The sequence below is a fragment of the Manacus vitellinus genome, unplaced genomic scaffold (assembly GCF_001715985.3).
Source record: "Manacus vitellinus isolate BGI_N305 unplaced genomic scaffold, ASM171598v3 scaffold_4_pilon, whole genome shotgun sequence".
Classification (NCBI taxonomy): Eukaryota; Metazoa; Chordata; class Aves; order Passeriformes; family Pipridae; genus Manacus; species Manacus vitellinus.
Genome location: NW_021940604.1, coordinates 1 through 141871, shown reverse-complemented (window position 1 = coordinate 141871; position 141871 = coordinate 1). Strand labels below are relative to the sequence as shown.

Sequence of the window (141871 nt, the reverse complement as noted above, 5' to 3'; positions counted from 1 at the left end):
TGGTTGCTTGAATGGTTTAATCTGTGAGTAGCAGCTGTATTAAGCCCCCTGGATCAGAGGGTGCATTGCACCCCACCCCATGACCACAGCTGTTACTTTTTAAAGCTGTTGGTATAGCAGCTCCCTAAACTAGCTCAACTGCATGGAATGCAGGATAGCTTAAGCCCTTCAAACAGGATAACTTCATCTGGCCGTGGTGAGGAGGTAATTACATCAGGCATCACCACTGGTGGAGGAGGGTGCTCAGCAAGCTGGAGGAAACCAGTCCATGTGACTCACATGGCCAGGATGGGCAATGTGATTGCCAACAGATTGTTTCCATTATGGGTTGCAGTGGAGAGGTCAGCTTGTATCTTATTGGAAAGTAGAGCAGATGCAACTTGAAACTATTCCCAGGTACTGATTTAATGCCAGGAGCCTTTTCTCGTGAGAGAAATAATTCTTGCTTTTACTGTGAAAGTTTATTTTGCATCTCTCTGAGAACAGCTGCTTATGCCACCTCCAGGCTGCTGTTACTCCCAATGCATAAATCCTACCTTGCTCCTTACACACATTTTTAGAAAAAAAAACCTCCCTATAACTTCCTTGAAAGTAATGCTACTCTGAAACTGCACTAGATTTTCATTTATATGTGCCCTTGAAGTTGTGTTTTGGAACATGATTAAACGTCAGATTTCTTATTTCCTTTGTGTGGAAATAACCTTCCCTGTCCAGGTGCCTGTGAAAGGGTGGAGGGAAGGACTGGCTTCAGAGACTGCTTTGCTTTTGTTCTCTAAACTGCTCGTCTTGTTTCTCTTTTGCTTCTGGCCTGTGGGTGAACTGACTCGAAGCTGTTGATTTCCTCTATTTCATAACATGGAACTGGGAAAGCAAACCCTTAGTCTCTGACTGATAATTCTGTTGTGTGAGGGACTTATCTGTTTTTGAATGAAACAAGAATTTTTTAACTTGCGAGTTCTCTATAAAAAAACAACACACTGAAGAAACACTCCAGCTTGATCAGAACCTTTGTGCTGTAGTATTATTTGTTATGTTTTTGTCATGTGCCAAAACCAGTCAACAAAGAGTACTGGAGCCCTTGAGAAATTTTCAGTGAAATGGTAACTTTCTGGGGCTTCATTGTGAAGAAGTTGGGTTTGGATTGGAACACATTTTGTCCTGGATGTAAAACCAGGTTTAGCCTTTCTGTTTTCAGAGCCCTTGAAGATAGTCAGGTTCTTCCAACTTTTTATGTTTGTATTGTCAAGCTTTTTCCCATTGCTGAACTTGGTTATTCTGTAGCTTAATTATCATCTTCATCCTGCGTCAATTTTGCCTTTATCCACTTCAGAAACACAAGAGACTAGCTCAGAGAACTAATCAGTACGATTGTAAAATGTCAGATATGCCTGCTTATGAGGAAAGAATAATGGCAAGTGTTTGTCTAGGATTGAGACACAGTCCTTGAATATATAGTTTTATTGGTGTCTTGGGTATGACTCAGTACCTGGCAAGTTGTTTTTGAACCTTAAAATATAAAGGCTTATTGTATATGAAGATTTTCATCTTAGTTTTTTGAGTTCACAGAGAGAACTCTCTTGCATTTGTCCCTAACTTGTTCCAGCCATTAGCATACTGAAATTATTACTGCTGCTGTAGTACAGGGAAGCCAGGGGACCTGTAGTCAGTAATTAAAATGGAAAACTATGTGATATCTTACTGCTGACTCTTTGATTAAATATGGGATGCACTGGGTTTGAGAGGAGGTCTCAGAGGTTTTAAAATCTAGAGTAAAGTAGCTGAACTGTTGCTTCCCCTTTCTTACCCAAGGACTGGACTTCAGAGTGGAACAAGAATGATTCCCCTTTTTAGGAGGATCTGGGGTATGATAGTGGCAAGTGGTGCAACACCTATGAGCCAGAGATTAAGACAAACGAACCTTACAGGTGAAGCTTCACATCAGTTTAGATTTCTAGATTAAGACATGTTTCTGTGGATCAGTTACTCACTCTATGTGAGTTGTAAATAATAGGAATGCCTAGTAAGTCACTGTGCTGTCCTCAGTTTTTTGATGTGATGAGTCTATATTAATCCTACTGAAGTTTACACTGGGGATAGAAGGGAAGCTGGAGAATCTGTTGTGTTGCAAAAATCCATAGTGTCCAGAGGATGCAGGCTGCTGCCAGTGCCAGAAGAGGAGTAGCTGAGCCAGGCTGATGGCAAACATTTATTGAGCTGTGCTTCTTTAACAGAGCTTGGCCAGAGCACTCTGCTAGTAAGCCAGGCTGTCTAAAGAGTTCCTGGCTCTAAACTAGCTGACCTGGGCCTGCCTCAAAACTGAGTGATGCTGCATCATGTGACTGACTACATCTCACTGCAGTCCTAGTGCCTGCTGTGAGGGGAAGGGACTCCTTGCTTTACCTCTGAACTATGCTTAATTTAAATTTTTTCCTGCTGTTACTGTGATTTATTACCTGCTGTATTTAACCAGAGCTTTGTGTTCCTTTCCCAGTTTCTAGACAGCTGACTTTCTGATACGGCTGTAGCTAGATAGTGTGATCTTTCACTGCATCTCTTGTGGATAGCTCTGCTTGGTTTCCAGCTTATGACATTACCCTTCAGAAACTGTCCTTCTGATACATACATAGATATGTATATATATAACATGTAAAATGCATAAAGGTGCAGCTAGGCCCTAATAAGCACTATTAGCAGCTTTTAGCCTGAATGCTGTGAGAATCTCGACCCCAATTTTGATCCTGAAGCTCGGTGGCTCCACTGCGGACAGGCAGGATGAAACTTAGACTTAGCACTTCTGCCACTGTTATTGGGTATTGCTAAAGTGCAGTAGTGTGGGGCCTGCCAAAGATGTCTGAGAAATTTATCAGGCTGTCAAGGAAAAAGGATGACTACAGTGATATACCTAGTCAGAGTGGTTTTCACAGAGATTTCACAGGGAAGAATGTGTGATTGGGTGTAAAAGAAAGGGAAAAACGGACCTGACGCATGCTCCACAAGTGCTTAAATATGTTCTTGGTCCCTCCACCATAGCAATTATTTCTGGTATTTACAAATATAGAGCACAAATATGAATCTCTTAAGTGGTGCTCTTAGCTTTAAACTTCGTTATTTCAGGGACTGGTATCTAGAGGGTGACAGTTAGGACAACATGAATACCAACTAACAGGCTTTTTTTTCTTTTCAGTTACACTTGGAAAGCAATTGATACAGACAAAGAGGTAGTTTACAAAATAAACTTCTGTTATGGTGTTGAGGAGTGTGGAAGCACAAGTGCAGTCTGTGCCTATGACATCGAAAAGAAGACCTATCTGTCTGTAGGTAAGTAAACAAGTGTCATTCCTTCTAAGTAGTTCACAGTCATGTTAGTGGATGGTCTTAGAACTATTGCAAACTGTGTTAGCAAAGATTTTTTTCTTTGCTTCTCAGAACAGTGTAGAACTTTGTTCTGCTGAGGATTTACTGGGATTTGGGAAAACATGATCTGGTTGTAGATCACCACTGTATGGGACAGTGAAACATATCTTATGGTCTAGTTAACTGTAATCTAGTGTGAAACTATGCAAGGCTATCTCAAGTAGAAATAAGTGCATCTATCTGTGGCAGCATATGCACTATGCACAGCTTTGTTTGAAGCTCAATACTGAGCACAGTAGTGGACGGAGCTTGATTTATAGCTCTAAACTATGCCACAGCCTAAACTGCCAAAATGCTTCAGCATTTTGTTCAGTCAGGTTGCTCTCTGTAATGCAGACTTGGAGTACTGCTATGCTTCTGAGGTGTCATCCTTAAGTTGTTACACACAGAAAGGAAGTCAATTACAAGCAGCCCTGTGGTTTCGGTTACACTTGTGAAAGCTGGTGACTGCTTCAGTAGATCACAGATGTCCTTGGTATTCTGAGGAGTGGTGAGCTTGTGCATGCTGATCTAAATACGAAGCTGGCATATTCCTGTCCACATGCTTGCATATGATTTTATCAGTCAGAAGCACCTTGTGCTCTGAACGTTATTTGTGTACTTATTTTCATGGATGTTTGTCACTTTCGAAGTTACTTTTCTGTTTTGGCTAATGAAACAATAATACATGAATATTGATCAAAAGGCTTTCTGATAGTTGACTGTTACTTCTATTAGAATAAAGCAATAGCTTTCTGAAGAATAGTATTTCTTCAGACTGCCTCTTAGTATCTGCAGATCCAAAGTCTGATTTAGCATGCTTGCCAGTCTTGCCTGCCATTGGCAGGCAGTTCTTACAAGAAGCTGTGAGGCTTCAGTAAAGGTGTTTGAGCCTGAACTGCTGGAAGATGGTGTGGAGGCAGATGTCTCTCACCTGTATGCCGATGCACAGCAGCTAATTACTTTCTGTTCTCCCCCTGCCTCTCTGCTAACAGAGATACTTTGTTTTCAGTCTGGGGTCAATCAGTGCTTTTCAAACAAACTGTTAGTGTTGGAACCCAGGCTTACAGAATTGCTGAGTGCCTGAATAAAGGTATATCCAAACCCCAGTTTTCTGGGATGACTGGTTAGATCACGTTTATGTTCAAACTATAATTGCATGTAGTAGCATCCTCTCTGAGGATTGTGACACCTCAGAGCTTTTGATGCTGTTAATGTTTCATTCCTAAAATGTACAGCAAGAATTTTGTTTCCTCCTGATGTAGGTCTCAACTCCTATGCAGTTGAGGCTTTCAGTTGCCTATGGATTAGAAAAGAAAGCAGCATCTGAGCATCTGTTTTAACATGCTGCTTTAAGTGAGACTGTAACGTGACAGTGAGTTGGAGTGAGCTTGAGGAGGTCTCTTCTTCTCATGGAAGTGTGGGAACTAGAGGCTTGTGTAGGTTTTGTTCCATATTTCTTATGGAAAGAGGAAGGAAGAACAGAGCTGGGTGATGACTATGAGCAGTATCAAATATTCCTCTGTATGCAAACCTTGAATATCTTATTGCTTGACTGCTACTGAGTGGAAGAGGATTTAGCAACAGATATACTGTGGTCTTGCAGAGGCTGTTTGAACAGACTTTCAAAAGTTAATCCGCAAATCCTATTAAAGTAGGCCATGTTTTTAACCACCTTGCAATAAATTAAGAAATCAAGGCAGTGCAGTTAACATTGTCACTGAATTTTGCTTTGTTTTATTGGTCAAATTGTCTTAGTTTTGTTCTTGCTCATGATTGTCTGAGGCTTATTAGTGATGCCTGCCATGCTTCTTCATACTGCCTCTAGTTGCATTGGAGCTTCATCATCATCACACTGAGTTTAAATCATGCTAATGGATTATCAAACTTCTTACTTGTTAAAAAATTAAAAATGTCACTCTTATTGAGAAGAAGAATCTCTTTGATCCAGGTCTAGGCCAGTGTAAATTCCGAGTGTAGATTCCAGTTATTTAAGACAGCTAAACCCACATATTTATCTTCAAGCAATCCAGATGGTATGAGATTAGCTGCACTCAGCTTCGGGGTACAGGTAAAGGACTTTGATTTGGGAGAAGGGCAATTAGTCAGCTTATAAACTTAAAGTTGTAAGCTTTCTTCATATATGGGCTTAATCAGTTCTGTTCGTTCTTTCAGAAAAAAAAGTCACTGCAAACAATTGTTTTGTTTTTAAATATCATCCATGCAAGGAGTGGCAGCTCTCAAAGTGATATGTAGCTCTTAGGTTTAAGAGAGCTGCATGGTACCTTGGCTAGCATCAGTGCTGGAACTCATAAAACCTGAAGATACCCTTTGGTAACACAGGAAATATAAAAGGTAGAAACCACATGTATCATCTTTCTGCCTAGTTTTCTGACTTCTTTTAATTTTACGACTATATTACTTGGATGCAGTATAGTTTTGCTTGCCTTCCATAAGGGGATAACAGACTGGGCAAAGCTCCAACAAGCGTTTTTAGGATGAAACATTTGGCCTAGGTGCAAAACTGCTATCTGCAATGATTACAGATCACTGGCTTTCTCCTTAGTGTAGACATAAACAAAAATGGAAAGGGGGAAGCTGGTAAATGCGTTTTATGGTGTTCTCTATAGTTTAAGCCAATCTCTTTGAAGAATTAAAATCCAGCTATCAAAAAAAGTAGACAGGCTGGAGTTACCATGTACGATCTAAAAGGACTTGGTGTTTAATACTAACCAAAACAGGTTTGAGCAGGAACATTTCACTGGCCTGAGCTGGTGCTCATCATGACTTGAAATGTGCTCCACCTTTCCTCTTCATGTCAAGTGCTGTGGAGGAGAGGAATATCCAGTGATGCAGCACTGACCCCAGTCTTCATGCAGCACACAAGCTGTGCTAAAGGGAATGGGAAATGGAGGGGTTTTGCACCGAGGCAATAGATATGTGCTGGGTTTGTCTGCAGGCAGTGCCAGTCCCGAGGCATCAGTGGGTTCTTTGTTAAGTAGACTTAAGATTAAGTAGAGCCAGCAATGTGCACTCACAACCCAGAAAGCCAGCTGTATCAAAAGCAGTGTGGCCAGCAGGTTGAGGGAGGTGGTTCTACCCCTCTTCTTTGCTTTGATGAGACCCCACCTGGAGAACTGCCTCTGGCTCTGGAGTCCTCAGCATAGGAAAGACATGGACCTGCAGGAGTAGGTCCAGAGGAGGCTCACAGAGGAGGACTGGAGCATCTCTCATATGAAGACAGAGTTGAGGTTGTTTAGCTTGGAGAAGAGAAGACTCCAGGGAGATCTCATTGCAGCCATCCAGTTTTTATAGGGTATTTGTAAGAAGAATGAGGACAGACTTAGCAGGGCCTCTAGTGATAAAACAGGAGGTAATAATTTTAAACCAAAGGAGGGCAGATTCTGACTATGCATAAGGAAGAAATTTTTTAGGATGAGGGTGGTGAGGCATTGGAACAGGTTGTCCAGAAAGGTTGTAGATGCCCCATCCCTGAAAGTGTTCAAGGTTGGACTGGACAGGGCTCTAAGCACTGAAATAGTTGAAGATTTCCCTGCTCATTGCAGAAAGGTCCCTTCCAAGCCAAGGCACTCTGATAGACTCTTTCTCATCTTGTGCCAATGCTATTTGTATAAATGGCATAAAGACTGGGAAGCTGATAAATAGAAGCTGGTAGGAGGAAGGAGTGAACTGTGCTTGAAACTAGTTGGTAACAGCTTTCTGTTGGAGTCCTGTAGCCCTTGTTCCTAAGGCAGTGACTAGTTTGCAGTAGCACCTGCTGTTGTACTGCTTAAGATTGCAAGTGTTTGCTAAAAGGTAGGAGTGTGATTAGAGATATTCAAACACTATCTTAACTTGGATCCAAGCTTTCAAATTGGAAGAACCACAAGGATCATCCTCAGTTGCATTGTCTTCAGGTAGACTGGTATGTCTGTATACCTTGTGCTTGAAATTAGCCCCTGTCTGTTGAGCTTCTGTGAAGCTATTATATTATGATAACACCCTTTCTTTTTTTTCCCCTCCATTTTTAAACCCTAGGTGACTTAGGCTTGCTGAGTGTTTCTGAAAGTCTTCTGGAGCTCAACACTACACGTGACTGCTTGCAGCAAGGCAGTAAACACCAAATTCAAAGCAGTATTAACTTCCTGTGTGGGAAAACACTGGTAAGTCTAAATCCTCTGCTCTTCAATGGAAATAGAATTCTAACTTGCTTTTTAGGGAGACTTGCTGTATTTTTGGATGTACTAATTACTGAACTTCCTAGCTTTAAAGAAAAGCCAGTTATGTTTTAGTGTTAAGGTCATGATTTACTTGGACTTTCAAAATTCAGTCCCAGTAGAAAATAGTTGCAGATCTGCAGTTTAACTCTAATCATGGGCTAATGTTTTTACAGGGATTGCATTGTAGTAGTTTATTAGCGTAATATGGAGGAATGAGTCAAAAGTGTACAGGGTGCCATAACAATGTGAGCTGTTGTTTAAATGTTGGCTCTGCCTCAGCTGTGGACCCTAGCATGACTGTTTAATGGAACAGCATTGAGGAAAATGGCTGACCTCTGTTGTGGGTCAGCATAGTTGACAACAGAGTGTTAGGTTTTGTCTTTACGTTGTTGAACTAACAGTGCTTATACATCCAGCTGAGCTTCTGAGGAACTAGTTGTTTGTGAGAATCTGCTTGATGTGATTGGAGATCCCTGAAAACTTTCTAGGGGTGTGTGTTTATGCAGTTGACTTTGGAGTTACACCCCCCACATGCTTAAGAGATAACACAGCTTGGTTTCCTGTACAGACTATGATCAGTTTACATATTTATGTACCAGAGAGAAGTATTTATTAGTGCTGCTGTTGGCACTGACAGTGCTATTGGACACCCTCTCTTGGAAATCTAGCCAATTCAAACAAAGTGCCAATGCAGCAGAGATTTAAATGCTTCCTGTTCTGTTTTAGCACATGATTCTCTAAACTAAATTAAAAATTATTGCTCAACTTCAGCTGTAACACCAGATCATAATCTTCAGGCTTGTTTTTTAGGTAGCTTAGTTCTAGTACCTGTTCTTCACATGACCTAGTAAAATGATTTTGTAAGAGTGTCTGGAACAACTTCTTTCCTCGCCTTTTATGGCAGGGTTAAATGGAGAGGCAATCAGTTTAAACATGCTGAAGTGCTTCTAGCTGAGGTGATGGAAGGCAAAGTGAAAAATTTGATTGTTTTCTTTTCTCTGAAGTAGAACTGTTGAGTTGAACATGAAGTCCTGAACCATGGCACAACTGCCATCTTGAGATATATAAAAATGTGTATAACATGAGCCTGTAAAAATAAGTAGATGAGATCAGAGGTATTCTTTCTGTGTAGCAGAAGAGGCTGCTAATCAGTTGTTTTTGTGGGCTAAAAGAGAGGGAACATGGTAAACATACATTGTCTTGCTGTGTTCACATATTTATATGCAATTCTATTGGTGTTTTCCTTTTTAGTAAGTAGATGTGACTGATGCTTCTACCACTATGAATTGGCATCGTGAGCACTTCTAAAAGATGTAGTGCAGTTACTGCATGTTACGACTGGCACACATTAATTTGAGTATTGGTGCATATGCAGGCTAAGGATTTGGCATCATCCATCTTCCTGAGTTTCCCAAAAAAGGCTGTTAAATAACAACTTGCTGTTAGCAAATGCTATTAAGAAACTGTATGCCTTGTTCTGTGGTGTGCTCATTTTTTCTTAATCTCTTGAATGAACTTCTTATTGTCTTCTTACTGTAAAATAAAAGTGAAGTCTGTTTTTCAAACTTGGATTTTTCCCTCTTTAAATAGGGTACCCCTGAGTTTGTAACAGCAACAGAGTGTGTGCACTATTTTGAATGGAGGACCTTTGTGGCTTGCAAGAAAGACTTGTTTAAACCTGTGAAAGAGGTAATCTATGTACTATCCATGCAGAAGTTACTCTTCACATATTGGATGACTTTAACTTCCTGCCCCTACCCCAAATTAATCCCAACAACTTCATAAACCTATGTTTATATATAGGTTTGTATATATAGGTATATAAAGCATATATGTTGAGGTTGGCAGAGCTGAGAATTTTAAATAACTCTTCAACATTTTCTGCACACAGGATGGTTGTTTATGGTAAAACTCTTCTAAAAGCTAGAGCAAAACAGTCTAACTTCGGATGCCTGATTTTAAGTCAGCATGTCTAACTTTGAGCTTCCAGAAGTAAAAACCTTTTCCACATACTATCGGGGCTTCATATGTGCCTGTTCATAACTTCTCCCTACTTGTGTAGCATAGTTTGCCTGTAATTTTTTGTTGTTTTCTAGGTCCCTTGCTATGTGTTTGATGAAGATTTGAAGAAACATGACTTGAATCCTCTCATTCAAGTTTCAGGACGCTACTTGGTGGATGATTCTGATGATGATGATTCCTTGTTCATAAACATCTGCAGGGACTTAGGTGTGAATGCTTGCTTGTGTCACCTGTCAGTGTATAACAACTTCCTTGTAGTGTGGCTTTCTGCCAGGGTCTCTATTAAGGTTGTCCTATGTCCAAGGATCAGTATTTTAAGACTTACACTATTTGTTCAAGCTACTTTTGATGATTTGAAGGCTCCTTTCTGTGAAGCCAAGTCTTACTCCCTAAGTATTGAGGTGGTCAGAGATACACCCCTTCTGAATAGGCAGATACTGTTAGAAAAAGTGACTTACACTGGACTGAGTGGAAGAGCGCAGCTTATCTTGTATCTGTGTCTGTTTGCTGCCAAGTAGAACCAGTATGGTTCATAGGGCTTCATGCGCTCTAAATCTAGTACTTTTGACTCCAGGTTGTTGCTCAGTTCCTGATGAACGTCCTGAGGTGCATCTCTAATACTGTTTAGGTGCTTGCATAAGTACTGGTGGATAGCTAGCATTTTGATATCAGTTGAAAGCTGTATACATGAGGAATTAAACCAGCAAAATCATGTATTTGAAACTTACTGAAAAGGCTAGTTTATCTGTGTACTTCCACTGTGCTTTTTACTCTGCAGTTAAATAGGTATTTTGTTGCCCCTGTTAAGGGTTTTGTACTTCTAGTTCTAGTGACAGGTGTATTCTCTTAAACATCCCACTAATCTGAAACTTTTTGCTGTCAGGTTTGAATCAGATGACTTATAAGAACCAAAGAAGGAAAAGAGCCTTCCCTTTGAGGAGGGGTTATCTGTCAATTGTATCATTTTAGTGTTGTGAGGGGAAAAAAAAAAAGAAATACTTGGCATGCTTCTAGAAGTTTTCAAAGCCCTATGTATCCAGCATCTGTACAAGCAACTAACTGCAGCTACTTTGGCACAAAGGATGAATTTGCTGTCCAAAACTGGGGCAGCATGAACATAAGCACTCCAGGTTTAGTTTTGTCAGTCTCACATTTTCGTGTAGCCCATTTTTTAAAAGTACTTTTAAACAAGGTAAAGCAATGAATGATAAGTGAACCCACAAATAAAGTGGCAGGATATTTCAGGTGGTAGAGCAGGGCTTAGAAACTGAGTTTTATAATCTATTTTCTGTGTTCTATAACCAGGAAGTTCAAGTGGAGAGACCAAGAACTGCCCTGTGGGCAGTGCTGCTTGCTTGTTACACAAAGGTCAGGCATATGATGTTGGTCATCCAAAGGAACAGCTGAAACTCCACGGCAAAGACAGGTATGTAATTTTTTTGGTGATACTACTGTGATACTTCTCAGTCATCTGGGCTGGAAACAATATTCTTGCTAACAGATGAGTCTTCTAAAACTTAACAGTAATACCACTCCAGTGCTGAAGCATTGGTGGGAAAAAATTCTTCAGATACTGTCAGAGCAGTCTTTTTCAGGCCTTCTGTTGTACTGCTATAACAGATCAAAGTTTCTCCTTCGTTGTGAGACTACACAACTGAGTGTAGAACTGGTGTTCTCTGCCCGCAAGCAGCAGAGTGAGATTTGACCCTGTCTGCCTGCTGTCTGAGGGCCCACGGGGTTAATGCGTTTGACTCTCAGTGGTTTTATGCACTGTACTTGACTCGCTCTGCTGCCCAGAAGTACTTTAAAAGTTGAGAATAGGGCCAGATGTTGCCCTTCTGTGTCTTTTGCATTAATGAGTTCTTAACAGAAGAAATCGATAAACAATGCAAGGCTTATTATCCTGGTGGTGGCAAAGCTGGGACTACAAAAAACTGTTTCCTCGTTGCTGCTTCTGTTCTGCTTGCTGTCTTTTCTGCTGGAAATAAATTTGAAATAAAAACAAAACTGCAACAAAATCAAATCACAAGCAAACAAAAAAACCCAGCCAAAAAAGCACTCAATCCAATGTGCCACAGGGGACTTACTTAGCATGCTGATCTTTGTGATCTTCGGGTCATCTGAGCCCGCTTACCTTGTCTGTAGGGTCAATAGTACCCCATTGACTGCTGCAGTACTGTTTTATCTCAGATGCAAGCTGAAGAAAACAAGCAGAATAAACAAATAATAGGGAGACCAAAGGTTCTGACCTGTCTGTGATAAGGTTGAGGGTTTTATTTTAATTTACAGATGAAATTGTTAGTCCTTGTTTCATGCTGGGTGAAAAGCCCTACAACTAAGTGGCTGACATGTTCTGTACCAAGGCAGAAGCTTATATCTAAGCAAGCACAACCTTATTCTAATATTAAATGCAACTAGTACTCTATAAAAGTGCCTGACAAGCAGGCTTTATCTTATTCCCCTTTAGAATTAAAAAGCTCTTCATTGCTTGAGGAATATTCACTGTATATGCTCAGTCAGACTAGGGTGGCCTGGGAAGGGAGTAAGGCAGTTATATATCTGTGTCCTCAGGTATAGAAAGGCCAGTTGGAGGTGTGGCTAACCTGAAGCCAGACTGTCACCCTTCTGCGAGCTTTCTGCCTGTTAAACTGTATAGAACATAAATGCTTAGTTGGAAAGTTGTGTTGATCTCCTTGCTCTCTCAGACAAGTTGCCTTGCTCTTTGTCTTTCCTTGTCAGATAATTATCATGTTTCATTCTCCTGCCTCACTTGATCTGATCCAGTTGCCTTGCTCCTCTCAATTTGCTGATGGGTTCATCTTACTCTTAATTCTGGGGGTAGAATGGAAAGAGTTTATACATACAGAGGTGGTAAAATGTAGGATTGTGGTAAACTGGAGTGGTTATTACTTTCAAAAGCTGCAAGACTGTTTACCAAGTCTCCTCTCCAGCAGTTTGAGCAGAAAGCTGAGAGTGTTTTTGTGACTGTCAGCTAAATTCTTGCTACAATGTGTGTTAAAAGGCATTCAGCACAGTCTTAACTGGGGTGCAAGAGGATACTGTATTAAGTAATTTTGCTGGAACTGTTTGAGTCTTTGTTTTTTGTTAACTGTAAGACTGAAGGAATGAGAACCCCCATAAAAGTTGCTTTCAGGAGCAGGGCTACTTTGGTATGTTCTTCCTGAGTATCTATCAGGGAGTGGGCAAATAGCCTTTTTCTGTACAGTTCACAGTGTCTTAATTGTTTTTTTTTGGTTTGTTGTTTTCTACTTCTAGGCTGGTATTGAGTTATGAGAGAATATATAGTGATAAAGAAAAGCCAGACTTCTGCCTAGGCCATAACCCAGCAGTGACAATCACTTTTGTTTGTCCATCGAAGAGGGGAGAAGAGGTAACTTTGCTGTTTAACTGTTTGACTTTTGTGTGCATTTTTATCTTTCATTTTAATTCAGGGCTGAGGAAAACATGAATATTCATGGTTTGTAGATTATGAAGAGTGTGAAATCTTATAGCTTATAGCTGTTGCATGTAACTCTTCTTTATTAATCTGTCCTTCCTCAGGGGAAAAAGAAAAGCTAGTAAGTGTTATTGCATAGCAAAAGTCACTGAGCAGCCTCCTGAATTCTTTTTAATGTAAAGTAAAATCTTTAGTGTTAAGCCACAACTCAATTTTTGCAGGACATTGTTTTAGCCTAGCTTCAGTGCAGTATGATGATCACTTTGTTGTGATGCTGGGTAATTTCAGCAACTTACACAGCTTGAATTGGGCCAAAGTGACTATTGCTAATGGTCTGCCATTTCATGCAGTGATGCTTTTCGTTGCAGTTTAGTGAAGGAGGAACTCTTGTCTAGCTAATTCTTGGTTTAATGTTCTGTCCATCATCTGACCTGGATAGGTACCATACTTCACCCTCATTGCTGCAGAAACAAACCATAGGCTCTTGTCTACTGTGACTTTGTAATGCCTTGCTACAGCTATGCACACTTGTAGTATGGTAGTATTATTAATGATACTTGTGCCTGTAGCTTACCTCATACATACCTGTGTATCTGCCAGTTATTCTAGTGGATGGCAGAAAGACAGATTTATGATACGAAGTGGATTTCTAATGTTTCACTTCAAAGCGAGGAAAACTGCTTCTTCCAGGATGTGCAAAAATATTTCGCTATGGAAAACTCATCTGACAGAAGTGTTGGTTGAAGAGTTCTCAAATGTCTTTCAGTCTTGATTTGAACCGAGGGAATAAAAGTTGCTAAAACACCAGGGTCTAAAAGTCTGCTTTGCCTTCAAAGAACACTTGATCTCTGCTCCTCTCATTGTGGACTTCTCTGCGGCAAACACAATTCAGGCAATCCAAGCTGTGTTTCGCCATTTGGGCTCACATCTCCACTTTTCCCACCACATTAAGTAAAAGTGCTTTTTAAAGCACTATTACTTCTGCTGTCCATCTGCTAATGCCCCATACTTCTGTTTAGACTTCAACTAGTTTGCCACATCATTTATAAAACCTGTTTTATTTTTTTCTCAGCAGCTGTTTCTGAGAGGTTAGAAACAATGTTTGCACATCTTAAGCAATTTACAGGTGAAGTAGTTGTTACTGATCCTAAAGGAATGTGACACTATTGCTTTAACAATTATATTTCAAATAAGTCTACTTATAACTTAAATTCTGTTCACTTCCATATCAGAGTGCAGGTCCCAAACTCACAGCAAAAACAAATTGCCGGTATGAAGTTGAGTGGGTTACTGAATATGCCTGTCACAGGGATTACCTGGAGAGTAAGGACTGTCTTCTTACTAATGAGCAACATGATATCTCCATTGATTTAAGACCGCTTACTCAGTTTCCTGGTAAGCTCACTATTTTTCTTTTTTGTTTGTGGTTGTTACTAACCAGTTTTGCGGTTCCTTGTTTAGAGACAAGAAAATGTCCTCCGTAGATATTTGGAGTTTCATGTCTGTTCTGATGCGTGTTAGAACACTTTTCTGTTTGTCATTTATTCAGAGTATGTCACGCCATATGTCGCCAAAGATGACAAGGAGGAGTATTACTTTTACTTGAACGTATGTGGGAAAACTACTGCAGGTAACTGCAAGGACGGCACAGAATACATTTCATCTTGCCAAGTAAAACCTTCAAGTAACCAGCAAAAAGTGGCAGGAAGATTTCAGAACCAAACACTAAGGTGTGTAAATGCTCTTTAGTCCTTCTAACTAGTCTGATTTGACAGGTCTTTGTTTCCTACTTTGATGCTCTTATTTGTCATGTAAGCAATATTTGACACAAAATGCAAGTATTTTTGCTCATTTTTGGTAGAAAAACTTCAAAAGTATACCAACATAGCATTAGCAATTAGAGGAGCCAGTGAGGTGTGCAGAGGCCATTGTCTAGACAGGAAGAGATTTTCACTGACTTTTTTTGTCAGAATTGCAGATTGTGCTGTACTGCCTCTTGCACGCCTTGAGTTTTCTGTGTCAGGTGACAGCAGAAGAAGCTGATTCTCAAGGGGCATATGTGGACAACAGTTGGCATGAGATTAAAGCAGAGATTAATTCACCTAGATATGATCTTCCATTTTTGTCTGTAAGCACGTGATCTTGAAGGAAGTAGGACTTCCTTCACCTGCAAAAATAGCCACACAATAAACTAATGAGAATACATATTTCACCACACCTAGAGTAGCTTTAGAGCATTCTTTGAACTCTATAGAAATTAATGAAAAGTGACCAGAAAACTCAGTGGATGCAAACCTTTGTTGCAGTAGAAATGTCAGTATTAATGTTGAACAAGCATTTGTTTTCCCTTAGAGTGAGAAAATTAATGAATAAATGAGAGTGTGGTTTCTTTTACGTGAAGAACACTGTATGATTGTGTCTGATCCCATGTTTCTGTCTAAAACTGGCTTTTTACTCAGATACTCTGATGGGGATCTCACTTTAACTTATCCAAACGGGGATGCATGTAGTTCTGGCTTTCAGAGAATGACTGTCATAAACTTCGAGTGCAATGAAACAGCAGGTGAGTTTAACAAGCTGTGGTGACTCTGCTCAGGATTTGACTTCTGTGCTTGCTAGTAGACCTTATACTCAGAGGAATGCTTGCTTTGAGCCACAGCTAAAACACAAGAAATAAATATTGTTACAGTAAGCACTAATTTCTGTTGGCTGATAGAATTGTTTTGTACTTGTAGTAGCACCGCTAGTATAAATTTACACCGAAGATTGAGAAGATGGAGGTATGAAAGTCTTTTTTTTCTCAGCCAACAGTAAAATATCAGAAACACAAGTCCTGTGCAACAATTAATTTTTTTTTTAATCTTCCTTGCTCATTACTAGTCCTTAAATCTCCTTCCTTCTCTCTTTCCCCCGCTAGAACCCTTACATCTGTTTATCTATTTTCCATGTTAAGGTAATGATGGTAAAGGAACTCCAGTGTTCACTGGTGAAGTGGACTGCACCTACTTTTTTACTTGGGATACAAAATATGCATGTATTCAAGAGAAAGAAGATCTCCTTTGCAGAGTTACTGATAAAAGAAAACACTATGACTTGTCACCTCTTACCCGCAGTTCAGGTATGGCAATGAAAATTAGCTTTCAGTTACTTTTGTCCTAAGTTTACATGCCATTTCTGGTCAATTCTTTAGCTGAACATCAGTCAGCTTTTGCTGTTCTTAGTGAATTTTCTACAATGTTTTTTGCATCCCTCATCCCAAAAGGATGAGTGCCTTGTGAAAGTAGCCATATCCATGACTGCCTTGGTTGCTGCCATCTTAAGTGGTTTTAACTCACAGCATCACAATTTGGGTCGAAAGGGACCTTTAAAGACCATCTAGTCCAACCCCTGTCATGGGCAGGGACACATTCCACTAGACCAGGTTGCTCAAAGCCCCATCCAGCCTGGCCTTGAACCTCCCAGGGATGGGGCATCCACCACCTCTAGGGGAAACCTGTGCCAGGTAGGGTTCACCATGGCTCAGCAGCTCCTGCCCAATGGCTTGTGCAAGGGGGACACCTTTGGACCCATTCAGAAAATGCAGGATTTGGCAGCTGTGGCTTCATGGAGCAGATACAGGTGTAACCTGAGCTGAGATCAGGGCTTTTGTGTGCTGGAGATGCTCTGAAGGAGAGGTCATCCCACAGATGTGGTTCCTCTGTAATAAGAGGCATTTTGGCATGGAGAGGCAAGAACAATTAAGCCAGATGAACTGTTCTTAACTACCCTCTGTATTTCAGAGTTAGCCCAGAACTGGGAAGCTGTGGACAGTAGCTTTTCGGAGTTAGAAAGGAAGCATTACTACATCAATGTCTGCCATAAAGTGTGGAAGAGAGGAGGAGCTTCCAGCTGTCCAGATGGTGCTGCTATTTGCTCTGTAGGTGAGTCAGGGGTTTTGTTTGGTGGTATTTCTGGAGTTTTTTTTGTTCGTTCTTTTTTAAGGCTCTGAAGGCTTGGCACTTCCTCTGCAAGTGGAGTTGGCTGCCCTGAGTGCCTTCAGTTATATGAGGAAACAGAAGTTAGGAGCGTTTCTTTCGTGCTCTTAAAGACTCTAGAAGAAATAATGCAAGTAGCCTTTTCTAACTAAGGAACTCCAGGCATTGTAGCATGGTTTTGGTGAGGTAAAAACGCACTCCTAATGATAGGCTGTCTTTATAACTAGACGAATGGAAAGGCTTACTATCTTAATAGTCTAAGCTTCACTTCTTTTCAGAGAATTGAATGTGATGTATTTATTGTCTTTACAGATAAAGAAAACAAGAGTAAGAATCTTGGAACATTTGTATCTTCTCCTATAAAGGTTGGAGAAAATATTCAACTTATCTATTCAAATGGAGACAGCTGTGGTCCTAACAAACAAATCAAAAGTGTCATCACTCTAATGTGCAGACCAGGTGAGAACATCTGCACCCTGTTCTCTGATCCAGCTAAGAACTGAAGATCATATAATAAGCGCAGATATGAGTGCTACCTACTAGCATGTGCTTTTGTCTTTTATCTCTTTCTTAGCAGAAGCTTGAAGCTTATGGTTTGTTTATTAGAATGATAACAATGTAATTGTAGGTATTTAGTTCTATTTACCTTTTATACAACTGCTCTTTGAAGCTGCACAAAGCATTTTCTTTCCCTTGATGGGAAAGACTGGTTCTCAATGGAGATCAGATACTTTAACTTCCAATAAAGTATCCAATAGGTTTGGGTTGTATCTAAACTGCTGACAGTTATGGGAAGCAGAAACATTTGCAGAAGTTACTGTTGTTCATCTTGATATAATAGCCTGCTAGTTTGACCATCTCCTAGGGAAATAAACCTATGTTCCTCTACCTCAGCCTGAGGAATTTGAAACCTCCAAGTGTGGTGGCTGTTAGGAACAGGTTATGCACTACTTCTCAATAGAGCAATTACTTTATAGTAAAATACCAGGTTTGTGTATCAAAGCAGACGTTTTTTCAAATATTGTGATAGTACTCAGGAACAGATTGAGCACTGCATCTTCACTAAGCTTTTATTTTGGGGAGGAGGATGCAAAGACTTTGTGAAAAAAATTTTAGTTCTATTTTCAGAGCAGTGGTGTTTTAACAGTTAGTCTTGGTCTACTCTTGGGGAGAAGCTAGTGTTCTTAGGTTTAAATTCCTAGTTCCTATTGGCAACCTGGCTGTCTGTATGCATAACACATTACTCTTTTGATACCAGGTGATCTAGAAAGTGCTCCAATCTTGATGTCTGAGAGTAAATGTTCATATGCATTTGATTGGTATACTGCTGCTGCGTGTGTCCTGTCTAAAACTGAAGGAGATAACTGTCAAGTCTCTGACCCTCAGGCAGGTATGTATTTCTGTTCAGCAAACTGAAAGGTCAGGAAGGATAGAACTTGTGCCTCAGCACTGAGTCATTTTGATACTCAAGAGCAAAGTGAGTTCAGCCTAACTTTAGGCACCCACAGGTTTTTTTACATGCATATGGAAGATCAAAACAGCACGAGCTTAATGTACCCCTAGTATATGTAGGAAAATAGATATAATGTGTATTTTACTGTAGTAAATCTCTCTCTATAAGAAAATACACTTTTAGTATGTCCATTTTTTTTCTGGAACAGTAATTACGTAGAAGGAGGCTTATTCAGGGGGAGGTGAATTAGCTGTGTGACTGGCAGAATCAAACCCTGTGAGAGATGGCAGGATAAAATTGAACTGATAAAGTTTATTCCTTACTCATTAGGCTTCTCTTTTGATTTATCACCTCTGGCCAAGAAAAATGGACACTATATAGTTAATACTACAGAATACCTGTTTTACATAAACATCTGTGGCAGTGTGCCTGATGAGCTGTGTCACACAGAATCAGCAGCATGCCAAGTAGCGCAAAGGTGAGTAACTCTAGTTCTGTTGTCTGTGGTAGATCTCTTGTTGCATGATATGTTGTCTGTGTGCAATACTGAACAATTTGCATGCAAAATAATTATTGTGCTGCCTGTAATAGGTTTTGGTAATTTACGTGTAATTTGCAGTAATTACACTGCCACCTATTTCCAGCAAAGTGCACAGACATGTAATCTTGCTTACAGCTAGCTTTTGAGATGGAATGTACCCATTGCTCCCCCCTATGTTTTCCATAGGACCTGTAAGCTGTAGATTAACTGCTACAGCTGTATTAAAACAGCCTACAATCCAGAGATTCAGATCAGCTGTATTCCAAGAGCTGGCCTAAAGAAGCACTGCTGTGCTTGGGAGGAGTAGTGACTGCGTTATGCAGAGGTGGAGCCCAGAGCTTGGGTATTGCACCATATGGCCTCAAGTTGTGCCACTGGAGGTTTAGATTAGATAATAAGAAAATTTTCTTCATGGAAGGAGTTGTCGAGCATTGAAACAGGCTGCCCAGGGAAGTGGTGGAGTTGCCATCCCTGGAAGTGTTCAAAAAATGTGTGGATATGGACTTGAGGACATGGTGTAATAGTGAACGTGGTGGTGGCGCTAGGTTGACAATTGGACTTGATGATCTTGGAGATTTTTCCAACTTCAACTATTCTTTGATTTCCATTACTAAAACTCCTGTGCCCAGTGTGTACTGCTACTCCGACAGTATCATTGCTGTTATCTTCTATGAACTATGACTGAGATGGTATCTGTACACTTCAGGTTCCAGGTCAGCCTGTTGCCAGAGGTATGCTGTACTTGAGTTGTCTCTGAGTTACTCTCCAGCCAAGGATAGTTCACTGCAGACCCTAAAAGTGTTCTCCAGAGGAAGGTGATCAATATAGGTCTGATAGAGCCAGTGTTAAGTCAGAGTAAAGAAACACCTAGCTGAGAACTGTTGTGCAGTGCTAGGTCTTCCCTGTGCAGTAGTTGAATGAAGCCAGTTTGAGCCCAACATTAGGGTGTCTGCAGTTTGAATTCTACTTTGGAGAATGAGAACTTGATGTTTTTGTCACTTGTTTAGAGAAAGGAGTGTTAAACTTGTCTGGATATCTAAGCAATATACTTTCCTTTTCAAAGAACGACACCTGTTCGTGTTTTATGCATACTTTTGGCAGCATCCTATTCATCCCAGCTCACTTAGGTCTAATCAACCTTATTTAATTATTATATCTTATTATGGTATCTTCTATAAAACTACCTGTGTGAGTACTATTTTTAAGACTTCTCTTAGAGACAGAATTAATTTTGCATTCTGTTCAGTCTCAAAACACGCTTTTTCTTTTCCAGTAAGGATCAGTTTTGGAGTCTTGGACTACCCAGTTCCAAACTTTCATATTATGATGGCCTGATTCAGTTGACCTACAAAAATGGTACAGCATACAACGATGAGAAGAAAACACCGCGATCTACCCTTATAACTTTCCTGTGTGACCATGATGCTGGAATAGGTCAACCTGAATATCAGGTAAAAAGTTTTATACGAATAAAGGAAGACTATCCATAAAAAAATACAGGCAATAATTGCTACTAGGTCAGTACAAGGAGAACTCTATGTGTGGAAATAACCAGTATCTATAAAGCAGACTAAAAGAAAGTTATTTCTCTTGTTGCAACCATAAAGCTTACCTTGGTCACTGAACAGTAAGCTGTTTGCCTGGATCTGGATTCCTGATTCACTCTTCACTTTCCTGTAGTCTCTGGCCATGTAATTACTAGTGCTTTTGACTGTCTTGTATTTCTAGCTGAAAAAAACCAAACTGGCTGAAAAGTAACAAGTGGTAGGACTGTGTACTGTAACACAGCAGACAGCAGTTACATTACTCTGCTTCTGTTACTTTGGGGAAGAGTAGTTTTGATGACACAGCAGATGACAATCTCTATAGCAGGCCAGACCTACAAGAATCAGTGTGAGAAGGTATATCCCAAAACCAAGGGGAAATAATAGGCTTAATATATAAAGGAATAGTGAGTCACCGTGTTCTGTGTGGAAAGCCTCACGGACCTATTCTGCTGATTTTTAGGTAGAAGATAAGTATACCTACAACTTCAAGTGGTACACTGAATATGCTTGTCCTGAAATGCCACTGGAATGTGTTGTGACTGATCCCAACACCATGGACCAATATGACTTGTCAAGGTAAGAAAGTAACATGCAACATAACTTGACTATTCTAGTTTAGTGTTCTGGGTGATAGCATTGGATGAAGTTGATTTCCTGTGCAGACAGCACTAGAAACTTCATCTGTTGTGGCAGTCTTAACTGTAAGTATGTTGAAATGAAGACGGTATTTCCTTCTAGTAAGTTGACTTGCCTCCTAAGATGAAAGTTGACTTTTTGGGATGGTTTTGTTTATAAAAACTTACTGCCTTTTCAACTGTGTTCTGCTTCCCAGGAGTATTCTTTCTAATTGTAGCACTTAAACATGAGGGGGAAAAGTTACTTTGAAATATCTTATGGTAGCTCTGTTTCTTGAGACTGACAGAGAAAGCTAAAGAGACTATGAAAAATATGTGTACTTAGAGCAGAACTTTCTCATCCTGCTCAGATTAGCAAAATCTGAGAAGAGAGGTGAAAATTGGTATGCCATGGATAATTCAAGACCAAATGAGCTCAAGAAGTACTACATAAATGTCTGTCGACCATTGATTGCTGTCCCAGGATGTGACCGGCGAGCATCTGTCTGTCAGATGGAATATAGACATGATTCTGTGAGTAGCCTTTCCATCCCAGCTCAGAGCTGGTTTGCCACATAAGTGACATTAAGGGGTATGGAAGACAGACACATGAATTCTGGCTTCTTGTCCAAAAGGATATTCTGTGTCCATAATGATGGCATAATCATAGCAGAATGGTAGACCTCCTGTCCTCCTCTTTAAAGGCTAAAGTTTTAATTTTTACAGTGTCATGTGTAACATGCAGGATTCTTTGCCCTGTGTTGCAGAGGCAGACAAACTACATCTCTCCTGTATTAGTTGCTGGGGCCTCAGAGACTTCTAGCATTGCTTTAGAAACAGGCTGTTCTTCTGGATATTTTATTTTGCTTCTGGCTTGTTTTAGATTGAACTGTAGAAAAAAATGCGTTTAAAGATTCTTTGTCACCTCCACCCGTCTCTCCCAAACTGTTTTTGGCTCTGAGGAGTACATTATGCAGCTGTTCCCAAGCAAATAAAAAAAAAAAGGAGGGAGGTGATGGTTATGGGTTTCTACTTCTGTGTTTCCCTGAGGTGTAACAACTGATAACAGCTGAAAGGCTGAATGAACACTTTGCCCATGGCCTGACTGCAGTAGGGAGAGCTGCAGGGAAAGTTGAACTAGAAGCTCACTAAGCTGTCCTAATTCCTTGTTTAAAACACCTTCCCTCCATGCTGTTGAAGAAGCTGGTCATTGCCATCATGGCACTTGAGCTAATTATTACTAGTTCCCTGTGCTTGTGATAGTCCTTGTTGCATAAAGCTGTGTACTTGACACGCGGAGTCACTTAAGGGCTTCATTACTTCATTGCTCAAGACACTGGAGTAAGAAGTGAGAACGTTGTGTCAACCTAAATGCAGAGTTGTTAAACTTTTAAAAAAGGTGGAAGTCTGTGGACAGAGCTGTTTTGGAGGTGTCTTCTTCTGTTTGTTGCTGCTATGAAAAGTAGCTTCTTAAAAATAGGAGACACCAGTTATCTAGAAAAAGTGAAGATTACTTTGGACCTTGGTAGTAACATCTACTGTTTTCTGCTAGTGATTTTTAGGCTTTGCTAAGCATGGCAAATCCCTAAGGTCAATGATGAGAACACATGGAGGCTTCCACATACTGTGTTTTAGAAAGCTGTACAAGTAAAATTCTAACTAGTGCACAAGACATAGGCCTCCCTGAATTCCTAAGCTATGTGGCTCATGAGATGAAGATGGCCGTTGTGAAGCACTACGAGCACCTTATTGTACTAAAAATAAGAACAACAAATATCAAACCATGCCTGCTTTTGTAGGTTGTCTTAAATACGTGAAACTTGAATACAGAATGGGAGAGAAATGTGGGGGTATCTACACCTTTGTTATTTTCAAAACTCTCAACATAACCTTCTGTATACAAGAATATTGTAGTAGGTATTTTCTTTTTGATTGTGTCTGTAACTCCTCACTTGAGTTTAGAATTGCTGACATGCTTTTCTTCTAGGTTTCTTACTCTGAAGTCACCTCTATTAGCAACCTTGGTGTTGCCAGCAAAGGACTAGTAATTGAAAGACCCGGACACGTTTCTCTCACCTATGCAGATGGCTCTGTGTGCATCAATGCTGATGGAAAGCAAACTACTTATACCACCACCATCCACTTTATCTGTTCCAGGGGCACTCTTGTAAGGACAAATGATCTTTCAGTTATTACTTTATCATAGTAGGTTTTCCATCCTTTAACATGAAGCCACATGAAGATGTGTAGTATACAGCAGATTCGTGACAAGGGAAACTTCTTGAGGATTTAAAACAGACGTAAAAATAAAGCTGATGTAGATGCTGGAGAAGAAGGTCTCTTGGACTAAGTATTTTATCTTAAGTAATAACTAGATAAAAACTTAACAGCCTTCGTGGACAGTCATATTTCAGACGAGTATAATTAACATGAAAACTACACAGGGACTCAAAACTGAAGAGTTACTTACAAATATTGTGGATCCTCTTAAGGGGAAGAATATCGTAAGGTGAATCTTCAGGCTTAGGTTCTGCATCCTCTGTAGCTTTTTGATTGTAGGATTCTTAAATCTGAAGTTTTTGCTGATACAACTCCACATAGTGAAGTTTAGACTGAGAGGATCGTTAGACTTAGACTTGCACTGGTTTTGTGAGTCTGCAGTTCTTACTCCCATCACCTGTTCTTTAGCCCGAGGTGTGGTGAAAAATCTGTGACTTTGAGGGGTTATGAACTGCTTTACTTTTGTCTGAAAACACTGAAATAAAGTGTACATAATTAATACTCCTGTTATCCTGTTGCCTCAGCTAGCAGACTTCTGTTACTTTACTTTTACTTTTTTTTAATAAATCACGGACTATGTATTGTACTCCAAAACTCTTCAAAGCTTAAACTGAGGCAAGATCTGGTTATGCTTGTCTAGATTCAGTATTGAATTTAATCTGAATATTTGGATGTCTGATTCAGTTCTTGGCTAATGCCTGATGACATGTTAAGTGTTTAACTAGACAAAGTTTTCAGTGGTGACCTTCAAAATAAATAGGGGTGAGGGAAGCAGGGTGGGAATTGTGTGCATTTGTAGTGAAGTCTTTTAGAAGAACCTGACAGTTTCCAAGTGGTATCTCAAACGTGAGAAAGTGTTGGTTATCACGCTTATTCTGGTTTTCTCTCTGCAATCTGTTTCCAGAGTAGCAGCCCAAGGTTTATCGCTATTCTAGATTGTGTGGCCACTTTTATATGGGAAACTGAGGCTGCTTGTCCAATCAAGGAAACAAAAGATGATTCACAGGTGAGAAAGGAAGAATGTAAATGGTATTTGTAGTCTCAACATCCTCTTTTCTTCTAACACTCCTGATTACTGTGCTTAAATGACTTTTGAAGAAAACTGAGTACAGTGAAGTCTTAGGTCATGATTGAGTCTTGTGATACCTTATTGTTGCTTTCTTTTTGAAGTGTTCCTGAAATGTGTAACCTCTGACCAAAGTATTCAGGTGCTTTCTCTTGAGAACAGTTTACTTGCTCTAGCATGGAATGTTCCATTCCCTTACAATGTTGCTAGTCAAACTGAGTCTATATGTAAGGGCATATGTATATATTATCCTTGTTTTGTACAGATCATCAAAGGAGACTTTTCTTTTTTTCATGCTAAACTACTCAGTTGCTTCTACTTTACAGGTCTCAACACAAACACATTAGTGTGGAAACAACCCTCAGTTAAAATTTTCTTTCTCTTAGCTAACCTGATAGATCTGTTAAATTCCATATAAATATGATGGTATGTGACTGATGTCAGCAGACAAAAAGAACTGAATAAATGTGCAAAAGAATTGAATGAAGTGTTGCTACCGCCTGAGCTGTATTTGAATTGACCAAATTAAGCTGCTGATTGATATGCAGGCTAGGAGTATGTGTAAATCACTACTTTGGTTCTTGTAAAAAGTTAGAGGTAAAACTTAAATGGAAGAAATGCAGAAGGAGAAAATAATTCTGTTATAAATTTTTTTCCAGTCCTGCTCTGTGCGAGATCCAAACACTGGCTTTCTGTTCAATCTGCAACCATTAGCTTCTGAAAAAGGCTATTTGGCTACTGGCAGTGGGAAGAACTTCTTGGTAAGGATTTTGATTGTACAATCTGTTGCTTATGAGTGCTGTTTTTGCATTTTTTTGTCTTGCTTAGTGAGCAAGTGGAACTTTGACTCAGTCCTTTTATGAAATATGAGTTGGCAGGAGAGCATTGTGCTTGAGGGCAGGAATGGAAGATAACTGCATTCACCTCAGATGGTCTTAAAAGCACTGAACTTCTGATTCTTAGCAAACAAAAGGTAGCCACGCTTTTCAGGCTATGCATGATTTTGCCCTTATGGACTCTGTTGCCAATTTATCTGTTGATGCTGAAGAAATTGATAGGGGAAACCTAGAAAGGGATTTAATCTGTCCATATCAGTGTTTTTAATGCAATATGCATGTATCAGTAGTCCTAGGCTGTCACAAATAATACCAAAGTGGTCTCTTTCTTAGTGTGAGAATAAACTTGCTTAACCACATCCTGCACTTCTAGTGGGGAGAATTTGTGGACCCTCTAAGCTGGAGACTGAGAGTATTGTTACTGTATTATAGTTGAAATGTCTGTCATTTCCAGACTGCAGGACAACTATGTTGTTTGAAAAAGTTATTGGCAAGCAAGTTTTACTGATATAGAAATGGCTATGTGAACCTAATTTCTGCAGTTAATACTATGTACCTCCACATGTTTTCAAAACTTCTAGCTAAACATTTGTGGATCCATGCCAGATTGTGGTAAAATTGATGGCAAAACAGCTGCTGGATGTGAAGCAGAAAATCTGACGTTGGTGAGGCTGGTGGAATTGGACAAAACCCTGTATCTATCCAGTGAAGGGTTTCTAACTCTTACCTACAGAGGTCCTCTTCGTGTGGAATTAGGTGAGTTCAGGAAATATGAAGTGGAAATGGATGGTCATATTGTACAAACTTAGTGTGAATGGTCAGTATTCCTTTGTCAACATAGTGAAATCTATCTGGCTTGGTGTTAGTTGCTTAAATAAACTAGCTCATATGGAAATTTTAGAAGAAAATAAAATCATGTAGAATGGTAATGGTTCAGTTTTCAGTAATACATGTGCATTTCAAAACTATAAAAAAGAGACTAAAATACAGTATATATGTTATTTTTTTCTTACTGAGCAGATGAAAAATACTGGTCCTTGTAAGGAGAAATGGATAGTCAAATTGGGAAAACAAGCAAAATGAACTCTGGCTCTTTTTCTGAGCGAAGTAATAGATTTAAGCTTCAGTTTCATTAATAATGTTCTGTAAAGTTGATTCATATCTGAAAGGTCATTTTTTTAGTAAGCATGTACTCTCTTGCATGGAATTTCTTAAATAAGTGCTCTAGTACTTCATGTACGCCTACTTCATGAATTTTAAGTCTTGTTTGCAGATAAGACTAATGAAAAATGTGTATCTAGCTTTTAGATTTTACCCGCTCTCCAATTGTACTGAAACTGAGCTTCATAGAAAGGAACAGGACACCTTAACAACAGAAGGTTTTGGATTCAGGAACCCCAAATGCTTCTGCATCTACCATTTTGATAACACAAATGGTGTTGACAAATCTTGATGACAAATACTACTCCCTGACATAACTGTCATTTCTTGAGAACTAAACAGAACTTAACATATCCTGCTTAGATAGCATCAGTATTATTTGTTCTGCAGTCATTACACTGAACTTCTTACAAACAAAACCTCCAAACACAAAACTTTGCTACTTGTGATGTAATTTAGAGGTTGCTGGTACTGCTGATGATATTTTATAGGTTTTCTGTTTCTTCAAATATGTTGAAGACCCAGAGAACACAGTTCAGTGAAAGGAATTATGTTCTTGAAATGTGTCAAGGCATTTTGGTGTTCTATTTGGAGAGGCAGTTGTGGTTGCTAGGCAATTTATCATAGCTTTCTAAAGAAGGCTTGCATATTTACAGCTAAAACCCCATAAAATATAAGGTACTGTTTTCCTTGAAGCAGTGAGTAAAAAGAAACGGCTAGAAAATTCTGAAGTCAGTTGTTAGCTTGAACTTAAATTCAAATATTCCAAACTGAACCATCAGCAGGTAAATGTTTGTTTTACAGGAAAATCAGACACGTTCGTGGTGACTTTCATTTGTAATGATTCGTATCCTGGAGAGCTTAAGTTTGTGCGTGAGGAGGTAAACAGTGTGCTGGACATCCATGATACTTTTTTTGAGTTTCACACAGCTCTGGCCTGTGCTCCTGCTCCTGTAGACTGTCAGGTTACAGGTAAGTATCTTGAATTTGAGAGGGTTCTATCCAACAAATGTTGGAAGGATGAACTGAACAGCAAACTTTTGCTCAGAGGAGGGCTTTAAGAATACCTGTTGTGAAGACACTTGTAAGACTTAAAGTCTTTGTAGAAGTTGTAGGGTGGGAGAGGAGGTAAGTTGTTTGAAGCAGACTTAAATGACAAAGACAGGCAAGAAGCTAATTTGGATAATGACTGAAAATATTTAGTCCTTATCGTGACTGGGTAGTGCTTCAGCCCAGCTCTGAAGCAAATGAGTTCATTTTTCTTGGCCTCTGTAAAAATGCACCTGTTAGTTGTGGAGTAATTACACTTGGGAAGTAACTGTCAAAGGAACTGTGTTCTGCATTTGGCATAGTGATGTTTTAGTGGCAACAGTCATCATCATCATCATCATGGCTAGGCTTCATGAACGAAGATTTGGGGAGGGCTCTACCCACGTTTGTTACAGGTGCGCTGGTGGCTAAAAAGGCCAACACGAGATAGACATGTCTGATTGCAAAAGGCACAGCAGAAAGACTCCTTAGGTGGTATATTCTGCAAGACACGATTCTTTCTGCGTCTTTTCTCCTCAAGGGTGATCCTGTGTGCTTTCTCAAAAGCATCAGCAGCGTTAAAGATGGTGTGTCTCCAGACCTCCCGATTGGAGGCCAGAGTAGACCAGTTATGATGATCAATCCGACCAAGGCTGAGATGTTGTTTCAAGGGAGTACTTTTATCTTCTCTTTGGGGCTCCTCTCTTGCGGCAGCCGGTGGCAAGTTCACCATAAAGCAAGATCTTAGGGAGGCGGTGGTCCTTCATCCTGGAGACGTGTCCTGCCCAACACAGCTGTGTTCTCAGCAACATGGCCTCAATACTTGTGATTGCTGTTTGTTCTAGAACAGATGTATTGGTCACATAATCTGACCAGTGGATGTTTAGGATGGTACGGAGACAGCGTTGATGGAAGCGTTCTAGGAGTCGCAGGTGGTGGCGGAAGATGACCCATGATTCAGATCCATATAAGAGAGTAGACAACACTATGGCTCTGTAAACACTGATCTTTATACTTTTCTTCAAGTGTTTATTTCATCAAACTCTTTTATGAAGCTTTCTAAAGGCACTATATGCCTTTGCTAATCTGTTGTCTATCTCTCCCTTAATCTTGCCATCTGAGGAGATGAGGCTACCTAGGTAATTAAACTGCTGGACTGATTTGAGCTCTGATTTGCCATGGTGATATGGGGATGATGGAAGACTTCCTGAGATGCAGGTTGATAGAGAACTTCTGTCTTCTTTAAGCTGACTTCCAGCCCAAAGAGCTCAGCAGCATCTGCAAAGCAGGATGTTAAATGCTGCAGAGCTGCTTCTGTGTGGGCCACAAGGGCGGCGTCATCAGCATAAAGCAGCTCCCGGACAAGATGGTTTAAGGTCTTAGTGTGGGCTTTCAGTCCCCTTAGGTTGAATAGGCTTCCATCAGTACGATATCAAATGTAGATACCGTCCTGATCATCGAGGTCTGCCGTGGCCCTTTGGAGCATCCTGCTGAAAAAGACTGTGAATAGGGTTGGTGCAAGAACGCAGCCTTGTTTCACACCACTGGTTATTAGAAAGGGCTCAGAAAGTGCATTGCCATATCTGACTTGGCCGTGCTGATCCTCATAGAGTGAGATGATCATTTTAAGGAACTTGGGAGGACATCCTGAACGTTCCAAAATCTGCCATAGACCTTTTCTGCATCCGGGGGGGGTGGGAGGGTGCCACCTGTGGCCCTGCACGTCGGGGGGGGCAACAGTATATTCTCTCAATGGATGTCTAATATGATTCTGAAAATTACTTTGAATTGTGTATTCATCAGTGAAGCCTGTATCCTTTCAAACACAGTAGTGCTGCAAGTATTAATGAGATCTCTGAGCTTAGGGTATATACCACATTTCTTTCAGATGCTGCAGGCAATGAGTATGATTTAAGTGACTTGAGCAAAGATGGTGAGCCATGGGTTGCTATTGACACTTCAAAGGAAGCGAAGAAGCGAACATTTTTCTTGAATGTCTGCAAGCCTTTGCCCTATGTGACTGGATGTTCTGGTAAGCCAATGGCAAGTGTTTCTTAACGTATGACTTCTGATGTAAGACCTTATATGCAGAATGACATCCCTGTTTATTTTAGTAGGGTTAATTGAATCCTGCCTGTTTTAATCACTGAACTCACACAGACCTGGGTGACATATGTCAGGAGTACTAATAAACAGACTTTTGCAAATTGAGAGCAGTCTTAATGCTTATCAGGACTTTTGCATTGAGATGTGTGTGAATATATTTGGGAAAATTGCGTCGAAGGCAGTATTTGCCAGTATCTTTTGATTTTATTATTATTTTTTCAAGAAGATAGAAAAGTCAGATGTTGTTGAAGCCTGCTAATTGAATGAGGCCAGAATGAGAGGCTTATACCATGTCTTACTGAACTCCTAGCCAGTGTAATATATTTAACATCGCTCTAGTCTTTTATCAGTCTGTGGGAACAGATAAATTAGTGCAGTTTGAAAGATTTAGTGAATGCAGGACAGCCTCAGAGGCTTTAGGCACACAGTGTCTCCAACTGTATTTATGAATTAATTTTTGTTGTGTTCTGCTACAGGAGTTTGAGACAGTCTGCTTTAATGCTCCAAGCTCTCTTAAAGCTACCCTATTATGTTATTTTACAATAAATTTAACTCCAGTTGTCGAAGCTTTGAACTAAAAACCAGGCTTTTTCCTCTAGGTGGTGCCATAGGATCTTGTGTGAAATATGCTGATAAAAGCAAGAACCTTGGAGTCATTCAGATAACCCCCCAGGCTGCTACTGATGGGTCATTGAGCATTATCTACTTGAATGGTGACATATGCAAAGATAAGCAGCGTTATTCTACACGTATAATCTTCCAGTGCGATCAAACAATGGTAATTTTCTGTGCCAGTTGCTATTAATGAGGCTTTTAGTGCTTGGGGGTACTATATTAAAATGGACAGTGTTTATTCCTCTTAGAATGGAGAGACTGGTTCTAAAAAGTAATATCTTGTGTACAGGCTTTTCCTTTGTCTTTTTTTAAGTGCTTTACTGAACCTGTAGAACACAACAGTGTTGTGGAATCCTGTGAGCTAGCAAAAGCAACTCTTTGCTGAAAATGAGCGCTGAAATTAGGTAGCAGAGATTTTAAGGCTGTGCAACTACAATTAAAAAAACCCTGCATGTATGTTTTGAAACTTGCAATGCAGCTATTAATAAACCCCTTTTATATGGCTCTTTTCTGTAGGGATCGCCAGTGTTGGAACAGGAGAATGACTGTGAGTTTGTATTTGTTTGGAGAACCTTGGCAGCATGTCCTGTTCACAAAGCAGAAGGTAAGTGTAGTTATTTGAGCTTTAAAATATCAAACAAATCTGTACAAGTAGTAAATACTTACTGAAGCTGTGTCAGTTTCTTGCCCTGCGATTCTTTCTGTGAAAGGTGCTGACATGTGGAGGGATGAGCTTTAAGCCAACTAAGTATCCTACCTATCATTAAAACTATAAGTTAGGCCAAGAATATTTGCCTGTTATCCTATCTAGGGAAAGAAAATAAAGTAATAATGCTGTTTCTGAGACATCATAGTACTATATTGTTAAATCACAGGCAGACTTCCTAGTAAATATTAAAGCATCACATTTCATGAGAACACAGTTGATTCTGTGCCTGGCAACTCATTCCCTGTCCCTCACTGAAGACTGGTAACTAGATTTTAAACTTGACACTTGTTAGTTAGTGGGGGGAGGGCCAAGGGGGACAGTCTTCAGAATTTGCAGTTGACTTCCTAAACCTTCTTTGTAGATTTGTAAGCTGTAGTAAACATTTCCTATGATCAGTTATTCTCTGACTTGGCGAACTTCATAGCTGTTAAAAGAAGATACAAGACTGGCATCAAGAACACCTTTCGCTTCGGCCTTGTGACCTTGGTGTTCTTTCCAGATAATTAAGCAAGTGCTGGACTTAGTGACTGGTTCTGTACTTAACCTTCAGCGTAGCTGAAGGAAGAACCTGTAAGGCAACTTTAAAGTCGTTTTTGAACTACAGTGTGACTTTTGCATCTTGCTTTAGTGGCAGTTATAAAAGAAATTAGCCATTTATAGTGTGGTCACGTAGTTCTAGATATTGGTGATTTCCCGAGACGAGTTGCTTAGCTGAACTAAGATGGCTCTTCAGTGTCACTGCCCTAAAGTGCCAGCTAGTAACTTTTGTGGCCTTATTTGTTCCAGTAAGCCTTAATTGTCCTAAGTGTATTTGGCAAAGCTAATAGATCTTAAATTGTATTTTAAATTCTTAATTTTTCTTTAAAGGAGAGGATTGCCAGGTGAAAGATCCAAGGTATGGCCATGTTTATAACCTGAAACCACTTTCCAATAAGGACATAAAAGTGAGTACAGATGAGTATGACTACTACTTCAGAGTTTGTGGAGAAATAACAGAACCTTGCAAACCAGAGGTTGACACTGTTGCATCATGTCAAGTAAAGAAGATGGACAGAACTTTCAGAAAAGTAGCAGGTACAGCACTTACAGAAGAAACTTAGAGAATGTGAAGATTAGCCAGGATGTAACTGAAGCTACTATGTGTACAGCACTTACAGAAGAAACTTAGAGAATGTGAAGATTAGCCAGGATGTAACTGAAGCTACTATGTGATAGAAGAGTGGTTCTTGCTTATCTTTTACCTCTTATGAGACAAAGCACCTCACCACTTTTTCTTACTGTGCAAGTAAAATGGCATATGTGTAGTTATCCTGACACTCAATTATGAATGAGCTCAGCCTTACTGAATAGTACTCATTCAATAACTAGATCACAAATTTTAGGGGAAGGTTGACATCTGTCTATCAATACCTTATTGTGCATCTTATTGCTGTTTATGTAACCCTGCTGCCAGAGGCATTACTACAGTCATGTATTTACTGGAGTAGCTGTTGACTTTTCTGAACTCCTTGCTTCTAGGCTTACGTACAGAAAAACTGACTTTCAGAAATGGTTTAATCATGATTAATTACACCAGTGGAGAAAAATGTCATAAAATATATGAACGGTCAACGGCCATATTATTCTATTGTGACAAGACTACATCTGAGGTTAGTTTCAAAACATATGTTTCGTGTACGTACTGCCTTCCAGAGTTGCCCTCTTAAAGTATGAAAGTGTATGATGAAGAATATGAAATAGCCTCCTTCAAGAACTGCCTAATAATATCCAGATTAGACAGGAGATTGAAAGGTCCTATGAAGTGATAAAAAATGAAGAATGTTTTGACTTTTCAATTTACAAACAGTACCTTTTGTTGTGCCTCAGGAAGGTTGGGGCATGTCATTCCTTTAGGGGATGCCTGCCATTGTCAAAGCTCTTGGAGAAGTTAGGAAGGGGTGCTCTCCCATACATTACAACTGTTTCTTTGTAAAAAAAATAAAAGGTAAAATGTGCAGGAAAGCAGTTTTTACATAACCAGACTAAAATAAGCTGGTTACTTGCTTTTAGTATCTCTCTTTGTACTTGCACTTTCCTTCCTTTTCTTAATGGTGTGTAGAGTTACTTTTGCTCTTCTCCTTAGTTCAGGGAGGAGGCAGAAGGTTCTAATGGCTGCCCTTTTATCAGAAGTGTGCATGAAGATAAACTCAGGTTTGGGAGAAGCCATGCTTTCAGCTGATCAGAGGCATAGTGTGGCTCTAAGATTATATATATGTTCCTGGGTCTTCTTGAAGCAAGACTAATGCATTTTGGTGACTTTAGTGTGTTGAAATGAGAAAGCAAATTACTTTCATGTTGCATTCTTTCAGCCGGTATTTTTGAAGGAAACTCCAGATTGCACCTACATGTTTGAATGGCATACTCAGTATGCTTGCCCACCTGTTAAATCTACTGAGTGCTCCTACAAGTAAGTTGTTCCCACTAAGTTAAAATGAAGCTGTATGATGAAAGAAAAAAATACAGCCTTACTGCAATTCAGTGCAATGCTGCTGCTTTAGCTCTCGTGTTTTGACTTAGTAACCAGCTAATGTGGCATTCAGTGCCAGTGCAAAGTATTTTAAGTAATTTTTGCAATTTGTGTTTGTGAAAACTAATTTCACGGAAGAAGAATACTTTGAGATTCTTAATAATAAAAGGGAACTTTTGGGTATGCAGTTATTGATGGTTGAAGGCTAAGTATGCTAGGTTGTTGCAAGTATCTGGTTATTATTTAACTATAGCTAATTTTAAACAAGAATACAACTGCTATCTGTTTGGAACTTCCACCAAGCAAAGCTCCAGGAAAAAATGTCATTTATATCTGTCACCACCAAGCATTAGCTCATTAAGATTTGATAAGTGGGGTCAAATGTGGCTAATAATTGACCCACATAGGTTTCCACCTTCATGTTAAAGTGCATTGTAACTGTGTTTGTGGTTGCCATGCACTGAAAGATGACATGCTCCAATTAAAAGTTGAATTACTCCTGCATTATCTGAGGGCTGTGTGTGTGTGGACAGTTAACTGTGGGGGTAGATGGCGCAGTGATATATCTCTGTACCAAATCTGAAGTTTCTGGGGAACAATGAGCCTGCAGATTTCTTTTTCAGCATGATACTCTGCTTAGAGTTACTGCATAACTTAAGAATTGTAACTTTAAAATACTTAATTTTTTTACATGCCTCTTAATCTTTTTGTACAGGGATGATGATGGAAACTTCTATGACTTTTCGTCCCTAATGCGACATAGAGAGAACTGGGAGGCGATTGCTATATCTGCTACAACACAGAAATACTATATTAATGTCTGCAAACCCTTAGTACCATATGGTGCTGCACGTAAGAGCAAAATAAAAATACAGTCTTCCTGTTGTAGCTAGGGAAGGCAAAATTGGTAGGACAGTAGTGCTGGTGGCTGTTCTGAGTGAAAAAATCACAAAGCAAAGTATGTGGAGACAGTGGTGTGATTTCATCACCAAAGTGAAGGATAGGTTGTGGATCTGATTTCCATTTTCTCAGAGGGTGAGATTCACTAGCAGCTCTTATCTTCGCATGATAAATGCTGTCCTTATCCAAAGTCTGCTGTAGCTCTTAAAGATTGAAATAATTTCTTGGCACAAGATGCTAACTTCAGAATTTTTCTGTGGCATCCTCTGAGTGAATCTGTGTTTTGTGCAGTGGAAGACCAGGTAACAGACTGTAGCCTTCCACTCTGTGTAGTAATCTACTTCCCCAGTAGTAGCTGCCACTACTTTCTGCATGACCTTCAGTAAAGTGAGGATATTGCTGCTACTTGTGATTTTTGGGGAAAATGCACCCCACTGAGTATGGTTTGGACAGTGGCTTGGAGATATACCTGAAAGTAAAGTAGTGAAGTTTTATTCCAGGCAAGTATGTGACAAACAAGAAATGTTTGGAGTGATAATGCAGTTTTTGTTTATCTGTATAGGTTCCTGTCCTTCTGATGCTGCTGCCTCCCTCATGGAGGGTACAAAATGTACCAGTCTTGGGGAGGTGGCTGATGGTCCCCGGAGGGAAAATGGAATTTCTATTCTGAAGTATATTAATGGAGAGCAGTGTCCAGATAAAATTCGCAAGAGAACAACAATATTGCGCCTCAAGTGTGATGAAAGCAGAATTGTAAGTGGGCTCCTTCTAGTGGAGTTTTATATCACTGTGTGTGTATGGAGAATGTGGGCACCTCTTATCCATTCCCTAATCATCTGTAGTTGAATGGGAGCCAGTCTTGCAAGCAGACTGACTTAGAAGTACTTGAATTTTAGATGCTGTGCAATTTTTGAGATCTTTTTGTAGAATCTGCTAGCACAGATTTTACCATCTGTAATAGATAAAATTGTCTGCTTATGTCTTGAAGATGAATGTAGTGCAGGTAGGGAAGTGTTTCAAGTAGTAAATAATGCTATTTGCTGTGTAGTTCTTGCTCTTAGTTCATAGCTCTTGCACACTCTATGCCTTGCTGTTAAGTACACTTCTATTTTCTATTGCCCTAGGCTGCCTTTAGCTCTTCTCTCATTAATTTGATTTCTCCTGATAATGATTCTGTACTGTTGTATATTTGAAATAACGAGAGTTAAATACTCTGTCCTTGGATTAATTCACTGGACTATGATGGTCTGTTAAGTCCTAGGACTGGCGTTTGAACTGAGCTCAGCTGCAGGTATAGCCCTGTTGCATAGTCTTACACTGTCACTCTGCAGAGTTGTCACTCTCTCCACTGTTTCATGTTTAGGAATCAAAGCCAGAACTTATAACTGCCATTGAAGATTGTGAATATACCTTCTTATGGTTCACTGCTGCTGCGTGCCCTCTTAAAAGCAATGTGCAAAATGACTGTCGGGTAACCAATCCTGCAACAGGTAAGGAGGAGGCCTCAGGATTTCATATGTGGAAGAGACTGTGTTCTTGAGGGACTTCATTAGAAAAGTGCAGTGGGACACATCCTCTGGATGGTGACTAACAAGTTTTTTGATGGTAGAAATATCTTGTAAGAGACTGTGATGTCCCTTGGAACATAAACAGTCTATAGTTCTGAAACTAGTTTTACCTCTGTTAATATGAATAAGTAACTGTTTGCCTTTCTAAGCTAGCAGGCAAATAGAGTCTGGTTGACTGTCCTACTAAATTAAGTTACTGAAAGCTTTTAATACAAAGAAATGTCTTGCTTTTGAATCTGAAAAAGAGATTAAATTATTCCCCAATCTCTCTACAGGCCATCTCTTTGATTTGACCTCATTAAAGCGAGAGTCTGGCTATACTATCAGTGATTCACACAACAGAAAGATTGAGTTGAATGTTTGTGCTGAAGCTAAAAGTTCATGTGCTAATGGAGCTGGTAAGTATCTTATCCCCTCTGGTACTGTAATGATTGACTATAGGGTACCCAAAATAAATACTTATGTTCAAGTTTACAGTAAAATGTGAGGGGCAGGTTTTACTGCAAATGCAGGAGTAAAGGGAACATCTTTGTGGCTGAATTGCCTAGGAAAAGAACCTAAAACTGTTCTAGGAAGTGAAGCCATGTATTTCTACCAAACTCCATTCACTTGGGCTCACTTCCAGTCTCAATCCCTCTAGTTCCTAGTGGATGGGTATTTTTTTGGACATGAGGCCAGGAATGTAGATATTTCTGCTGTGACTCTTGGCAATTGTGAAAATGAAGATGTTACAGGCTTCCAGCTAGAGTGAACCGAGCACAAAAATTTCTCTATAGTGATGCATTGCTGGAATGCATCTGCACTGGGCCTTGTGTCTGCACTTCAAACCTTTGCCAATCCTCTTTCTAGCTTTCTGTCCTGTTTTGGGTGCTTCTGAAACATCAGTAGTAGTTAACTTGTTTTCTAAGCTGCTAACTTGCAGATTGAATTACTAACTCTTTTGGCAAATTGAATATGAGGTAATATTAAGGCATCTTAAATGCTAGGAATGTTGCTTGTGAAGTAAAGATTATTTTTGTGTAGTTAGAAGGAAATACTGGATCGATTTGGTTTTTAAGAGGCATCTTAAAATGATATATAATATACCAAATACTATGCTCTGTGATTGATTTAATCTGTATAGATGCAGTACATACAGGTTAATGAAGTGTTAAAGACAATATTTGGTCTTTGTTTCAGTGCAGTTCAGCTCAGTTTAACCGGAACTCCAGATAGTGTGACAAAGCCTGTCTTTCATAGGAAAACTCAAGTGAGAATAAAATCTTAAGTTTCCCACTGTTTATATTGTAAGGTGTGATTTTTACAGGGCAGTTACATCAGACTTAACCTGTTCTGTTCATTTTTTCTTTTTTTTTACTTTAGCTGTCTGCATCACAGGTGGCCGAAAACCAGTTAATGCTGGAAAACAGAGTAAAACTTTAACTTATGAAGATCAAGTGTTAAAACTTGTCTATGAAGATGGAGATCCTTGCCCTGCAGACCCTGCACTGAAGCATAAAAGCTATTTTAGCTTTGTATGCAAGTCTGATGCTGGAGATGACAGTCGACCTGTTTTTCTGTCTTTTGATGAGCAGACATGCACTAGTTACTTCTCTTGGCACACTTCCTTGGCTTGTGAGGAAGAGGTAAGGATTACTTTTACAGACAGCATTTGTGGGACTAAATTTCTGAGGGGCGTTGGATATTATATCAGTGTATTTTAAATTTGTTGAGGGAAAGGTCTGTTCCTGTAGTACAGAATGCAAGTTCATACAGAAGTTCTCAAATGCTTTTCATACAGACATTTTCAACACAGATGAACAGTACTTGGCAAAGTCCTACTCCTCATGTTGAATCAAGTTAAAACTTTTAACACTTCATAAAAACCCCTCTGTGCAACCTGCTTAGCTGCTTTTCTGTACAGTTCAAATGGAAGCCATAGAGTGTTGTCTTGGGAAGTGATGGTTAAAATCATCTGATGCAGCAGGCCAACAGAGCTGAGGTTGAGTTGAGGATAGATAGCATCTCTCTTAATGGGGATATTCTTTGTTTCTAGGCAAGTACTAGTGGCCAGGCACCAGTATCATCAGTTTGCTCAGTGCAAAAACTGATAAATCTTGATAGTGTGAATTTAGGGTCTGCTTTGGCTGTGTAACACGTGTTGTAATAGCATGATTTGGTCAACTCTAGCTGAACTGATGTTCCAGACAATACTTTGTGCTAGTCTTTCTTTAGTTAATGTAGCTAGTTGAATTGTTATCACTATTGGGTGCATGGAGTAAAAGCCAGTAATAGGAGTAGAGGGCTAAATGAGCTGTTGGGTGAATTTGGATCTTTTCTTAACACCTGTACATTACTTTTGTAAATCTCCCTAATCATCCTTTTCACTGCCTTGATTACCTCCACTGTGACCATTGTTCTCTGCATCAAGTTATTTTTCCTCCTCATCACTGTCTCAATACTATAGCTCTTGCTTCCATTTAGGAAAAAACATCTTCCGGTTTCTTTCCTCAACAAGAACTGTCACATGTCTCCTCTTTTGGCCATTCTGGTTTCCTCTTCAGTAGTATGTACCATGCTGCAACACAAATCAACAGTGCCCAAACCCACAAACAAATGCTGCTTTTAAATGTAGCCATGCTTCTGGCCCCAAGAAGGATAGGATGCTTGTCAATAAATCAAAGCAAGTAACAAAAGAATAAAATCAATGACATGTACATTCTTGTAGGTGAAGTGCTCAGTATTGAATGGCAGTTCTGTTATTGACCTGTCCCCTCTGATCCATCGAACTGGGTATTATGAGGCATTTGTGGATGAAGATATTACAGATGTTTCTCCTGACTTTTACATCAATGTTTGTGAGCCTCTCAATCCTATCAAAGATGTTAATTGCCCCCCTGGAGCAGCTGTGTGCATGGTTCCTGTTAATGGATTGCCAATAGTAAGTACTATGCCTTGAATCACTGAAATGTGCATTTAATAGTTTAATACGGTATCCCTGCCTATAAACCTGATTTGAACTAGGGGCTTGACAATGGGTTAAAGAAATGAAATGCAAAATTAAAATCTCCTCTGCAAAATACCCTTTCATCATTTTTCCCTATGAAACAGTATTTTCCTGTCCTGAACCTCAGTGACTTTTTTGGGTGTCAGAAGATTCAATTCAGTGATAAATATGAAAAATTGCTACAGATAATTTTTTTTCATGTAGTGCTGTGTGCCAAATATAGACATTGGGAAGCAGAACATCTTAGTTTACCATTCTGTGGCTTACTCGATCTCATGATAGCCTGCTTCATACTGCAACAGGCTATGTCCTACCATGCTTCAAAATGCATTTAGTACTTTCATGTAAAACTTTGACAGCTGAATAAATAGCAAGGCTATGACAGAATGTTGGTTAACTTGTCTGTGTTATTACCTTGAGAGATGAAGGCTCTTAGCTTTTGAAGGCTTGTTTGTGAGCTGTAGAAGACAGACATAAAAAGTTGAGATTGTTTTTCATGAACTTTCACATTGATCTAGGGACTGTACTCCATTGTTAATGCTGGTTTTAAGTCATGTGTTGGTAATTTGGCACAATGATGTAAAGAAGAATCTACCTGTAAGATGCAGACCCTCCCTGGCTTTTGTCAAGCTTAATCAAAGGGTGTTTTGACCTTCTCAGCTTGTGTTTTGTTAGGATTGAAATAAAGTAGCTATTCTTTGAGTACAGAATGCAGTTTTCAAAAGTGCAGTACTTGTGCTCCCATATAAACATGAATCTGAATTGATCTGACTCTCTGGGCTGATCTGAAATCTAGATGTGTCCCATAAGTCTATTAATACATATTTTTGCTTGTGTAGGATATTGGTCGTGTTACTGAACCTCCCAAGTTAAATGAAGCAGTAAATGAAGTTCACATCACTTACAACAGCACTACTCCTTGTCAGACAAACAACAAATTGAACTATACTTCTGTTATTGTATTTCACTGCAGCCAAGGAACTAGTCTGGTAAGACATCTATTAAACTTATGTTGATATTGGAGTATAATGGGAAGTGAGTCATAATCAATGTTAGCTTTGTTTAAAACTAAATCAAGAATTTGTTTCTAGAATGTGTGGATGGACTTATTTCATCAAGGAATATACTTGGTATTTGTATTCTTAACAAACCAGAATTTCATTGAGTGCATGAACTTTAGGCTTGAGAGTAAGATTCTGATGATTTCAAGGATGACATTCCACTGACGTAATGTAGCAATAACTTATTGCTGACATTAAACTTGATGCGGTATTGCACCTTTAGATCCAAAACCTTGTACTTGTACCTCAGGCTATCATGAGAACCAGTGTAAGTGTAGAGCTGTTACTGTGAAATGTTTCCCCTATGTTGTAACCTTTTCCATAATCATACACAGCTTTAAAAATTTGTGTTTAGTTACTTACGTTTTATTTTGTGTCAACACCCAAATGCTAAATTGAGTTTGCATGGTGATTTGAGTCCAATGCTTCTTGAATTTTTTTGAGTACTTTTAACAAGCTGTAGAGAATACTTGGGTATGATGTTTGACAAACTAGAGCTTGCTAAAGATCGTGGAACCATTTTCCGTTAACATGGGACATGAGCTGAAACTTGAGACAGCTCTGAATATTACACAGGCCATACTAATATTTTAGTTTAAAATATGAGGAAATAAAAAACGTACTCTATAAATCTTAACTCAGTGAAATTTCTTAACGTCCTCACGCTTTTGCTCCTTGCAATTAAGCTGAACATCAAAAATCTCAACCATAATTAAGAAGAAAACTCAGATACTTCAGTTCCTTCTTTGATTGTTTTCTGGAGCGAGATAGAATGTATTTCCCCCATGAGTTTTTTGCTACTGGTTGTAATGTAAAGGCATGGTGTTTGTCCTACAGTCAGTGAAGTCTGGCCTTGGTAGTAACTGAGGTTAAATACTGGGTGGGAGGGAAATGCAGAAAGAACAACGAACTTGCAAAATTAGACCTAATGTGTCTGTGTTCTTTGGTAACAGGGTAAGCCGAAGATGATAATGAAACTTGAGTGCAGTTTTGTGTTTGAGTGGGAAACTCCAGTTGTGTGCCCTGATAAAGTGAAAACTTCAGGCTGCTCTGTTACTGATGAACAGCTACACTATACTTTTAACCTGACCAGCCTTTCTGGAAGATCATTTGAGGTAATGCCTTCTGGTGGTGTGATTCTTTCTTACTTGTTTATTTGTTTATTTATTTGTTTATACTTTCCTATTGCTGTCAACACTTTAATACTGCAGCAAAGGTTTCTTTTAAGCATCCTGGGCTGTGAGAAAAGACCGAAGCATGTGCTATGATCAGTATTCATATTTCTTGGCCTCTGACAGAGGGGAATAATATTAGAGGTTATAATATTGTCTTTAATGTTTTTGTGAAGGAAGTTGATGAATATACTGATGGAGAGAGGAGGGAGAAATCTTCACTTTTGACAGAATCTTGAATGTGAAAGCAAGACTTTATCTGTGGTCCTGTGTGCTTTATCTGCAGTTTTGTCATACTAAGGAAGGCCAGACTTGCAAAATCGGTCATCGTCTTTTCTTCCTGAATTATGCAAGTGTTGCATGAGACTTGTTTTATAAAGCGCTCCTGGTTTTCTAAGTACTGACTGTAGGCTTTGAGGCAGACTTGTGATACTTCTGGTTGTCTACACAGGTATTTTCTGGATCCAGCAGTTACCATATTGGTGTGTGCAGTAAGGCAACAGGCTTGCCCCAGGGAAAATGCAAAGATGGGGCAGTGTGCCTGACATCTGAAAAAGGTGTGTCATCTTTTGGAAACATGAAGGAAATGAAAATGGACTATAGCCACCAGGATGAAACAGTGATCTTGCAGTATACAGGAGGTGATCTGTGCCCTCCAGGTGAGATTGGAGCAGACCCATTTTTTATGTTAAAAATGTGCCAGTTTTTTTTCTCCTTAACATATGAGGCTTTGTTGTGATAAGAGGAAGCAACATTTTACATACGTTAGTAGAAACCTGTCGTTTCCTTAAATCACTGTACTAATTTGCAGCATCAACATCTATCTCCCTAGAAGAGACAGTGCAGCTTTTCTGTAGGGATGATTGTAGCTACTCGTTCACTACATCTAGTTTTCTAATTGGGTTTAAACTCAATCTTTCAGTATTTCTGTTATCTGCCTCTGACTCTTCTTTAGTATTGAAGTACAGGCTTCGGGTATGGTCATGAATATGGATATCCCTGCTGTTCCGCTGCATGTTGTTAAGAGTTTATACCTTTCCTTCTCAGTGACTGAAAAGGGAGAGCTTTGTGTCTTCCCCTTCAAGTACAAAGGAAAGACCTATGAGGAATGTATTACAGAAGAAAAGAATAAGCCATGGTGTGCTACAACTGAAAACTACCAGGGAGATGAAAAGTGGGGATTTTGTGGTAGCGGTAAGTACTTCCTGCACTTCATGTGCAAGGATCTGAGCTAATGCAGGGATTTAGCTACACTAGAATTCATATGTGCCTGGAAGCCTCTTGCAAAGTATGTTTTTCCTTTTTTTCCAACCTTCCCCCTTATAGCAAATGCAAGAAAGGAATCTACCATTATCTTCACATGTGATGAAAATGCTGGTATTGGGAGACCGCACCTTCTCAGTGAGACTCTTGGTTGTGCTGTGACATTTGAATGGAAGACTCAGGCTGTTTGTCCTCCCCAGAAAATGGAGTGCAAGTTTGTCCAAAAGCACAGAACTTATGACTTAAGAATGCTCTCTTCCCTGACGGGGTCATGGATCTTTTTCCACAATGGAAACTCGTGAGTAATGAGCAACTCCCAGGGAGCAGCTTGCTGATCAGTACTGTTGAAGTTGTAATGTGGCATAATATTTCTGTTTGCTTAAAATTGTCAGTACTTAACACTGCATGTAGATAAAAAACCAAGAAAGGAACCCATTTTATCCAAAGGGATTTAAAATTACGTTCTTCATTCTCACTCCTTCCCTATTTTGGTAGCCTTTTTAAAAGGATGAATAAGTCTGAACTAAAAGCTTTTTAAAAGCTTTCTATTTAAACTGCTATCTTAACAATGTAATTTTGTCATTTAAATGCAATTTTTTTTATTCTTAATAATGTTAAACAAAAAAATTAATTGTTTTCTTTTAACTCAGGTATGTAATTCTTGCCTATAAACTTTAACTTCTAAGCCTCTATGTATCAGCTTAGAAGAAAATATGAATGGCAGGAATTCATCAACCTCTCTATCATCCCCCCTCTAGTTAGCAAATAGAAATGAACTGGCAAGGATGACAACATCTAATTCTAAACTTATGATATACTATGAGGTAGCAAAACTGCTTCATTTACCACCTTGGTAGTAATTCCTCTGTTCTGATGTATCTGAGCTGGTGTAGCTTGGAAGAGACACTGAATTTAGGATGGTACTATAACCTTTATAACTGAAAAAACTTTTGGACCTTTCTTGACTCTGTTCCAATTTCTCGTTTGGACCCAGATCAAAATTAACTAATGAACTAATCTGGTAAATGATGAAATTTTTTTTTGCACAGTCTTTTACTTGAAAATGATCTGCCAAACCTTAGTTTACAGAATAAAGCATGTACTGATTTGAGATTTAGTTTCTTGCAATCTGTCTTGCTTCCCATGAGGATTCTAAAGTTTGTGTATCACTTCTTCAGTTAAGCCTAAATGAATTTTAAACTTTTGTCTACTGTGTTCTCTATAGGTACTATGTGAATCTGTGTCAGAGGGTACATATGGGACCCACAGGCTGCCCTGAAAGAGCCAGTATTTGCAGGAAAAGCAATAATGGAGATGTTCAAGTCCTTGGACTTGTTCATACACAGAAGCTGAATGTGACAGGTAGTTACTTTTTTTTCTTGTAGAGAGCTAGAGATGGAATGTTAAATCTGACAGCCTAGCTGTAGTGCTTCTTAAATTATGATGAAGCCTTTATTTTGAAATATCTTCACCAGTGAATCTTTTGTTTAAAAACAAAACCAGTAAATGCTACTACTCAAATGTGGTGTTTAAGTCATGAGAAAACATTGAAGCAGTAAACAGTGTTGTCATTAAAGCTGTAAGAAATTAGTTGTCCATCTGAACATTAAGAAACACTTTTTTACAGGGAGGGTGCCCAAGCTCTGGTACATGTTGCCCAAAGAGGTGGTAGAGTTTCCTACCTTGGAGATATTCCAAGGTTGTCTGGACATGGTCCTGGATAGCTGGCTCCAGGTGGCCCCTACATGAGCAGGGGGGTTTGGACCAGATGACTTCCAAGGATCCCTTCCAACCTCAACCAATCTATGATTGTGTAATTGTGGGAGGGAGAATTGTTTTTGTTCATCCTGTTTGAAAAGGCTTATTCTGCATCAACTAACTTCTTCAATTAAAGCAACATGTGAAAGATGACTAATTGGCTTCACTCTTAAGAAAAGGACTTAAAAAAACCCAACTTAATCTTACTCAAGTTTTCAGTTTAAGGAATATTTTTAAATTGGTGCTGAGTTTGTAAAATTGAGGGAAATTTTCCATCCAGTTACACAAGCAATGCCATGTATTATGTGTGTTTATTGCTTGAGCTTATTTATAAATGCATATCTTTTTCATTTTCTCTTACATTTAAAAAAATGACATCTTAAATGTAAACATTTGTCATGGCCATACTGGTGACCTGAACGCAGGTAAATGCAAAGATATCCAAGGATTAATAAATGGCCAAAAGTGTGAATGCCTCAAGTTACTGAAGTGCTGTAATTGATACATATTGTCTATGCAGGGGAAAAAAATCCTAGAAGTTAAAGCAAGGAAGTCTAGAGAATGAGCAAAGGAAATTTCTGCGTAAAAGACCTTGAGTGTCACCATTTTTTTTTCTTCTAGGTGATACAGTGTATATAAGTTATACCAGTGGGCAAGAATGTAAGAAAAACAAGAAAGTAACAACAATTATAGAACTGAAATGTGCAAAAACAGTCGGCATGCCTATGCTGCAGAGGTGAGTAATAAATTAACATACCAGTGATTTGTACCTCTCTAGTAAACTCTTAAGTCTTGGGACAGTGACTGTCCACTCTGTTGGGCAGTCCCTAAAATAATCCTTAGCCTGTACATGCAAGGCTTGAATCTTCTGGAGTTTCTTCAACTATTCACTTCCATAAACAAATGTATTTTGTATTTATCTTGAACTTTCTGGGCAAAAATTTAAACATTCTACTTCCAAATTAGATCTGACAATGGCTGGGGTGCTTTTGTTTTCAATGTTAGTCATAGTAATATGACTCTTAACTCTACTCAAAATCTGTGTATTAGAGAACACTTACTGTAGCTAAGTGATTGAGCTAATAAAACATGGTGTATTGTTGCCTCAATACAGTGTATTTAACTAGAAGCTGTCTAAAGTGAGGTATGTTTGCATGGATCAAAAATACTAAAAAGGCTTGATGAATTTTTATTCCATCTTGATATTGTTAACTGTATATTGCTTGTAGAACTGGTAAACTAAGCAAGATGCTCTATAAGAGTCAAAGAACTAGGTAGCAAAATTTGATTAGCTTATACATTTTATCCTGTTTAAATAAAGGGCAGGTTTCACATCCTGCAAAAAAGCAGCCTGATATGTTTGTTAGCTAAAATATTTCAATAAAATCATCTGATACACTGTGTGAATTCTGGAACTTTAAGTAGGAAGTTCAAGTGCAGCCAGATCTTTTAAAGTCTTGGAACTGCAGAAAAATGCTCTGCAATTCTTCAAATAGCTTTTTTTGAGTGCTGCTTTACTATTTTATCTTACTCTCAGCATGGTGCTTAGGCAGGACACTGTCACGTGGGTTAGCAGTTGTCTCTTCCCTTTCTCAAGATGATAAAAACTTGTTAGTCTTTCCTGGAATCATCGGGTCTATCTTCTGTTTGGTAGGTTTGATGAAGAAAACTGTGCTTACTACATTACTTGGGACACACGTGCAGCTTGTGCTGTGAAGCAGCAGGAGGTGGAGGTGGTGAATGGAACTGTCATTAATCCTGCAACTGGGAAAAACTTCTCTTTAGGGGATATTTATTACAAGTGAGTAAAAAAACCCTAAAGAAATGCCAAAACAACAAAATCCCAACAAGGACCAAAACCCACAACATCTTAGTCCTGTAGAACTGTATTGCAAGAAAAGAGCTTGGTATGAATATTCTGTTTTGCCTTAACAGTTCTTAGATGTCAAGTGGAAATAGCACTGAATTCACCTTGTACTGATGATTGACTTAAAGTCCTGATTATTAGTGCAGGTCACAGCTGGACTTATGTGTGTGAGCATGTCCAGGTGTACTCAAGACTACTGTAAAGCTTCCACATACTCACCTTGATGTTAGATCTCTTTACTGTGGATAATTGCTCTCTTCCATAGTGTATAAACATTAGTTCAGTGCTAGGAACTCCCCCTCCCCACCCCGAGTACTCTTTGGCTTTTTACATAGTACCTTTTTACCTGCTCACATGATCCATCAGGAAGTAGGAACCCATGCTTCAAAAGCCTTAGAAGTGAGGAAGGACATCTCTGGAGGAATGGTTAAGCAAGCCTGAATTCAGGAGTGGCAGAGAAAGACAAGCAGTTACACTGACTGTACTACACTGTACATAACCCTGTTCCAGAATATCTTATAAACTGTTATATTTAACATCAATGCTAGTGTTATGCAAGGAAATCTGCCTATACTGGTGTTTTGGGAAGAATAAACTCTGCTTGTAGGGCACACACCACTAGTATGCAGGATTGGAGTAACTGAGCAAAAGTGTTGCAAATAAACCTATTTGTGCAGATTGGATGACAGGATTGCAAGCATAGAGAAGGAAATAAAAATCAAACAGTCCTGGATGAAGGAGAGGAAGGCAGGACAAAATTAAAAACTTGGTGTGATGTGAGATTAAAGATAAATCATAATTAATCAAGCTCAGCTTTCAAGCAAGTGGCTAGTACAAATAGCTCAAAGTGTTCTCACTTGGACCACCAATGTGAAAGGATGGTAGAAGTAGTTAACCTTCTGGAGAAGATGTCTAAGCTGTGCTATTTATCACAGCTACATATAGTTTTTACGGCCGGTAGTGTGTATGAGCCTCTGACTCATCCTTTTGTCTTCAGTTTATCTTAAATCTTTGGAGGTATTTACATATCCACTCACACATTGAGGGCAGTATAACTAGAAAAATTTGCTTTCTGTGCTTGCTTATAAAGATTATATTTATGCTAAATATAATTTTATTTCTAATGTTGAGGGAGGAAGCCTCAGTCCTGCATCTTTCCTCGCTGCTGAATAAATCACTCAGCTTGCTCTGGAATCAACCAGTGGTAGCAACTACCACTGTCGCCGTCTTATCTCTTGGGAGTAATCCAAATCTGTGTGTTTAGACTTTAAGGATAGGCTTGCCCTCTGTTTCCTCAGATTATACACAGCTTCTGGAGACATACGGACAAATGGTGATAAATATGTATATGAAATTCAACTTTCTGGTATAAGGAACTCAAGTTTCCCAGAATGCTCTGGAGCAAACATCTGCCAGGTTAAAACTAATGAACGTCGCTTTCGGAGAGTTGGTTCTGCCAGAAAAGCTAAATATTTTGTTGAGGGTAAGTCATTGTCCACCAGACTGAATTGCTTGATATACTGTGTGAATTACTTCATCAGAAAATGGTTCTTGCTTCATCCATGCTAATGCACATTTCTGTAAATCTATCCAAAGTTTGTCTAGCATAATTGAGGTTGCTTTTTCTTACTGTGTAAGCTCAGTTGCAAGTATGGCCTTAAGAGGGGTTTGGGCTTGATACTTGTTGAATCTCCTTTAGCTAGCTACTTTTTTTGTATGAAGAGCTTGACCCACTATTCCATAGCAACTGTTTGGATCAGCTACATAAAAGTATATGCTCAACTGTAGATACTGCAAAGTGTAAGCTGTTACTGCAAAACAAATACGTTAACTTTCCAGGGTCTCACGTTAATAGACTGTTCTCAAGGAAGCAGTAAACTACAAGGTTTTCTTCTCATTGTAGATGATGATTTGGATGTCATATTTTCATCTGACTCCAGATGTGGTAAAGATAAATCAAAGTTTGTGTCTTCAACCATTTTCTTCCACTGCAATCCACGAGCAAAGGAAGGCATCCCTGAATTCCTTCAGGAGACAGCAGATTGCCAGTATTTATTTACCTGGTACACATCTGCTGTGTGTCCATTATTGTGAGTAGTTAACCATTTTCTGAAAGCAGCTTTTGTCAGCACTTCTCAACTAAAGGCTTATTGTTTGCCACAGTGGTTATGAAAAGAGGGAAAACTAAAAGAGCAGTAGACTCATAGATAGATGGATGGACTTAGTGTTCATATATGCAGTGTTTGGCACGTGACTGCTAAACAGAAGCTTGTCAGACTGATCTAGACCTAAAACTGGAGAGGCATGGTGGAATTAATATTGTTGTTTTCACTAAGTAAAACATACTGTAGCTGACAGAACATGCTGTTTCGTGTTACTGAGAGGAGGAAACAGTTTGTGGATGAGGTGTTTTGGTCCCTCTTGCCTTACTGTCTGGAAAACTTTGAAGCCATGGCAAAGACTGGCCTTCCCCTCTATCCGCGTACTTCTTGATGCCGGAATTAAAAATCGTTGCAGGTCTTGAAGGAATAATGAGGTATTTCTGCAATTAAATATGATCAGCTAATTTACAGATCTGAAAAGGAGTAACAAGGGAACAATGTTAAAAGCAGAGTGTCTATATTTAGGTGCTTACCACATCCTTGACATGTAGGCAGCCACACTGTGAAGAATGGAGTGACTGCTTCTAGGACTGTTTACTTTCTGGCTGCTAGAAAGCACAGGGAAACTTGATTCTGATTTAAACAGACAATTAGCTATTGAGGGAGTTTGGCCTGTGTAGTGCCACAGTAAGCTAAAAGTTAAATAATTTTTGTAACTTTTGCAGCTTACTCAAGTGCAGATTTTGTTCTAAAATAGCAGCTTTGTGTGGGTAACTGCTGCTGTGTAAGATCTGGAGTGCTTAATCATGCTCTGCAGTCTTGACTGTAGTAAGTTTTATGCACTATTTGATAGTGTACCAGGATGTAGGCACAGTACATAATGTTTCTGGTTTTCAAGTTATTTTTTACTTAGATGAAATCCCCTAAATTCAGTTCATATAGGTGTTAGGTTGGACTGACAGGATGGTGTGGCATGTTTTCTTTGAATCTGCTGTTTCTAATCCAGTTTGATGAAAGTGGTCAATAGATCTTACTTATCCTTTTCTTTTCAATTTATGTTATTAGGTCAACGAATGATCCAGAAAACAATCAGCACCAGACAGATCAGGAGGCCCAAGTACATAAAGGTCTTTCGAGGAGAAGCCAGGCTGTTGGTGCTGTGCTGAGTGTCCTCCTGGTTGTTCTCACTGCATGTCTAATAATCTTGCTGTTCTACAAAAAAGAGAGGAGGTAAGAAATGATTAGGAGGCTTTAGAAGTTTCTTTGGCAGGACTTGATTTCCTGCCAAAAGTGTAAGGGAAGTAGTAAACTCGAGTTAGGTTTTTTCTGTTGGCAGCATCAATTGTCAAACTGCTGGTTCCTTCAAATTCTCCATTTCTCTCTGAAGGTCCATGTAAAGAGGGCTGGAGTATGCAATTTAGTTGGGCTAGCCTCTATTGTGGGCAGCTGCTAATTATGGAGGATAAAACAATGTGACAGTATTGTTAGTATTTGATATCCCTCTCCTTTCATGGAGTCAAGCTGGATCCACACAACAGCATCAAGGAACAAGTGCAAGTTCTGCTGTTCCTCTGTTTTCCAGACAGGTTTAGGCATGAAGGCCAGAGATGTTTTGGAATAGTCACCCTGAAACTGTGGTAAGAGAGAAGATGTACATCATCACAGACTGAATTTTGTTAGAGTGATTCAGGGTCAGTGTGATAACTTTCAGCTTGCTTGTTGAAATGCTTTACGTTGATGGTAGAAATCCAGTGAAGAAATGTGAGGGCTAATAAGCAGATACAGTCTTCCAAATGTGGTATTCTTCCCTTTCTTTAGGGAAATTGTAATAAACAAGATAACGAACTGCTGCAGAAGAACATCTGGTGTTTCCTACAAATACACAAAGGTAATACAGTGACAAAATAAAATGTGTTTCTTGTCAAATTTTCTTAATATGAAGCTTTTGTTAATAAATAATTAACCCTGTTAATTCAGTACATGGAAGCCATACTGTGTGCCTTCAGGAAAGCCACACAGCTGACATTACATATATATATATATATACACACACACATATACATTTATATTGTGAAATGGGAAAGGAGGATAAAGTTGAGGAGATGAAGAGCAGTCCATAAGTTGCCAAATGACATGTAAATTTACAAGAAGAGAGCAAAGTCTGTTTCAATATAGTAAAAAGCAATGCTCTTGCAGTCTTACTGTCTTATGGCTACATTAAACCCAAGGCCATGTGGGGTCTGATAACGGGGGAGATAAGCGTGTGGCAACATCTAGAGGGGTAAATATGCAGTCTCATCTTGCTTTTTTTTTTTCTTGCAGATAAACAGTGAAGAAGAAGCTAATGAGAATGAAACAGAGTGGCTAATGGAAGAAGTTGCAGCACCAAATCAGAGAATAGAAAAAGGAGGGCAGGAGAATGGTCACATTACTACTAAGTCTGTTAAATCTGAAGCCTTTTCCTCTCTCCATGTGGATGACCTGGACAGTGAGGATGAGGTGTTAACCATTCCAGATGTAAGGATTCAGACAGGAAGAAGACTAGACAAGAACAAGCACCCACAAAAGAAGCTACCCAGTCTTAGCAATGATAACAAAGCTTATTTGTTGAACGGTGGAAAGGAAAGGAAAGCAAAAGCCAAACCAGGCCAGCAGCAGGCACAGAACTCTATAAATACAGTATCGTTTCATGATGATAGTGATGAGGACTTACTGAATATTTAATAACCCCTCTTGTGCCTAATCAAATATATATAGAGAGATTATATATAACAGGACAACATTTCCAACCAAATATGAGGACTTCAACCTGAAAGATATTTCTGAATTTTGCCTTTAACAAGAAACCATTAAAAAGGGAAGAAGAGAAAGATTTCTTGGTTGTTTACAATGATCTGTTCAGTAATGACTGGATTTCTGACAAGAAATCTGAGTTATGTTGACTCTCTAGCCAGGACGCTTTTTTTTTTTTTAAGCCTCAGCATAGATGTTAAATGCTCACTTAGAGAAACCTTTGAAAGGAAGGAATTAAGGCTCAATGAAGCCCCTGGCTTCTGAGACTCAAGTTATCTGACTACTGTTGTTTTAACTCCTTGTATTTATTGATCCTCTCTACTCAGGTTTGCTTAACAGTAACATGTTCTTCCTGCCGGCAGGGTATTATTCTATGGGTTCACCCGTCGTAAGACAAGGAAAAATATAACTTCTATCTGTTGGGATGATTTGATGTAAATTTTGGAACTGGTCTAATTTATCTTGTAAATTTGAATATCCATTCTAATTTAAACAGATCATTGGTTTAAAGGTGTGGACTGAGAGGTACAATTCTGTATAGCTTTAGCCTGAAATGGTTGCTGTTCTTTGCATGATATTTTTTTTGGTACTGGTCACATGACTGACTTCATCAGTATTTGCCTAAGCAGCTAAAAGCATCCAAAGATTTTTTTTTCTTTCCCCTTGATTATGGCTGGACTAGGCTGACTTCATGGAGAACCAGAGTTTTCAAGGATGTAGAGGCAGAATTCGTATAATACAACCTGCACTGCCCAGTTGGTCATCACCAAGAAAAGCCCAACGACTAGAGGAGCCCTAGTCAGCGTAATACCTCTCTCTGGTATTAAGTTCAAGGAAAAAAAATTGTGCCAAGGTTTTCTAATAGACTAATTTCTTGTTCTACAATCCTGGCCATGGTCATTGATTTGAAGTGTTGCTGGTAATGAATGCAGGTCAATTTTCCTTTAGCAGTCTTGCTCTTCTCCAGGTGTTTCCTCAATAAAATTATGGACAATGGTAGGGTTTCAAAGCATTGTAGAAGTACATGCGGTGGTCAGAATTTTTTGAAACTTTTCGTTGTTCCTTTTGGCTGGCTTACTCAGTTTCAGCAATGGTTTCTTTTTATAAAAACTCCATTTTGAATCAAAATAGTGTAATATAAAGAATTAAGCAATTTCAATAAAAGTTATGAAGTGGGTATTCCAAATCCCACGCCTCAGTTCTGGAATCCTTCTTAACACTACTCTGTAATGCTGCTTGCCAGCCTGGTGATATCCTTTTCTGCTGTGATAGCTAATACCTCAGTCACGTCACTGAAAAGGAGAACCAATGTTTGATGACAAAAATCAGAATATATAGGTAAGTCCTAGTGGTGTATTCTTTATCAGTCTTGGGTTTCTTTCTCTTGTGTTGTTACCAGTGGAGCTGTAAATCAGTTTGGCTTAAGCTGCATCTTGTCAAACTTAAAAGCAGCATTTTTCATATTTAGGATTAGGTGAGTCTGGGGGGAATGAGAGGCTTGATGGTGCATTTTTTAATCCTGTCAGTTATCATTGCAGTGGTTCTCATCAATGGATGTTGAAGAGTGCTGCTTCCCTAAGTCATCAAGGCTGGCATCTTGGAGTTGTTGGATCCATGAACCCACTGCAGGATGTTATTTCCCATGCATAAAATCACTTTGTGTCATTTGTTCTGGTCATGCCTAACAAGGTCTAGGTAGAACAGAGATACTCTGTCTGGGGGTGCTTATTTGAGCCATATCATTGTTATATTTCTAACTTGCATTTGAAAGCAATGAGTGACTTCAGTGCCTGGTCTTGGAACTATTGCCCACTTTTATCTAGGCATTTGTAGGTAGACTGACTGAATCTTACCTTATCTAGAGCTGGATGCATGACTTGCTTCATCAGATTATTTAACTAGTAGGATACCCTACTTAACCATAGGGAGGGAAGTGTTATGAGAATAGCAGGGCCTAAACAAGTATGTACAAATGGCTGGGCCAGGAGCAGAAACTTTACCAGTTAGCAGTGCAACTCCTTGTGAAAGGAGTCTCTAAGAAATCCACCTGCCACGCACAGTGCCACCCAGCCCCTCTCTGAACTGACTGTAGAGAGGATGGTGGGAAATGAGGAAAACGGGCCCGGTCTGGATCTAACTTTTTTAGTCCGTGTGGAACTTATGCACAGTACTGCCAACTGTTTAAACAAAACTGCTAGGAAAGAAGTGATGTGAGGGGTTTTTGGGTGTATTTTTAAGATACAGCCTAAAGTCTTTAAACTTCAGCTGCTTCCCAGGTAGGCTTTGACTACAGTTTCTTTGGCCCCAGGTGACTGTACACATCCTCTTGCTGAGGAAGGCTACCAGGCCTGGCTGTGTGGTGACTGCTGTGCATTTTTGTGCCCCTGTTCCCCTCCCCAGCTCCATGTGGAGCCCCTGTAGCTATGGAGGTGAAGGTCTCGTGTGGGGTAGTGCTGTGCTGGGCTTGGGGTAGCACAGCTGTGAGTGGCCACAGAAGAGGAGTTCTTGGTAACTTGTTACAGGTGTTCTTGACAGAGAAGAGGATGAAGTAGGAGAGGAGAAAGCACATCTGTGTGATGTAGGGAATGATATTAAAGGGCTGGTCTGCAAAGCAGCTTTCACAGCTGATTAGGCCACTCTTGCTCTGTGGCTGATGAGACCAGGTTCTGTTTCAATCCCCAGGCCAGAAATGGCCTTCTAAGCTGGTTTATTTCTTGGAGTGTATTGAGATGAGGTCTTTAAATTTTCTTTTCATTGTTGCCTAACCTATTTAAATATATTTCCAGGCCATTTTTCACTTTTTTTTCTGTCTTGAGAATGTTAACCTTATGCTTTTCTTTCTGATGGAAGCTGCTGTTGTCAGCAAAAGATACAGGAGTAGCTGGTGTCTATCCACAGGCAGGACAAAGTACCATTGGAACATAATATAACTGTAATTATTTGAGGTGCCTGCAGTGAAGTCCACCTAAAGTCTTACAGGTCTTCTGTGATAAAATTAGCTGTTTTGGCCATAAGTATTATATATTATGGCTTCCCACAGCTATTCCCAGTGCATAATTCTGTAGTGAATGCTTTTTCTCTTCTTTATCACTGCAAAAATATGGTGAGATGACAACTGTGTTCCCTGGTATAGGCAGGGAGAGGTATTCTCTGGAAATGGAAGAGTGTGGAAAGTAAAAGATGAGACACACATGATGCTGGAGTTCTCAGAAAAGCTGTTCATTTACTGCCACGTGGGTCAACACATAGACGCTTGTTTTTCACAATGTACTTACCTACTCTTTACAGATTCTGGTTAATAAACTTTGCTCCCATGTGGTGCCCAGCCGCTCTGCACTAAACTTGTATGTTGCTTGGATGTTGGTGGAATTTTCCATCTTTGTTTGCTTCTTAAAAATGCCTATTATTTGAGGAGCTGACTAGCCTAATTAAAACAAAACAAAAAAAAAACACCTAAAGGGTTGTGGCTGTCAGGGACTTTTCTGGAGAAAAGGAACATATAAGTGCTCTGTTAGGGGTTAAATGCAAATTTTGCCTGGGTAAATTAAGGTCTGATTTCAAATGAAACCTAAAAAATAAAGCTTGCAACATGTAGTTTAATAATTTATGGAGTTAGTCTTGACTTTTGGTCAAATGTGTTTGTTACTTAAGTAGCTTTGCTGCCAACTAAATACATCAGTGCTGCAGAGAGGACATAGTTGAGGTTTTTGAGGTGGTTTTGATGCCAAAATGCCAACCCTAGATGACATTTTAGAGCACGTTGGAGAATTTGACAGGTTCCAGAAGCAAACCTTTTTTGTCCTATGTTTGCTTTCTGCTGCCTTCACCCCAGTGTATGTGGGTGTTGTCTTCTTTGGGTTCATCCCTGAGCACCGCTGCTACAGTCCTGGGGTAGCTGAGCTGAGCCAGCGGTGTGGCTGGAGTCTGGAGGAGCAGCTGAATCACACAGTTCCTGAGTGGGATGGCCGTGGGTCCAGTTACAACAGCCGCTGCAGGAGGTACGAGGCGGACTGGAACGCAACGGGTGTCAGCTGCACTGACCCTCTTGGCAGCCTGGTGGGCAATGGGAGCACTGTCCCCCTCGCTCCCTGCCTCGACGGCTGGGTCTACGACTCCCCAGGGAGCTCCCTCGTGACCGAGGTAAAGACAAATATGCCCCGTTTACCTTGTCCCCTCTGTTACAGGCAAGCCGAGGGTTGTGGGAAGGGGTCCGTGTAGCCTTGGCTGTGTTAAAATATTGCCTGCTTACCTGGAGAAAGGATTGTCTCTCGCTGTGAACTTGCGCCAGGGGCTTTGCAAGTCATCTGGTCTCTGTCCTTGCTCTGAAGTGTTGCCTTGGCTGCTCAGCTTGAGAGCAAAGCATATTTCAGCAAATAAATCCCCAGGTAGATAAAGTCCAGTTCTGAATGAAACTTCTGTCACATGAGAGGTCCAATTGGTGGAGGTGTGTAAACAGTGCAGCTTGCAGTGCTGCAAACAAAACTGGACAATGCAAAGGTCTTAATTTCTTCCCCCCACGTCACCCCCCCCCCCCTTTTTTTTTTTTTTTTTAATGAATAAAGTCTTTCAAAGTTTGTTTCAAATATGAATGAATGGCAGTCGAGGGGTGGGCAGGGGCGGGGGAAGGTAATGGCTTCCCTCAGTTAAACTGCTTAAGTCAGGAATAAACTGCAGAAAAGCTGATGGCTGTTTTGTGTTCTCAGAAGGGGTATGAATAAACTGAAAATGGTACTTAAGCTACTTGCTGTTCTTTAGCAGTTTAGGTGCTTTAACTTTAAAAATAAACCAGTAACTGGGATGACAAGCTTGATTTCATAATAGAAAGTTCCACCAAATTTTTAGGGATCATCGAGGTTAGGATTCTTTCCTTTATATGTCTAACACAAACAGAGGAGCAGGTAAATTCTGTGCTCTTTCAACTTTAGAATTTACAGTTTTGTGAGAGTTTGGAAGTAGATATAAGGTGGTGTACTGTAAGTGTATTTCTTTCAGCAAGATATGGGCTGTATGATATTAAAGTGAGGAAGTGAGGCACCTCAAATGAAGGGTGACCCAGGCTGCCTACACAGCACCAGCTCAGCAGGCACATCTTGCTGCAAAAGGCTTCACCAGGTGCTGGGGTCCGTATGACCCCACCATCATCTCATGAGATTGTTGGAAGCTAAAAGCTTGCAGTCTGTATAGGTTCATGCTCTCACATCAGTAGTCTTCCCTTTCCTGCTGAAGCGGGTAAAAGGCTAGGCCCATGTGCCACTTCTTTCACGGTATAACCAGACATGTCACATGCCTGTGTGGGCATTTCATCAATGAGTTTCTGGTTGTGACTGTTCCCATGAAAGCTCTCAGGCTCTGTTAAGTTGTCCTATTGCTCTGACAGCTAAGCAAGGGAAAGGGTAGTGCAGTGTAAGACTTGTTACTTTGACCAAAGGAAAAATTTGCATATGGAAGAATATTCTCATGGAAAGCCCCACAGAGCATCAAGAGAAGTATCTGGTTTTATGTTCAGGCGCATAGATTCAATTAAACCTAGTTACCAGCAGGATGAGAAGGGATCCTCAGTCATATTAAGAGAGGGTTTTGAAGTAACTTAGTAGCTTTTTAGTAGGTTTTATGTATATCTACAAGTAAGAATGACAAGTCAGACCAGACGGCAAATATATGTGGATACCCAGGCAGTATAAAGCTTGGTCCTGGATACAAAATACCTGCTTTCCAGATGCATACAAAAAGCTGTTTGAAAAGCCCAGTGTGATCATCGGATCCATGATGGTTTGATCAACAAAGGCCAACACAAGTTAGGGTGCCAATTTTGACAGGTAGTAGCTCGCCTATGTTCTTTCCAGCAAAGAGATGAGATGTGAATTTGAAATACCAGTAAGGGCTTGTTCCAGTTTTTAATGTTGGACACTTGGCACACAGAAATCCTACTAACTTAACTGACAAAACAGGCATTGACTCAGAAACAAGTTTAAATCTTTAAATGAAGTGAAGGAGACTTGTGGATGTGAGCCAGCTCCTCATTTCACTCTTTTGCCTCTGACTGTGGTTGCTCCTTTAGTTTGACCTGGTGTGTGAGGATTCCTGGAAGTTGGACCTCTTTCAGTCTTCTGTTAATGCTGGATTTTTTATTGGCTCCATAAACATTGGCTACATCGCAGACAGGTATGTGTGGGCTGACAGTAAAACCCTCTGACCTCCCTTATTGGTATTCAGCAGCCAAACTTAGATAAAGGTTGTGCAACTGATATACTCTCTGCTCTTCTCAAAATAAGGCCAGCCACCTGAATGTTTAGTCACAGTATGAGGAGCAATACCCTGCTTCTTAGGTTATACTTAGTGGTTGGCACAGATCTGCTCAGCGAGTCCTGCAAAGCCTGCAAGGACTATTTCAGTACCGTATACCCCAGACTTCCTACTGTGCCACATCAGAACCCTGGGTGTTGACCAAAGCCAGGAATTCCTGTTTGGGAGTTCCCACTTGATCTGTTACACTCTGTGTGGCTACAGCTTGGGAACATCTTGCTTCCTTTTGAGAAACTTAGAAATTGTGTGCACAGAGATTGCCAGATGGGTGCAGCAGCACTCACTGTGAAAAAGCAGAAATCTCTTTAGCTCCCTGTTCAGAGCCAGCAGTCAAACTCCCTAGCTCAGGCACCTGACGTTAAAGAGGAACAACTGTCAGTATCTGAAGGCCCATTTCCCTCCTTGTTCCCCTCTTGCCTAGGACTGTTAAAATAGCAGGCTCCCAGTTGCTCCAGCTGTGAAATACAGCCCCCTCACAAGGAGATCCCTAGATACTAGAGTTTTGAAGATTAAGATTGTGATATATAAACCCTTTATAAATCTAGTGCATGTGGTAATATCAGTCATAATATCAACTTATTTTTCACCCCCAATATAATATTTGTAAATATGGGACTATTCTTTCTTTTCTGAAAGTTTTTGTGGAATTGCAGAGCAACTGTCACAGGAACTTTTTGTAGATTAGAAAAGTAGATAAGTGAGTAATGAGCAAAGAATAAAAGCATGTCTCTATCCCTTGTATAGCAAAACTGGATCCCCCCCACCCCAAACTTCTTACTACTTTAAAATGCCTGTGCTTTCATTACTAGTGGTTTGCTTCATGTGTATTATTTTCCAATCTAGGTTTGGCCGTAAATTTTGCCTCTTAACCACAATTTTTGCAAACGTTGTCTGTGGAATCCTTCTGGTCTTTGTGCCCACCTACCTGTGGATAGTCATCATTCGGTTCATGCAAGGGCTGGTCAGCAAGGGCTGCTGGACTGCAGGCTACATCCTGGGTGAGTTCAGGATCTTCTCCCAGGCATAAGACTATCTGCAGAAGATAAAGGAGAAAGCTCAATCCAAAATACCTGAACAAAAACCATTTAAAAAATTCCTCCCATGGTGTTTTATCTCAAGGAGTTTTCTCCCTCTTTGACTTCTCAGGATATTTTCAAGCACTGTCATTAGAGAGAAACAATTGTAGCTTTCAAAGCTCAGTCAACTGGTGGTATATGAGGGCTGTTACCTTGAAATAGGCTTTTCCTCCGCTGTGGCACAGCTCACCTTTGCAGATCTGGGCACCTGGGCTCCTCTTCCTCCCATCACGCTCTGGCTGGGGAAGGTGATGGCCCCAGGCAGACTGCATCTGCTCCACACAGGATGATGACAGAGGAGACGGGAAGAGGGTGGGAAAAATTTAAGGCATTTTTATGGCACAACGAGCATTAAAGGCCAAACAGAGGCTTTGCAGCCTAAAAATAACTGAAGAACAGCTTGTACTTGCTGAGAAAGACAAAGTGTTTGTGTATCTGTGTATCCACTTGTCTGAATGGAGGCTAAACCATGAGAGGTGCCAACCTCTGTGGATGCCTCTCCCAGTGCCCTGCACCAATTGTGTCTGGTGGTGAAGCACCACTGTGTGGCCAGGTTGGATTTGGGGCCATCTCAGGACCATTTTCTGGTGCAGGGTAGAGAGCTCCATGTGACTTCTCTAATTTCTCTGGAATGGAGTTCAATCTCTTCTATAAAATAGCCAACACCAGGCAATCACTCAAGCAGCAGATTAAATATTTTCAATGCCGACTAATAGAGCCTTATCTGGGCTAGGACATCAGGTGGCTCTACCAAATAGCTCTGAGTGATGCAGTTCACTGTGATAGTGGTAGAAACTTAAATGTCAATGCCCTAAGCCTCCATTAAGTCTTTTAGTGGGGACATCTTACTTGTGTAGTTATATAGTGTCTGATATAAATAAAATTAAAGCACCTATCTCACAGTGCAGACTATCTTCTGCTAAGACGTGATTGCTCCTTCCAGTGCATTTCTAGATGCTTGCTTAAATCTAGATGCTCTTCAATCTTTTCTTGGCACAAGTGAAATCCTTATCATCTCTTCTGGGGAACTTTATGCCATTTCAGAGCACAAAGTCCCTTTCAGGACAATGACTTACCCTATCCTGACATTTTCCCTAGTTATATCTTGTTGATTCTGGATTCTCTTGAAACTCTCCCATAAAAAAGATATCACCCAGAATCAGCCCCAAAGCCCCCTTAGACTTGTATCCTTTCCCTAAGGGTAGCCGATACTGAATGCCCAGGGAACGGTACAAGGACAGAACAACCTTGTTATCCTGCTCTCCTGCTCTCACTTGTCTACACTTCAGCTGCCTTTGGCTCAGTCCTACTGAGCCTGAGGAGATATCTTTGTGCATTATTTGGCCAAGCAGTATTAGCTACTCTGTAATTCCAAAACCCAGCGCTTCCTTTAGCTGCTAAATAACTGCTGTTATTTTCCTGATCAGTTTGCTTTCTTGAAATCATACAACTGCACACAAAATATTGAGTGCACTTGTGCCTGCCTGCTGGAATAGTTACTTTTAACTCTGTATATCAACAAGACTTAACCTTTGGGTTTATGTTGTGATGTGGAGTTGCAAAGTGCAGATGAATTGTGATGCCATCCTGACCAAGGAGCTCTGTGCCATCCTGTGATACAGGCTTTTCTTGCATGCTTGGAGTGAGATGCAGGCTGAAAGATGGCCCTTTGGAAACAAAATATTCTGCTTTGTTATTGGGTTGGAGACATTATGTATGTTGGCATGAGATTTTACAATGAAATCCATCTGTGCACTTTGATGAATGCTTGATTTACTCAAAGATCTCCATGACAGAGGACAGTACTGAATGTCTTATGCCAGTATAAGACCAGGAGCAGTGTCTTCTTCTCTACTGAAGTTTGGGTGACAGAAAAGCAAACCTTCCTGTATAAGCATGAGGGGGTTTTGTCCAGAGACATTCTGGGAAGCCCATGATTACCAAGATGGTTTCTTCAAAGTGTTAATGTGGCATTGGTCTTCCCGTGTCCCCACATAGCAAGTTACTCCTGCTCTGAGTGGTTGTGGCATTCACCTGTCTTTGTGTGTGTTTGCAGTGACAGAAGTTGTCGGTCCAGATTACCGGAGGACGGTGGGCATCCTCTACCAGACGGCCTTCTCCGTTGGCCTCCTGGTCTTTGATGCCATCGCTTATGCCATCCCTCACTGGCGGTGGCTGCAGCTCACTGTCACCCTGCCGTCCTGCTTCTTCCTTCTCTACTACTGGTAAATGGGCTTGTGTTCTACCTCTGCCCACGACCCAAAAAAACAGCTTCTCATGCTTCCTGAGGCTTGATACTGAAAGACAGTTGGTATTCCTTTTTGGTTGTGCACACCTCTTGGTGCAAAGAAGAGGTTCACAGCAAAAAGGAGAGGGAAATATAGGACCCCTCAGCAACTGAGATCTTATTGAATCTTAGACTGTGCACCTCACCTGACCTGTGTTTAAAAGACAGATCAATTTGAAAAATACTAGGGGAAAAGTGAATTAATAAAATTTATTATTTTCTTTAAGCATTTAATAAAGGGAAAAAAGTGCCTTGGCATAATTTAGTGGACTCTACACTGAAAATATGGTTGAGATATTATCTGATGCTAACATAACTGTAACGTGTTGTTAACATATTATTTTAAGGAAAAAAATTTGCAGTCTTTTTGTGGTCCAACAAAAAAAAAAAAGCACGTGGGCTCACCTTAATTTTTATTTCTCCCCTCGCTTTTTAATTGATTTTTTTGATTTGAGTGCTTTAGATTTTAGAAATTGTCTGGATGTGTCTAGAGGTTAGGAATAGTAGAAAAAAAAATTTTACCTTCTTCCATATTTTTGAATTGGTAAGCCAGTTCTAGCTTGTTTGCTACTTCTTAACCTGTAATGCCAGAACTGAAAAATGGCTCCCTAAGAGGAGCCGTTTGTGGTGAATGGGATGGCTAAGATGATAGCACTACTCTCACTCAAAGCCCTTCCCTGATTTATCCTTAATAAACTCTTCTTTGATTAAAGCCGCTACCTCAACTGCTCCTCTTCTAATCTCAGCTGTGAGATATATTACTTTTCCTGACTGGGGAAGTGGGAAGTAACAAACAAAACCCACCCACATAAACAGAAAAGCCATCTGCCTCTCTTCAATCAAAGCACTCTCTCCAAAGTCTCCATACATGGAAGCACTATATGGGCTTTATGTTTTGGTGTATGTCATTCACTTGTGTTGTAGGTGCCTCCCAGAGTCTCCCAGGTGGCTGATATCTCAAGGAAAAAATGACAAAGCTATGAAAATTGTCAGTAATATGGCTAAAAAAAATCAGAAAAAGATGCCTTCCCATTTTGAGGTGAGCTCAGGGTTTGCTTGTGCATGTAAATAAGCATCACCTTCCATCAGTTCCTCCCAGCAGAAACCTAACGTCCTATGTACTGGCTCTTCCATAGGATATTAAATTTGAGGAGGAAGACTGTGGAAAGCAGAAACCTTCACTAATTGACCTTGTCAGGACACCACAGATGAGAAAAAACACACTCATTTTGATGTACAACTGGTAAGAATATAATGTGGGAGAGCTGTTTTTGAAGCTCTGGTTTGGAAAACTTCTTCAGGACGCTGATCTCTGTTCTCTGACTGACTAACAAATCCAGGATTTTCTTCTCTGCCCAGGTTCACAAGTTCTGTCCTCTACCAGGGGCTCATCATGCACATGGGAATAGCTGGTGGGAACATGTATCTGGATTTCCTCTATTCTGCACTTGTTGAGTTCCCAGCTGCCTTCATCATCCTTGTCACTATTGACCGTGTTGGGCGACGCTACCCCTGGGCTGTGTCAAACCTGGTGGCTGGGGCTGCCTGCCTTGTCACAGCCCTGATCCCTGAGGGTAAGTCACCTGAATGAAACCCTGTGGGGGATTTCCACCCTGTCATCCAGGTCCTCCATGCTGCTTAGTGAGGGTCCCTGTGCTCATGCAGTGCTAACTGTTTCCATTCCCTCACTTATGCAGGTGAAACAAGGTCTCTGAAAAACACCAACTGACATGGGATCAGAGGTCCCCCAAAATAACACTGTTGTATTAATTGACACCTGCTAAATGACTGGGATACTTTTAAATGTGTTGAATGCATTTCCTCTGCAGATATACATTGGTTAAAAGTGATTACTGCTTGCATCGGGAGAATGGGAATTACAATGGCTTTTGAAATGGTTTGCTTTGTAAACACTGAACTGTATCCAACATACATCAGGTAGGTTCATCCTCCCCTCAGTTGGCATTTGACCTGGAAACAGTTGAGGGTGATGCGTATGTTGTGTTTTATGATAAGTTATCCTCAAGTGTGTCAGAGCTACACAAGTACTGTTGATAGATGAAACACAATTAAAGTGCTTTAAAAAGGTACCTTAATAAAGAGAACAAATGTACTTTTAGACAGGGGAAAACACATGACTGAAATAAAGGGAAAAGTGGAGAAAACCGGGGTGGGTGAGGGATCTGAAATCTCACACAGTGCTTAGATTTGTCCTGCGTAAGGCTCAGAGTTGTGATCCATCCCCTTCCAACGGAAGTACTCTGATGCTAACATGATCCCTTTGCTACTGAACCAGGAATCTCGGGGTGATGGTTTGCTCCTCCTTGTGTGATGTTGGTGGAGTCATCGTCCCATTCATTGTCTACAGACTGGTGGAAGTCTGGCATGATCTGCCACTGATTGTCTTCAGTAAGTGCCACCTTACCTCCTTGCTGGCCTCTCCCAGGGTGCAGCAGTGGGACCCGAGTTTAAAAGGAGGGAAAAGCCACTGAGTCAGCTGCTGTAAGTTCAGCAGAAGCTCCTTGCTGTCTGTAAAGCCACAGCTTTCAGTTTATGACAACCTGGAGCTTGTTTATGCATTCATATCTCCTTTGCCCTTATTATTTCTTGCATTTTAAATGAAGTCAGAGGTGAATACAGGTTCGACACGTGGCAAAGAGCTGAGAAAAAAATTGAGATTAATATTTGATGGATTCAAAGCTGATGAATTACTGCACTTCTGTGAGATATATTGTCTCAGTCCAGGAGTCAAACTCTAGAATTTCACATAACTAAAGAACTGCCTATTCAATAGAATACAAGTATGGCTGTTATGCTTCACCTATTCCTACAGTCTGTTAACTGGCTATTCTCCAGCTATTTGGAAAGAAGCTGGTAAATAAATGCAAGATAAGTGCTTACAGACTAGTGACCTGAACTCTCAGTTCAGGGTCTGCAACACTTTTCCGAGTCTTTAGATCAGCACATTATTTATGGAAAAATGTATTGAATAAAAATATGCAGTTTTTAACAGACAGGGTGCTTAGTAGATTTAAAATATATATGTCAAATATGTACAAACTGGGTAAAAGAAATTATCAGTGGAGAAGTTAATCACATTGTTTAGGAGATAATATGTTCTGTGTGTATTTTCTAATCTTATGTGAATAGCATAGAAATAGAATATGTTTTCTGGCACACTCCTGCAATGGAAAGGGTTCTCTCCACTATAAATCCTTCCTCTAAAGACAGAAGGTTCGTCTGTCCAGTCTGAAGTGTCCTAGTTTGGTGCATAACTCAAAAGAGAACTTGTCTTTTTGCTGTCTCTATATGGCAGCCACATACTCTAGAAGTGGCATGGCAGTTTTGCATATAGAGGCTTGAGGTGCATATCTTGTATGAAGAAGATAAGAAAATGCCATTGACAAGTCCTTTCTGTCAGGCTGTAGTTGGTATATGTTTACAAGCTCTTTGTGTCTTGTTTGATTTGAAGCTGTTCTTGGTTTGATTGCGGGTGGATTGGTGTTGCTTTTGCCTGAAACTAAAGGAAGAGTTTTGCCTGAGACTGTGGAGGATGTTGAAAACTTTCACAGGTGAGCCATGAAGATGAACTCTTACCAGCTTTCACTTGAAATTGGGCAAAACCTCTGTTCAGAGGCCCTTGGGGAAGCCCAGGGGTTACTTGGCTACCTTATTTGTTTCCAAGAAGTTGATAGTTAATTTCGAGACTCTCACTGGACAGACTTTGGACTCCTTTTACCACATGTTCACCTAGGCATCTGAAAAAAAGTAGCCCAAGCCTCTACTGTCTTGCGAATAAAACTGCACTAGTCTCTCAAGTGTGGTGCAACTATAAACATTGTGTTTAAAGAAACCTTAATAGCAGAATAAAAAAAGGACAGTCTCTATAGCAGCTTCACATGTGGTGTGTGAAGCACCTGCATCTACTGAGAAGCCAGAACAAACCTAGAAGAACAGATAATTTTCTTGGGGCCAAGGCAGAGCAGGTGAAGAACTTGAAGTTAGGTGCTCACTAAACACCTTAATTCCTGGTTGATGTTCATGTCTTGTTATTCTTGCAGGCAAAGTGCTCCAAAGGCCAAAAAAATCTATCTCCATGTCAAAACAGCAGAACATGACTGAAGAAGGTGCAACTCTTGCTGGGTAGTATGCTTTAGGGCAGTAGCATGGAATGGTAAATTGGAATAAATACTCTCTGAAAAGTCTTTCCTCTGCCTCTTTTATTTTATTTTTTTTAATTTTTTTTTTAAATTTTTTTTTTTTATTTCTCTGCATATTCTTTATTTACAATGTTTAGGGTTTTCTGAGGGGATTGTCCCTATTGCTGCATAGTTGCTTCCCTCTCTATACACAAAGATAAATATATTTTATAGCTGGGAAATCTTTTACCAGCTCTGTGGACATCAACATGGGGAGAGATCTTAACTTGGGAATGGTGGGATCCATCCCTCCATGAAGTCTGCCTTTGTTTTTTCTTACAAAGGGGCAGCATAATATAACAGAGACTTATGTCTGTTGGCGAATCAAGGTAACTACAAACCTAGTTCACTCATGTTACAACTTGAAATAGATTTGCACAGACTTAAAAAAAAATTATTTTCTCCTATTTAATTGGCTATTTACAGGGATGGATAAGATGGGCATGGGGCAACTCCAGAGTGTGAAAAGGAGTGCATAGGTGAAAGACTCATAATATTTCATAAGGTAATAGCCTTATAAGTGTGCCCTACAGGGGCATTCCTTTGGAGTGAGCTGGGCTCAGTCCTGGGGACCTGCAGGACCCTGACCAGGGGTCCTGTGTCTCAGGGAACATCAGGGACAGCACTGGGTCTGCCAGGAAACACCCAGCAGCTTTCACAAATTTCGTAGTCCATCCCAGTGAGCAAATGTAACAGACTTGTGGTTGCAAAGCAAAATAAGCACAATGGTCCTGTGATTCCCCTTTGCTGTTTGTGTTGCTGGTCCCTGTCACTGCTGGGGAACACTGGTTTTCAATAAGGATACTGTGAGCAGGGAACAAGACACCTCTACCCTTAGATAGTCACCTGCAGGGACAAAGCTCCCATCTGAGCAAAGCATGCTGAACTCTAGCAGGCAGGGTGAAATTCTGCCAGGATTGCCTCCCAGTGTGGCAGTATGGTGACCTTGCCCTTGCTTTCAATTGACCTGAGCCTCAGTTAATGTTCAGTGTTGCTGTGAGGGCCTCAGAGGCAGGAAAGCATGTTGTCCAGTGAGGCAGAGCCATGACAAGGTTGCCCTGAGAAGCGTAGGGACCGATCAGGAATGACATGGCTTTGGCCCAGGCAGTTGCAAAACTAGTGTTTGCTTCAGGGACAGAGGGGAACAAGCTTGTTCTGAGAGGGGCAAGAGGGACAGTGGGGATGTAATTCTGTGTCCTACAGAGCTAGTTTCCTGCTGTGGTTGCAGAGATGTCTCTGCTCTGCAATAAAATAAATCTGTCAGAACAGCTGACTTAGAGTTCATTGATGCAAAACCTGTTGAAAACTCTGCAGAAAGAAAATGGAGGAGGCAGTAACAAGTCAAGCAAAGCAAATACTGAGATGAATAAATGAGTAACTACAAAAGCTGACTCTCGAGACCCTTACCCCATTGCATGGGTTTTATTTCCATGAGCACCACTACTGCCACAGTAGGAGCTACAACTGTGGCTGTTGTGTGCCTTTACTTTGCAGTCACCTACAAGTGATAATGGCATTTGCTTCTTGGTGGCACCTTAATGAGCACAAGAGCAAATGTGCTTCATTCATTTCCTTACTGGTGACCTTTGTCTATTTATGGATTGCTTCCTGGACTTGAAGTCTAAGAGATATGTAAAATCAGGTCCAGCTGCATATGGTTGCTCTCAAAATGTGGAGTGGCTTTGTGTTCTGAGTGGGTGGTAGGAGTTGATCTTTTCCAGGGCATGAGACAAGCTCACTTCCTGCCTCAGATAAAACAGTTTGCCAGCTTCCCTTCCTCTTAATTGCAGCTGAAGTTTGTCTGTTCCTGGGGCTGCTGGAGCATAACCAGCTCACTGGCAGGGCTGTCTCTGGAGCTTGGTAAGGAGCATTTCCCAAGGAAGGGCCTACCACCATCTGACTCTGGCAACCCAAGGAGCATGCAAACAGGGCAGTGTCCAGGTTAATGAAAGTGGGACTGGCCCTTTAAAAAGACCCTGTCCCTCACTTAAGTACTTAAACCTGGACTTTACAAGAGCTGTGCCTAAAGAGAACATAAAATCTCCATGTTTCAGAGTACCCTCGAACCCTTACTGGGTTTTGGAAAGAACTGCTGTTTTAGAGTTTCTGGCATTCTTTGTGGCATCATCTGATGGGCAGATGATCTTGTGGCCAGGGGCAGCCCTTTCTAAGCACTGTTCTTGTCCTTTGCTGTCGCTGTCAGCACCTAAATCCACATGCCAACATGCAAGTATAGCTGTTATTTGGACACTTCAGTGCTCCAATCCCATCCCTACTCTATGGCACTGTGTCATCCTATTAGTGTTCTAAAATATTAAGGAATTGGGCCTTTTCTCACAACTAGAACTGATCAGGATGCAAACTCAAATCCCAAGAATATATACAAGTTGATGAATATGATGTGAATCGCATGTTAAGTGCTTCCTAAGGGCTGTGGAGAGGACCCTTCAACCTTCAAAAAAACTACAGAACTGATTTTCCAGCATGTTATTGAGGGAGATCTACTTTAAAAGTCATATCCCTTTTTTTTGGCTCATCTTTCCCCCCTGCTTCGGTCCTTATTCCTTACAGCTGTTTGGGAGTTTGGCCATGCAAATAACCAAACTCAGGGCATTAAGAAAACATCAATATGCTTTAGTATGCAAGGCACAGTGTCCTGTTATTGTTCATGCTGCTCCCCAGGGTGTCCATGATGGGGCTTCCTCTGCCTACCCCATCACTGATCCCTAACGATGATGTAGTTGTTTGCAGCCCCCCCACGTCCTGAGGCTTTACTGCCTCCAGCTCCTCATCGCCTTCCTTTTCATTTTCCAGCTTGCCTAATATCCAGTCAAATTCTGGAATGCCAAATCTTAAAAGCTAGCCTGGGCTTAAAAAGTCTTTATTTTTGTACTTATTTCTCCGGAAGAAGAGGAGCAACCTAGGAGGGAAAAGGGGCTTCTATATTCTCTGGGCTCCTGAAGTGGGCAGTGATTGCTGCTGGATAGCAGGAGCTGTCTCACAAAGCTGATCTGCTGGGCATCAGGAGCCACAGAGCAACTGACGGCACCAGGATTTTTAGGAATATAGAGGAAATTATGACAGTAAATCAGCTACTGCCTACGTGCTTACTTTCATGCAGAATCAGGTGGAGCTTGGAACAGGTGATTTGGGCTCGTGACTTAATTCCTGCTTACTATAGAAATGAGCTATGAGTGAGCAGCCCAAAGGGATTTTTAGTTTTATAAGAAGTAGAAGAAAGTGTTCCCTCATGAATTTCCCACTCACGACATATGAGTTGCTGCTGCCAGATGCCCTGGAACACAAGAAGCGTTAATGTGTTCGGAAGGCAAATAGAAAAATATACAGGACAGTCTGTGAGGGAGTGAAGCAGAAATGTGAGCAGACAATGTCTGGCTTGGGAAGTCCCCAAGCCTCAGAGTGTTGGCAGCTGGGGGAGTGCAACAGCCCCAAGATACCAGAGTAGGACGGCTCATCCCCTGCATGTGGGGCTGAGGGCTGGGCTTGTTGTGGCTGCTCTCCTGGCCCCCTTCTGCCTCCCTGCCCCAACAGAGGCAGAACCAGGGTAAAATGGGCCATTACTTGGGGGCAACTTTGGAAGTCAGAGTGTGGAGATAAATAATTTTTTCTTTACTTCTCTCTTGCCTGTGGAATGAAAGGGGAAAAGGCAGGTAATGCACCTGGTGTCTAACAGTGTGATCCATCGAATAATCTGTATGCTTACATTCATTGAAAACTAGGTTTAACTGATATTACTGGCAATTGTTCAAATGAGGTTAGATTATTTTGAAGAGCAGCAGAATAAGGAGTAAATTGGAGACTTTCTGTGGCCTTGCTGCAGCAGTGCTGCTGTCTGGAAATCATATCACAATGGTACCTTTAGTAAGTTTGACTCTGGCATTTCCTACTGTAAAATCTCCTATTGTAGGTAGTTTCTAAAGTCACATCTGTGTGTGTGGTTGCATGTATGATTTTCCTAATGTTTCCTAAAGGCAAACTCTCCCTGTTCTACCCTGTGCTATGTTGCCATCTCTTTTTGGCCCGGCTAGGTCCTTTTTTTTCCACACCCAAGTTTCTACCAGGACAAGTATCTTTTGGCTTCACATGAGCTTCGGTAAATTCAAGTGACTCTTTCAGTATCTGTGGAGCTTTACCCTCACCCTGGGAGGTACTCCAGGAGGTGCAAGTTGTGCCAGAAGTCAAAAGCACTGAAATCACAGGACATTCACCTGCATTGCTCCACAAATTTAAAACCACATCTCAGCCAGGCTTTGTCCCTGTCAAGTGGGAGCATCTCTGGGGGCATCAGCAGTCCTCACACTAATCAGTGCTTTTCAGATGGCCCATGAAACCACCTTCCATGCCTTCTCTTAATGTCTGGCTCACGTGTAAGGTCTTTGCGGATTGCGGTCAGATCATACAAGAGAGCCCAGAGCCTGATATTACTATCAAGGAATGGGTCACACACCAACCGTCCACTGTGTGCAACAAAACCCCTTAGATCCCCAGAGATGTATAAAAAATGGGGCTTTTTTAGCAGATTTTGCAGATGTAAAGAGAGTTTCTCTGCCCTGAAGTTACTTAATGCCATACCTGTGCAGATTTTCAGCATCTTCAATAGTTTCAGGCAGAGCCTTTCCCTTCATTTCAGGTAGAAGCAAAACTAAGCCATTGTCTATTAGAACAATCACAGCTGCAAGCACAGAACAAGGATCACAAAGGCAATGCAATGGTCATGCCCATGTTTAAGTCCAAGTCACTAATTAATTCTCATTACGACATGTGTGCCCTAATGATAGAATAAGGACTCCTCGAAGTGGTAATAACACTTTTCATCTACATGATTCTTATTTTTCAGTTTAATTGCTGATATTTCTGAGGTGCGTCTCTGTGGCGTATTACTATAATACATAAATAACTTACACGGACCCGACTAGCTTCTTGGGGGGTGCACAGCCAAATCCATTTATTCAATTCAAACAACACCTTTTATCATCAGTTCAAAGTGACACGTGACTCTTGATCAACCACCAAGAGCATCTCACTGCCCATGTGCGTGGGAGTACTTAGTAACTACATTTCCCAGGGTGTTGTTCGGCACCTTTCCTGAAACCCAACTCTTACATCTCCCCCACTCTAAATATTTAAGATGAGTCACGGAAACAGTGCAACAACAGCGCATTTTAAACTTTGTAAACCTTCTTTAACAATTACCACTCCATCACCTTGGTCTTTCAACAAACTTACTTATTTGAACCTTTACCTGTAATCTTTGAGACTTGCTTGACATAAATTTGTACTTTCATTTCTTAAGGGTTTGTGTGTATTTGGGATAAACAACAACTTTATTAACCTGAGGGTTTTTGCACAACCGGGTAAAACATCGACTCTCACTTCTCCAAGGGCCTGCATGTAATTGGTAACCAGGACAAATTCAACTCCATTTCTGGAAAAGGGCCTTTAGAGAACCAGTGTTGTGATGTAAGTGTAATTTGTTCATGGCACATGAAGCATCTCCATTCACACACGTACATGTTCACACAGCTTCTCTCATTCATACAGAAGTGGCCACTTCATTCATACTCACCCATTCATACTTAGAATTTTTATTATGTTCCTAATTTTTAACTACACAGATTTATAAGTGGTTATTGGTTGCATGTTTTTCAATCTGTCACTTCTGGTAGTCATATCTGGCAACTGTACCTGTTTTGAAAATTTGAAAATGAATTAATATGAAGAGTATAAGGCTTAACAAACCTGTATCACGTCTTACCTGCTGTCTTCCCCCCCTTTTTTTTTGTTATAGAAAACCAATAGTTAATAAACTCAAAGATATACACACAAGTTATCATCACAATATGTTAACTTAAAACTCAGCAACTCCTGTAAAGAATTAGACTAAGTTATCATCACAATAACACAGTATATAAAACAAATTGTTATTATAATATGTTAACATAGCTCGAAACTTAGCATCCTTTGCAAGTCAAGTAACCAGTTTAAGTTGTCTGTGATTTCTAGAATGTAGTTAATTTTCAGCTTTTGTCCATCTATTTCTGTTAGCCGCTTTTTGCTTTTAATAACAAACTTAACAAACATGTTAATAACAATTTAAACAGGTGGCTAGCGTGGAAGAAACAGATGTAGAGGTTAGGTAAATATGCAGTTTCTCTGTAGCTTTTTGTTCAAGAATGGTCAGTTTTGAAGTAAAGCAATATAAGTCATTTTATGCTTTTAACTGTCCTTTAGTTCAGAGTTGAAGGTTGAGGTGATTTTTTAGCTGAAGCTTGAAGCAAAAGCAAAAAGTCATTTTATGCTTTTATCATCCTTTTACCTCAAGGTTGAAGGCTGTGTGTAACTCCATGTGTTGCATGTTTTAATGCTGTAAGGGCAGAAGGAATCAAATAATTGTTTATCATTCTCAATCTTCACATGAAATCCTATATAAGTCTTTATATAAATTATCAGGGAATCCTTTCACTTGCTGAAACAATTCGAAAACAATCTATAAACATTTTGAACATTATCTTAATAACAAAATCAAACCCTTTATCACGTTGCCACTTGCAAACACAAAGGCAAGCATTCAGTGGTTCCCATCATTCGTAGATATCACAGGAATCAGAAAAGTTTTCTTCATTCTCACTGAAAGCAGTTTGTCTTGTGTGCTCTAGCAGGTGTCTAGTGTTTTGGTTTTGTGGAGACAAACTCAAAAGGCAATTTTAAAGGTTTTAGACAACAAAGAAGATTTTCCTTCTCCCTCTCCTCGAGACAGGGGCAAAAAACAAAGAAAATTCACCTTCTGTGGCAATAATGTGAATACATTAATTAACAAGGCATGGAGATGCTTAAGAACCTTTTAAATACGTTATTTGAACTGAATTGTCTCAATAGCTGCTTCTATTGAGGTGCATTTTAGAGCTTAACAACTTTCACTACCTTAACAAGCTTAACAATTTAAGCAGAGTTACTGGAGAACTAATGAAACTTAGAAACAAAACCTTAAAGTTTCAGTGTTCTTACCAAAAGTTTCAAGAAACACTTTGGGGTTTTACATACAAGGTTTTTATGTAACATTTTGTGTGTTTGTTCTTGTACCCTCTGCGAACTCATAGTTGCATGGCACTGTTATGTCTGTAGTTTTAGTCTACTTATATTCCATAAAACAAAAGGAAAGACTTTTCATTCAGTGACCCTTGAGTGTCAGATTGCTTTGAGACTATGGTCTTGGAGTGAACGCTTAACTGAACCAAAGACAAATGTCTGCCACCATGGTTGTTTGACATCATACATTCATGGCAGCAGCACTGTTGATGGCAGAAAGGACTTACTGCATACAGATGGTATTTAAGTGTGTGCATGTGCCTATACATTTTTCCTTTTTAGAAACAGAAAGCACGTGGATTTTTGGATGAAACCCCTGATTTGTTCATTCAAATCCAAACTTTTGGCCAGATAAAAATTGTGGACTTAATGAGGCATGCTCTTTGACCTAGTACCTGCAGACTTACAATCTGATTTGATGCTATTTTGGAAATTTAGTTGCCCCATTTCTCAAGCCTCTCATTAGTAGGTATAAATGCTGTGTTAATTGCATTAAAAATAATTATAATCAATTATTAAAAAAACTCCCTTCTGACAGTAGCTCAAGTACTATTCAAGAAATCATTATTACTTTTTGATGTGTATCAAGGACCCCAAACACAGAAACATTACAACGTGTTGAAGGTAGTCCCTTCCTCTTAGGTGATTCAGCGTAAACCTTTGGGCAGAGGAAAAACACCAGATCTCATTCAATATCATCTTGGAAATCCTACATGTAGAGCTATAGCCAATCCCTACGGAGAAACATCAGCTCTCAGCTACAGTCCCCTGGTTTTATTGGAATGGTGTGGCATTGCTGGCAGCTGCAAGACCAGGCACTTACCAATAGTAGGGAAGGAAAAAAAAATTGGGCAGCGTGACCGCAAGCTGGAGCCACCTCCAATGTGGAAGTGCATAAGCCAGGGCGTGAAGATGAGGAGTCCCAGGCTGAAGGCAAGCTGGTAAGTGATGCCCACTGCCCTGCGGTAGTCTGAGCCAACAAGTTCTGCAACTGCAAAGACAAGTCATATGAGCAGAAATAGATTGGTTTGGAGAGCCAAGGGAACATAACTCTTGCCAACTGAGACCCCGTGTAGCCCCTGTGCTCAGCTGTGCCCTTGTGTCATGGCACACTGGCCTGGGTTTGGATGGGAAAGCAGAGCTGGTCTTGGTCCCTGGTGTAAGTCACAGGGCAAATCCCGACTCTTACTCCTCCACCAGTCAGCTGGGGACTTCACCCCTGCCTTCCAGAGTGTCAGGCCCTCACCCAGCAACACAGGGTAAAGGTTGTTTTTCCTCTATGCACTTCTTCAATCTAAGAATCAAATGGCAAAATAAAACAGACAGATGTCACTCTCTTGCCTCCATCTCCCTCCTCCCACACAGCTAGGGAGCCTCTCTACCCACCAAGCATGTGATGCAGGGCAGCAAAAATCCTTCTGGCACCAAGGCTGTAAAACACAAGTGTTACCTTTCACAGCACCACTGGCTGCCTTTCCCAGGAAGGTGCCATACATCTTCACAGTATTTTCAAGTTGTTCTTGGCTCTAGACCTTGCCCTTCATTTTGACGTGTGCTCTCCAGCTACGAACATTCCCTAGTTTTCAGAGCTGCCTCTTAATTATTCAATTTATGTCTATGAGCTGGTGCAAGCTTGGGTCATAAGCACCTGCATTTAAGCAGAGAGGTGCTGTTTGGCAATGAATAGCACAGTGTCACTGTCTGCTCTTGTAATATACAGTGCTTTGAAAATCAGATGGCACCAGCAGGGGTCAGCCCTGCTGCTAAAGAGAGGGTTCCTGCCCAGAAGGTGTAATTGCAAACTGCTGTAACTGAGGATGTAGCCTGTCAGTCAGCCCCCCTTGCTGACCAGTCCCTGTATCAGGCATAAGATCACTGTCCAGGTGTAGCTTGGTGCAAAGGCCATCAGAACTCCCAAAACCACGTTGATGAGGACTGTGACCAGAAGGCAGAGTTTGCAGCCAAACCTGCAGAGGGAAAGAAGAGAAGAACAAGGCTCAGCCCTGGTAGGATAGGGTTTGAAGAGGCTAGAGAGGGTCCCTGTCCCCCTTTTCTCTGTTCATTTTGAGTAGGACTCCATATCTGCTCTTCCTTTTGCGACATTTTCCATCTCAGTGGAAGCTCACAGGACTCACCTGTCTTGTCTGCAGGTCATTGCTTACGTCTGGTTAATGATTTAGCTAATGAGTTCAAGAATGCTCTGATATGGCTCCTCAGCCCATGTTTCAAAGCTGTAATAGCTTTTTATGGGGATCTTGTTTGCTAACTGTGATCTTTACATATTTTATCAACCTTGGCTGCGTATTGAGCTCTTGAATAGAGTTTTGTACATCCCTGTTATTTGTCATTCCCTGTATCACTGTGACTCACTGATAGAAATAGGCAGTTTCCAAAAGAAACAAGCTTACTGGAACACTGGAAAGGCATTTGTTTTCTAGCTGGTAGAGATATATATTCAGTTAAAAGTATGAATTATGAAAGCCATTAAATTACTAAATACCCACTAACAAAAATAGCATGATAATAAATGCCAGCCAAAATAAATATCTCTTGTTCTCCACAGTAATATTAACTGATTTATGACCATCTGGATACTGTTAAAATTAATGTCAAACAAATTTATCGCAAAGATTAACAAATAGTTTTGGTGCAGGAGATAAAATTTCATCTCGGACTCTGAGCTTGCATTGCAGTTTGTAGCTGTGAGAGAAAATAAAATCCCTTCACTTGTGAATGTGCAAATTCCCCAGGGCCATATAATGGAGCAGCACCATTGCATTTCCATGGATTCCTGAGTCACAACTTTAAAAGCAGGTCCTTAGAAACTCCCATCCACCCCTTTGTAAGTGACACGTAGACCTTTTGAATCAGGTTTTGACTGCATTAATTTTCTCTTCAAATCATGAATGTTGTTCAACAACATGCAGAAAGCAGATAGCCAGAGGAAACAGTTAATCTCATACCTGGCTACATACTGCCTACCTGTCTGCTATGTAGCCAACACTCATGGAGCCAATAAAAACCACAGCATTCACACATGACTGGAAGAGGTCCAGCTTCCAGGATTCCTCACACACCAGATTAAACTGCAAGGGCAACCACAGTTAGAAGCACAGGAACATTCCCCACAAAGCATGGCTCTTTGAGGAGGAAGGAAGCCAATGACACCAATGAGTAAACAGACTCCAGAAAAGAAATCTAACCTCTTAAACTGACATCTGCAATAGATCTTGTCCAGATTTTCTCAAACCTTGTGAAAAAGGTTACACCCTGAAAAATGATTGCATAATGACACATAAGGAGAGCAAGAAAGGGAGAGAAACTTCCAACAAACAAATAAATAAGTTCAGAAAAATCTTCTCTTCTCATCCCCACCCATCTGCTTGAAATTTGGAGGACACTTGTAGCATTATTTCCTTCTCAGATGCCAAGGTCTGTCTCAAACCATGCATAACCTTGCTGCATAAAAGCAGTGCTTGCGAGAAACGGAGGTGCTACTATGAGATCTGCTGGGGTGGAGCCATGAGATGCCTGTCTCACATCTCATTAGCACTGTCAAAAGTAGATTTTGGCTGACTTTTCTCTGCAGTAAATGAACACTTGGGAACCTGCTTTTCGTTTACAATTAAGAGGTTACCGCTGTGCACCAAGTGAAGGGAGGAGGACAAACTGGTAATAGCTTCTCTACAGCTGGAAATATTCACCCGAGTGTGGTTAGACTTCAGCCCAGAAAGAAGCATGTATGTCGTTTTCTAACACAGACAAGTTTGCAGGGGCCATACCAAACAGCTCAGCTCTGTTTCCCTGGTGTGGAGAACAGCTGGAGTGCTTTTTTCTGCCTCAGCCCATCTGTCCCAAGGGAAAATGAGGTGGACTTGCTTTGTAACAATGACGATAGTGAAGCAAGGAAATATGAATACCCTGCCCAAAGAAGCTGTGAAGTATTCAACATTGCACTTTTTAAAGAACAAGTTACAGAAACATCTGTTAGGCATGGTTCAGATATAGCTAATACAGATTTGGGACTGGTAGAGAACTAGGAGAGATCTGTTTTGAGGTCCTTCCTATGCTTCAGGTCTCTACATGGCTTTTAGACTGTTGGTATTGGTTTGCACAGTTTTTCATATTTTAGGTTATCTGGTTTAGATACTGCAAGTTGAGAGAAAAGAACCCTGCTGTTGCTAAAGCATTCTCTGCTTCTTATTCATTTTAAGTGAGTATCTGTTTGGATTATCACACAAATGTGCAGTTTAGGCTATGGGGTGCTACCCTCAGTTTGCTGATGGAAATAATGAATTATGAGAATAGCCATTGATGAAAGGCTTAATTGATGAGAAGATGGCAGTATTATGCTCCCCAAAAAAGCAATAATTTCCCATTATTTCTGTATATAAATCTTTGCTCCAAGTGCCTACCAAGTTCTGGTATTCACTACTTATTAGCAGTAAGACTCAGACTGTACACCAAAAGCAAACTTTACTAATCCAGCCTCTTCTAGCTTTAAGCTGTGCAGACAAGAGTGAATTTTCAGAACAAGCTATGTCTTACCTTGGTCACAAGAGAGCTCCCTGGGAAGTTGTAAACCCAGCCATCCCAGCAGAGACCAAGGAGAACAGTGCTCACATTGCTCACAAGACTGCTGGGGGGTTCGGTGCAGCTGATGCCTGTTGCATTCCAGTCCACCTTGTACCTCCTGCAGTGGCTGTTGTAACTGGACCCATGGCCATCCCACTTGGGGACTGTGTGATTCAGCTGCTTCTCCAGACTCCAGCCACACCGCTGGCTCAGCTCAGCCACCCTGGGGCTGTGGCGATGGTGCTCAGGGATGAAACCCAGGAAAAAAATCCCCACGTAAATAAGAAAAAAGGTAGCAGAAAGTAGGCATAAAACAAAGAGGGTTTTTTTCTGGAAGAAGTCAAATTCTCCTACCTGCTCTAAAAAGTAATTCAGGGTTGGCATCTTTGTATGTAACGACTCATTAAAATATCTACCTCTGTTGCTTTCCAGGGCTTTGGCCTTCACTGCATGTTTAAATAACAAATGAAGTGTTTGCCCAAAACTCACAAACAAACTAATAATTAACTTTGTCAATTGTCAAACCATGCATTGCAGCCTTTGTTTCTCAAATGCCATTTCTAAACACATTCCGGCTCTTTTCTTTTGCCTCTGTTGTTAATTTGTTTTATATCTGACATACTTGAAATAAAAGATCTGATATCTTAAATTATGGCCATCTCTGTCACTGAGAGTTCATCAGTGCACAGTAAAGGGTAGGTGGTAATACCGCTGTCCAGTATTTTCAGAGGCCGTAAATATTATAAAAACAATATGGTTCTCTTCCTCATATATGTAAATATGTACAACTGAAAAACCTCATCCTCAAAATTACGGTGGACATAGATCACTGCTTGCATGCTGCTTTGTGGACATAGAAGAAGACAACACAGAAAAAACATAACAGGGCAGATTTCTTTTAGGCACTTAATGGCTAAAGAACAGTGTTGTGCCTCAAATAGGAAGCAGACCAGCCACTGCAGTACGAGTTGGGACTTCTAAGTCAGAGGTGACCAAATCGAACTTACAGGGCTTCACAGGCAGCTGTCCCTCACTCAGGGAGCCTAGAGTGGCCCTGAGACCTGTGACCAGCCTTTGTATGCCCATCCTGCCCTCTGCCTCCTGCTCTGCACCCTGGGGGACAGAGGGCTGAGGCTGCTGCAAGCTACAGCCCTGTCTCACGAACATTTTACAGCTATTTAACGTGAATTTATTAGACAATGCTAATATGTAAATGTGTCGTTAAGCAATGGAGACATCCTCAGCCTCCTTTATTGAGGGGTATGATTCATGTTCCTATAGCTGTGGTTGCATAAGGTCCATTCATGTTGTTCCCCATTCCCTGCAATGATGGAGGACTACAAGAGGTTCAGTGCAGGTGAACAACAAAAGTGTGGATTTAAACAAAAAACATCGATGGGCAAAGAATTATGCCTGCAAATTTTCTGACATCTTTCTGCCATCTGCAAATCTTTCTAAGACAGACTAACAACTTTGTGTCTCGGTTAGTGCTTCTGAAGGGAACCTCTGAGTAGGCTGCTGTCCCTGAGTTAATTTTTCCGAGGAGCACTCAGTGACCTCTCTGAGTTTTATGAAGTACAAAACTAAATGATGAGGAAAACAGAGGTGATAAGTAATGTGATATTTTAAAGGGCTATTAATAACAAGTGCTGTTGACCAGCATACCTAGGAAATGTCATGAATCACAAACGGGACTGCTACTTTGCAATAAACATCTTTTGCAGCTAAGAGAAGACCAGATCTTTGACCGTGTACAACTGAACAGTTTACCTATCTCTGTTCAGGTCTGATTTACATCAGAAGCAGAGAACAGACTACTTCTCCTGTTAAAGAGCGCTCTGCGGTGGCAGCTTTTAAACCTTGCACCCACCTGCACACAGATTACTCAGCAGTGCACATATGTGATGCTGTGGTTATCAGCTAAAGCCTGTGTTAGCCAAAACTGAATTAAACGCAAGAAGAAGTGCATAAAATCTGAAAATCTGCTTTACTCCCTTTCCTGATTTTGTCTACTGTAGTTTCATGCTGGGGAAAGTCAGAAGAGAGAATTCTGCAAGTATGGTGTTTGCATGGCAGAAGGTTGTATGTCTGATTTTGCAGCAGATTAATGTTATTTCTTTTGGAAAACCTCCACTATCACTTGAGCATTTTCTTTAATCTCCAGGAAGCAAAGTACTGTCCTACAGTGGAAGTGACCTCGACTATCTTCACATACTGAAGATGATGTCTAAAGGTTTTTTGTTATTGTCACCCAAGTTGGCCTTGAATATCCTGATAAGACTGTCTCCTGTGTTATGGTGTTACCAGTCTTAGGGAAATTGAGCGGTCCATCTCACCAATGTAAGGGCATGTGACTCTTGTCACTTGGATGAGTGCATCCATATGATGTCTTTAAGTGTGGTTTTTTCCACTTCACTGGGGACAAAGCAGGGAGTAAGCATGCAGGCAGTTCTGCTGGTGTATCTGAGTGTATGTGAATGGAGGCAGCATGAGAGCTTGCCAGGATGACATCTGTACTGAAAAACTAAACTGGACTATGTATGGGATCAAGCATTGTCCCATATCCACACTTCTTAAATTTTGCCACCCTCCCTAGCACTGTTTTGCTTGATTGTTGCTAGCACCTCACAAAGTCCGGGCAGGTTTGGGGAAGTGATGCCAGGTAGACTGTTTCTGGTAGGCAGGAGAGAAAAGATCACCCTGATTTGGATATGGCACTTAGTGCCATGGTCTAGTAATCATGGCAGTGTTGGATCAAGGGTTGGACTTGATGATCTCGGAGGTCTTTTCCAACCCACGTGATTCTATGATTCTATGATTCTATGATTCTGTGACTGGGAATGGTGTATACAGATGTAAGCCATGCCAAGCCAGAGAAGCTCTGCTGGCAGAGGACATCTATGCCTCTGACAGAAGACCCATATTGCTCTACAGTGGCAGGTTCATGAAACAGTGTCAGGTGTGACAGGTTTACTGGCTATAATCAGTAATCCCTTCAGTCTGCAGTAGTGAAGCATTACCATGCCTGCTTTAAAACACGTCAGCCTTCAAAAGCTGGGGTAAAGGTTCCTGTGCTCTGACCTTCCTGAGCTTTAGATGTCAGCTCAAAGGGTTGGGTGAAATTTGAACAAAGCAAAGCCCACCATACAGCTGTAAAAAAACCCAAAACCCCAAACAGATTAAAAGCATACTGATTATGGTAGTATATATAACTGCTGGCTACCAAACAATAGCCCCAATTCAAAGATCTGAAAGAATCTTCTCACAAAATCACTCCTGAAGGCTGAGAAACTGAGGCAGAGAGATCTAGCAGGCTAGCTTTTCAGAGATACTGGCTTTCAGATCTTTGAGAATTTAGGCTAAAACAGTTTTCCATTCTAGTGCCTCCTGACATGTTATTCTTGCACAAGTAAGCATTTCTTCATTGATTTCCTTCTAGTGAACCATTCTTTCATCCTTGCCATTTAGTAGTGATTTTGGTTCAGTGCTTACCTATGTATTTGAACCTTATCACAGCTCTGATTCCTGTGAATATATTAAGAGCATAGATGTTTAATAGAGAGCTCTGAGCATGATGCTGTTTGCCATAATCACATGCTACCATGTACCTGAGCAGGACATACTAGGTTCAGAGGAATGTGATGGAGAATCACTGGAAACATCCAAACAAACAGCAAGTCATGCACCCACCAGGTGCACTGCCTGTGCATTGGGGTGCAGGTGCATCAGCTAGGCTAAGTCAGTCTGATTTCCTGGTGTAAAGGTCCCATCACCCTTCCTACAGCTTGTTCTGGAACTTGTTGGTCCTGTACTCTGTGAGTTCAGTCAACTCACTAAGTAGGCAGAGGCTGATCCTAGCAAATATCTGCAATAGTCGGTTGTAGGGGCTCAGTAAAGGAATGAAGAAGAATCAGCACAAGGGAAGGCACAGGACCACATGGCTTGAGCTGCTGGGAGAGGGAAGCTGGAAAGGAGAGGGAAGAAGCAGGGTGGTGTCCTCCTTGTGGTGAAGGAGAGACCGGCTGTATTGTAGGGTTTTTGTAGGGTTTCACCTGGGCTAATGTCAACCATGTAAAAGCTGAACATCTAGCACCTAGGTACCTCCAGATATATATTTGCATATAGAGCAGGAGCCTACAGCAGTGCTTATTAGCAGATCTGTGCACCCAGAGCTGTTAATAGAATTGGAACACCCCTCAGGACACAGCTGATCTGGACAAGGTGTTGACACACGGGGACATTTCTGACAAATTAACCAGGGCACAAAGTGCTGAGCTCATGGTGGGGCTGACAGCAGGTGGCTAGACAACACCCAATCTTGTGTGAATCCTGCCTGTCAAAAAATGTTTAAGCAAATTTGGACTGCCAAAGAATCTGTGACACACCAGTGCTTTGCATCATGGGATCTTAGCAATTCAGGTCAGCTCTGAGGGCTAGATGTCTAAGAACTGACTACAGAGGGAGCCTATGCGCCTTGTTTTTAGGCTGCTCAAGTTATTTCAAAAAGCTTGTGTTTGCACTTGATATTTATTTGCACTGTGAGAACTTATTTTGTAACTGAGAGAAACAAAGTGTACTTTATGGTTGGCTCATATGCTACTAACACATTTTTCTTAGATGATAATCACACTATATTTGGCAAAACCCTCTAGTTTAAGGTTATTTGGGTCTAGTTCCAAAAGTCACAGCTTGAGCTCATTTCTTCCTTGAACATTAATTACCACTTAGTATTGTGTAACCTAGGAATATGTCCCTTGGTGACAAAGACTACTCAGCGCACAGTCCTCACTCCTTGGCTTTTACCAGGGCATAGAGCATGATGTGTTTCTGGAGTTTGTTCTCTGAACAAAACTATTTCTGCAGTCATGAGGTGACATGGCTTTTGCCAAGAGCAGGAGCACTGTTGAGCTCCTGTACTACTGGCATTTGGCTCCATGAGCTGCTGAAGCACTGTGTGAGGAGCTGTTTGGGCCAGGACAAGGGATGCTTGTGCTGCCTAGGGAAAGAGAATCAGCCGTGGGGCAGATTGGCTTGTCGTGAACCTGTACCATGGTTCCCAGGGTCCTATTGCTTTGCTCTGACTTCCCAAGGAGATGGCAAGGTCACCGCACAGAGTGCTTGAGGTTTGTACAGCCACTCTTATCAAAGGGTGCAGTGATAACAGGTTACCAAAGGGAGCAAAGGAGTCCCAGCAGCTCTGTAACTACTGACACAGAGCCTGGAGGGTGTGCTAAGCACTTCAGGCAAGACATGCAGGTTTTTTTAATGTTGATCAGAGAATTTTTCCGAGCCCACTCACCAATTCACTTCACAAAACTCCTCCCAGAGCTGTCCGAAAGGGGTAACTACATCCATCAACAGAGCCAAGGATGGACCTGGTCAGACTAGCCTTCCCAGCTCTGGGATGGTACAGTACAAGTACAGCACAGGCCATCCACAGTTATCCTTGTATTTCAACCCAGCCTGCAGCCACAGCCACCTGGACTGGAAAGCCCATGCTCCCAGAGCTTCAGCTTCCTGTTGAGCAGCTGTGTATGACTGCAAAGAACAAGCCCCATTCCCAAAAGGCTTGCATTCTAAGTCTTAGGTTTGTTATTTCTTTTGCATAGTTGAACTGCTGATGCCTGCTTTAAGGGTAGCAGGACCAACATGAGACGAGCAGTGCAAACAGTACTGGTATTAAAAGGCTAGATCCCACTCAGGGGACTTGATTAACAAGTGAGGATGAAGTGAACCTGGGGACTAAGGCTGCATCATAACATACGTTTCTGCAGCTGGCAAAGGTAGGTTTTGCTGTCACAACATACTGTGAAGGGTTGACATGGTATTTATTTCACTATTCTCAGTCTTGCAGTGGTCAGTCTTGCAGTGGTCTAAACACATTGACTCTTGTCCCACATATAGGTGCTTCTCTTGGACCAGCAGCCCCGCAGTAGTTCATGCTTTGGATAAGAAAGAAGAGCTGAGTTAAGTAGGTTTCATGTGAAACACAGCTCAAAGAAAACTTGTGAATTTGAAAGGGAAGAAAGAAAAAAAACACAGGAGAAAACAGTCAAGTAGCAAGCAGGATTGCTGCTAGGACGACCAAAAGACACTGGTGTTTCTACAAAGGCCAAGAAATGGCCCTGTTCAACAAGACTTTAATATGTAGTTGCAAACGCTAAATTTTGCAGTAAGGTCTTGGGAGTGTGATTGCTTAATAAGTTCCTAGATTACACATATTAAACACGTACTTACTGCTCTGCTCAGACAGGGTATCACAGCTGTACAGCATAACATGGAGCCACTGCTGGCACCTCACCCTGACTCAGAGCAGGAGCAAAAGTGGTGCCAGGGATTGAGGCTGTCCTTCCTGCAGGGATCAAAGCAGAGGTGTCCTCTTCCTACCTCTGCTCCCAGTACTGCTGCTCTGAGCAGCCTGGGAGGAAAGTGAAGATGACAAGAAAACAGCACATCCCTCACTATTTCCAGTGTCAGGGGGCCCCAGTTCCCTGCTGTTTGGAGCTCTGCCCTGGCCTATGCCTCTCTTCACCTCTAAACAATGGGGACAGCACCTATCCAGAGGTGTCCCATTGGGAGGGGGAGGAAAGGCTGTTTCTCTGATGGATGGGTGGCTGTGTGAAGAAGAAGGTGACCCTTTATTTCATCAAACAAGACTGTGATAGGGCAAAGCGTCCTGACCATGGGAAGATAGAGAAGAACAGGAGGGCATGGACAATAGGCTGCTCTTGTCCTTCCAGACCAATTGGTCGCCTTCAAAGTCCCCTAACTCATCTCTCTGCCCTGCCTCAATCTGTGACAGACACCCTGACTCCTCCTGCAGCCCCTGCTTTTGGCTTGACCCCTACTGAAATCCAATTTGATCCTTGAGGCAGCAAAATACTATTCCCAGTGTGCTGGGTTGTCTAAAACCAGTCGCAATAGAATAAGAAGTGGTATAATATTATGAGAACTGATTTTTCTGACAGCCCTGCTCCTTGCGTATCACCTTGCAGCTGTTAGGATCACTGGTGTGAATGTGGTCTAATGAGAGACAAGCAATTACAGAATTCCCCCCCTACACCATGCCAGAAGACTTCAGCTTCAGTGTCATTCTTAGATTTTCTGTACGGTCCTCAGCTAAAGCATCACTTCAACGCTCCTGTGAAATGAGTAAACACACCCATCTCTCCTGGCATGATTATAAATTGCTTTTTACATGACAGAAGGCCTAGAATCAAACACATAACACTTATTAAAAAGAGCAGTGAAGCAGCTAATACTGACCTAGAAAAATTATAATTGGGGATCAACCAGTACAACAGATTTAATATAACACTTCTTGCCTCTGAGTCTGAATATTTTTTTTCCGGATGCATAAGGAGTTTAACTATATTTCGCAAGCTTGAATCTTTGGGGAGTTAAGCATCATAAGCGCACAGCTGTGATGCAGTTTGTCAATGTTTGTTTGCACAATTGTTATTAGTCTGGACATTTATGTTTCTAGGAGGGCTTTCTGCTCAGCAGGGGATGAGGCTATTGCTTCTGTTCAAATTGCTTTAAAAAACAGCCCTATTGTAGCTGAGAAACAGCACACTGGTCTGTGAGATTTCATGTTCTGGTCTGCTGCATCTGACACCATAGAGGTGCAAGTGAGGTGCAGCCCCAGTAAAACAGGAGGTATCCAACACTACTTGTCACACTAGGTGCTCTTACGCCTGCCCTTCTAGAGAAGCTAAGAGTCTCTGCTCTTATGTTTTATTTTCATATCTTATCTTGTGCTGTAAATATTTGGGTTTGTTATCTTGTAATTTGGTTTTATGAACATTTGTGCATCTGTCTATGTTTATGAGAGACGATGAAGTTCACTGATGGCACAATTCCAGTTGCAGCTAGGAATGAGACAATACAAACACAATAAACACAATTTCAATGAGACAATACAAACACAATAAACACAATTTCTCAGGGTCTGCAAGGATAAAAAAGGAGCAATGGCAAAAAGGCCTCAGTAGTTTAAGTCCAAAGGAAACATACAGATCCAACATTCACAGACAAGCAGTTGGTCTTTGGTAGAGAATTGGGACTGAACTCTACCAACCCATCATGAATGCAGACAGCCCTGCTTCACTTTATCCCCAGGACCACTGAAATTTCAGAGGAGCTAACTAGAAGTAGACTAAAAGAGATTGGTCAAAGTAGAGGGAGTCACATTCAAGAGCAAGGAAACTAGCTAGCAGGCGAGGTTGAAATCAAATGCTTGCCTTGCGTAATAGGACTTAGGAAATAGAGAGCAATGTTTTCTGGTTGAGTCTTCCCACACAGTGGTAATTGTCCTGCTGTGCTGTCTACCCAGTGAGGTTTGGTGCTCCCCTCCCTCCCTGCTGCAGTAAGTGCCTTCATAACTGCCTCCAGTGTAAGAAATGAGGCAGTGGGTGGATATTGGTGCTGGAAGAAGCAACAAGACAGTGATAGTCACAATTAGATATCCAATTTGGGGCAGTGGTAGGTGAGAAGAAGCTGCCCACATGCTTCAGTGAGATCATGATGTGACCTTTGAGCATCTGTAGGGTTGGTTGCCTCTTCGACAAGCATCTTTTGAAGTAAAATATCCATGAGAAAGCTTAGCCACTTTACAGCTAAGGGAGTGGCTAGAACAAGATCACTGAACTTGGCACTTTGTATGGATGAACCATAAATTCAGTGTGGGGACACTGTTGAGCCAGAATAGGTCTGCTCTTGATTTGGGAGGAATTGGCTAAATGAAGGCAGGAGAGGTCCCTGCAGAAGAGACATTTCTCAGTGGACTGAAACTAAGGCATGAAGTCAAACACGTTAATCAAGTGACTGCAGAAGCTCAGCCTGTAAGTCAAATAAAGATAAAAACAAGGACAAAGTGCAGAAAGGATTCACAGAAAGAGCCACAAATTCAGATACTGGAACTGCAGCATGTCCCTGTGTGTGTGTACATGGGGGAAATGTGTGTGCAGCGAGGGTCTTGCATTACTCAGCAGGTGATGGTCAAATAGACTCCCCATGACCTGCATGGCCAGCCATGCAAACAGCACTGGTCCCACTCTGGTTTCCCAAGACTGAGATGGCAGAGCCAACAGCACAGGCAGTTTTACAGTGTATACAGGCTGTTCTCCACTGAGGTATTTTGGACTGAGTGACCTTGTAACATCTCTTATGGCGCAAGATGCCTATTCAGTAGAGATTACCTTTAACTTCTGAATTATTGGGCTGCTCCCATAAATACAAGAGTAAGTGGACTATGAGTGTATCAGGAAATTATGAGACTATATTGTCACTACATTATCTCCCTGAGTCCCTAAGGCTGGAAGTGGGTGGGCAGGGTGGTTAATCATCCCTATGGGGACCACCCAGGTGAGTGGCTATTCTTAGTCATACATGCAACAAAATATGTGCTAATACATACATAATGTATGTAATACTGTAGGGCCAGGCCACAGCTGTATCATAGCAATATTTAACTGCATCTGCTGCTCATTTAGAGCAGAAGATACTAGATACTGTGATCTCAGCTTTTCCTCCTGATTTCAGGGTATATTTGCTCTGCAGCCTGCAGCAGAATTGTCCCACACCAATAACACCAGTGCTGGTTCCCAGGTGAGACAGCATTCAAAGCTGGTCTAAATCACCTGGAGGCAAACACGGGTTTCTGTGGAATTAGTGCATATGACATAGGGTCTATGCCAACTCTTCTTTTACATCAGTTTCAAGGCCAGCCCCTGGATGACAGGTCATACCCAAGCCAGCAGATGCTTTTAAGTCTCTTTTAAGCAGGAGGCAGAAGCAATCAATACAGAGCTGGACATGACCAGCAGTCCACAGTGACTGCCACTTTCTCCCCTGCCCCCGACTGGTCTCAACTCTTCCATGTCTCCTCAGGATCTGCAGAGCTGTGGGGCCACCAGAGGAGCTCAGCAGCTCTCCCATGGGGACCTGGCCCTGTATTGTCATTGTGCCAGCTAGCCTATTCCCTCTTCCCCTCTATGCCTGTTGCCTGCTTTGCCCATCTTTCTCTTTGCCCAGCTCACATGGGTTAACAGTGTTTTAGGCAAGTCTTTGCTCCTCAAGCTGCTCTTTGCTCTCAGCAAGGCCAAGCCCACCTGCAGGCAGGGAGAGAGGCAGAGGTAGCAGCAAATACCAGCCTGGGACAAGAAGAAACCAAGGAAACCTGGTGAGGGTGAGCAGAGCCAGCCAGCCACCCCACAGCAGAGCAAACCAGTAGCACAGAACACTGTCTCCTTTCATGCCTTTTTCCTTAACCATCTTCATCTCTGCCTAAACAGACTGTTCTGCTTGTTCTTAACCTCGTGCCCCCACTTTTGCTGATTTTACAGTATCTGGAACCTGCTGTATGACAGCATAGAGCATAGCCTCCCTACTTTCTACCTGAGTCATTAATGCCTTTAAACTACTGCTTCCCTTTCACCATATACTTAATCCTCCTCTTCTGCCATTTCTCCTGTTGCTGCTTTAGAGGTCCTTGTGCAGTTATTTTGTTTGTGTAGGTACAGGTCAGAGTCAGCCTTTTGCCAGAATAGCTCAACAGAGCAAGCTAGCTGTGGCAGGCCAGCAAGGCTGGGCAAGATGGGGCTTTGAGTAACCTGGTGTAGTGGGTGACATCCCTGCCCGTGGCAGGGGGGCTGGAAGTAGGTGATCTTTTGAGTCCCTTCCATACCAAGACATTCTATGATTCTGATTCTATGATTCTGTGACAGGCTGGAGGTGCATGTCTCAGAGTCTGTCTCAGGTGTTACTAGTGTGACCATCTCTACAGGCATCGTGGGGGTTAGACTCAGTGTGTAGTGAAAAAAGACACCACCACAGCATGCAACCAGCAGGAATAATTTTGCTATTTGGCACTACTGTACTTTTTTTTGCGCACACACAGTATTTTCTGACAACAACATAAGAAAGCAGAGGTGAAGTTAGACAAATCCAGTTTTCCTTTCCAGGAGAATGGCTTAGCACAGGTAATGTAGACTGCTGTTGCTTGGAGCTTTGCAAGGAAAAAGAAACACAGAATCATCACAGACTGGTTGAGGTTGGAAGGCACCTCTGGTCCAACCCCCTGCCCTGCTCAAGCAGGGCCACCCAGAACAGGTTGCCCGGGATCATTCCCAGATTGCTTTTGAGTATCTCTGAAGATGGAGACTACACAACCTTTCTGGGCCACCTGTTCCAGTGCTCAGTCACCCTCACAGTGGAACAGTATTTCCTGATGTTCAAAGGCAACATCCTGTGGTTCAGCTTGTACCCATTGCTTCCTAAAACATGCTTTTTAAGAATGTGCTCTAATCCCCTCCTGGCAAAAATTCTGCAGTCTCTGTACACAGAAGTCTGGACAAGGCCCGAGTCAATGAATCTCTAAAAAGTCTTGGCACAGTATGAACTAAGAGGGATCACAGCTGGAACTGTGGTTGCAAGGCCCAAGGCCTCCTTATGTTGGGCACAAAGCTAGTGTTTTCCCCTGGATTCTTGGCTTTCTGGAACAGGAGAGCAACGAGAGAATGGATTTCTCATATCGTACACAGAGGTTTTCAAGTTTATTGTTTTGTTCAGGAGAAAACTGGACTTGCTTGAAAGGTGCATTCTCAGAGGAGGAAAAATTGAAGTGGAGCAGAATAAAGTAAGAACAAAACATGTCACGGGAAAACCAAGAGAAAAACTTCCCTGAATATAGAAAAATCAGTGAAAGATCATCTGGCAAGACCTTAGACTTCCAGAAGATAAACAAGGGGCTTCCAAGCTGTTACCAGGAAAAATGAGGCATTCCTCATTCCTATAAATTGTCATTTTAATCATGCCGCTGAAAGGAAGGATGGAAGGAAAATGATTGTGAAGCAGAAGGAGGTCTATGAACTTGCCTTTAAATCTCCACCAAACTGGGATGAGGGCTGGGAGAATGACAGCCAGGACCTGTAAAGCATGAAGTATGTGACAGACAGCCCTCCTCAGTTGCACAACTGCTCTGACCCATGCATCACTTTGCACCCCTGCTCTGCCAGCTTGTGCTAGCTGGGCAGTGAGGCTGGGATGGGCTCTGCTCCTCCCCACCCCATGGGAAGGTGGTGAGGTCCACAGTCCTTCTACATCTGAGGAGAGGATGAGGTCCATGCTTGCACCTGTTTGCTATGCAGGAACATAAACATCTTGGCTCCACTGGCCCAGAAGCAGTTTGCTGTTGTACATAGCACTTGAGGGCATAGTAATTTCAGGGGTCAGGATGGCACCAGGAGCCATACTGATGCATATATGGAAATTATATGGTAACGTTGCTGCTTTCATTTATTAAACAAACCCAAAGTAAATCACTTTTGCTTTTCTTCAGCTATCATTTTGCTAAAAATACCATATGAACCAATTCTCTAAATAATCTTTTCATAAAGTTCATCTCTGGATTAGTCTCCTAAATCTAAGTTCCAAGGAGCTGGCAGTTAGTCTGGGAACTTCTTGTTTACCAAAACCAACCTGTTCCCCATCTCCTCATCTCAGTGCAGAGGAGCGGATATGTGGGACTGGAAATATTAGCCATCCTGAAGGATGGATGGTGGGCCTGCCCCCCAGGAGGGCTACCCATCATGGCAATGAATGCCCCTGTCCCAGACTTTCCAAGACCTCCCAAATTCCCCATTCCACTGGGAATGCTGGCCAGCATGGAGCTGGGATCAGCAGTGGTTCCATTCCTTGTCTGTGGTTGATAGTGTCCCTTCATCATCCAGTAGTCCCATCTCTTGGCTACTGCATGGCTGCAAGGGTTGAATCAAGGGTTGCACACCTTCTGCTGAAGTCAGCTGCCAATGGGAGCAACCTTGCCAGTAGGAAGAACAGTCTTTTGCAGACAGTGCCTTCCAGTTCCCAGTGCCAAGGGCTTTCCACCTGCTGCATCGTGGTGACACTGCCAGGGACCACCTTTCCAAGTTTTCTGTTCACTGTAATCTGCTTATGCAGGGTCCTCTGTTAAGGTCTGGGTTTGGTCTGCAGACCCTGATGATGAAAGCTCAGCCTAGAAATACAGAAACCTTCTCCAGGACTTCCTGTGCCACCTGCATTATTTTAGCTGGCCCAGCAATCCAAGATGCAGGTGTTACACTTTCCATTCACTCACTGCAGAATTGTTTCATGGAAAAGTGGATAGAACTGCTGCACCCTTTCCAAATACACTCAGTTTGAACTGGCCTTTTTTTCATTTCATCTAGTTGCTCAGGAATTTGGCAACTCAGACGAATGAAAACAATTCCTTGATTTTTTAATGTTTATTGAATCAATCTTGCCTTGCATCTCCACGTCAGATATTTATGTATTTATATGTTTTCTTAAATACACTCAGGAACATTTATTATGGAAGGGAAAATATAATAAATCCTGTGTAATAAATATACTGACATTTAAAATCAAATAAACATTAAAACAACTGAAAGTACTGAGCAACTGAAGTACCCTGTGGTAGGGCCACATATCCAAAAATGCCCATTTAAAGTAGTATGCTAAGTGCTGGATCTTGAACAGAAAGCATGTATGTCCAGCTAAGTGCCCTGATGAAAGTGGTCCAGTCCATCTTCCTATTAATAAAACATGCTAATTGAGCAGGAGGTGAGAACCTAGCTGTAAAGAATTCCTTTGTGTTGTTATTGTGCGGCTAGGACAAAGGACACAGTGTTACAGCAGAGATAAACTACAAAAACAGAGTGAACTATAAATAGCTTGTTACCACTAAGGATTTCCAAAAACAGCTACAGGAAGATTAGAGAAAAGCACTGAGGAGTTACTAGTTCCCATCCATACTTTCAGGATGACTCGAACTTTTGCTGATGCATTTGGAGTGTGCTGGGTCTCTGCTGCTGCTCTGAATTTACTCTGCTCCTGCAGGTTTTTTTTCAGTTTCTACAGAGCTGTTTCTCAGTTCTTTTTCAGTGGTGTTAAAAGTAATTTGTTACTGGCTTGGAAAGACGGAAATGGAATTTGCTGAGGTTAAATAATATTTCACATAAATATGAAATGTATATTAATTCTCCTGTGAGGAGTTTGATCACCTAGATATTAAGGCTCATGCAGTATTTTGAACCTGAATTATCTTCTGTATCAGATCATACTGCTTCTGCGCAAAGTTGCCCATAAGATGGACAGTGGTGTTGTAGGAGAATTGCTCTATTACCTTTTCATATGTATGAATGCTAGCATTTTTGTTACACTGACCAGCTTAGTGGCCTTTTACATTCCCAAGAGTTATCAGCAATAAAAATGCATTAGAAAGGCCACAAAAAAGGCTTGTTGGGAATATTCATTATAACAGCACACTGGGAAACTGTCTGAAGGGAGACAAAAAAGACTAATGCTAGAAACTCTGCAAGGGTTTTCATGTGTGTTTTTTTTCTCCTTTTTTTTTAGTAGAAGTCCCCCATCAGAAATATCTAGGGAAACATACAGCTAGAGAGGGGCACCCCCAGAACTCTTCATTGCATTGACACTATCCTTGATAAGGTTTAAAAGTTTCACCTTTATTCTCACAAAATGGATCTAGAACCTTTAATGCAAAGCCATTTTCTTAGCATTTAGAAATATTTGCTTCCAAACTTGATGGAAACTGAATCACAGGGACGGGATATGCAATGATGAGGAATCACAAACAAAATTGACGTGATTTTTGCCATCTTTCCAGGTAGGACTTCAGGCAGGTGCAGCTGTGAGGGGAAACAACCTTGTGATTTACAGTTGTCTAATAACATGAGAGGGGAATGTTTTAATTTTTTTTTAGCAAACCTTTACACCTATCTCTGGAAAATACTTTGTTTGTTCCATTGTGTGAAATAGCCTCTGGTGAACTCAGCTTGTCTAATCTTATGGCTGAAACACTTGTTTCTTCTGCGCCATTAGCAAGGATCCTGATAAACATGCTGTGGGATTAGGATATATTTTTCTGAACAGGAAGGTAGAGCCTGGTGTAACCTCTCCACTGGCCTCCAGAGTGACTGGGTGAAGAGCAAAAGGATGAGGGAAGCCATATATAGACTGTGAAAATGTGTGTATAGGAACCCCTTTTCTTGTCTTCCCTTCCTTCATCTGGCCTTGGAGAATCTGATGAGCCCTTTCAGTTCCTCAGCCTGTCTCAGATCCTGAGCTGAAATCCCGACAAGCAGGTGTTCCCAGATGTGCATGGAGTGCCACATATTTCTGCTGCTTTCCCTAAGTAGGTTTAAAGTCAGTGAGGAAGGCTGTCTGAAAGCACCCAAATGTGTGGTACCTGATCTTCTCCAACAGGCAAAGAGGAACTGTGCAAGTACTGTGGTGGTGAAACAGCACTGGATTTGGGTAATAAAGCACAGACCCACCAGAATCCCACTTGCCTTGCAGCAGAGAGTGCTTTACCCCAAGAAAGAGCCTGTGCAAGGAGAGGTGTGGTGTGTCAAGGAGGGAGACCTTGCTGTTGGGAATGAGCCTGGGGGAGCCTGAGGGGCTGTGGGCACCTAAACCCCATGTTCCTCCCATCCTCTGCACCGTGGCAGCAGGAGGAAAAGCAGAGGTTGTGAGAATGAGCACAGGCTACAGATTTAGAATGGCTTCCTCTCTTGCTGTAAGATTTTTACCTACATGTGCACAAAATGACAGATACGATCTGTCTTCAGTGTGGCCACTACTGGTCTGGTTTTTCCTCTCCTGGGAGGAGAGAAACAGGAACCTCTTTGCTCCTGTTTTGTTTTTCCTTTCACTCTCTACATTCCCCCCCCTCCTTGTTTGGATTTTCCCTTCTCTTCCCATGTCCCCATTTTCCTCTGCTGTTTCAGCTGCTATCTTAGCAATGAGTACAGATCCCGCTGGTTGTTGTTTGTTGTACGCTACAGTTTTTAGAACTAAATTTCTTTATATTTGTTCTTGGAACCAAGATGGTAAAAATAGCCTAAAGTCCATGGAAATAGTGAGGGAGGGGAGTATAATGCATTGTGCATTGCTTTCATGAATTGCCAAAAGGTGGAAACCTTGTTGATTGGAATTGACTTTTCCCATGTCTCCAAGTCAGCCTACAGCTCACTAAGTTGAGCTGGAGGCCTGGGAAAGGACATATTTCATTGACTAGAGTTGCCACCTTTTTGAAACAAAAAGAGGAAAGGGGGAAGATAAAAGAAGATGATGAAAGTGGGTGTGGGAGGAAGAAGAAAGATTAATAAAGTGAAGGAGAAGAAAACAGCAAAAAAAGCCAAAATACAGGAACTCTCCAGAAAAAGCTGCATGTAATTTAGTGTCCTGACCTGGAATGTAATTTTGCCATGTGTGAGAGAGGGGAGCGTAAACATCTCTAATTGCTCCATGAAGAGGCTCAGTCTGATCTGAAAAAATCCACTATTTGTTTAATCTCCAACACTGTGCTCCTATATTTTTTCTGTTCCTGCCATCTTCTGCTGTGAACCAAGCTTTGCCATTAACATCTGTGCAATGTACTTTGAGCTTCTACTGCCTGGCTCCCTACTACAGTCTCTTCTACAGGGTCACCAGTTAGGGTAGGCATTGGTAGTCCCCAAATGCAGGGCTATGGAGATCCCCACCCCTACTCCTGGCATGGAGAGTGGAAGAAAAGGATGGTGTAGGCAGTCTCCTGGTCCTAGGAGTGAAGCTGACTGGTTTGCACCCCTGCTGCTTAGAGCTATCTAGTCTTCAATAGTTTTGTCTGGGGGACAAATATTTGGTGCAATACGAAGCTTTAGCAAGCAGCGAGATAACAGTCAGGGTGAATGATTACTGCCCAAGCTTGTTCACAGGCCCTCTTTTGTTTAGCAAGAGGCATATGTTTGTAGGGGCTTTCTGCGTAACTTTATCATGGAACCGCATAACTCTATCAGTGCTGTTACGTAGGATGGTGTCCTCAGGTGCCTGCAAAGTGGCTGATGTCACTGCCCCATTGCCTACAGTCTCTCAAAGAGGACTTTGAGGTTTTTAAGTGATTATCTGATGCACCGGCAAAGGTTATCTAGGGTGTTGCAGTAAAGTTTTAACTTTCTAGGATTCAGTCAGAGCAGGTATTGATCCAAATATCTCATGCTGTCATCTAGGCATGTATAAATGGCAGTCTAGTGCCATGTGTGTACAGGGAGTGTATGTGCCTTCCTCTCTACACTACATAGTTTTCATTCTGTGCCTGAAATAGCTGTGACATTTGGGCTTCTAAACAGAGCTTCAAGTGAAGATGTGCATGATTGTAATTTAGTTCTACTTCTATATCTCTTTCTCCTCTGCTCCTCTTTCATCACCACTTCTGCAACTGCTCTTTCCCTGGCTTGCTGCCTTTCCACTGTTCCCCCTCCCTCTTTATGTTCTCCACATCTATTTTTATTGCTTCTGACTTTTTCACTGGTCATCTTCCTTAGCTCTTTCTTCCCTTACTTCTTTCCCAGTATTAAAAAGCATAATTTTTTACTGGATGCATAGAGTAAAATGTTTAAAATGATGCTTTGACCCTGAGATCTGTCTTCAAAGATTTTAAGGCACTCTTTCATGAGGTTACAGTTACAGGCTTTGTATACAAACCCATCATCTTCCTGTCCTTAGATGTGTTTGGCTCTCACAGCATGCAAAACTAAAGTTCCAGGAAAACCATGTGGAAGCTGGGAATTGCTTTCTATAGAATAAATTCACTAATGCACACTCTCATGCAGCTGTCACTGGGATATTTTAGATTTCTTTGACAAACTGGAGCCTTGCAGTGCACTGATATGGTGGCAAATATTGATAAGCGCTTTTTTGGACGGAGAACTGAAAACGCAGGTTAACATTGAGGAACCAAGGTCACTTCGACATCACATATGCCAGACAGCTGAAATGATTTTGCTGAATGAATCTTTGCCTGTATGACCAGCAGTGTAGCTGTGGGGAATGTTAGGGAGACTCCCAGATGTTTGCTGCCATGACCTTAGTGCTGATCTCTCTCAGCTGCTAGGCTTTCTGGCTTCTGGTCTGACAGACTGCAATGCATATGCTATGCATGAAAAGAGCAAAATGGATGAGATGTGTGAAATTTTGACAACCAGCCACTAGATCATGCTTTCTTTTGGGAAAGTAAGTAGCTCCAGAAGCAATGTTGCAAAAGTGGACTGAATTTTCCCTCAAATGAATCTGGTCTAACTCCACTGATGAGAAGTGGCCAATGGGTTTCCGAAACAGGTAAAATGCCAAGCACAGCTACAGTCATACATGGCGTACAGGGGAATAACCCTTATGATTCAGAGCTGAGCTAGTATTCTTTAGTGTAATAGTGGAAGGTGTCCTTGCCCATGGCAGGGGGGTTGGAACTAGATGATCTCCAAGGTCTCTTCCAACCCAAAGCGTTCTATGATTCTATGGTAATATTCAACAGAGGTACAAGCAACATTTTTTTATTGGGGTAAGGCTCGAAGAACAGTGGTTGTTTAATAAACCCTAGAGCAGAGCTGTGAGAGCAGTGCACAGGCTGATTATCAGGTTCTGTGCCCATTTCGTATCTTTGTGGTGGTCTCTACAGAGACTTCTCCCTAAACACTGGAAGCTGTCAGAAGAAAACATGTTACCTTTGACATCTCACCATGACTGACGTCCTAGTTAACTAGCCCTGTTGGGATAAAAGAGCTTCTCTTGTTTGAATTCAGAGTTCCCCACCTCCTCAGGCACAGACCTGGACCCAAAGGTGATGCATTCATGGCCCCTAAGCTTGATTACTACAAAACATCATAACCAGGCATCAAACAAAATTCCCTTAAAATCATGTTCTGATGCAAGCACAGCAGTGCACCCATCTAGTAATCTACATTTTTGCTGAGCTCGTGGCACAGCATCAGTCTTCATGTCTGGTAAAAACCTCATGTCAGATAGCCTGTATTGTAATCAAAGCCTTCCTTGATCTGGATCTAACTGTTTTAGAAATTGTACTTTGCTTCAAAACCATAGACACACATGGTCAAAGTGGTAGATGAAGAGACAAGGTGTTGCAGGAAACATCTTTGATAGGTGCTGTCCCTTTCCTCCTTCTCACAATAAAATAGAGTGGCCATGGACCTCATGGTCTTGAACAAAGCCCAAAAATCCACACTGTTGCATATCTGATTTGATTTAGGGAGTTCTGCACAAGATGTGCTCACATGCACACAAAATGCACCCTTCTCTCCACCCTCAAACAAATGGCTGAGTAAAAAAGTGAAATAACTTGTTTTCCATTAATTTTTGAGTAAGAAACACTGTCATTTCTCTCTTAAATATTTGGAAGATTTTGTGAAATGAAAATTAACAAGGTCATATAAAAACCTTCTTGAACAGGTAGATCAAATTTTGAAAGAAAAAGCGTAGGTTTTTAACTGTTGTGGTTTGTGACTCTATTTATGCTACAGAAGGGAAAGGCTCTTGCAAATTAAATCTGTACAGTTACTGAAGTAGTGCTTTGGAGAAGTAATTAAACTTCACCACAGTATTAACCTCTATTTGCTGAAGGAAAGATCATAGGTCTCTTTGGAACAACTTTCTTCCTGCCCCTGCCATCCCACAGAGCCTGCATCACTCGCTGCTGCTTTTTACAACAGCTTCTGTACTCTTTTCCATTTAACTCTCTGCTTTATCCTTGCACCTATTTATCTCAGCCACAGTGGGAGCTGGCATTTGCGCCTCACTAGCCCCGAAGGAGTTAACTGGGCTTATTACATAATCTGTTTAACATTCGTGATGAATAGGAAATGCACGCCCCTCCTCTCCTACAATATGTTTGCGCTCTTTAGCTCTCACTTCTCCCGGCCGTGTGTAAGCCTTGTGCCACTTAGCATGCCCTGAGTCTCCTCACGTGTGCCAGGGCGCGCTTGCATGCCCGCCTGCAGCTGCGCCCCGCTCCGGCTTCGCTCATGCTACCGGCAGCGCTGCACACCCGCGTGTCTGTCTCTGCGTGTCTCTGCGTCTCTGTGTGGACAGACCACCTCACATAATGCCATCTTTTGATGAGGTTTTGAAGGAAGCTGGGGAATTCGGAAGATTTCAAAAGAGGGTCTTTTTCCTCCTTAGCCAGACAGGCATAACTTTTTCTTCCCTGTTTGCAAGCGTGGTTTTCCTTGGGCGGGCACCGGAGAACTTCTGGTGCAGGATCCCTGGGGCAGCTGAATTAAGTAAACGATGTGGCTGGACGCTGGAAGAGGAACGAAACTTCACATTGCTACCCCTGCACCTGGGGAACAAGTCTTCCAGCGGGGAGTGTGAGAGGCTGGATGTCGCGTGGGATGACTCCGTCAGCTGCGCCAGCTCACTCGCCCACTATGGCAATCACAGCATGGGCCACCTGCCACTCACCACTTGCCATGATAACTGGGTATATGAACAGCCCCACTCATCCCTCATCAGCGAGGTAAGGAAAATCCCCATCCTCTAATTAGCAGCATCCATCCTGGTGTGGGATTGCAGCAGTAAAATGGGATTGGCACTGTGAGGGTCGTTACTTTGGTGGCTGGTTTTCTTTTCTGGATTTGTTTCATTTTGAGTCATAAGCAAATCAGGACAATAAGTATGATCAAGTGCTGGCATCAGGCTTTTAGGGAAAGGTGAGCTGATCTGAAAGGTGGCTACCCAAAGCCAAGCACCCCATGCAAAGCCAAATACCCTGTGCAGAGATTGCTCTGTCTCTAGAGGAATGTCAGATTAAGATAGAGACTTAAGTCTTGCCTTGCAGCTGAGGCTTCTGATGCTCAGTTTTGGGCCAGAAACTTTGATGGTGTAAACTCCAAGTGTACTTGCTCACCTGGATCACTGTATATTATCTGTTCTTTGTATTTCCAGTACTGAATATTTAAGTCTGTAGGTAACAAACAACAACTGGTGGCAGACTGCCCTTCTGAGATCTGGCAGGAGTCAGCAAAAATGACTGTGCTTACTAAAGAAAAAAAACCAAACCAAACACACGTTATTGCCCAAAGCTATCATTCAGCTTTTCCTGAATGTTGGTGTCAGAGAACCACAGGCTATTACCACTAGTGGTAAGCACTTACAAATGTAGTGGTTTCCTAGTGAGGCTGCAAAGACAATTGGAGATGCTTTCCTGGGAGATCCTCTGTGTAATCTGTAATCATGTGGATGGGCTGTGGTCTGGCTCCAAAACACAGTCTACACACTAGGAGTGTGTATTTTAAGGTCATCCTACACAGTAATTGTCACTCATGCAGTGATGAAAAACACAATGTACTTAGAAGGATTGGCTCAGAAATCATCAAGGTGCACTGCAAAATGTGTCAGTACAGCTGAGGACTCTAGTTCCTCTCTGTCTCATGAGCCTCCCACTGTGGTTTTTAACTGGGTACTTACACTAGAGCTGTGTCCTCCAAAACACACAGCAGGGCACAGCAGGCAAAGCCCTGAGCAAACACTGAATTGAAAAGAGATGCCTATCCTGACTTTTCAATTCATCATCTTTTTCCCATCCAACTGGGACTGCTTTATCCACTTGTAGGCTTAAGTCTCTCCAGAGCAGTAGCTTCATTCTTTCAGCACCATATGCAACCTGAGCAGCTTTAGCCAGGGTCTGTGTACAGGAAAAGAGAAATCGGAGCACCTGACTGGCCCTGGCCCTTGGGCAAAGGTTCAGAACTGGCTTATGTGTGTGATCACTGAAATCAAGGCTGCTCAGAGGGCCACAAATGACATGCAGGGAGCTGGTGTCAAACTTTGGCCCCTAATAATGATGTGTTTCTGCCTGTGCTGGCAGTGGTAGCTGGGACTGGGTGCGCAGGAGGACAAATGCTGCCTGGGAGCTCCAGCCTGGCTACGCCTTAAAAACAAAAGTATAGAGATTCCTCTTTCGTTCATAATTTTTTCCCCCCTTCAGCCTTGCTGTAGATGAAAGCATGTAGTTTGTGTTTATAAGATGGTGCTCAGAGTCCATTTATGGCAGCAATTTGTATATCCAGCAAAATCACTGTGATTTTCTAGTGAGCCATTGGGTACAGTAAGGGAGAAGATAACCAGTGTTTGTGTTGCAGCAATAAATAGAAGTGAAAAGTTCAAGGATCTCAGACAAATGCCTCACCCATCTGCACTTTCTTCCCTCCCCTCTGCTGGGGAGACCCTCCAGAGCCAGGGCAGGGAGAAGGGATGAAGGGATGCTGAGGAAGCACTCCCTACCCATGCCCCCAAAGGTGCATATTGGGAAAACTGTGGAGCAACAGTCTGCAAGGAGAGACAGGCTGGGACTGTCTCTACCCTATGCTGGGGCAGCAGGTTGCACCATCAGTGTCACTGTGACTCCTAGAGTCTTGCTGGCTGGGTGCAGCTCGGATGAAGGGTGCTGGGCTGTGACTTGTGGCACTTGCAACCAGTTTCCAGTTTTGCAACATTTTCTGGATAAATCACATCCCACAATGCTTGATTTCTTCATTTAAAAAAGAAGCTTGTAGCATGCGTGTCCTGGCTCAATTGCTTTGAGATCAGCTACTAAAAGGAGCTTGATATCTTGTTAATGAGTTATACATTCAGCAAAGACAATTTAAATCCCAGATTTACTTTAGTGTCCTTTTTCTCAGCTGAGTTTTCTCTAACAAAGTGTGACTCAATTTAGGCACATTTTTGCTCTGTTTAATCAACTCACCAAAGACTTTTGTTCTCATCCATCTGCTTGTAAATGCTTCATTTTGTCCACATGTGCAGAAATATTTTTGTTTCTTTCAACTAAAGATTTCTGGTACTTTATGTCTCACTGAATCAACAGTGGAAGTGACCAAGGAGACAAAGTTGAAAGGATGGGTTATGTGACAATCTCGTAGACATATGTTCAGGGAGAAAAAGAGAAGAGAGGGAAAAAAAGTCAGTGTACTGAAGGAGCTCTTCCACGCCTATGGCATGCACACACCCAGTGTGGATTTGCGCTGTGACAGGGGAGGTAGAGGGCAAAAGCAGGTGTGTGTTTCTCTGGGACAAGATGTCATATAACACAGCAGATCTGGCAGCCAAACTACAGGCTATTGCAATAAGTTCTGAGCACTTTTCAGAAGTCAAATCATGTGGCTGAATGGACTGATTTATGAGGAGTTGTGAAATGAATGGCATTGCAGTACCTGATTTCACTGATCATGTTGCTCACTTGCCATTCTCTTATCTTAGCTGTCTACTGCAAAGGCTTTTGTGGAAGCATCAGCAGAAGGAAGCAAAAGAAAAAGGGGAATGTGGATTGATAAAAAGCACACATTACTTTGTAAGCAGCACCTGGAGTGCCTGCTGCATCACCTGCTGGTGCAGGACTCCTGCTTCTCAGTGCTGGGGTACAGCAGGATGCTGGGAGAACATACCGGGGCTTTCGTCCTTCAACATTTGGGAGAAGAGCAAATTGTATTAAGAAATCATCACAGGAGCACATGGCAAAGCCAGCTAGTTTGATCTAGAACAAAACAGAACATTGCTAAACATTTAGCAACAGAACATTGCTAAAGATTCCCTCTCAAAATCTTCTTTTGATGTCTAACTGTTTCTGAGAGTAGGTCCCTACTTCTGTAGTAGGGACACCTAAGGGTCTCTGTGCCCCGCTGTTTTAGGTCAGGCTTTTCTGTGAGGGCAATCCAGGTTAGACGAGTAGTTGTCCACTGGTGCTGCACACACAGCCCATTGCTGTGGTGCCCAAATTAAAGTTGAGCAAACCAAACCTGGGTTGATTTGGGTTGATGCAAAGGTTTTGAGCTATCATTTCAAGACACAGCAGTGTTGCAGGTGGTGGATCTGTGCAGAGGACTTTGGCCAAATGCAATCTTCTCCGGTTTGATTGGGTGGGTCTTGCACATCTTGTGAAATTGGAAGACAGGGCTGCATGCATCAGCTGCAGCACAGGAATGCAGTAGTTTCTCAGATTTTGCTTGGAGAGGAGGGCTGAGGGGGTAATTATCAAGCTAAATATATTCCGGGCTCATGCCAGCTGGTGCCACCTGAAATGATGCTGGTCAAAGCAGGCGGCTGGCACTGCTTGGGAGGGAAGGCTGGTGACAGCAGCAGCTCTGACAGTGGGAGGAGAGCAGGAAAGGCCTATGTTTCTGAGCAGCAGATGGAGAAGGAGGAAGAGGAGGGGTGCTGAGGGGCTGTAGTGGACCAGGAGGGCCACAGATTCATGGTCTGGCACAGAGGTCTGGAAAAGAGCCCAGCTCACTCCCTGAGCTCCATAACACTTGAAACAGGAAGTGTGTTGCTTGCTGTCTCCTTCTGGGCGAGCCTTTTGAAGGACATATATATCCAGGACATACAGAAGTTAATAAACCTAACTTTCTGAGGAAACCGTGCTGAAGAGGCAGTCACTGATCTTTAATACTGATGGGCTTTGGCACTATGTTCTTTTATCCCAGTGGAGATAAATCTATCACTCTGCGATAGGGTGTCTGGAAATAATGTGCAAAGAGATTTTTTTCAGATATTTTTTGTTTTGGTGACTCCTAGAGGCATGGGCACAAGCTAAAATTGTGTCTGCAGGTGGAATGACCAGTGGTGGTGGATAAAAGGAAAAGGGAAGTCTATGTGGTCACCAGCAACTACAGAACAGCTGGCATATTTTAGGCAGCATTTATTAGACCCTTTGTTGGCAGAAGGTCAGGAGAAGTTCAGCAGAAGGGGCAGATTCCAATATGCTCTGTCTGCAGCAAGTCTTCACGCTGTAGATGATGTCATTTTGAGACCTGGCAGTAATTTGTTGCCAAAGTGTGAGGTCTGAGGTGTACAAGGGATCATCTGAACACAGTCTATGCACCTGCTGGGAATCAATCTCCTTCATCCTCTGCTCACCAGCTGTCTCAGAAATCAACAGTCAGCATTTGCAGAGAAACCCATAAGGAAGGCAAAAATGTTTGTCTTGTAGCTTTTAGAGTCACTCAGAGAAGGAGATAATATGGCAGCCAAACTCACGGTGGAGAAAGCACAGCTGGTCCTTTTGCTATCCTCCTCCAAGGCAATAAGCAACGCAATTCACCCTCAATTGTTTATCTAGTATGACTCTTGTTACTGGCATGGCTGTACCCTGTTTTTTTCCATTGTCATGGTGGCATTAATAGTAATTGGTGGCGGGAAAGTAGAAAAGGGCAGACAGAGGAGCAAAGGGAGCAGCAATTGCTGAATTACTTTCAAAGCTTTAACTAAGATTTCCCTGTATGAGAGGCGTTTGAGCAGGGGTTGTGCCACTGGGGCTGTGTTTCTGCCACTGCCATTGAGACTGCTGGCACTGGCTGAGGTTTTGGGCATTTTTGTTCTTATTGTTTTGAGGACAACTGCTGCTTTTCCTCCTTTAGGAGGTGGTGAGTTTCCCTACCTCCCTCTTGTTTTGGCCCTAGACAGATATAAGAAGAAAGAAAGAACAGGTCTTCTCTCTTAGGAGACTCAATGAATGAGATGATCTGAGTGGCAGGGATGCAAAGGTATCAGCTGGGCCCTAGGCCATGAATAGGAGAGAAATATGCAAAGCTTTAAACACTAATCTGTCCCTCAGGGCTTCAGCCCCAGCCCCTGGCAGCAGGGTACAGACTGACTCCACTTGACCTGTTGAGTGCTCAGCTTGAAACAAGACATGAAGAAGGACAGTGTTGTTGCTTTGTCCCTTAGCATTCTGACAGAAGCTTTAACAGAAAGAGAAAAAGAAGGTAATTTCTCCCTTTCCACTGCATGCACTTGCAGGGGGGTTTGTTGCAGTAAGGATTTGGGAAAGATAGCAGTTTGAAAGGCCAGAGGACAAGAGAGGTGGAGAAGAACTGCCCAGCAACAAATAAGGAACATGCAAGAACAGTCTACATCTTCCCAGGTTTCCTTAAACGGTGAGTATTACCCTAAACCGTTTGTCACTGGGAGTCAAAGGGTAAACCATTCTCTGTTTGGCCACCTGTATGAATGCCATTTAAAACTTGTGTGGGCTCTCAATATGCTGTTGCAATTGGGCTGGGCAGTCACTGTAGAGCTCTTTATAGACCAAAGGCTTTAATCCATTTTGAAATTTAATTGAAACAGGCAGTAAAGTGCTTCGAAACTCCTCCTCAAAGTTGCTACATTTTGAGGAGCTTTTAATGGCATGTTGTTATTTAAAGCAATATATTTCTCCAGGGATAGGTATGCTGAAGTATTTTGGGATTTGCTCGGTGACTAAAGGTCTCTAGAGCGTCAGGAATTACAAGTTTGTGGTTAGTCTTTATGTCAAACTAAAGTGTAAAATGTTTGCCTTCTACCAAAGTTATGAAGAAATGAGTTGCCAGAGCCCCATATTTCCCAGTCATTAGTCATGTACAAGCATTTCTTCTGTTCCCATCTCAGCCAGTTGCCACTCCTTCCTACAGATATTACACCACTAATGAGCTACAGGGAACCAGTGCAAAACCTCTTACTTCTCCCAGAGAGATCTCACTCAGGTGCTTTGCTGCTGCTCTAGAGATCAGCAAACACAACAGCACTGTTCCTTCAAGTCACACCAGTGCCACTGTAAATCTGAACATCTCGTTGATGTTCAAGCTCCTAGCAGGTATGAAAATGTTCACCACAGGGATGTATTTCCAAGCAGGGTTGTATTGCAACCTGTACTGCAAGGCTGGCAGGGTGGAAGAAACTGTTTTTCCCAGGTCTATTAAGGATGCTACAGAGTGATGTCCTGAAGGAGCTGGTTCCTGCTGACTGTCTCTTGACAACAGCTCATTTCTGCTTACAATGGCAGCTCACTGCCAGGACTAAGATGAAAGCAGTGAAGAAGGGGATGTTTTATCAATTTGGGCAGTGCAACTTGTTTTACTCAACAACCTAAACAGAAAGGGGCTGTGTTCAGGCACACAGTGCTTTGTGTCATACAGTGGATAGAAATCAATCAGGTAGGTGCAGGACTGAATGCAGAGATGGATTGCAGGCCTGTTCTGGGGGCCTGCACCTGTGCAGTGAGGGGCTTAGCCAGGAGCATAGCAATGCTGAGGAAGAGGATGTGCCCTTATCTGGAGCTGGCCAGCTGAGCTAGATCACTTTTGATGATTGCAATCAGGAGCCAGCTAGCTGGGTTTTAACAGGGTCTAGGTGTAGCCAGCACCACAGATCAACAAATAGGCTTAAGATGAGGGGAAGAAAAACCTAAGGCTTTCCTTTACTCTTCCATATCCTTTTCTCTGCCATTGCAATAAATGTTTTAGCATATTTTAGAAGTGTAAACATCAGCCCATGCGTGGATGGGCATATGAAGGTTCAGAAACAGAGAGGAGGCACCATGCCAGTACCTTTTGTGGAGCCTTCTAGCAAGGAACATGGGAGGTGTTTTGAAGGAGTGTCATATAGGAGAATACTGACTAACTGGAGGCAGTCTAAGACTCTGGGTAAAGTGTTGCTGATACTTTTCCTCCAAGAGATACATATAGGGATAACTTTCAGACACAACCAAACCAGGTCACAGCTCAAGCAGTGAAGTGGGTCTGACAAGTGGCTTGGGTAAAGAAAAGATCTCTGCAGGCTGTGCAATTCTCTTTTAAAGGTTACATTCCTCTCTGAAGGTTATGTTTGCAAATGAAAAACAAGACACTAGCAGGGTGATGACTTAAATGTTGGGCGCTACGTCAAGCAACCAGAAATGCTTATCTGTACCAGAAGTTATTTTAATACTTAGAAAAAACAAAGTGCAGGACTAACTTAGGAGAATATAGTGTATTGTCACTAAGCTTCAGAAAGAACCCATAGCTCCTTAGAAGTTTTCTGTATGTTCTTGTTTAGTAGAATAATACAATATTTGACTATATTGTTAGCAAAGGTCTAGTTTCAGCTGCCACATAAATAATAGGAAATAGCTGTACAGACGAAAGAGTCCTCTCTGTTAAAGATGCTTTCCCCTGTTCGTTCTCCTGCCTTCTTTCATGACAGTTTATTCATTGCCTGTTTACAGTACAGAGAGATCAAACTATTTAAAAAATAAATATATTCTTTGAAAAAGGGTCAAAGAGAGTCCCAACCTCTGCCATCAGCAGAGGCAATTGCATTGTGTTCTAAAAATCTTCTTTTAATGATCATCCTCATAAAAAACCCTGCTGTTTTCCAAAGCTGCACCTTTTGATACTATTTGCTAGGATCACCATAGTTTCAAAAAGCAAGAGGTTAAGCAGCATTTGAAAATGTTCCTCCACGTTCAGGCTATTTTAGGAAAGCATTGCAATAGCCCTTGAGAATGAGAGCTGAGAGCAGCATTTATTCCTCTCAGAAGTTTCTGCAGCTCTTGCTCAAGATTTACAGAAATGGAAGCCGGGTGCTGATAGCTTGACTTGGTTGAAAGGTGGTCAGTCAAACTCCCTGGAGTAATGATGTTGGCATCAGAACCAGGACTTTAAAAAAAGTCAGCAGAGATGGGATATCTATCAGGTTGGAGACTCATGAGGTGCCCCTTGTATGTTGTTAGGCATCTCTGAAATCTCAGGCCCAGGTAATACTCACTGGGCATTACCTACTCAGCATTCAAATAGGCTGAGATGGAGCTCAGGATCATGACACTAAATTTTAGAGTCTGGAGAACTGTGAATAGCAGAAGAGGCTGTTAATCATTCCAGCTCACCCTGTGGCTACTCCATTCAAGCACAGTGCTTGAGCACTGGTGTTGTATATGTGCTGGTGAGCACAAATGTGGTATACTGTGTGTGCTACAGTGACCAGCCCCTTGTTAGCGATGAAAAAATTCCTTACAGCTCATGCCTGAAAGCAAAAGGGTTTCTCTAGGGTAAATAGTGGCAGTTTTTGTTGTCTGTGGCTTGCCTTGGTCCCGAGGCCTCATTGTTCCAAAGATTACCCCAGATACGGATCGAAACCTCCCAGCTTCCATTTGGTCTGCAGTGCTTAGTATTCCTTTATTCTCCAAGAACCTCTAAAGTAATTTCCAGTGCCATGCTGTCCACAGAACTACTTTGTTTTTAGTTTTGTTTTAGTTCCTAGTCTCTTCACTTTTTTCTCCATAATGACTTACCCCTTCCCTTTGCCCCCCCACATCATCATCCCCATCTCTATTATTGTGCTAGGGAGTTATGGATGCTGCAGTATAAAGAATAGAAAAGTATGGGAAAGCTACACAAAGAAAATATGTATCTGAAATTGACCTGAGATCTGTTTTCAGTTTCCTCAGAGACCACATGTTTTTGCTTTTATCTAGAAGGCACTAAGAAAAATAATTAAGCTATCTCTGTAAGCTGATGTTTTCATTGGCAATAGCTGAGGACCCTTAATCTGCACTAAAGTTATGACTTTGCCACATATTTAACAGCACTGTTTGGAGAAGAGCAATTTGCTTTCCACATCTGGACAATTGACGTTACAATTGCCTTTTGGCAAGGAGGAGCTCTCTCTCTATCTTCACAACCACTTGAAGAGTCTTGTTATGGCTGCGCTTCCCTGGCCCACCAGTGCTTACTGTTGAGCAAGCATATTTGAACTTACCCTTCCCATTCCCTTTTCGCCTTTCCTTTCCACTTCCCCTTCCCATGTGGACCTATGCAGTTTCTGTAATGTTTAGCCCTGAGGATGACAAATAACCCACCTAGATGTTTTATGCCTCTCCCTTGTTCCCACAGTATAATCTTGTGTGTGGCAACGCCTGGATGCTGGATCTCTCACAGGCCATCCTCAATCTGGGGTTTCTGACTGGTGCGTTCATCCTGGGCTATGCTGCAGACAGGTACAGTATAGGCTCTGCTATCATTTGGTTTGCTGGGAGGTGATAGGTATGTGTCAACATTTTGGAGGTTTAATTCATTTTGGATAAACGTCCCCAACCTGTGTTAACAAAACCCAGCCAATGTAATCTTTGCTTCTATTTGGGCTGGAAACTTTATGCAGTCTTACTTACTGATCCTGTTTGGACCTTAAAATGTCATGAAATGAGCTTTTCTTGTGGTTTCCAATGTTTCCTGTGCACATCTGGACTCAGGAAGGGCAGAAAGACAGAGAAACAGAAAGGAAGCATTCAGAGGAGTTTCCTAGACTGATGTTTACTGAAGGATGTTTAAGAGGCACCATTGATGAAGCAAGCAGCTACTTGAAGAAAGAAGGAAGGGGCTCAGTGTGGTAACTCTCTCCGTTCACAGGCTGGACTCACATGCTTATGTCCGAGGTCATAGCTCCTGCCAATTGGTCCGCAATTCTGAGAGGGCTGGATGAAACCAGGGAAAAGTCTCTGTTAACCTTACCAATTCTGTGATTCTTTGAAAAAACATGGGCGATATTCAGGCTTGAGCAGCTAACCTACTCCAGAGTGGGAAGCTCCCATAAGCTCTATTTTGCTCTGAAAGTAAACAAGGGAGCCTAGTTTGTGCTTTTTACTCTATTTAACAGTAGTCAACCTATGCACTGACTGAGAGCACCACTGATTATTTCAATGGCAGAGTATTTTTCTTCCGTTCATAAAATACTTTCTTTCTGCCTGTTTTATTTTTCTTTCAAATCTGCAGTAATTAATAATAATAAATTATAGTACCATTTCTTTGCGGGCAGGAATACTTAAAGACTTATCCATAATGTCATCTCAGATGACAAATTTTGAACTCGCAAACAAAAGTACTTTTAAGGAAAACCTCATCTTTCCAAGTGATATGATAAAAAGGGAAAAAACAAGGCAGAAAGGAGGCCATGGCACTGACTAATTTAAGATATCTCTGCTCAGTGTCTGGCTGGGCAATTTGACACTAGCACCTTAAGAGTGTGAAAGAGCAGAGATATTATATCTAATTATTAAAAAAAAATAATATATCTAGGAGTGTTTGTTTATTGAGCATAATGTAAGTACTGTAGAACTATGAATGTTGTACATTGACAGCACTGGGGGAATGTGTTGCAGCCAGACCATTAGTCTCCTTGGCAGCACTCAAAAGAATGGACCTGGTTGAAAATAGCCTGGTTTTTGTCTTGTATTAATTCTTCTCATGAAACAAAATGAACAAACAAATACTTTATGGTAATATAAATAACTATATCAGTTTTCACAATTTCTTCTTCTTAAAAAAAATGGAGAAAAGATCTAGTTTTGTTCCAGGACACAGTTGCTATGAAACTACAGGGAGATTTTTTTTTTTTTAATTATGGCTTACCTTGGGCACATAAGTATGTTTCTTGCTGGAAAATGAGACTCATGAATACATTAGGCAGACTTTGAAAAGAAGCAGTCGAAACCTAAACAAAACCTAGAAAATCACATGGAGCAGTTAAAGTAGGAATGATTGACTTTCATACAGCTGGCTCCAATTATTATTAGGAGACTAATTTGCGAAAACAGAAATTCCCAACATAAGTTGCCCTTATCCAAAACCCAATCAGATCAAAAAGCTGAATTGTAACATATGTGTCATAGTTTAGGTACAAAAAGACAATCAGTTTTCTAAAAGAAAAGGGGTTCTGGTGAGGATATCACCAGTTTTAAAATTAGTGACATAAAGATAGTGACAGCTACCATCGGGAAAAGAGTTCTGTATTCCAAGGGCCAACCCTACAAAGTTTTAAAGAACCACCCTTTGGAAAAGGCTGGTGTCAAAAAGGCACTTTCAGATCTAGCATTAAAATGAAATGTCAGGGGAAAAAAAAGAAAAAACTTTCTGTCTTTTCATGATGTTCACTTTCTTTTCCTTTTTCAACAGATATGGCAGAATCCTCATCTACCTGCTGTCCTGTCTCGGGGTTGGGATATGTGGTATCATAGTGGCATTTGCACCAAATTTTACTGTACTTTTGATCTTTCGTTTTCTCCAAGGCATGTTTGGCAAGGGAACCTGGATGACATGTTATGTGATTGGTGAGAGCTGTAATCTTCTTTCTTTCCTGGTTAGGAAAAGTGAGGAATTTTTGGAGTACAAACAGTCTGACTATATCTGTTCTTGATATTTTTTCTTGTTAACAAAGCACTGGCCCTGGTGTCAGCAGACAATGAGTAACCCAAGTCCATCCTAGTTAATGCATTTGTTCTCCAACAATTAAGAGGTGAAGGAACGGAATATGCATATATAAAGGTTTTCTTATTACATAGGAGATCACCAAGATGATAAAAATCTACAGATTAAGCCCCAAATAAACTGGATTCACAAACAAGGACATGGTTAATTTTGGCAGTCTGAACATCTTCCACAGGTGCTCAGAGGAATTAACTGCTTTTCCTCACTGGGAGGACAGATGCTTGATCACTGCTTTCGTTCTTTAGCTTAGATACTTCGATTAGTGTCAGACTGGACACCAGGGTCCATATTAAGATTATTATTTCCTGAAAAGGGAAAAAGAAGGAAGCATATTTATAAATAGCATCAAAAGAGCAGGGTTACAGAGTCTTTGATGGATTATAGCCTATCAGTCTACAGTCTATAGCAATGAAGCTCCTCACATAGTAAGTTTACTTTTCACGAGAAAAGGGTATTGTTTTGGCATCTTGAATGACTGTCAGGTTCAGAAAGGCAGCCATAGGGCATGAAAGAGCAAGACATGGAGGAAGGCATCTATTAGAGATGGGATGTCAGATTTACTTAAAAAAAAATCAGCCATTCAAAAATCTACTATGATAATCCAAAACGCAGTGAAAACATCATTATATAGTGCAAAAACTTGTCTAATTGGTGTTTTCTGTGAGGCCCGTGACAACTTTTTAAAATTCCTAGCGGAATTCAGATGAATGAGAGCAGAATTGCAACCAGATAGATACAGTGAGACCTGTGACCACTGTGGTGATGTATGTGCAAACATTCCTATCTAGTCCTCTTAGCATCTAAAGCCTAGAAGCACCTTGTTTTTCTGGACAGTGTTACACTGCTGAGCAGCTAAAGTCCAAGATCCAGTGAAAGGACCAGAACTGCTTAATTTTAAACTGAGATCTTATCCTGAAACTTTGGCAAGTGCTCTAACCAGCAAAATGTTTTATGACAGACCCATGGCATCCTTAAAATGTCCAAGCTTTAACAGTACAGAATGTTTTTCAATGCTTAGATCAAACTGCCTGACTTTAGGGAGAGGTTCTGAGATCTGACATCCTGAGGCACAGTATATTACTGCAGCTCTGAGCCAGGTGCATAACTCTGGGAGAGAGTGATTCCCTCTAAATTCCTTCAGGGATCTACTCTTACATTCTGGGATCCCCCAGAGTATTTACCAACCTAATATCTTTTAAGAGGCATATACAGATTATAGGTTTGGTTGCACAAAGAGGATGGTTGCCATTAATACATCCCCAAAGCTATTGATCTGTGCTTTAGGCTGCCCCAAGAACCTCCCTTTGCTTTTACATACAACCCAGCTCTTCCTGGGACAGTGTAAGCAGCTATGTTTAGGCAATGAAGTTGCCCCTGAGCTATGCAGACATGATGAATGGTTAATGAAAATAGTCATGGTGTCATATTTCACTGCATTGCCAGCTGAAACAAATCAATGTTACCTGTAAAATTGTTTTTCCTTTGGTAAAATAAATTAAAAAAGTGTTTTCTGTGTATTGTAAACCGACATAAACCCCTCTGCTTTTATTCTGAAGCCTATGTAGTGGTGATAGTTTTGGAACAAGCAAGAGACACTTCTTTGTACATTGCTTATCTCAACTGTGGATGTCCTGTCCACGGGTTTGCATAGTTTTCAGAGCGATCAGACACATTCACAAAATAAAAAATCTGTCAAAAGATTTTAAAAAAAAAAGGCTATAATCATTCTAGGAAATAAACCAAGCTGAATCATACTTTAGCCCTCAGAGCAACCATCTATACCAGCTATTAGGTATGGTTAAACTCTCTTCCTCCTTGTCCGTATCACCTGCTGGATGGAGTCCCTGCCTGAAAGATCCTCTTGTCTGGAGCACGTGCTAAAACTGTACTAGGGAGACTACTAACAATTTCCCACTACCCATGATCATGATGCAGCGTTAAACCCCTCTTCTGGCCCCATGTAATTCAGTAGTAAACATGCAGTCAGAAAACCCTCTAACTGAAGAATGGTGGTTGAATTGATGAGAAGGTGTCACCTGTGTTGGCCCTGAACAGCCTTGGTGACATGCTTACACTGCTGAAAACAAGATGTCGGGCTAGACAGACCTGTGACCTGATACAGTACTATTTTTCCTTGTGTTCCACCTCTAATATTCTTCTTTAGAATTAAGTTTGTTTCTGTGTTGTTTGTTTTGGCTTTCTCTCTGCTCAGTGACAGAGATCGTTGGTTCCGATCAGAGGATTGTTGGAATTGTGATTCAGATATTCTTTACCCTGGGGATTATGATTCTCCCTGGAATTGCATACTTGATTCCCACCTGGCAGGGACTCCAGCTGGCCATTTCACTGCCCAACTTCATCTTCCTGCTCTACTACTGGTAATGTTGCAGTCATTGCTCTTGTTATTATTACCATTGCTATTCAAGCACCTAAAGACTCGTGTTATGGTCCCAAGTCTTCAGAGTGGAAGATGTTGTAGGTTAGGAAGAAGATATTTGTATTTGTAATTCTTTATCAGTGAATCACAGACATACATTACTTTTGTTTTTCTGCCCAGAGTTTGCCTCTCTGATCAGCTACAGCTGGTCCTTCACAGAACCCTGTTCTGCTTATAAGGTTAACTTGACCAAAGTCTGCTTTTCACGTCAGCCATGAGATCCCACCTGTACCTCTCATTACCTATTCAGTTCAGGTCTGAACTTGCCCTACAGGTCCCAATGAGAAAGTGGAATGCTGTGCCATGGTAAACACCTGTCTCGGTGTGGTTGTCCTTTGGGCTGGATCCAGCAAAACTAACTCACATACCCTCTTCCTACACATTGTTTCCTTAAATGTTGCCTGCTGTGAACTTTTAAATTGTTAATCATCTCAACCCTAGGCTAGCAGAAATTGAAACACCCGTTGGTGGTATTGCTTTGTGTTCAGTTTATAAAATATGTATACATTTGAGTGTGTGTCTATCTTATATACAGCTAGAAGTTTCCTGATCTGCCAATACGTGTTACTACGTGTTCTTAGTGTTGACTTTTATTTTTCACTGCTGTTCTACAGGCACCTTCTTTGCTTGTTGGGTATCATACTTTTGACAAGCATTGTGCAAATACAATAGTTAGATTTCTTATTTTTCAGCTTTGCTGAGCATTGATATAGTCTATTTTCTTCTTTCTTGCCCACAAGGATCACATATTTTACAGGAGACTGACTGGAAAAGCAGTCCTCAAAAGAGTTTCTATACTACAAAAACTGAAAAATTATGTATTTTGTGCTAACACAGAGTAAAAGACAAAAGACTTTGGTTTACTCATGATGGTACAGGGTAAAAGCTCTATTTATGAATTCTGTGTTCTTACAGGGTGGTTCCTGAATCTCCACGTTGGCTCCTTACACGCAAAAAGGGGGAGAAGGCATTAAAAATCATGCGCAACATTGCAAAACACAATGGCAAATTTCTCTCACCACATTACTCAGAGGTACAGTCATCTGTTTGAGCTAGAGGATTTTCTAAGCTGTGTTCTTTTTAAGTGATGGACAACACTCTGCGATGTGTCACACTAGGACAAGTTTGTCAGTCCCACACTTACTTTGTTAATTGCAAGATGGTAAAAGTGAACTGGCTGGAATTATATGGGCTGAAAAAAAAAAATTTGTAAAACAATGAATCAGGTCTTTCATTTGCAACACCCAAGAGCTGGATGCAGTATTCCAGAAGGGGTCTCACCTGAGCGGAGCAGAGGGGCAGAATGACCTCCCTTGACCTGCAGGCCATGCTGCTTTTGATGCAGCCCAGGTTACAAGTGGCTTTCTGGGCTGAAAGTGCACATTGCTGGGTCATGTCCAGCCTCTCATCTACCAGCACCCCCAAGTCCTTCTCAGCAAAGCTGCTCTCGATCTGTTCATTCCACTGCTGTGTTGATATCGGGGGTTGCTCCAACCCGGGTACATCACCTTGCAGTTGGCCTTGTTAAGCCTCAAGAGATTACAAAAGGACATAAACCTGTTGAAACAAATCCAGAGAAGGGCCATGAGGATGATCAGAGGGCTGGAGCATCTCTCTTATGAGAAAAGGCTGAGAGAGCTGGTGTTGAACTCAGAGAAGTGAAGTCTCTAGGGAGACCTTAGAGCACTTCCGGTACCTAAAAGGGTCCTACAAGAGAGCTGGAGAGGGACAGTTGTCAAGGGCATGAAATGACAGAATAAGGGGGAATGGTTTCAAATGGACAGAGGGCATTTTTAGATTAGAAAGAAATTCTTCACTGTGAGGGTGGTGAGGCACTGGAACAGGTTTCCCAGAAAAGCTGTGGATGCCCCATCCCTGAAAGTGTTCAAGGCCAGGCTGGTTAAGGCTTTGAACAACCTGGTCTAGTAGAAGGTGTCCCTGCCCATGGCAAGGGAGCTGGAACTAGGTGATCTTTAATGTCTCTTCTGACCCAAACCATTCTATGATTCTGTGAATTATTGTCTTTGGCTGGGGCATATACACCGGTGAGATTCTCACATCCTGGCCAGCATTAACCAGTGCTGAGTGTGGCCCAAGACGTGTAGCCGGAAGCTTGTGCTGCTGCAGCTTCCCCTCCGCATTCAGCCCTGCATTGCTACACCCACTTCCTCTCTATAAATATTGGCATTTTCAAAGCGTCATGTCATAAAGAAGATGTGTGTTTTCCCCTGCTTTTTGTTTTAAGTTATGTTTAATTTTTTTTCAAAAGTATCCATGTTCATGACCTTAAGCTACTCACAGCTGCAGCAGATTAACCTCCACATGTACAGATTTGTACTGGATCTGTTCCTGGGGCCTTTTTAATGTAGAATGCCTGTCACCCTTTTTGCTGTGCCCAGAGGAAAGAAAGCATCTCCAGGAAGCACATTAATAATGGAGCAAGTGTATTTCTCACATTAACTCACGTCAGTCTTCTCTTTCATGAAGCAACTCCAGAATTTCCGGGTAAGTGCTGCAGGTGTGGAGAGACAGGGAGAAGTGAGAAGTGATAGGCATTATCCATCAACGCACTTTGGCTCAGATTTTCTAATACGTCTGTATGAATTTCATTGGCCAAGTCCCTTACATGGCTCTGATGTAGCAGCTTTGAGTTTTTGTTGGCATGCAGAAACCACAGATGACCTTTGTAGGAAAAAAACAATTGCTTCTTTTACTCTGTGAATTATGACACTAGTACAGTTCAACTCCAAACAGAACTCATTAAGTGTAAATTATAAACTCCTTTTTTCCAGTTGCTCATATTTATCCTAGCATGGAGATTTTTTTCAAACTAATTTTCTAATTCTTGGTCTCTGTCCAAAACCAGAATGAACCACAACTAACTGAGTAGGAGTTTCTTTTTAAGAGAGTTGTGGATCAAACCCCCTCCCTTTATACACAGATACATATTATTTCCTACTATATAGACATACCTAGACATTTCTTTTAAACATTAACATACGTATGAAAGTATTATAAATATGTCCCATGCAGAATTAAGCATGTGTAGAACTATATATCTTTTAAAATTATTGTGGAAAATTTGATATGTAATTTTGCTGAAACATGAAAATGTGAGGGCAGTTGATTATAAAACTTCATCGGGGGTTTTCAGATGGTGTATCTTTGGAAATGTGGGCCCTGTCCCTGAATTCCTAACTAGACTGACGTGAATAGCAAAGCTCTCCCTAACTTCAAAGAACAAAAAGAGGATTTTTTTCCCTGTGAAGTGTTGACTTTCCACAGTGGTTTTTTTCGTCATCCATAAAGAAGTGCTCAGTCATGCTTAGAGTTATTATGACTTTATTGAGACATATAAATATAAGTAGCAGTTGTGCTGAATTTATCTTTAGTCCTTTAGAAAACTAAAACCATATTTGCACAAAGTCACAACTGATGGCTCGCAGCCTGTTCTTATAAACAACAGACATAGCAGCTTTATAACCCTACTATGAGAGAGTCCAAGGGCAGTGTAGAAACCCAGCAACCTCACCCTGCCTCACAAAGGGCTCTGGCACGCAGCAGAAGTGGTAGTGATTTGAAGAAATCTTCTGTTTCTAGTTGCAGTAGAAAAGCAAGAGGGAGTAGAAAGGAAGTTCAAACAAATGTGGGGCTTCTCTGTCTTGAAAAGCTTTCAGTTATGAAAAAGTCATGTGTTAAAACATCCAGCCAAATCTCACTGAAAAACAGCTGTGCCACCTTATGATATAGAAAACAAATAAAGGTGAAAGCTTTGGGCATAGCCCTGGCTAAGCCGACAATGCCTTTGGCTTTACCTGTGTTCTCATCCTGGATCTGCATGTTCCCTTCTGCTTCTATATCCTTTCACCCATGTCTCCCCACCAGCTGGGATCATTTGCCTGGGTTCCTACACCTGCTTGGGCAGCAGATGCCGTGGTAATAGAGAGGGGTTTGCTCCTCTCTTTGCTCTCTTAGGCTTCCTGTCAGGAGGGGGCAATAACTGAGAGTCAAAGCAGCCAGGCTGCCTGAAATCCTCCTAAAAAGGGTGCAGCAGGTTTAAGCCCGTATTTCCCACAGCTACTTTGAGAGCTGATGGCAATCCCAGCTGGGTCTGCTAGTTCTTGGGCAGTATCATGGTTTGTCCCTGCCTGAAACCACCTCTTCCTATCTTCCTTGGCTCTTCCTCACCTGCCAAATGACCATATGAAAAAAGGGTTCTCATCTGGCTTGGACATCACAGTTAAAAACTGCTGGCCAGAGTTAAGAACAGCCTCCATCAATGTGCTTAATCCCTTTTTGACCCTGCTAATATTTTGGCTCCACAATATCTACAGTAGTGAACTAAAATAGGTAAACACAAAGTGTGTGAAATTGTACTCTTTTTTGTTAGTGTTAAACCTTCTAACTAATGATTTCATGGAGTGCCTCATTGTGACTATTGGAGGAAGTCGAGAACAGATTTATTATACTTTGTAGGCAGTATGAGGACCATTAATTCATACATAGTAGCTTTATTTTTTCCAGAGTAAAAACCATGTTCAGCACAGTGCTTGGATATTTTAAGACACTCTGAATTTCACTAGTTGAATATTTTGAAGCAGCCAAGCTTTGTCACAGATCTGCAGTTTCTCTCACTCCTCTCTTCTTCCTGCTGCCCAGCTGTGCCAGGAGTGATGTTCCCAAGCCCATTGCTTGCTGCTCACCCCCTCTCTCCTTGCTCCCCTCAGCCTATCACTTTGCTCTTCCTGCCACAGTCCCCTCCTCTTTCCCACCTCTGGCAGAAGGCAGTTCTGCTCCCAGTGGCCCTGATGTGACAATGACTGCTTATTGCCTTCCAAGAAAATCCAGGTCAACTTGTCTCAGTTTACAACAAGGAAATAATTTTTCCATTCTCAAGTTAAGATTGGGGATTTTTTAATTTGTTTTTTGCATGATCATCATTAAGGAAAGCCCACAGCTGTGTCCAGTTATCAGCTGTTCCCATATCTGTGCACTGGTCTGGAGTGCTATAAGCAGCAAACTGGCTCGTCAACACCTTTACTCACTGGACTGGAATATTGGTGGTCACTGTGTTTACACAGCAACTCTGCTCCACTGCCTGCCTGAGCGCTGACAGCTGACTACTGCTCGCTTATCTCCTCAGATCACTGTTAGCAATGAGGAGGTCAGCAACCCTTCCTTTCTTGACCTGGTGAGGACTCCCCAGATGAGGAGGTGTACGCTCATCCTGATGTATGCCTGGTGAGTGCCCATGTCAGTCCAGTTTGTTTCCAGGGTGGTGGATTTAAAAGAAAGATTCCCTTGTGACTTTTAGGGTCTCTCCAGCTGCTTGCAATCATTTTTTTGCCTATCAACACTTTTTTCCCTTTGCTGTTTAGGTTTGCAAGTGCCCTGATCTACCAAGGGCTTGTCATGCGCCTAGGAATTGTCGGTGGAAACCTATACCTAGACTTCTTCATCTCAGGAGCTGTGGAGCTGCCTGCCGCTTTCCTAATTATAGTGACAATTGATCGCGTTGGCCGGCGCCTGCCCTTTGCAATAAGCAACATCGTGGCAGGCATTGCATGTCTCATTACTGCCTTCTTGCCAGAAGGTAATTCCCTTCCCAGTGTCAGGCTCTTCAGGTCAGTGATTTCCCTCTGACACCTAAGCAAGGCCAGCAAGCAACACAAAACTGCACATTTCCCCCTGGTACCCACCTCTGTGCATCCCAGAAGAGCTGCCACGTGCTGAGTGGATGCTGGCTGCCCCATTCTCCTCCTGTGACAGCTCCCCCAACACAGGTCATGGCAATTCAGGCACAGAGGGTGTGGTCACCATGTTGCCTACTGGATCTGCCAGCATCATTTTCTATTTGTTAGAAATGTACAGAGGTCCTGCTGGGACAACAGGGACTGAGGACTACCTGATCTGGTGGAGCTTGGGCTGTCACAAGAGAAGGAAACAAAGAGCACCATCACGGAATTACTCTGGCAGGACACCTTCCTCCAGCACCTTCATGTATTTTGGGCCGTACCATGTGCTGAGCACGGAGCATCAGGTCCAGGGTTAGAGCAGGAGCATTGTATGGGGGTGATATGGCCTGAGTGAGGGGTAGAAAGTGGTGGCCTGGGGCCAGCAGCATGCTGCCACCAGTCTTCTCTCAGCAGTGAAGTGTTGAGGGGACCCTGCCAAGGTAAGGAGAGGGCAGCCTAGGGATTAAGATACTTGCAGATGGGACACCTGAGGTCCAACTCCTGCTTTCAAGAAAAGCCTGTTTGTACAGATGGAAAAAGCTGCAGCAGCAGCTCGTGAGAGCCCCATCACACTGGGGTGCTCATACAGTTCAAGTTCCCTGGCAGAGGGAGGAGCCACATGGACATCACCCTCACCAAGGGGATCTGATGGACTGAGGGAGTGCCAGGGAGACAATGTGGATTTATTTTGTTCTTTCCAGCCTTTGCTTTTCTTACACATTTTGAAAACAAAACTTTTCAGGGCAAAGGCAGTGTCTTGCAACATGGGATGAAATCTGATGGGGATTTGTTTGGTTGTTTTGGAAGGGAAATAAACCCAAGTGTCTCAATTTTGGTTTAGAGCAAACTGAAATGTTTTCTTGTTCTTCCTAGTGAAGTTTTGAGAAAACACAATCATTGGCAGCTCTCTCTAGTGACAAAGTTCCCCTTCGTGCTGGTTTCAGGAATGTTGTTTTCACTTACCTCCCTGTCTGCCTAGTTGTGTTTAGACCATACCCACCAGAGCCTGAGCAGAGCCAGGAGAGATGGGCAGAGCCAACAGGGCAGTGTCAGGTCCCTGTGCTAGTTGTGTCAGGTACAAAGACAAGCACCAGGGAAAGGAAAGGGAGGATGGCCAGGAGTGGCATTATTAGGAGTGTGTCTAATGTGCAGTGGCTAGACAAATTACAAAGAGTAGGTGATCAGCTCTAGGGAGAATTATTTTACTACAGCACCTCTGGAGATTTTTAAAAGATGTGTAGATGTGGCACTTAGGGACATGGTTTAGCAGTACACTTGGCAGTGCTTGGTTAATGGTTGGACTCAATGATCTTGAAGGTCTTTTCCAACCTAAATGATTCTGTGATTCTATGCAGTTTTAGAGGTAGCTTCCTTATGGTCAGAAGGCTTTGGGAGGTGACTCAGCAGTGTTTCTTACAGCATAATATCCCTCTACAAATAAATGCTTTCTAGAGCACAATTTGAACATGGTGATGGAAGTTATAATGTTCATTTTCCCACCCACGCTGTTATGCTCCCTAGCATCTTGAATCAATCAACTCAAGTGATTTATAAGTCTTCAAAGCAGCCTCACATGATACTCAAAAGCAATAAATGCCAGTATAGATTGATATCTACAGCAGTGGCCTTTCAGTCTGATTTGTACTGATCCAGTGTTCCTGTGGTATAACTTCTGCTGACGGGGCCTGGGGCTCTCAGAAATACTCTGCTGTTGTGGCAAAGGACACTTCACTACTGTTTCTTTTTGAATGAACAGATATCCCATGGCTCAAAACGACAGTTGCCACGCTGGGAAGACTAAGCATCACAATAGCTTTTGAAGTCGTCTACCTAGTGAACAGTGAATTGTACCCTACAACACTGAGGTATGTCAAAAGCTCCCACGAATCTTTCAACTTTTCCCTCTGCTTTTCTGCATTTCCTATTTCACTGCTATTCAGTTAAACCTGATTTTCTCCAGAGTTTCCCAGCTGAATAGCCACTGCTCAATGTGAATGGCATATGCTGATGAGATAATTTTGGAGCTAAGTCTACATTCTGTTCTTTAAACTGCTGGTTAATCTGTTTGGTAGCACCTCTCTAATATCTGGTACTTTTTGTCTTTTCCAGAAACTTTGGTGTTTCCCTGTGTTCAAGTCTGTGTGACCTAGGGGGGATCATAGCCCCATTCCTGCTTTTCCGATTAGCAGCCATTTGGTTGGAGCTGCCTCTAATTATTTTCAGTAAGATCTGATTTAAAATGTACTTTTGATTTAAATATCTTCCTCCTAACAGAGCTTTTCTTCTGGGGCAAAAGTAGCGTGTGGCCTCATCTTCCCCTCAGACCAGCCCCTCTCGACCTTCATGCCTAGAGCAAGAGGCTGAATGGCAAATGGGTGAAATGTGTGTGATTTCACCGCACAGTCTGGAAGAGCTCAGGTCTGCTTGGATAACTTTGCTGAAAGAGCAGAAAAGAAACTGTGTGAGGTGCTTTAAGACTGAGAAACCTTACAGCTAGGTTCTATAATTGCCGAAAAGTAAGCTTAGACTGCCAAGAGTAGAGGTTGATGACCTTTAAAAAATACTTAGTTTGAGTTTTTTGGTAAGTACAGTTATGACTATGGATGTTGTATTATCCATAACTTTTTATTCCTGTAAAATTCTTTCCCTCAGTTGCATTTTGGAAAGAAATAAGCCCTGAGGAGTAATTCTATGAAAAAAAATTATTTTCAACGAGGACATGGGAGTCTGTGGCTAAACCAGACTTCTAGCAGACAGATGTGATGGGGAAAAATCAAAATCAATAGAATAGACTAAGAAGGGAAATTGGTGCTAATGACAACTTTAGCTGAAAACAAAATTGGAAAGACAGAATTTTGACTTCTATGATCTTCCTTTAGGGGAAATCAGTCTGCAAATGAACTTCTAGCCCTCAAGTGATTTTGTAGTGGGTTAAATTAATGTAGCATGAAGGTGTTTGACTAGAATAGGTTAATCAGAAATGAATTCACTTGAAAGATCTTACTTCAAACTTAATCTGAATAAACTTTTCTCAGTAGACAAGCTCTGAAAATAAAAAAAGTAAAAATTTTCTTATTGCTTTTGTATTTCTTCAATGTCCATTGTAGGTATTCTCGCAGTTGTCTGTGGGCTCCTAGTATTGCTTTTACCAGAGACAAAAGGAATCTCATTACCCGAGACAGTGGAGGATGTGGAGCAGCTTTCAAGGTATGAGATGTATTTTCTTACTTTTACTTGGGTGAGGTTTCCTGAGGATGTTCTCCTCCAACTTTACCAACTGTCACAAATTATTGAGGTTTTCCAAACGTCAAAGTAAATTCCCTAGTTAGGTTGATGTTATGAGTGAGTGGCATTTTCCTCAATAGAAACCTGAACTTTTCAGTACCACTTAGGAAGGCTGTAAAAAAATGCATGGGGATAAAATCTGTCTTTTTCTCATAGAGACACAAAGTTGTCCTATGCATCTCTGGAAGCAGAAAGTGATAGTGTGCAAGAGGGATATTGCGAAGCATAGCCTGTAACTTTCTGCTCAAGAAAACCAGCCATTACCTCAATCAAAACATCCTATGAAGAAGGGTCTTTTATTATGGAAGCAATTCCACCATTTGTGACATCATTGAAAAGTCATATATGAGATGGATTTATAGCTAAAGAGTTGTAGGCACAGCTTTCCTATTCTGGGCATAGAGCAAGAGAGACTCTTCACTGCACTGAAGACATGCAGGGAACATTTACACCTTGGCTAACTATTTTGAGGACATAGCGCTATACATCAATTTTTCAAGCAGAGGCTTTGGATATTACATCAACAACTTTTGCCTGATTCAAGGTGCAAACTAAAGAAAGAGGAAGTGTTCTCTGTAAAAAGTAAATGTTTCAGTACTGCAGCTTGGACTACAACTTGAACTACATATTTTCCTGTTTCTTTCACATTTATACCCCTCTCCCCTTCTGTTTCTTCAGTCATTTTGGAAAATGTGGCAAGAAAAAGAAACACCGGGACACCAGCTCTTATATTTGACCTCTGAAGGACAGCACTGAGCAAAGAACTGTGTTCTCATATCCGGAATTTGTTCTCCCCCTGCCACCACTTCAAAATCTGCTGCAGAATATGGATTGAACTTCACATTATTCTTCTAAGCATAAGGACATTTAAAACAAGTAGTGTATTTTTCTATGAATATGGAATAAATACTTTTTTTTCTGAGTACGCTATTTACAAGAAGAGACCACTTTGTGGTTGTTGGGAGAGAACAAGACAACTGTAAAAAGATGCACTATCCAGCTCAGTGAGCTTCTATTTATTTCTTTATCTAATGGGGCCATTTGTTTATTTCTTTTGTTAGGATACACATTTGGATGGGGAGGATTTGAAATGGTACTGCTAGTTTAAGATTTAGACGACTTTGAGGAGGAGAGGATGAGTACTTCAACCCGTTCTCAATTGCTCCTGAAGAATCTGGACAAATAGAAGATATGATGGCTCAGGAAGGAGGGCAGTGATCAGGGTGGCTCTTTCTCTGGTTGGGAGGTATGGGAATCAGCAGTGTGCATCAGGAGAATGTCTCTCTGGTCTGATAGTCATCCACATGGACCCTTTGCAACAAAAGCCCTGCCTCTCTCCTTGTTCAAGGGCTTTCTGAAATGTGGCAGCAGTCCTCTTCCTCACCTTTCCATGGCTTTATGTAAGGGTCAGACCCCGCACAGGGCACTAGCTCTACAGGTCAGATTGTCCTGCTGCTCATTAGTGCCTTCCCCCAGACCCAACTGGGGTACATGACATTCTGTTGTCCTGTCCCCTGGCCAGTGACCGCCATATGTCTGAGGGAAGGGCTTCTGCCTTCTCTCCCCTGTTGGATGCTTTTCCAAACTCCTATTTCAAGAACATGCTCATTTTATCCTTTCCAAATCATGCTTTCTGCCCATCCCTACTAACCAAATTCCTTCACCCTCACTGCTGCCAAGGTAACCTGCAATTTCTGTATTCTGTTCATTATTATTATTTATCATCTTTCTGTCTTGGAGATTAATTATTTGGGTTGTTGACAAGGATGTCTTGGGAACATGGGCAAGGATGAGACAGGAGCTTTGGTTAAAGAAGGAAGTGTTAGCTGATCCCAGCTGTTTGAAGCTGACACAGAGCAGACCAGCTTGACTCTCTGGCTCTGCAAGCAGATACCAGGGATAGACTGCCTTCCCTTTCTGCTGTATGACCTTCATCAAGCATTAGGTCCTGGCCACTGACTGGTAAACAATACACCCCTTACAGGGAAGGACTTGAAAAGATATGTTGTTCAAAAGGTATCCTGTTACCAACAGAGAAATAAACAAACAAAAGAAAGTCAATGAGGTCTTGTAAAGGGCCTTGTAAGCTCAGAAAATAACATATTTGGCATAAACAAATATGGGACTGAGTTTTGAAGGTTCATACCACAAATAAGTAGCACTACATTACAGTTGGTGAAACTGAATGATTACTGCTCCAGTCTCACCATCCTAAGAACATATATAGGCAGGTGCCTGCACAGGAGGATTTCCTGTGGTGAGGAATATACTGTGCCTTTCAACAATTCCAAACTCTCCCTGCCTTTTCCCAGCAACTGCCCTTATCACCAGCTTTGCTGGAGGAAAATAGGACCTTTAATACTAATCTCAGGCTAATGTTTGCATACTTTAGGCAGTTAGTGATAAAGGCCTGTCTTTCAAGGCTGTTTCTAACTTCCTCTGAGGCACAGTAAAGGTCAATGGGATGCTTAGCAGAAGTCAGTAAAGACTGAAAGATATGAAACTAAACAAGCATCTCACAATATATCTGGCTAATCTAGAAGACAACCCAAAACTAGAGCTACTGCTACAGGGAAAAAACTTCTACACCACAGTCTTCTGTAGATAGCTGAAGACAATGTCCCAAGGCTGACTGGCAGAGACCGGTGTTGAACTGGAAGCTGCGGGCTTGCCCTGGCCGGGTGCTGTGTCTCAGTGCAGGGTGGAGGGTGCAGGCACCTGTGTGCAGAACTCAGCCTTGCCTTCCCTGCACCCAGCCAGCCCACACCGCAAGCATGACCCTCAGAGAGTCAGGGGGAAGCAATCAGATGTGATGCATTTATTTGCTAAAAATTCATTTTGTAAAGGACAGCAGAAAAAAGCCTCTCTATATGTTTTGACTGCTAAAATGATAGTAGGTAGTGGCTTCCGGTGAACCTTGTATTTGGTAATTGCTCCTGTGCTAACTCTTATCCCTAACAGAGGAATTTTGTAAGTCAAAAAATCCCCCATCTCTATGAGCCTTTGTGTTGGGTTTAAGCTGTTGTGGGTGAGAGAGGACAGATGAGGTGGTGGAAGCCGAGGGAGAGCTTCTGCATGGAGGAACCCCAGGGGAAACCAGCTGCACAGAGGTGCATGCACCAGGTTATGCAGACCACTGTACAGGATGTTGGTTTAAAAAAAAAAGTTATTCTAAATTTGTATGTGCCTCAAACCACTTTATGCATATGGGAAAGTCCTACAAACTTCTCAGGAGGCACATCAGTATTCTTCTGAGCTGCGCGGGTTGACACTAAAATGACTGTTGTGACCCTGCTAACCCAGTGGGAGGCACCTCTTTCAAGTAGGGACCAAACACTGTCAGCTACAGTTATCTTGCATTAGAGGCTCAGTGAGAGATGTGGGGTACACAGGAGACAAAGGATCACCTTGCCATCTCCAGAGGCACATGAACAACCTGACCACAGAAACCCAGGAGCTATGTTCTTGCTGCTACCAAAGAGGTTCCTTGGACCAACAAAAAGGTGAATGTGCTATTTGGCTCAAATGTGCTGCTGCCACCAAATGTGCTGGGTTACTTCGTCTAGTTTGTGCAAGTGGTTACTGGTAAGTGGCAATTTTTATTGCTGCTGACACTCTCGCAGAAGGAAAGGCTATGAAATGGCACTTCTGTAGCCACTCAGGCATGTCCAGGCATTTCTAGATAGTTTGGGAAGGACAGCAAGGCCACTGGTTTCTCTGTCTACAAGGTAGAGAATTAACAAGGTATTAACCATACCTTCATGAGTTCACTACTGAGAGCTTAACAAATCAAAGACCAAGCTGCAACACAGAATTTCTGTTGTCAGGAAAGTATTGTACAGATTTCTTGGCTAGCTTAGTGATCAAAGTGAATATATATGGAAAATATACAGGAGGATATTTGTGCTCAGCGAACACTGCTGACCAGATAGGTGAGTGCAGTGTGCTTTATCAGAGCTGTTCCCACTCAGGAAGGCAATGCCCTGAGAAGATTGCATCTCCCAGAGTCAGACTCCAGATGTAGAGCAGATTTCAGATGTAAAAGCTTCAAAAATCATCCTACCACCAACTATGCTTTATAGTTCTCATCTTCCTTTAAGGCTATGGGGAGAAAAAGAAAAAAAAAAGAAAAAAAAAAAGAGGATGCTCTTGGGATGCAACCCATCTCTTTTGTATGTACATACCTACGAAAAATTAAGACAATTTAAAAATGACACATAGCTTGGCATGCCTGGTAGTGGACCTCCGCACTGCAGAAAATGGACAAGACAAATCCCACCCCAGGAAGTAACTGTGTTACTCGAGTACACTCAGCACACCCTGGGGATGCAGAAAGGACCCCATGCAGAGCCAGGAGTCCCCACATGCCTGTAGAGTGCTCCCTAGCTGATATGCAAGGGGTGCAGGATGAGAGCAGGGGTTCATAGCTAGCAAGTGTTTGACTTTGGCAAGTATGAGTCGAGCTTTCCCTAGAAAGCATTTCTAAAGGTTTAAGCTTTCATTTCTTGTATCCACAGACTTGCGTACGTGATTTTCTTTTAGAGAAGAAAAATGTACATCTAACAGTTATGTAGTCAGATAAAGTTATACAGTGAAATAAATGGGTACTATGGACAACACAATTTTATAGAATGTTAAATGCATTGTCATTACTTGCAGTATGGATTGTCAGCTATTTCTCTGACTTTACTATGGACTAACTTTAGGACGAGGCTATTTTTTATTCACTGCTTTATGTCTTTGATGCAACATTTGTATTTTTGCTGACACATAGATGTCCATGTCAATAAAAAATATGAAAATACAAACCAAATGTGTTTGCTTCTTTTCTTTTTTTTTTTCCATCCTATATATTTGATGCTATAAAATGTATTTAATAAAACTTCATATGAGTATAAGACATGTACTGTGAGATTCTTCTTTGGGCTGTAGCGTCAAACTGGTAAGAGGCTCAGACAATTCACATAAAATAAAAATTCTCCTCCTTTCTTTGTTTGTTGGAAGCACAACATCTTGGGAAATTATGACCTTAGAAGAAAACATCATTGTAGAACTTGATATAAAATTAAAATCCATGTGTCCAGTTACAGTTAAGATCATGATTTTTGACATGTAATCCAGAGGTGGGTAAGTCTCTTGCCAAACACAGCAGACCATAGAGCATATAGAAAGAGGGTAACACACTGTCAGTTGGATTTCTTGGCAATAACTATTAATTTATGGCAATTTAAAATGGATGATCATATTTATTTTACTTTCTTATGAATGATTGTAGCTTTACTATTGCACTTGGAATCTTGTATTTCTGATGTGCGTCCTTCTTCCCAGGAGGGGGCAGTCCATAGCCAGGATCAGTTGCTTTCCATTACACTTTTAATCCAAGGAATATAGTTGGAAACTCGAACATAAACACCAGGTTTCATGGGTTGGGCACAGCCAAGGCCCCAAGAGGTGACTCCATGTTGAACAAATTTATCTTGGTCCAGACAGACTAGAGGTCCTCCACTGTCCCCCTAAACAGAGAAAGAATAGGATGATTCCTTCAGTGACAGACCCATGTGCAAGGGTGGCCTTCTCACAGGAGGCACAGAAACAGAAGTACCTCTTACATGTGAGGGCCGCACAAGTTATAAGGAAACACTGGAGTTCTAGCCAGACACAAGTTCTCTATGCATGTTGTTGAACACTTCTGTAAAATCATCTCTTCACATCATCCAGGCATTACATCTATTTTTGGAGTAAGGGGATTTGCTGAAAAGGCATCTGATTGACCTTATTCACTTAAACTGCACCTCCTCTCTCCGTCTTTTTTCTGAAATCTTCAGGGCTTCCTCTTGTTACCAAATGATCCAGTGGTACTGACACTCGGAAATTAGTAGTTCCTTTGGCTCATGTTTGGCCTGCATGGCAGGCTCCACTGCATTTTTCCTTTACTGCTAACTGAGATAGCTCAGGTTGTTAACTGAGCTAGCTTGGACACTGGAGGCAGTCTAGTGAGGCAAGCAAAGTGATCTGAGAAAAAAAATCAGACCATTTGTCAATCCAAGTTGGCTCATATACACCTGGCTTGTGCAGCTGTATGTAACCATGTGCTCTGTAGTTCAGGCTTATCTGAAAATTGCCTGCCCCGCTTCCTGGCAGCAAACAAGGGAGAAAGGAAAGAGCAGCATCCATGTGCTTTTTTCAGCTTAGATGCCATGTTGCGTGGTCACATCCCAAGGATAATTCTGGGCCTGGCCTCTATAGCCCGGAAAGCAAAGCACTATTTTATTTGAATGTGCTTACAACTAAACCACAGAATCACAAAATATTCTCAGTTGGAAGGGACTCACAAGGATCATCGAGTCCAGTTCTTAAGTGAATGGCCCATACAGGGATCAAACCGCACAACCTTGGCACTATGAGCACCATGCTCCAACCAACTGAGCTAGTCTCAGTGTCTCTGATGCTTACAGACTTTCTTACCTGACAGGTGTCTGTGCCACCATGAATATTCCCAGCACAGAGCTCACTGTTTTTGACTCTACCATTCAAAAATTCAGGGCGGTTGCATATTTTATTCTCAATTACAGGAAATCCAGTTTCCTTTAAGTAACCAGTACCACCAGTTCCTTTGCAAATGAAAACAAAACCAAAAAAGAATGAATGACAAAGGCAATTATCATATTCACAAAACAAACATCAGGATATGGATAAGCAGTAAAATATCATAGTGTTTATGCACTGTGCATAGTACTTCCCATGCATAATATGAAGATATACCAAAAAGAGTAAGCATTATCGGTATTATGGTACTTATCACCCTCTACCACCCATCAACATCTACACTGCACTGATTGACCTTCCTGCTTTCACACTACATCCGTGTGGATCCAGTACCCACTGAAATTTGTGGGAGTCATTCCCAAGCCATTTTATTTCTCTATATTTGAGTTTTCTGTGGAAGAGATGTGTTAGGAAGTAAACAGTTCAAAATGGCATGATGGGCAAGGAGGCAGAGAAGGTACTGATGCACTTCTCAACCAAGACACAGTGGGAGGTTTTGAAAATGAGGGTTGTATTTGTTTGAGATGTGAACCAGGCTGGCTGGGAGGAAAAAGCATTTAAGAGAATGAGCAAACTCACATTTATGTGATCAAGAAATAACCTAAATGTGGAAAAACTATCCTTGATAGGATAAAAGCCCACTTTGAGGAAAAGCATAGTGGACTGAGAGAGACTTAGTGGTTCCTTAGGTCTCGTACTCCTCTTTCAGTGTTGGTTTAGAGGGTTTCAGTTTATTGAGTGGTTTAGGAGAATCCATATCAGCAGGAGAGAGTGGAAAGAATGGCAGTACCTAATGAATTTTGATGAAATAAGTTTTTCATCGATAGCTTGTGTGGGGCACAAAGAGAATACACTTTGAATTCAAGTATATACCAGTCTCCAAACACTGAGCTTTTAGATGTGTTAAGGCTGTCTCACCTCTTGTATCCCCCCAGCCCGTGACATAGCACTCCTCTCTTCCTCCTAACACAGTATTTTCTTTTGGTAAACAAACCGGGATTACATGATCATTAATGACTGCTGGGCTGTAAGAAACAGGAATAATCATTAGCACAATTATACTTGATACCACCTTCAGGTTTCTAAAAAGACTTGATATGCATTCAGCCACCTATCTTTGACATTCTTTGCTTCAGGTAAGGGTTTTTCCTGATGTGCAAAACTGTTTTTGTTTTAGGCTCAAATCCCTCAGAAAGCGATAAACACAAGGAAAAGGTCTGAAATTGAGAACAGTTAGAGTATTTTGATACTAAAAAGTACCTACATAAATCCAGGAGAGTGCTTTGACTTAGACTAATGCATAGCCAGCAAAACCTAATTGCAAAGCTATTAGAAAGGGTATGAATTAGTGGCATTTAACACATGCTAAATGGGTTAGCTTGCTCTGCCTACATCCAATCTGACTATAATTCACTTTCCAACGGGACATTTAGCACACAGCAAAACCTAAGTTCTTCTGACTTGCCTTTGAGTGGGTACAGCTAAGGCCCATTTACAAACCCACATTATTACGCTGAACCTTCATCTGTTTTGGACCTGCACTGCAGCCGAACAAATCAAAGCCAAACCACATGTTCACATCTGCTTGCTGCTCTATGGACATACTCCTTTTGATTGCACAGTTCCACAGAAAGCATTTCTGATGAGTGAAAAGAGATGCAAGAAGGGCCATACTGGGTATTGCATCAAATGTACACACTCTTTGCCTGCACACTGTCCAGATCTGGTGGAAGAGGAAATCTCCCTACCACAGCACAGAAATGGTATGGAGTGCCTTCGTGCTAATATTGCATGTTCCAATCCTCATTACCTTATCAAGAAGCATATAGAAACACTGAAAGCTCCTCTAGGCACTATCTCCTCCTTTTCTGCTGCCACTATCTCCCTCCCAGCAGCTGGCACCCAGCACATTGCCACCTTGGGTCAGTGTCCCTAAGCCCTCCTCCCCTAACAAGGCATCCCTCTCACTTTCTGAAGCCCTGGCGCTTCTGCAGAAAGGCAAGAAAGAGAGGATCTTAAATCACTAATTGAACAGAGTGTGCAGAAATGCCGCACATTACTGCAACAGCAGCAGAAACCACTTTTTAGTCAACTTGTCCCATCAGAACAAAGGAATGCTTAAGGTGAAAGGGTACCTGCTGAGTTTTAGCAGAGCAATGTCTGCCCTGCGTGGCTCCTTGAACAATTTCTCCACATCAAGTTTTTGTACTGATGGCTCTAACGCTGCTTCTTTGTGTAATCCAAGGTATACTCTATATGAAGATGGCCGTGAGGACCTATTGGAAATGATTGCACATGGTGAGCTGATGAACACACACCCAGAACATAAACGACTTATGNGGAGTAATTCTATGAAAAAAAATTATTTTCAACGAGGACATGGGAGTCTGTGGCTAAACCAGACTTCTAGCAGACAGATGTGTTGGGGAAAAATCAAAATCAATAGAATAGACTAAGAAGGGAAATTGGTGCTAATGACAACTTTAGCTGAAAACAAAATTGGAAAGACAGAATTTTGACTTCTATGATCTTCCTTTAGGGGAAATCAGTCTGCAAATGAACTTCTAGCCCTCAAGTGATTTTGTAGTGGGTTAAATTAATGTAGCATGAAGGTGTTTGACTAGAATAGGTTAATCAGAAATGAATTCACTTGAAAGATCTTACTTCAAACTTAATCTGAATAAACTTTTCTCAGTAGACAAGCTCTGAAAATAAAAAAAGTAAAAATTTTCTTATTGCTTTTGTATTTCTTCAATGTCCATTGTAGGTATTCTCGCAGTTGTCTGTGGGCTCCTAGTATTGCTTTTACCAGAGACAAAAGGAATCTCATTACCCGAGACAGTGGAGGATGTGGAGCAGCTTTCAAGGTATGAGATGTATTTTCTTACTTTTACTTGGGTGAGGTTTCCTGAGGATGTTCTCCTCCAACTTTACCAACTGTCACAAATTATTGAGGTTTTCCAAACGTCAAAGTAAATTCCCTAGTTAGGTTGATGTTATGAGTGAGTGGCATTTTCCTCAATAGAAACCTGAACTTTTCAGTACCACTTAGGAAGGCTGTAAAAAAATGCATGGGGATAAAATCTGTCTTTTTCTCATAGAGACACAAAGTTGTCCTATGCATCTCTGGAAGCAGAAAGTGATAGTGTGCAAGAGGGATATTGCGAAGCATAGCCTGTAACTTTCTGCTCAAGAAAACCAGCCATTACCTCAATCAAAACATCCTATGAAGAAGGGTCTTTTATTATGGAAGCAATTCCACCATTTGTGACATCATTGAAAAGTCATATATGAGATGGATTTATAGCTAAAGAGTTGTAGGCACAGCTTTCCTATTCTGGGCATAGAGCAAGAGAGACTCTTCACTGCACTGAAGACATGCAGGGAACATTTACACCTTGGCTAACTATTTTGAGGACATAGCGCTATACATCAATTTTTCAAGCAGAGGCTTTGGATATTACATCAACAACTTTTGCCTGATTCAAGGTGCAAACTAAAGAAAGAGGAAGTGTTCTCTGTAAAAAGTAAATGTTTCAGTACTGCAGCTTGGACTACAACTTGAACTACATATTTTCCTGTTTCTTTCACATTTATACCCCTCTCCCCTTCTGTTTCTTCAGTCATTTTGGAAAATGTGGCAAGAAAAAGAAACACCGGGACACCAGCTCTTATATTTGACCTCTGAAGGACAGCACTGAGCAAAGAACTGTGTTCTCATATCCGGAATTTGTTCTCCACCTGCCACCACTTCAAAATCTGCTGCAGAATATGGATTGAACTTCACATTATTCTTCTAAGCATAAGGACATTTAAAACAAGTAGTGTATTTTTCTATGAATATGGAATAAATACTTTTTTTTCTGAGTACGCTATTTACAAGAAGAGACCACTTTGTGGTTGTTGGGAGAGAACAAGACAACTGTAAAAAGATGCACTATCCAGCTCAGTGAGCTTCTATTTATTTCTTTATCTAATGGGGCCATTTGTTTATTTCTTTTGTTAGGATACACATTTGGATGGGGAGGATTTGAAATGGTACTGCTAGTTTAAGATTTAGACGACTTTGAGGAGGAGAGGATGAGTACTTCAACCCGTTCTCAATTGCTCCTGAAGAATCTGGACAAATAGAAGATATGATGGCTCAGGAAGGAGGGCAGTGATCAGGGTGGCTCTTTCTCTGGTTGGGAGGTATGGGAATCAGCAGTGTGCATCAGGAGAATGTCTCTCTGGTCTGATAGTCATCCACATGGACCCTTTGCAACAAAAGCCCTGCCTCTCTCCTTGTTCAAGGGCTTTCTGAAATGTGGCAGCAGTCCTCTTCCTCACCTTTCCATGGCTTTATGTAAGGGTCAGACCCCGCACAGGGCACTAGCTCTACAGGTCAGATTGTCCTGCTGCTCATTAGTGCCTTCCCCCAGACCCAACTGGGGTACATGACATTCTGTTGTCCTGTCCCCTGGCCAGTGACCGCCATATGTCTGAGGGAAGGGCTTCTGCCTTCTCTCCCCTGTTGGATGCTTTTCCAAACTCCTATTTCAAGAACATGCTCATTTTATCCTTTCCAAATCATGCTTTCTGCCCATCCCTACTAACCAAATTCCTTCACCCTCACTGCTGCCAAGGTAACCTGCAATTTCTGTATTCTGTTCATTATTATTATTTATCATCTTTCTGTCTTGGAGATTAATTATTTGGGTTGTTGACAAGGATGTCTTGGGAACATGGGCAAGGATGAGACAGGAGCTTTGGTTAAAGAAGGAAGTGTTAGCTGATCCCAGCTGTTTGAAGCTGACACAGAGCAGACCAGCTTGACTCTCTGGCTCTGCAAGCAGATACCAGGGATAGACTGCCTTCCCTTTCTGCTGTATGACCTTCATCAAGCATTAGGTCCTGGCCACTGACTGGTAAACAATACACCCCTTACAGGGAAGGACTTGAAAAGATATGTTGTTCAAAAGGTATCCTGTTACCAACAGAGAAATAAACAAACAAAAGAAAGTCAATGAGGTCTTGTAAAGGGCCTTGTAAGCTCAGAAAATAACATATTTGGCATAAACAAATATGGGACTGAGTTTTGAAGGTTCATACCACAAATAAGTAGCACTACATTACAGTTGGTGAAACTGAATGATTACTGCTCCAGTCTCACCATCCTAAGAACATATATAGGCAGGTGCCTGCACAGGAGGATTTCCTGTGGTGAGGAATATACTGTGCCTTTCAACAATTCCAAACTCTCCCTGCCTTTTCCCAGCAACTGCCCTTATCACCAGCTTTGCTGGAGGAAAATAGGACCTTTAATACTAATCTCAGGCTAATGTTTGCATACTTTAGGCAGTTAGTGATAAAGGCCTGTCTTTCAAGGCTGTTTCTAACTTCCTCTGAGGCACAGTAAAGGTCAATGGGATGCTTAGCAGAAGTCAGTAAAGACTGAAAGATATGAAACTAAACAAGCATCTCACAATATATCTGGCTAATCTAGAAGACAACCCAAAACTAGAGCTACTGCTACAGGGAAAAAACTTCTACACCACAGTCTTCTGTAGATAGCTGAAGACAATGTCCCAAGGCTGACTGGCAGAGACCGGTGTTGAACTGGAAGCTGCGGGCTTGCCCTGGCCGGGTGCTGTGTCTCAGTGCAGGGTGGAGGGTGCAGGCACCTGTGTGCAGAACTCAGCCTTGCCTTCCCTGCACCCAGCCAGCCCACACCGCAAGCATGACCCTCAGAGAGTCAGGGGGAAGCAATCAGATGTGATGCATTTATTTGCTAAAAATTCATTTTGTAAAGGACAGCAGAAAAAAGCCTCTCTATATGTTTTGACTGCTAAAATGATAGTAGGTAGTGGCTTCCGGTGAACCTTGTATTTGGTAATTGCTCCTGTGCTAACTCTTATCCCTAACAGAGGAATTTTGTAAGTCAAAAAATCCCCCATCTCTATGAGCCTTTGTGTTGGGTTTAAGCTGTTGTGGGTGAGAGAGGACAGATGAGGTGGTGGAAGCCGAGGGAGAGCTTCTGCATGGAGGAACCCCAGGGGAAACCAGCTGCACAGAGGTGCATGCACCAGGTTATGCAGACCACTGTACAGGATGTTGGTTTAAAAAAAAAAGTTATTCTAAATTTGTATGTGCCTCAAACCACTTTATGCATATGGGAAAGTCCTACAAACTTCTCAGGAGGCACATCAGTATTCTTCTGAGCTGCGCGGGTTGACACTAAAATGACTGTTGTGACCCTGCTAACCCAGTGGGAGGCACCTCTTTCAAGTAGGGACCAAACACTGTCAGCTACAGTTATCTTGCATTAGAGGCTCAGTGAGAGATGTGGGGTACACAGGAGACAAAGGATCACCTTGCCATCTCCAGAGGCACATGAACAACCTGACCACAGAAACCCAGGAGCTATGTTCTTGCTGCTACCAAAGAGGTTCCTTGGACCAACAAAAAGGTGAATGTGCTATTTGGCTCAAATGTGCTGCTGCCACCAAATGTGCTGGGTTACTTCGTCTAGTTTGTGCAAGTGGTTACTGGTAAGTGGCAATTTTTATTGCTGCTGACACTCTCGCAGAAGGAAAGGCTATGAAATGGCACTTCTGTAGCCACTCAGGCATGTCCAGGCATTTCTAGATAGTTTGGGAAGGACAGCAAGGCCACTGGTTTCTCTGTCTACAAGGTAGAGAATTAACAAGGTATTAACCATACCTTCATGAGTTCACTACTGAGAGCTTAACAAATCAAAGACCAAGCTGCAACACAGAATTTCTGTTGTCAGGAAAGTATTGTACAGATTTCTTGGCTAGCTTAGTGATCAAAGTGAATATATATGGAAAATATACAGGAGGATATTTGTGCTCAGCGAACACTGCTGACTGGATAGGTGAGTGCAGTGTGCTTTATCAGAGCTGTTCCCACTCAGGAAGGCAATGCCCTGAGAAGATTGCATCTCCCAGAGTCAGACTCCAGATGTAGAGCAGATTTCAAATGTAAAAGCTTCAAAAATCATCCTACCACCAACTATGCTTTATAGTTCTCATCTTCCTTTAAGGCTATGGGGAGAAAAAGAAAAAAAAAAGAAAAAAAAAAGAGGATGCTCTTGGGATGCAACCCATCTCTTTTGTATGTACACACCTACGAAAAATTAAGACAATTTAAAAATGACACATAGCTTGGCATGCCTGGTAGTGGACCTCTGCACTGCAGAAAATGGACAAGACAAATCCCACCCCAGGAAGTAACTGTGTTACTCGAGTACACTCAGCACACCCTGGGGATGCAGAAAGGACCCCATGCAGAGCCAGGAGTCCCCACATGCCTGCAGAGTGCTCCCTAGCTGATATGCAAGGGGTGCAGGATGAGAGCAGGGGTTCATAGCTAGCAAGTGTTTGACTTTGGCAAGTATGAGTCGAGCTTTCCCTAGAAAGCATTTCTAAAGGTTTAAGCTTTCATTTCTTGTATCCACAGACATGTGTACGTGATTTTCTTTTAGAGAAGAAAAATGTACATCTAACAGTTATGTAGTCAGATAAAGTTATACAATGAAATAAATGGGTACTATGGGCAACACAATTTTATAGAATGTTAAATGCATTGTCATTACTTGCAGCATGGATTGACAGCTATTTCTCTGACTTTACTATGGACTAACTTTAGGACGAGGCTATTTTTTATTCACTGCTTTATGTCTTTGATGCAACATTTGTATTTTTGCTGACACATAGATGTCCATGTCAATAAAAAATATGAAAATACAAACCAAATGTGTTTGCTTCTTTTCTTTTTTTTTTTCCATCCCATATATTTGATGCTATAAAATGTATTTAATAAAACTTCACATGAGTATAAGACATGTACTGTGAGATTCTTCTTTGGGCTGTAGCGTCAAACTGGTAAGAGGCTCAGACAATTCACATAAAATAAAAATTCTCCTCCTTTCTTTGTTTGTTGGAAGCACAACATCTTGGGAAATTATGACCTTAGAAGAAAACATCATTGTAGAACTTGATATAAAATTAAAATCCATGTGTCCAGTTACAGTTAAGATCATGATTTTTGACATGTAATCCAGAGGTGGGTAAGTCTCTTGCCAAACACAGCAGACCATAGAGCATATAGAAAGAGGGTAACACACTGTCAGTTGGATTTCTTGGCAATAACTATTAATTTATGGCAATTTAAAATGGATGATCATATTTATTTTACTTTCTTATGAATGATTGTAGCTTTACTATTGCACTTGGAATCTTGTATTTCTGATGTGCGTCCTTCTTCCCAGGAGGGGGCAGTCCATAGCCAGGATCAGTTGCTTTCCATTACACTTTTAATCCAAGGAATATAGTTGGAAACTCGAACATAAACACCAGGTTTCATGGGTTGGGCACAGCCAAGGCCCCAAGAGGTGACTCCATGTTGAACAAATTTATCTTGGTCCAGACAGACTAGAGGTCCTCCACTGTCCTCCTAAACAGAGAAAGAATAGGATGATTCCTTCAGTGACAGACCCATGTGCAAGGGTGGCCTTCTCACAGGAGGCACAGAAACAGAAGTACCTCTTACATGTGAGGGCCGCACAAGTTATAAGGAAACACTGGAGTTCTAGCCAGACACAAGTTCTCTATGCATGTTGTTGAACACTTCTGTAAAATCATCTCTTCACATCATCCAGGCATTACATCTATTTTTGGAGTAAGGGGATTTGCTGAAAAGGCATCTGATTGACCTTATTCACTTAAACTGCACCTCCTCTCTCCGTCTTTTTTTCTGAAATCTTCAGGGCTTCCTCTTGTTACCAAATGATCCAGTGGTACTGACACTCGGAAATTAGTAGTTCCTTTGGCTCATGTTTGGCCTGCATGGCAGGCTCCACTGCATTTTTCCTTTACTGCTAACTGAGATATCTCAGGTTGTTAACTGAGCTAGCTTGGACACTGGAGGCAGTCTAGTGAGGCAAGCAAAGTGATCTGAGAAAAAAAATCAGACCATTTGTCAATCCAAGTTGGCTCATATACACCTGGCTTGTGCAGCTGTATGTAACCATGTGCTCTGTAGTTCAGGCTTATCTGAAAATTGCCTGCCCCGCTTCCTGGCAGCAAACAAGGGAGAAAGGAAAGAGCAGCATCCATGTGCTTTTTTCAGCTTAGATGCCATGTTGCGTGGTCACATCCCAAGGATAATTTTGGGCCTGGCCTCTATAGCCCGGAAAGCAAAGCACTATTTTATTTGAATGTGCTTACAACTAAACCACAGAATCACAAAATATTCTCAGTTGAAAGGGACTCACAAGGATCATCGAGTCCAGTTCTTAAGTGAATGGCCCATACAGGGATCAAACCGCACAACCTTGGCACTATGAGCACCATGCTCCAACCAACTTGAGCTAGTCTCAGTGTCTCTGATGCTTACAGACTTTCTTACCTGACAGGTATCTGTGCCACCATGAATATTCCCAGCACAGAGCTCACTGTTTTTGACTCTACCATTCAAAAATTCAGGGCGGTTGCATATTTTATTCTCAATTACAGGAAATCCAGTTTCCTTTAAGTAACCAGTACCACCAGTTCCTTTGCAAATGAAAACAAAACCAAAAAAGAATGAATGACAAAGGCAATTATCATATTCACAAAACAAACATCAGGATATGGATAAGCAGTAAAATATCATAGTGTTTATGCACTGTGCATAGTACTTCCCATGCATAATATGAAGATATACCAAAAAGAGTAAGCATTATCGGTATTATGGTACTTATCACCCTCTACCACCCATCAACATCTACACTGCACTGATTGACCTTCCTGCTTTCACACTACATCCATGTGGATCCAGTACCCACTGAAATTTGTGGGAGTCATTCCCAAGCCATTTTATTTCTCTATATTTGAGTTTTCTGTGGAAGAGATGTGTTAGGAAGTAAACAGTTGAAAATGGCATGATGGGCAAGGAGGCAGAGAAGGTACTGATGCACTTCTCAACCAAGACACAGTGGGAGGTTTTGAAAATGAGAGTTGTATTTGTTTGAGATGTGAACCAGGCTGGCTGGGAGGAAAAAGCATTTAAGAGAATGAGCAAACTCACATTTATGTGATCAAGAAATAACCTAAATGTAGAAAAACTATCCTTGATAGGATAAAAGCCCACTTTGAGGAAAAGCATAGTGGACTGAGAGAGAAGACTTAGTGGTTCCTTAGGTCTCATACTCCTCTTTCAGTGTTGGTTTAGAGGGTTTCAATTTACTGAGTGGTTTAGGAGAATCCATATCAGCAGGAGAGAGTGGAAAGAATGGCAGTACCTAATGAATTTTGATGAAATAAGTTTTTCATCGATAGCTTGTGTGGGGCACAAAGAGAATACACTTTGAATTCAAGTATATACCAGTCTCCAAACACTGAGCTTTTAGATGTGTTAAGGCTATCTCACCTCTTGTATCCCCCCAGCCCGTGACATAGCACTCCTCTCTTCCTCCTAGCACAGTATTTTCTTTTGGTAAACAAACCGGGATTACATGATCATTAATGACTGCTGGGCTGTAAGAAACAGGAACAATCGTTAGCACAATTATACATGATACCACCTTCAGGTTTCTAAAAAGACTTGATATGCATTCAGCCACCTATCTTTGACATTCTTTGCTTCAGGTAAGGGTTTTTCCTGATGTGCAAAACTGTTTTTGTTTTAGGCTCAAATCCCTCAGAAAGCGATAAACACAAGGAAAAGGTCTGAAATTGAGAACAGTTAGAGTATTTTGATACTAAAAAGTACCTACATAAATCCAGGAGAGTGCTTTGACTTAGACTAATGCATAGCCAGCAAAACCTAATTGCAAAGCTATTAGAGAGGGTATGAATTAGTGGCATTTAACACATGCTAAATGGGTTAGCTTGCTCTACCTACATCCAGTCTGACTATAATTCACTTTCCAACGGGACATTTAGCACACAGCAAAACCTAAGTTCTTCTGACTTGCCTTTGAGTGGGTACAGCTAAGGCCCATTTACAAACCCACATTATTACGCTGAACCTTCATCTGTTTTGGACCTGCACTGCAGCCGCACAAGTCAAAGCCAAACCACCATATATTCACATCTGTTTGCTGCTCTATGGACATACTCCTTTTGATTGCACAGTTCCACAGAAAGCATTTCTGATGAGTGAAAAGAGATGCAAGAAGGGCCATACTGGGTATTGCATCAAATGTACACGCTCTTTGCCTGCACACTGTCCAGATCTGGTGGAAGAGGAAATCTCCCTACCACAGCACAGAAATGGCATGGAGTGCCTTCATGCTAATATTGCATGTTTCAATCCTCATTACCTTATCAAGAAGCATATAGAAACACTGAAAGCTCCTCTAGGCACTATCTCCTCCTTTTCTGCTGCCACTATCTCCCTCCCAGCAGCTGGCACCCAGCACATTGCCACCTTGGGTCAGTGTCCCTAAGCCCTCCTCCCCTAACAAGGCAGTCTTCTCGCTTTCTGAAGCCCTGGCGCTTCTGCAGAAAGGCAAGAAAGAGAGGATCTTAAATCACTAATTGAACAGAGTGTGCAGAAATGCCGCACATTACTGCAACAGCAGCAGAAACCACTTTTTAGTCAACTTGTCCCATCAGAACAAAGGAATGCTTAAGGTGAAAGGGTACCTGCTGAGTTTTAGCAGAGCAATGTCTGCCCTGCGTGGCTCCTTGAACAATTTCTCCACATCAAGTTTTTGTACTGATGGCTCTAACGCTGCTTCTTTGTGTAATCCAAGGTATACTCTATATGAAGATGGCCGTGAGGACCTATTGGAAATGATTGCACATGGTGAGCTGATGAACACACACCCAGAACATAAACGACTTATGATGTTACTTGGCACCTTGTTCTATCAAAGTCAGATAGCCAGCTTTGGTGTAAACTTAATCCCTTATTATGGCACATGAAATCAAGTTGGCAAAAGTTATCACTGTCACTCTGTTTTTCAGTCAAAACTCAGCTTTAATGAATGACAAATAGACTCAGCTCAATTAGAATCATAGAACTATAGAATCATAGAATCTGCTGAGTTGGAAGGAACTCATCAGGATTATTGAGTCCAACTCCTGGCCTATGCAAGACACCCCAAGAGTCACATTATGTGCCTGAGAGCATTGTCCAAATGCTTCTTGAACTTAGGCTTGGTCCTGTGAGCACTTCCCTGGGGAGCCTGTTCTAGTGCCCAACTACTGTCTGGGTGAAAAACCTTTTCCTGATGTCTAACCTAAACCATCTCTGATTCAGCTTTATGCTGTTTCCTCGAGTCCTGTTACTGGTAACAAAAGTGAAGAGATCAGTATTTGCCCTTCCACTTCCCCTTACGAGGAAGTTGCAGACTGCAGTGAGGTCTCCCCTCAGTCTCTTCTTCTCCAGGCTGAACAGACCAAGTGACCTCAGTCACTCCTCCTACGGCTTCCCCTCCAGATCCTTCATCATCCTTGTGGCCCTCCTCTGGATGCTTTCTAATAGTTTAATGGGGTTTTTTACATTGTGATGCCAAACAAAAATTGCACGCAGTTCTCAATTCTTAACTGTTTGCAGTACTGAATTCTTAACTGTTTGCAAGCTGTTTGCAACCAGCTCAGGTCGGGTATTTGGTCTCTTTTTTTATTCCTGTGATTTTCTATCTAGGATAAAAAGATGTTGGTGTGGGCCACAACAGATACTTACTTTTCTAAGCAGTGAGCAGCAGTAAGAACCCACTGAGGATCTATCAGAGTCCCCCCACAGAAATGCAAGCCATAACTGTAATAGAGCAAAAAGACATTGGTTTCAGATGGGAAAGTTAATTCTGCTTGTAATTAATCATGTAATCTTTCTAACATGTGAGCCTTTACAAACTAAAGACATTATTCCACAATTTCGATAAGGAACATTTTGCTTTCCTTGGACAATGTTTCTTATAATGATGGTAGTCTTCTGTGGACATTTTTATAAAGCCTTGTATGAAAACACCTAGATCTTTGCTCTTAACCACTATTCCTATTACTGGAAAACCTTGTGTGTAGCGAGGTTCACCATTTCAGAGATTCTGGCTTTTTCTAGCTCTAATCACAGTCAGAAAGCTCTCCAACTAGCCTTGATTCTTAGTTTTGTTAATAACTTTGCCAGTAGGATCGAATACTGACATGGAAGGACAGATCAAGATCTGTACTAGCCATACTTCAAACTGTTGCTTCTACTCGCAGGATACTGATTCTATTGTAGAATATAGTGGCAGTTTTAAAGTCATTCTGCCTTCTAGTAAAAATGTTTTTGAAATTAGCTCTTTTATTGATCTGATGGGTATTTGTCACAAAATAGAGCATTCTTGGTTGTCTAAATGACCTATCTAAGATTATGAAACATAATGTTTACCCTTGAGCTATTTTTAAACTAAAATCAACTTTATAATGCTGCAATCACAAACTATAATATCATATGAGAGGCAATGTTCTTTTGCATGCAAAGTCTAATGTAATGGGGAATGGTCATACCTCGTACGGAGACTAATCTGCCAGGGCCAGGAGTGTGGATGGGAAATACAACCAGCAACAATCCTTTGAGCACACAACTTTTGTCTGAACTTGGATTTTCCACATTCATACTGAGCAGGAGCTACAGAATAAGAAAAAAAATCACTATAAGGAAGTTTAATGTATATGCTATGCATTCACTGTGAACTCAAAAACCTAGAAGGTGAACATGCTACAGTTGTCACTTTGGCTTTTGATTCTCTTCAGGCAATTCTGTACCACGTACCACTGATATTTTGTCAGGTTACCTTCATCTGGAACACTTAAAAATGCCTGGTAACTACAGTTCCAGTAGTCAGTATATTACACATGAATAGTTCTACAATCAGATACAAAACCCCCCCCCAAAAACAGAAGGGGAAGGAGAAGGAAAAAGAGAGAAAGAAAAAAAAATTCTCTCAACATCTTTAAATGTATTCTTACAGATTCCAGCAGTATAGAAGTTGCACTGGCAGATGTTTTAAGCTAATCTTGGTGGTAGAGAATGTGAAATTCAACCCTGTCTCTTTGGAACAAAATTTTGTCCACTATTATCTCAGGATCATTTGGTCCTTCAGATGTCTCTGAGTTCTCAAAAAGGGTAGTTCATGTTTGGCCATGGAAAACTGACTCTTATCAACACAGAATTTAGAATTTGTTGTCAGCAAAAGGAACTAACTAATGAAATTAACGGTAAACACCATGTTTTTTCTGTTCTTTAGAGGAACATCTGAACAAAAAAAGTATTAATTTAAAAAAGAAGTGAATCGGCAAATGGAATTTTCCCCCCTAAGAGTCCCAGCCGAACACTTTCAATGCAGTACTATTTTTACAGCTACTCTGTGTGCATGACATAGAACATCTTTCTTTTTCTTATTTGCTCCATTTTGGGGTTTTGATCAGAGCACATTTTCTTCTGCTCACAGCTGAAAGGATAAAGCAGCAAGAAAGTCACCCTTCTTTTGAGTGGAAACTGCCCCTCTTCCTAGGATAGCTTTTGTTGTTGACAGACATGAAAGGAGTAGAAACCAAAATGTTGCAAAACCTTCTCATTTTACACTTTGTTGTACCACCTCATTCACATTACTAAATGACTTGATTACTACTAACAAAGACAAGGGCATCTGGTTAAATATTTAGGGCCAGATGCACTTTCCAGTCATCAGATATGGTACAGTATCAGAGAAGGGTCGATATGGTTTTCATCCAGAACAGAACCAGAGCCATGTGAGCATGGAGTGCAAAAATTTTGCTGGGATAAGACTATGCCTTGTTCAGCCTCGCCACACACAGAGTTGTGCCAGGTGACTAGGTAGGAGCAGGGAAAATTCCTGTTGGAATGACCCTATTTTGAAACACATGGCAAAACCCCATAAACTTCAGTGTGCCCTGGGTATATCTTGTGCTGCATTTTAGGCTTTCAGAGAACAAGCATCAATCTTAAAACTTCAGACGTAGACTTTGAACATCACTTCCCAAGAGCCTTATTTTCCAATCTAAAGCTATTGCACTTCAATCAGTCTTTCAGACTAATCACTGAATGTCCTCCAGTTGTCATAAAAGGTTACAGAAAAAGGATACACTAGTCTTTAAAGGAATAATTACGGCACTTAGGAATGTCACAGTACTCCCAGGCTTTTCTCGGGTCTGTTGTGTAGCACCAAGGTCCATTCACATCTCCATCAGGATTTCTGCAGTACTGTAACAAAGAACAAAAACACCAGCTATTAACCGTGCAATAAAAAAGCCTATCAATTAAAGTTCCAAAACAAAATTAATTTTTTCTTACTTCCTTTTAATTTTTCTGTTTGCTCTGTGACTTTAGGAAAAGATAATAAAAATGAAATTTCTTCAACTGTCTTCAGACAGTAAGCTTCAATAATGCAACCTTGGACCTCTGAGCTCTCAAAAAGTAGGAGATCTTGACCCCAGATGAG

At 41.5% G+C, this 141871-nt stretch overlaps 5 protein-coding genes, 1 long non-coding RNA gene and 1 pseudogene across 6 annotated transcripts in view; 4 read left to right on the top strand and 3 right to left on the bottom strand.

Annotated features, from left to right (window-relative positions):
- Positions 1-52185, top strand: part of IGF2R (insulin like growth factor 2 receptor) — a 56538-nt gene extending 4353 nt beyond the window's left edge. The window contains exons 2-48 of the mRNA XM_018077729.2: positions 3185-3318; positions 7432-7556; positions 9204-9302; positions 9710-9842; positions 10941-11061; positions 12912-13026; positions 14325-14487; positions 14642-14822; positions 15552-15655; positions 16046-16210; positions 16872-17012; positions 17379-17525; positions 18325-18456; positions 18850-18997; positions 20334-20511; positions 21068-21183; positions 21593-21755; positions 23209-23388; positions 24406-24507; positions 25227-25328; positions 25985-26159; positions 27369-27536; positions 29482-29625; positions 30299-30477; positions 30831-30918; positions 31891-32097; positions 32542-32672; positions 33372-33469; positions 34245-34381; positions 34992-35182; positions 35793-35919; positions 36273-36395; positions 37360-37622; positions 38705-38917; positions 39823-39972; positions 40998-41159; positions 41668-41875; positions 42264-42410; positions 42543-42777; positions 43705-43841; positions 44859-44973; positions 45892-46038; positions 47403-47587; positions 48008-48194; positions 49272-49436; positions 50025-50094; positions 50529-52185. Of these exons, the coding sequence (XP_017933218.2) occupies positions 3185-3318; positions 7432-7556; positions 9204-9302; positions 9710-9842; positions 10941-11061; positions 12912-13026; positions 14325-14487; positions 14642-14822; positions 15552-15655; positions 16046-16210; positions 16872-17012; positions 17379-17525; positions 18325-18456; positions 18850-18997; positions 20334-20511; positions 21068-21183; positions 21593-21755; positions 23209-23388; positions 24406-24507; positions 25227-25328; positions 25985-26159; positions 27369-27536; positions 29482-29625; positions 30299-30477; positions 30831-30918; positions 31891-32097; positions 32542-32672; positions 33372-33469; positions 34245-34381; positions 34992-35182; positions 35793-35919; positions 36273-36395; positions 37360-37622; positions 38705-38917; positions 39823-39972; positions 40998-41159; positions 41668-41875; positions 42264-42410; positions 42543-42777; positions 43705-43841; positions 44859-44973; positions 45892-46038; positions 47403-47587; positions 48008-48194; positions 49272-49436; positions 50025-50094; positions 50529-50930 (7303 nt within the window). The 3' untranslated portion in view covers positions 50931-52185. The remainder of the gene's footprint in view (positions 1-3184; positions 3319-7431; positions 7557-9203; positions 9303-9709; positions 9843-10940; positions 11062-12911; positions 13027-14324; positions 14488-14641; positions 14823-15551; positions 15656-16045; positions 16211-16871; positions 17013-17378; positions 17526-18324; positions 18457-18849; positions 18998-20333; positions 20512-21067; positions 21184-21592; positions 21756-23208; positions 23389-24405; positions 24508-25226; positions 25329-25984; positions 26160-27368; positions 27537-29481; positions 29626-30298; positions 30478-30830; positions 30919-31890; positions 32098-32541; positions 32673-33371; positions 33470-34244; positions 34382-34991; positions 35183-35792; positions 35920-36272; positions 36396-37359; positions 37623-38704; positions 38918-39822; positions 39973-40997; positions 41160-41667; positions 41876-42263; positions 42411-42542; positions 42778-43704; positions 43842-44858; positions 44974-45891; positions 46039-47402; positions 47588-48007; positions 48195-49271; positions 49437-50024; positions 50095-50528) is intronic.
- Positions 52186-54641: 2456 nt separating this feature from the next.
- Positions 54642-64870, top strand: LOC103757068 (solute carrier family 22 member 2). The gene is made up of 11 exons (XM_008923172.3): positions 54642-55139; positions 57058-57161; positions 58146-58300; positions 60435-60603; positions 61590-61704; positions 61802-61908; positions 62025-62239; positions 62495-62603; positions 62962-63074; positions 64138-64237; positions 64727-64870. The coding sequence occupies exons 1-11, from the start codon at positions 54729-54731 to the stop codon at positions 64785-64787; spliced, it is 1659 nt and encodes a 552-aa protein (XP_008921420.1). The 5' UTR covers positions 54642-54728; the 3' UTR covers positions 64788-64870.
- Positions 64871-68442: 3572 nt separating this feature from the next.
- LOC103757069 lies at positions 68443-76930 on the bottom strand (annotated as a pseudogene).
- Positions 76931-96294: 19364 nt separating this feature from the next.
- Positions 96295-120689, top strand: LOC103757061 (solute carrier family 22 member 3). The gene is made up of 11 exons (XM_008923165.3): positions 96295-96896; positions 106063-106166; positions 108118-108272; positions 110642-110807; positions 111782-111899; positions 116010-116107; positions 116245-116459; positions 118358-118466; positions 118711-118823; positions 119709-119808; positions 120565-120689. Exons 1-11 carry the CDS (start codon positions 96483-96485, stop codon positions 120620-120622), a joined length of 1650 nt encoding a protein of 549 aa, XP_008921413.2. The 5' UTR covers positions 96295-96482; the 3' UTR covers positions 120623-120689.
- Positions 120690-125112: 4423 nt separating this feature from the next.
- On the bottom strand, positions 125113-129194 carry LOC115307751 (plasminogen-like). Its single transcript, XM_029962715.1, has 5 exons — positions 129172-129194; positions 128568-128735; positions 127351-127457; positions 126352-126497; positions 125113-125399 (listed from the first exon to the last, which is right to left on the bottom strand). The coding sequence occupies exons 1-5, from the start codon at positions 129192-129194 to the stop codon at positions 125238-125240; spliced, it is 606 nt and encodes a 201-aa protein (XP_029818575.1). The 3' UTR covers positions 125113-125237.
- Position 129195: 1 nt separating this feature from the next.
- On the top strand, positions 129196-130314 carry LOC115307767. Its single transcript, XR_003916129.1, has 2 exons — positions 129196-129299; positions 130056-130314. It is a non-coding gene; the product is annotated as an uncharacterized LOC115307767 (long non-coding RNA).
- Positions 130315-134193: 3879 nt separating this feature from the next.
- Positions 134194-141690, bottom strand: LOC108643984 (plasminogen-like; the record flags this gene model as incomplete). Its single annotated transcript, XM_029962897.1, has 7 exons — positions 134194-134889; positions 135844-135989; positions 136846-136952; positions 138066-138206; positions 139111-139185; positions 139917-140037; positions 141540-141690. Coding segments are annotated over 7 exons (903 nt in total), but the record flags the coding sequence as incomplete, so codon positions are not given.
- Positions 141691-141871: the final 181 nt, after the last annotated feature.

What these genes read in the sequence shown, in the direction of transcription:
- LOC115307751 (XM_029962715.1), bottom strand. Translation starts at nt 129,194, where the DNA reads ATGGACATTGAAGAAATACAAAA. An exon ending in GCTCTGCTAAAACTCAGCAG is followed by an intron (nt 127,458 to 128,567) that starts GTACCCTTTCAC and finishes TGTTTCTTACAG; the next exon opens with CCCAGCAGTCATTAATGATC. An exon ending in GGGCTGGGGGGATACAAGAG is followed by an intron (nt 126,498 to 127,350) that starts GTGAGACAGCCT and finishes TCATTTGCAAAG; the next exon opens with GAACTGGTGGTACTGGTTAC.
- LOC103757068 (XM_008923172.3), top strand. Translation starts at nt 54,729, where the DNA reads ATGCCAACCCTAGATGACATTTTAGAGCACGTTGGAGAATTTGACAGG. An exon ending in GGAGCTCCCTCGTGACCGAG is followed by an intron (nt 55,140 to 57,057) that starts GTAAAGACAAAT and finishes TTGCTCCTTTAG; the next exon opens with TTTGACCTGGTGTGTGAGGA. An exon ending in CTGTATCCAACATACATCAG is followed by an intron (nt 62,604 to 62,961) that starts GTAGGTTCATCC and finishes CTACTGAACCAG; the next exon opens with GAATCTCGGGGTGATGGTTT.
- LOC103757061 (XM_008923165.3), top strand. Translation starts at nt 96,483, where the DNA reads ATGCCATCTTTTGATGAGGTTTTGAAGGAAGCTGGGGAATTCGGAAGA. An exon ending in CTCATCCTGATGTATGCCTG is followed by an intron (nt 116,108 to 116,244) that starts GTGAGTGCCCAT and finishes TTTGCTGTTTAG; the next exon opens with GTTTGCAAGTGCCCTGATCT. An exon ending in TACTGCCTTCTTGCCAGAAG is followed by an intron (nt 116,460 to 118,357) that starts GTAATTCCCTTC and finishes TTGAATGAACAG; the next exon opens with ATATCCCATGGCTCAAAACG.